General features: G+C 50.4%; 2 protein-coding genes across 7 annotated transcripts in view; both read left to right on the top strand.

The window, feature by feature from the left end:
• LOC144945017 (histone-lysine N-methyltransferase MECOM-like) overlaps positions 1 to 35,827 on the top strand; it is a 247,443-nt gene extending 211,616 nt beyond the window's left edge. For all 3 annotated transcript variants that reach the window (XM_078873180.1, XM_078873181.1, XM_078873182.1), the window contains exons 3-16: positions 1,101 to 1,238; positions 3,081 to 3,183; positions 5,205 to 5,403; positions 9,432 to 9,579; positions 11,081 to 11,234; positions 19,055 to 20,897; positions 21,705 to 21,795; positions 23,455 to 23,714; positions 24,834 to 24,911; positions 30,597 to 30,766; positions 32,044 to 32,176; positions 33,444 to 33,725; positions 34,858 to 35,050; positions 35,418 to 35,827. In XM_078873180.1, the coding sequence (XP_078729306.1) occupies positions 1,101 to 1,238; positions 3,081 to 3,183; positions 5,205 to 5,403; positions 9,432 to 9,579; positions 11,081 to 11,234; positions 19,055 to 20,897; positions 21,705 to 21,795; positions 23,455 to 23,714; positions 24,834 to 24,911; positions 30,597 to 30,766; positions 32,044 to 32,176; positions 33,444 to 33,725; positions 34,858 to 35,050; positions 35,418 to 35,552 (3,927 nt within the window). In that variant the 3' untranslated portion in view covers positions 35,553 to 35,827. The remainder of the gene's footprint in view (positions 1 to 1,100; positions 1,239 to 3,080; positions 3,184 to 5,204; positions 5,404 to 9,431; positions 9,580 to 11,080; positions 11,235 to 19,054; positions 20,898 to 21,704; positions 21,796 to 23,454; positions 23,715 to 24,833; positions 24,912 to 30,596; positions 30,767 to 32,043; positions 32,177 to 33,443; positions 33,726 to 34,857; positions 35,051 to 35,417) is intronic.
• Positions 35,828 to 46,875: 11,048 nt separating this feature from the next.
• ACOT7 (acyl-CoA thioesterase 7) lies at positions 46,876 to 136,319 on the top strand. 4 transcript variants are annotated; one of them, XM_078873175.1, is made up of 12 exons: positions 46,876 to 47,069; positions 54,503 to 54,622; positions 55,603 to 55,720; positions 59,156 to 59,299; positions 61,814 to 61,973; positions 87,593 to 87,684; positions 89,054 to 89,168; positions 92,870 to 92,884; positions 95,758 to 95,847; positions 110,742 to 110,858; positions 118,936 to 119,138; positions 131,423 to 136,319. In XM_078873175.1, the coding sequence occupies exons 1-12, from the start codon at positions 46,891 to 46,893 to the stop codon at positions 131,519 to 131,521; spliced, it is 1,452 nt and encodes a 483-aa protein (XP_078729301.1). In that variant the 5' UTR covers positions 46,876 to 46,890; the 3' UTR covers positions 131,522 to 136,319. The 4 variants fall into 4 exon arrangements, with proteins under 4 accessions (XP_078729301.1, XP_078729303.1, XP_078729302.1 ...); XM_078873177.1 differs by lacking the exon at positions 59,156 to 59,299; XM_078873176.1 differs by lacking the exon at positions 92,870 to 92,884.
• Positions 136,320 to 144,179: the final 7,860 nt, after the last annotated feature.

The raw sequence follows: 144,179 nt of genomic DNA, 5'->3' as shown, positions 1-144,179 counted from the left end.
TGACGTGAGCCTGGGTAGTGCCTGGGTAGTGCCTGGGTGGGTTGAACCACCGTACCCAGGAGACCAGGGCAGTGGGCGTAGTGGGCAGCAGAGGGCAGTGTGGCAAATTCCATTCCCGCTCTGCGCCCCTCCACACCCCGACTCCTTCTTCTACCGGCCCCGCTCGGACAATCGTGGCGAAGTGCGGTCGAATCACCCTCGCCATGAACTAAGTTCTCATCCAGCAGTGGATTGACAAAGGGGGCTGTGTGTATGCACAGGCAGAGCTTGCCGGGTGGCAGGGTCTCACCCTACCTGCGCCGCGTGCGCGCGAGGCGGTGCAACATCCACTCGCTCACCTGGGGACAAGCTTGGTCCCCGCTCGGGCAATAAACGCGCTCGCGCGCACGCAGCGCGCGCGTCGCATTAACAACTTCCACGTCGTAAACGCGAAACGATAACATCGGCACAAGGGTGTCCGTGACTTAAACTCAAACAGCCTAAACGACTTGGGGGATAACGCCGGTTATAAACGGAATAAAGTGGTGGCGATCCGCTGTGAGAGTATGCGGTGCCCTTTTTTATTTTTGGGAAGTGTATTTAGATATTTTTAGTCGTGAGGACAGCCGCGATTAATTATGCTGTCAGTGTGCAGCTCGCCATCGCTGCATAGTTCATGGAATAATTACCACTCCGTGGCAAGTACAATTAGCACGATTGGCTACGTACGGTGCGAAAGAAGTTCAACATCCATTCATGCAGGTCGCCATTGGCTGTCGTACGGATAGATTTGCCCCCCCCACCCACCTCCATTGAAAATGTGGACATTCACGCTGGCTCAAGCCTCTAACCCGTGCGGTGGCGGTGCATGCCCTGTAAACCACCGCTGTGGCTTGTGCAGTGGAAAAGCGGTATTTCACAGGTGGCCTCGGTGTAGATTGTTGTTGTTGTTATCGTTGTTGTTGTAACTTGCTGACATGCCCCTACTGGAGGACGTCTGTGGTAAAGAGCTTCATTGGTTCATCGGATTCCTCCTGAAATATAAAGAAATATTCCGAGTTTCGGCCAGTACATGCGTTGACCTGTCGCTGTTCTCGCCTTGTGTGTGTGTGTGTGTTCAGGGCTCGCAGGGAAACAGCCCCCCCGCCAAGCTGTGCGACGACCCGGGCCAGGACGACTCGGGAGCCTGGGTGAAGTATGTGCGCTTCGCACAGGCGTGGGAAGAGGCCAACCTCGTAGCCTGGCAGAGCGGGGAGCAGGTGAGCGTGCGAGCGGCTGGGACGCTGGTCTCCTCACCCACGCGACCGCTGATCACCTTTCGATTTAAAGCTTTCGTGACTGCACGGATTCATCTTCTTGGTTCTTTCGGTAAAGTCACGTAGAAGGGAGATAATAAAATAATAAAAATAAAACATAATAAAATACAATTCTCACGACGTTTCGGCCACAACGCAAGCAGCCGTCCTCAGGTGAAGAACAGGTCTGTCGGAAAGACAGCGTCTGAATGACAGACCTGTTCTTCACCTGAGGACGGCTGCTTGCGTTGTGGCCGAAACGTCGTGAGAATTGTATTTTATTACGTTGGTTGACTCGGCCTGAAATGAGAACAGGTGCGCTGTGTAAGCATCGCCACTAGGGAGACAAAGGCGGCCGCGCGTGGTGCTGGCCACCCACCACCTTCGTGTGCCATTCCGGCGTTCATAGGTGAACAGAATTTGCCCCAAAAGTCTCAGGCCATCCAGGGGATCTTTGTCTTTGTATGGAGCGGTGGTGCGGTGGTTAGCGCGCCACGTATGAACGCGGTCACCCCTTTTCGATTCCCGCTCACGGTGAACATCGGTGACAATTTTATGAACCGGTCCTGGGCCTGCCATAGGTCGACTCAGCCTCAAATGAGCACCTGGTGCGTTTTTAAACATATCCTCAGTTATCGATAATTCATGACATTACTTAAACAATACGTCCTTAATTGTTTGTAAAAACACATGACGTTTGCTGCACATTAAAAATGACTGATTAATTATTTATATGTCAGACTACCGAGGACACATGAAAGTCGACAGGAGCATAGCAACCACAAGTGACCATGGCCGTACCGAGAGAGTTGATACGGAAGGTGCCGGCAGCGTTGGACGACCCGGCGTTCGCGTTTGCAGCACTGTTCTACAGAGACGCTTGTGAAATAGCTACCCCTACTGATCACAGCAAGCATCACAGTGCACCGTCCGCAGTAGGCGCCGGGGTTGTGTAATGCCTCGGCGTGCAAAGCCAGTGGTTTACACGTCGGTTGATGTGTTCGCCTTGAGGCCTTTATGCGATGATTACAAATTCGAGCTTGCGCAGCAGCGGAACTTTGCTCGTGGGGTAGGGAAAATTGCGGTGTTTGCTCGAGACCGTTGCCAGCCTTCGCTGCGTGTTACGGCAATGCATCTGTGTGAGGTGGTGGTAATCTCTGGTGGTGGAAATTCCACGTTACTATGGTGGAAGCCTTTTAAAGTAATATTTTGGTCAGTTTTTTTTTACACCCCCAGCTCATTTCGATTATAATATGATTGCCGTTATGTCTTGAGATGGAGAAGTCCTTCAGAAATCTCACAGATCCAGTGTCGCCCTGACATATCAGAGGACTGAACCTTGAAAGACGTCTTTCATAGCACTTTGGGAGGAAAAAAAACTTTTATTTTTTACGCAACAGGGGGTGGGCACGCCTTCTCACAAGCTCTGGTATGAGACCATCATACGACAGTGAAACGAAAATTCGAGTATATAAAAAAAATTCTCAGCGATGTAATTTAGCCACCTACAGGGAAAACCCAAAGTTTCGTGCGATCAGGGTTATTTCCGTCTCATCGCCAGTGTCCGGGCTGAGACCCATTGACCTGCTCGCGCTTGAGAACCCAGTTCACTCACCGGTGACCCAATCCAAGATTACAAATCTGTGCCTCGGCAGCGCGGGGGGCCGACTCATGCCTCCTGAGGCCTCCGAGCCACCCAGCCCGGGCCACTCCTCAGTCACCGCCGCCTCCTCTTCCACCTCCTCCTGGCAGTTGGGTGGGAGTTGATTCGGTGGCACGTGTCCCCCCCCCCACCCCCCGTCGCAGATGTACTACAAGGTGATCAAGGATGTGGAGCCGGGGGACGAGCTGCTCGTCTACATGAGGGAGGATTCGCAGTCTGGTGGAAGCATGGCTCCCGACTTTGATGGTACGAGATGCTGGTACCGCCACCACCACCGCCGCTGGTGCTGGTGGTGGTGCTGGCAGTGTGGGGAGCGGTAGTGTAGCGGTTAGCGCGCTGCGCTACGAACCTGGGCATGTCGGGGTTCGATTCCCGCTCATGGCCAACACCGGTGACGATTATCTGAACCGGTCCTGGGCACCCCCTAGGTTGACTCAAACTGGTGTGCTGTGTAAACATCGTCACTAGGGAGACAAAGTCAGCCAGGTGTGGTGCTAGCCACCCACCCCCTCGTGTGCCATGCCAGCCTTCATAGCTGTGGGTCTCTATGTAAATCTGTGGGTCTCTATGTAAGTCTTTGGATCTCTATGTAAAGTCTGTGGGTCTCTGTGTGACTCTGTGGGTCTCTGTGTAACTCCGTGGGTCTCTATGGAAGTCTGTGGGTCTCTGTGTAACTCCGGGGAACACGACGAGCGGCCGACCCACGAGCTGTGCCGCCCGGTGTGCGACGCGAGTGGCCGGGCAACGCGCACGGCTCCCCGTGTTTGCTTTGGCGCCGACTTCAGCACCGTGCCCCCCCCCCCCTCCGTGCCGGGGAACGCGGCGGCCTCGTAATGCCCCCCCCCCGCCGAATTTGGTGACGCCAGGCGCAAACGGCGGCTCCAATTACACGGATGCCTGCGTCGCCGCGTTTCTAACCCCCCCGCAAGTCGCGTTTCGTCCGCGACGGCGTGTGTAGTCGTGCAGTCCCGTGACAGGAGAAGTAAAAAACACACCACGGAAATGATGATGATGATGGTGGTGGTGGCGATGGCGGCGATAGCAATGCAATTACATTGGCGGAGATGAGCCGCGGGATTGCGCAGGAATTTGGAAGTGCGCTTAAATCTGCGTCCGACTTGAATTCATGTGTGACGCTCTGTGGTTGTTAAATGATAACGTAGGTTCTCGCCATGTTAATCGTCCACATTTAGACTCATTACTGTAGCTGCTATCCGATGTGTGTGTGTGTGTTTGTCATTGAGTTGCGTTGCGTCTTGTTCGGCATGATGTCCAACGTTTCGCGCTGAGAGCTTCTATTCGATCCCTAAAGAAGCTTCCCGGTGCGCGACAACGAACCGTTGTCCAGACTTTGCGCCAAACATCGACTGTGCGAGAGCGTTGGGAAGCGGCCTCGTGGCATCGTTCACGGTGGCGCTCGCTCGCTCGTGCGGCGCCCGCCGGAGATTTCCAGCTCGCGGGAAGTTTGACGTTGGGACGTTTTGAGCGAAGGGCTTCGCTGCCAACTCGACACTTGCCCTCCGTCGATGATTTAACTGGAAACACATGTCGCGGGCTTGCTCGTTTATTTGAATGTCAGGCTACGGTGGTTTGAAACCTTGTATGACTGCATGCGCGCGTGCGCGTGTGTCGGCGTGCGTGTGTGGGCTGCTTGGGCGTGCGTGCGTGCGTGCGTCTATATAGCCGTGACTGGAGGCGCGTGTGTGCCTGTGTCAATATGTAACATGTATGCACGTGTGTATGTAACTCTGTGCGAGTCAGCGTATGTGTGTGTACATTTCCTATTTTAGTACCCATGTGGGTATATCTATGTAGGTGTGGGAGCGGTAATGTAGCGGTTAGCGCTAGGAACCCGGCGGCCCGAGTTCGATCCCCGCTCACGGACAACACCAATGACGATTATTTGAACCGGTCCTGGGCCTCCAATAGGTCGACTCAGCCTCAAATGAGTACCTGGTGTGGTGTGTGAACATCGCCACTTGAGAGGCAGGCGCCTGGGCGTGGTGTTGGCCACCAACCCCCAAGTGTGCCCCAACAATCTGTTAAGGCTATTCGGGGGAGCTTTGTCTTTGGTTATATGTTAGGGGAGGGTTGGTGCATTCGTTAGGCCTGGTCGTAGCTAGGGATTGGTAGTAGCAGCTGGGGTAGTGATAGGAGCAGTGGCAGGTGTTGAGGTAGGCCTGCTCATAGCTGGAGATGATTGTGACGACGGTGACGATGATGAAGACGACGACGGCACGCCCTGCGTGTCTGCGCGCGTGCAACAGACGAGCCGCGCTTCCGCTGCGGCGAGTGCGACGAGCTGTTCCGCTCGAAGCAGGACCTGCGGCACCACCAGCGCTTCTCGTGCCACAGCGGCAGCTCGGTGCTCGCCTCGCTCAGGCCCGAGATCTCGCCGGCGACGCCGGACGCCGGGCAGATCTACGAGTGCCGCGACTGCGACCGCATCTTCCCCAATGCGTACAGGTGAGGCCACGTCACCCCGGCGTCTCGTCGCTTCCGCCGGCCCCGGGGGTCGTCGAAGAGGGGGGTCGCGGCTCTCCGACGCCGCGCATCGTTCGGCCACGGCGGTGTCCGTTTCGTTCCGGTCAACGCAATCGAGCGGCCGTCGTCGTTTTGCAGATTGCGTGGCGATGCGTCTGTTCGTCGATTCACCGTCGGCGTCATCAGTTGTTTGTTGTTCATGTCGCGTCTCCACCCGTGCGATGAGTCTCCATTCCTCTGGGGGCCGTTCTCCGACACCGCCGCCATCATTGTCGGACAACGATGTTGTCAGCGATGATCGTGGAGGTGGCCGCCGTGTCTCTGCCGTCGCAGCGGCCGCGCGGGACCTGGCGGAGGAGAGTTGGTGGCATTGACCCCTCTGACCCCCAGCGATGACCTCTGCAGTGGAAAAACAAAAGACGCGCTGCCGCGGGGCGTCGTGTAGAAATCGTTTTTACTCCGTGTCTGCCCGGGTTCGAACCTTAGGCCGTCAGCGTTGTTGCCGGCTCGACGCTCTGACGCAAGCACCTCGCGCGGATTTGTTTGGATTTTTGTGTCTCTCTCGAAAGCGAGCGTGGCCTCTCCAGGCCTCGATCGCCCCCCCACCTACGGTAGATGAGCCGCTGTTTTGAGTAATTCTGTTTGAATTGCGTTTCGCGCCATATCTCATAACTTCACAGGCAAACAGGATTAAACTTTAATGTCCATGCATGGATTATGAGGCAGGCGAAAGGAACATTGTTGGGAGAGAGGGGCGGTCGTGTTTGCTGCATTCGGCTTGGTGTGTCCGAGTCAATTATGGCAGATTGCACGTCTCTGTGAACGCTGTTACAAAGTCTCGCGTGTGTGTCTGTGTGTCTGCGTACCGTGTTCCTGTGTGTGTGTGTGATTATGTATTAGTTCATGATTACATTTTCGCTTTGTGGGTAGTGGTAGTGTGATTGGCGCGCACTGTGTTATGAACCCGGCGACCCGAGTTAGATTCCTGCTCACAGCCAACAACGGTGACGAATATTTTAATCAGGTTTTGCGCCTCCCCTAGGTCGGCTCAGCCTTAAACGAGTACCTGGTGTGGTGTGTGAACATCATTACCGGTTAGACAAAGGTGGCCGGGCGTGGTGCTAGAAAACCCACCACCTCATGCGCTATGCCAGGCTTAATAGGTGCTCGCAAACAACAGCATATGCCTGGCTTGGCGCTGGCTGTACCACTCGCATTTTTATTAAATCCACTTTAATAGGTACTTGCTCAAAGCACTTTCCACGAGAGTCTATTAAGCTCAATGGGTGATGTATGTGTATATTCCCTCTTGGGAGAGCACACACACACACACACGCAATATATGTGAGAATAGATCTCATCAGATTCTATAACCAACATTTGTATGCACCGCCACTAACGACGCGGGCGTTGGGGACAATGAACACTTCAGTTAATCACGCCTTAACGAAATGTAACGTCGATTTCTCTCTCTTGGCTATGAAGAAGGGCTATTGCGTGAAAGGTGTCCTATTTATATAACTTTTCCTTTGAAGGACACAAAATGAATAAAATAAAATAGTTGAAGTTCATGGATTTGATTATATGAACATTGCACGTCAAGAATTTGGCTTACGGTGATCCGTTTGTTTACTATTTGCGAAATTAATCTTAAATTTTAAGGCAGCTTTGACCTCACGGCCCCTTAAGAGCACCTTTAAAATATATTATAATATTCATTTTAAGTGTGTGTATTTGTTCTTTGTTTGTCTCAAATGGTGCGTTCTTAAATCGAGTGTAATTGTTTGTTGATTTAGCGATAAGTCAAGAAATATCCGAGTCTGTGCTCTGTGGTTGCCCCGAGTGAATGGGGGTGGGGGGCGGGGGGGCGCGGTGGGGGGGGGGGGGCAGCGTGGGGGGGGGGGCGCGTGGGGGGGGGGCTATGTCAGTGTGCCCAACCCCTGGCGGCCAGCTGGCTCATAATCTCAGGAACGTAAACGCGGCCCCCTTCAAACGAAGATTTGCGTGAGACAACCAAAGGCTGCTGCTTGTTTCTTCAAAGCCCGGCAGACGGAGTCCGAGTAGGAGAGAGATCCATCTCATGGACGGGCATTGAGTCCCAGAATCCAGGGACCTTTCCACTGACAATGCACAACCTCCTTGTCCTCTTGAGATGTCCTCTCGAGATGACCTCTCAATTAACCGCCAGAGGAACCGATCCGGAGAATCGCTGGGTTTGTGTTGCAATTTGGGGCACTGAACGATCTTTTGTGAGGTGTGGGGGGGGGGCGGTTTGAGCCCAAGTCTATCGGGGGGCCTCTTAAATCACGCACCACACCCTAACCCTTGATCCCATTGAGCCACCGGCAGCCGATATACGGCTCACAAAGAACCACTGCCATCTATTCTATCGGCGGTCGTTTCAAAATTGATTCTCCGAGAGCTTTTGATAGTCTCCCCGTTGTCACTGCACGTTTGTCGATGGGCGACGTTATTTCCCGTCGTTTTTTGTTGGGACATCCGTCCTGCTAAAGTCAGCTCGGCCAGACCATCTCTCCAGAGCGTCGGCTGTGCCTGACATGGCACTACTCGAGGTGCGGCATAACGTACGATTCGGATATCTGCTCGTTGGTACCGGCTGAGCTGGCGGGAATTGAGCGCGATCACCTTCTCCGTAATAGAAGTGTTTTTGGGGTTGTGGGTTGACTCTCCAACACAACGGTGTGCTGAACGAGTGACGAATTGGCACATTTTCTTTGCGTGACAAACCTTCCTAATTTTCAGGTGGTGCGGGTTAAATGACACATTTTTATTCACGCGCTCCAACCCTAAAAAAAAAACTCTTTTGGATAATGTTGCTTGCGAAAGCCTACCACGTGCTAAACTCACCTTATCCGTACGACGCCGAAGATTTACCCAGGGACAGGCTGACCGAGTCTCAAGACTTTATTTCTCAGCAGGGTCCCGCTGCATCGGGGGTATGTCCAGCCAGTTGATATTAATGAGGGATTGGCAACACGTGGTGGAAGAGCGGGGAGGGTACGAGGGGGTAACACTCGACGCTGCTGAAGCCCAGCCCACCTGACAGCATCACGTCTACAACACCTGGCAAGCCCCAACCGTCTCCCATCCAAGTGTTAATTAGGCTAAAGCCCTGACTAGCTTCCAAGATCTGACAAGGCCCGGGCACATTTAGGTTGATTTGGCCAATACAAGTAAATTACGTGATAACGATTTCAAATTAGCCGGTTGTCACATAGTTTCACGGCATCGAGATGTTAACTACCTCGCCTGGTATGCAGGAGGGTCATGGGTTCGATCTCAACCCTGACGGTGCCTGCTGTATATTTGGAGTTTGTGGTCTCTCTCTCCTCGTGGTCGCGTGGATTTTTCTCCGGGTCCTCCGATTTTTCCCTCCACATTTAGAATCAACATCACGCGTTTGAGAGTATTTGGCTGCGATAATTTTCAACGTGTTAAGCCACTTCCTTGAGCTGTCATTTGTGGCCAAGTCACTTCTGAAAAAGAGCTGTATAGCCCAGTGGGCCTTACCTGGTCAAAAAAAATAGTTTAAATAGTTTAGTTCTCAATCACACAGCTCATGCTGTCAGAAACGAGAGGGCGATAGGCAGGGGGGGGGGGATGTGGCACAGATTTGACAGCGGAGATGAGGCTGACCGCTTACGATCAATTCGCCGAAACCAAACTTTTTTTTTCCTCTCGGCATGGATGGCTGGGAGGGAAGGGAGTTCCAGACTTTGAGAACAGCATTCATATCTAATCAATGAAAGTTGTTACCCATAACATTACCTGTTTTTTTTGTGTTCAGGTCACAGCGTTATTGACGAAATAATTGTTGTGTTTTTGTATGAAAAGGAGAATTAATTTGATGAGAACGGCGCTCCATACGGGATGAGTTCTCACGCCGGCTCCATCGCCACGTCCCCCCCCTCCCTGCACCCTCCCTGTCGTTGCCCACACCCCCGCACCCCCCCCCCCCCCTATCTCCGTTGTCTTATTTTTGCGAGCAGCCTGGAAAGGCACATGGTGATCCACACGGACGAGCGCGAGTACAAGTGCGACCAGTGCCCCAAGGCCTTCAACTGGAAGTCCAACCTGATCCGCCACCAGATGTCGCACGACAACGGCAAGCGCTTCGAGTGCGAGAACTGCGACAAGGTACGGCAGCAGCAGCAACAACAACAACAACGATGACCATGTAGTTCACCGCGATTGTTTTTCCGTCCAGGTGTTCACCGTCGTGGTTTCCGTGCAGGTGTTCACAGTCGTGGTTTCCGTGCAGGTGTTCACCGTCGTGGTTTCCGTGCAGGTGTTCACAGTCGTGGTTTCCGTGCAGGTGTTCACAGTCGTGGTTTCCGTGCAGGTGTTCACAGTCGTGGTTTCCGTGCAGGTGTTCACAGTCGTGGTTTCTGTGCAGGTGTTCACCGTCGTGGTTTCCGTGCAGGTGTTCACAGTCGTGGTTTCCGTGCAGGTGTTCACAGTCGTGGTTTCCGTGCAGGTGTTCACCGTCGTGGTTTCCGTGCAGGTGTTCACAGTCGTGGTTTCCGTGCAGGTGTTCACCATCGTGGTTTCCGTGCAGGTGTTCACGGTCGTGGTTTCCGTGCAGGTGTTCACCGTCGTGGTTTCCGTGCAGGTGTTCACCACTGTGGCTTTCACGCAGGTGTTCACAGTCGTGGTTTCCGTGCAGGTGTTCACCGTCGTGGTTTCCGTGCAGGTGTTCACCGTCGTGGTTTCCGTGCAGGTGTTCACAGTCGTGGTTTCCGTGCAGGTGTTCACCATCGTGGTTTCCGTGCAGGTGTTCACCGTCGTGGTTTCCGTGCAGGTGTTCACCATCGTGGTTTCCGTGCAGGTGTTCACAGTCGTGGTTTCCGTGCAGGTGTTCACCGTCGTGGTTTCCGTGCAGGTGTTCACAGTTGTGGTTTCCGTGCAGGTGTTCACAGTCATGGTTTCCGTGCAGGTGTTCACCGTCGTGGTTTCCATGCAGGTGTTCACCGCTGTGGTTTCCGTGCCAGTGTTCACCATTGTGGTTTCCTTGCAGGTGTTCACAGTCGTGGTTTTCGTGCAGGTGTTCACAGTCGTGGTTTCCGTGCAGGTGTTCACAGTCGTGGTTTCCGTGCAGGTGTTCACAGTCGTGGTTTCCGTGCAGGTGTTCACCATCGTGGTTTCCGTGCAGGTGTTCACAGTCGTGGTTTCCGTGCAGATGTTCACCGTCGTGGTTTCCGTGCAGGTGTTCACCGTCATGGTTTCCGTGCAGGTGTTCACAGTCATGGTTTCCGTGCAGGTGTTCACCATCGTGGTTTCCGTGCAGGTGTTCACCATTGTGGTTTCCGTGCAGGTGTTCACAGTCGTGGTTTCCGTGCAGGTGTTCACCATCGTGGTTTCCGTGCAGGTGTTCACAGTCGTGGTTTCCGTGCAGGTGTTCACCGTCGTGGTTTCCGTGCAGGTGTTCACAGTCGTGGTTTCCGTGCAGGTGTTCACAGTCGTGGTTTCCGTGCAGGTGTTCACCATCGTGGTTTCCGTGCAGGTGTTCACAGTCGTGGTTTCCGTGCAGGTGTTCACAGTCGTGGTTTCCGTGCAGGTGTTCACCATCGTGGTTTCCGTGCAGGTGTTCACAGTCGTGGTTTCCGTGCAGGTGTTCACCGCTGTGGCTTTCACGCAGGTGTTTACCGACCCCAGCAACCTGCAGCGGCACATCCGCTCGCAGCACGTCGGGGCGCGCGCACACACCTGCACTGACTGCGGCAAGACGTTCGCGACGTCGTCCGGCCTCAAGCAGCATCGGCACATCCACAGCACCATCAAGCCCTTCAGCTGTGAGTGCTGCCGCTCCTCTCCTGCCGTTGTCATCGTGGTCGTCATCGCCAGCCTCGTCGTCGTCATTATCGGCATCACCAGCGTCATCGTCAGCATCATAGCCAGCATAGTCGGCGTCATCGCCAGCATCGTCGTCATTGCAAGGACCATCGTCGTCATCATCATCAGCATCATCAGCGTCGTCAACATCATCATCATTAGCAGGGTCGGCATCATCGTCAGCATCATAAATGCTGTTGCGACTGCTGCTGTTGTTGTTGTTGTGTTGTTGTTGCCAGTGGTGGTTGCTCTGGCCCATTGGGGACCCTAATCAAGAAATGCCTTGTGGGGGCCCGGCCCTTTGGATTTATAAATATCCACGTGTGAGAGTAGAAAGCCAGAGACGCGAGAGTGAGGTGAGAGAACTGGACACCAATGTCGAGGTGTGTCGACATGGGAGTAAATGTGCGTACACCAGATAGCGATGGGAGTGATTTAACTGGCTTTAAATACATAAATAATCGTACTTCATCTTTTTTAGGATCTTAGGCTGATATTTTGGTTGAATCCGGAGTCCCTTGAGCTGCTTGGGCCACTAAGAGTTTTCTTGTATGGCTCCAATATACCGCACGTGGTGACACCACAACATATGGTGACTCAACTTCCGTGGTCCAGTTATCACTGGGACTACTGATTAAAGCAAATGAACATGAGACAACACTTGAAATGAGTTTCACATCCAATTATCCATGATTATTCGGAGCGAATAAACCCGTATCCAGCTGGGTATTTGTCTTGTACGTCTTCCCGTATCGGTTTTCTTTTTCTTCCTGAAAGTTGCGAACACGGGACTCGGAGTGACCCGGCAAGCCGATGCCGCCAGTTCACCGTGCCCCCACTTACAGTCAAAGTGCTGACTCGACGTTGTATGGACGTCGTGAGGACGTTGGGGGAACGTCGGGGGGACGTCGGGGGGACGTCGGGGGGACGTCGGGGGGGACTGTGATTTTTCAAAGTTGGGGTTTTGCTCTCTTGCGGAAAAAAAAAAACAGATGGACGTGTGCAGATGGTGCTGCGATCCATTTGTCTCGTTTGCCGAGTACGTAAAGGTTCATTATAGAACGCTGATGGTTCTAATAATGAGTTGTCATAGCTGATTGCTTAACCGGGTGACGAATGGGTTGTCAAATGCGTGTCATGCGATGGGGTTTTTAGAACGCCGCATTAACTTATGCTAATGCCGCCGGCACGAGCCGCGTCGTCCCTGGTAGAGGCAGCCCTCGCTGGCGCTCGCCGGCGCTTGCCGTCTTTCGCAAAGCAAAAAAAAAGTGCATGATGTTAAAGAGCAGAGGGGGGGGCGAGAAAAAGTACGAGAAAACTAGAGCACGTCACGAGATTAGTTGGGAAATAAATGACAGTCCGACCTGATGACGGAGACTTGTGTTGCCTCCGAAACGTCGTGATTTTTTTTATTATTTTACTTTTATTAATTTTAATTTTAATTTTTTTACCTACGTGACTCTACCGAAAAAACCTAAGAATATGAATCCTTGCAGTCACAAAAGCTTCAAATCTAGAAATAAATGCCCGCTGTTCTGTTTGCACTTTCTTCACTTGAAAAAAAGTAAAAAAGATCGTGCAGGATGCCCGGCGGGTTTCAAACGTTAACCTGCTGCGTCCGAGCGGAGAGCCGGAGCGAGAAATCGACTTTATAAATTAATCTTACCGGCGCCTCCTCGCCCCGCGGAAGCTCCGACCACGGTTAGATTGCGCGATCCGCATGTGTGGAGCAGCCACGTGATATAGCGGCGGGCAGTGAGCTCCTCCACGCCACTGACAGAAAATCTCAACTCATTCGTCAATAACGCTGCAAGTCGCCTTGCAAGAAGGGGTGTGTAATTGGCGGAGGTTTCACCTATGGCTCTTCTTCATAGCAGAGAGACGGAGTGAATGAGAGTTGGAGACTGCACTTAAACACTATGGGGCCTGATAAGAATTTAATGTTACATCTCTCAAGCCTTTAAATCTCTCTAGCCTCTCTATTTATGCGTCATGAAGAAGGCTCATTGCCTGAAACGTTGCCTATTATAGTTGTTTTTCTTTTAAAAGCCACGGTGTTATTTGACCGAACTGTGTAGTGAGTCTTTTTGTTATTTGTGCCTGTGCACCACTGCCAATGCAGCATCAGCGTATAGACTTCGGATCCCAGTCAGCGTGATCCATTGTCCTGCAAAGGTCAGCAAGACAACGACCACCACCTATTCAGACTGCTCCACCCCGAGGGAATTTCATTGTGGGCATCCCATTGAGAGGCCATAGCAATGCTGAGCTTTTAACATAGCGCCGCCAACAATAATGACGTGGCCTTAATTCGCCCTCCATGTTCGAACCAAATCTCCGCTCGAATTATTTTCAACGGCGGCAAAAATCGCGACGCAGCGACGGCGCTCACGTGGGTTCACCCCTCTGTGACGCTCAACCTCGGCGGCACTAGTGCAGGCGTCGGCAACCTGCTGCTCCGGAGAGCCGCGTGCGGCTCTCGAAGGAACCGCTTGGTGACCTTATGTATTAAGGGCCGGCGTCTCGTATTCTCACCGCGTGTATCGTGGCATCTTGAAATACAGATTTTTTTTTTACTGAATTCGACAAAAACGGTTCTTGTGGTTGTTTTGGTCGCCGACCCGTCTGGCGCAAGTCCTCCGACGGGGCGATGGCCGTGACATTCTTCACCTTCAAGTTACGTTCGCTCTCCCTACGGGGGGGGGGGGCTTCATTCAGACTCCATGAACCGTAAGCTGTGCGGTTCGGCGTCGCCGCCGCCGTGTTTGGGGGTCGTGTGCCGCGTGTCGCTGGTCACGGCGTCCCGACGTTTCGCTCCGCGCGCCCAGAGCTCTCTAAACCCCGAAGGAGAAGTGATGAGGAGGAGGAGCACCAGACTCTGCGTCGCAGCGCTCGTTAGGCTAAAGGAGGAGGTCATTTACAGCGCAAGAACACGTCGCCTGCAGCACCACGACAGTGCCAACTTCGTACTTCTTACAGATGTAACATTTGACCAGCATGTGGCGGGAGATCACTAGGGGTGGGGGGTGGGAGAGGGAGGAGGGCGACCGAGGAGGAGGAGGAGGGAGAGGGTGGGGGGGGGCACAAAGCGCTTGTAAAACTCGCCGATCATTATCCTAGATTACAATGTCCCGGTCTGTCCGGGGGACCCCTTGTAATTAGAACCCATCGATGACTCGGGCCGCAGACTTCCTTAATTACCCCGTTAATAACGGGAGAGGAGCGGCGGGGGGGGGCGGGGAGCGTCCCTAATGAGAAGCCACGCTAACAGATGGATCGCGGGTGAAATTTACATGTGCCCGGATCTTTAATATCATGTTCATCAGTCGCAGGCCTAATTAAATTCCTGACAGCTAATTATGGTTCGTCGCCCTTCGCGCGCTGGCCGCCGCCCTGCCGGGTTTGGAGAGGGGGGGGGCGGTGGGGGTGTGCCCCCCACCGGCGCACCCCCTTAGCCCAACGCGACGTTTCACCCCCGGCCACTAATGACTTTCTCGCCCTCCTTCATCGGCGCACTCACGTAAATTGCAGTGGCCGAGACAAATGTCACTAAATTAATAAAGTGCCGAGAGACGGGGTGCAGCTACCGGCAAAGAGCAAGGGGGGTTTGTAGGGGTGGGGGGGGGTTGTGTGGGCCGGTGGCGTGGGCAGGAGTGGGGGGGGCGGAACAACGCAAAGTTGAGTCGCGGTAAAACTCCGCGACGGTGACGAGGAGGCGCTAAAGGCGCAGCCCTGCAATTGCCGGGCTCGCGCCGCTGCTGGCCGAAGACTCTCGGCTGACAGGGAGCGCCCGAGGGCCCGCACCTCCTCCCCCCCCACCTCTCTGCTAGAGGCCTTTTGGCCTACTGCTCCACACTAGACAAAGCTGCCTTGTAAGGGGGTGGGAGTAACCCACGTTTTACCCCCACCACCACGTGCGTGACCTGCCAACGGGCTAACCACGGCTACCAATCTATACGGCCGGGTCGACAGAGGGCGGTACAAGCGGGGGAAAGGGGGGGGGGGAGGTTTAAGAAACTCGCACCGCGGTTTTGCTTTGCCGCGCCGGGTGATTGAGCCGTGAACCGGTGACCCCTGCGCTGACCGAGACGGCAAGGCGACGGCTTCCCGTATAGAATCGTGACTTGGCCGCAGTTTGTCGTCAAGAAGGAATCATCTGTTAATTGCAATTGGGACCCATTTTTTTGTTCGCATTTCGTTCGTTTTTTTGTCACCTTACCTATACTTTAGAAGCACCTTCAAAAACTAGTTTCGTGAAATATGCGATCCATATTCATCATCCCAGTGTGCCCTGTGGAACCATATAGTGTTCATTTTTTAGATGGCTCCAGCAGAGACCGATGTCATGTGGTATGTACGTGTGCATGTTGAACTTCTTTCACACCGTTCGGAGCCGACTGTGCTAATCGGGGACAACAAACTAAACACGAAAAGTAGTTCTAAAGAAATTCGTTTTTAATCCACGGTTAAAATCGCCGCTGTCTTTGCCAAGCATCTGCACCATTTGCCCAGGGCCGCTTTAATGAGCGGCCTCTTCGTGGTGTCGTTATAATTTGCGCAAAGTGATGAGAGTTAGTCGGTGGAGTTAAGGGAAATGGGCAGCGTGCTGTGATTCATGTCCAAGTTGTTCATTACTTCCATTATACGCCGCCTGCTTTGTATCGATGATCAATATCCGATGTTGTTTGCGTCTATTTTATTATATTTATGATTGGCGCAGAAGTTTCTTGGTTTCTTCAAAGCCCGTGTTGCCCGTGTAAGTTGTGAGAGTAGCCCCGTACCCTATGTTTACTCAGGGAAGCCTCACTCATTCTCAAGTCTCAAGAGGACCGTGCATCAATCAGTACGTTTGGCCATTTAGTCCATGAGCCCCAGACCAGATACATCACTCAACTTTACTCTCCCTGAGATGGCATTACTCTCTCTCGTGGTTCTGCTGTCTTAATGAGGCCAACAACCATCTAGGGTTCAGTGGTGTAATCAAGTAATTCACTCTTATTAGCCGTGCGACTAAATTGGTACAGCCTTAGGTGGTACCGATTTCTGCCCTGGCCCATGGACTAGTGAACCCGGAGAAAGGCCACCAAACATTTTAGGCGGGTAACACTCGAGGCCTCGCACAGATGCATTCAAAGATCTGCTGTCTCCTGGCCACCTGACTTAGCCCAATGGGTGTTGGGATGTCACAATGATGTGAGATCTACCAAACCCAGCCTCCAAAAGTGCTGGATCAAGAGGCGTCTACGCATCGTAACAACGCAGCTGCGACTCTCTGTCTGCTCTCGTCAGATTCGCACGGACGTTCAGACAGCTCCAGACGCTGAAACAGCATGTGCAGATGAAATCAAAACATGAGATTCTCATGAATCGGCAACAACATTTTTTGCAAACATCCTCGATAATTCTGTTTATCTTGGGAGTACAACAATTTCACGTTTACTTAATACGAGTGACAGGCTTAAAAAAATAAAAAAATAAAAAATCTGGCTATCACTGGGGTGCCCTGCAGATGCAATTGTTTGTTTATGCAAGGCAAGAAAATTAAATATAAACTCCTCCGAATGGCAGTTCATTAAAGCCGCCGCTAAATTAGCAACATATGTCAGCGGGAGAGGAAGGGCTCGCGTCAATCGCTGTGCCCCGCGCCGTGCGGACAGCATCTCCCCCAGCGGCGCAGCGGCGGTGCAGCACGTGTCGTCATCCGCATGATTACGGCTGCGCTTCGCCGAGACGTAATTAAAGAAAAGAGGCATCTAGAGAGATGGAGAGAGAGGCAGAGAGAGAGAGAGCGATGGAGAGAGAAGCAGAGAGACAGATGGAGATCGAAGTACAGAGAGAGACAGAGGGTGTGGTAGAAAGATCTAGGGGAGAGAGATGGAGAGAAAGAGACACAGAGACAGTGAGCGACAGAGACAGAGTGGGAGAAAGAGACAGAGAGAGACACACACAGAGACTGAGAGGGAGATCGAGCATGAAACAGAGAGACAGAAACACATGGATACATGTATATTCTTCATAGACGTTTCAGAATTCAGTCCTATTGCAGTGTCGGCAAGTATTTGATCACCTTCGTGTTTAGTGTGAGGAATAAAATAAAACAGATCTCCTTTCAGCATCGATCCATGATTTATGTGAAGCAGCATTTCCGTGCGAGGGGGCATGCAGGTGGTTACAGGTGGGACCTGGAGCTCACAGTCCCGTGGTGATTTGGGAGGTAGCGTTGACGCCTCTAGGAGTGGGGGGGGGGGCAGCTTCAGTTGTGATGGAGATGTCGCTGAGACTTCGATTGGACTGAACCCTCGAAACGCCTCGTCAAACTCACCGCATACAGCAGCCCGGTTTAATGAGAGATTACGGTAATTAAAGTCGACTATGACGTGGCCATTGTGAAACCTCGGTGTCGCCTGGCTGCCTTGTCATGGCAAAGAGACACATTTGGCGTGGTCACAGGTAGCCTTGGGGTGGGAGCCCGGATTCTAGCAGCCTTGGGGGCCCATGAACGTGGCGCTGCGTGCCCCCCCCCCCCCCCAGTGGCACAGCGTCGTCGGCATGAGTCCTGGTGCCAGGATGGAACTAGGGCAGGGGTCGGCAACCCAAATAACAAGAAGAGAGCCATTTATTTTCTAATTCGGAAAAAAACCCCTCAATATTTCGAGAGCCGCAATGCACTGTGAATACGGAGACGGTGTGGGGTCCTTAATAAACAGCGTCACGAAGCAGCCCTTAAAGAGCCGCACGCGGCACCGGAGCAGCAGGTTGCCGACCCCTGACCTAGGGCTGCCTTCTTCCAAAATTGAACTAAAAATATGTTTATTTTACCAGGTAAGGCCCACTGAGCTATACAGCACTTTCTTCCAGAAGCTACCTGGCCACAAATGATAGCTCAACGAAGTGGCTTGTCACGTGGAAATGTATAGCGGCCAAATACTCTAAACGCGTGTTGATTCTAAATGTGGAGGGGAAAACTGGAGGACCTGGAGAAAAATCCACGCGACCACAGTGAGAACATGCAAATTCCACATAAACAGCAGGCGTCAGGGTCGGGATCGAACCCACGGACCTCCTGCATACCACGCGAAGTTGTTAACATCTCATCACCGTGGCTTCCCTCTGTGAAGTCTGGCACCCAGGCCCCTAAGCACAGTTGCACCGCCTGCACACTCGATGGCTGCGCCGTTCTCTCAGTGTCCCCAAACCCTCGACCTCAAACGACTCCCCCCCTCTCTTTCTCTCCTTCAATGCAGCAGGCATCAGTTGGAAGCCATCGTCGCGGCTCGGCAGTTGAAACGTTGAGCAAGTCCCTTTAAATGCCTCAGCCTCCGTTCACCGGCTGCATAAACGGGTACAGCGCAGTCCGTCGTTGGGCAAGTCACGTGTAGTGGGGTGAAGTGTGGGTAAATCCCACCCCTTCCGAGACGTTTTTGTAAACGATGAAAAAAAGAATAGGCTTTAACCTTTCCGGCAATAAAGAAGCCAATTTTTCCCCCTCAATTTGCAACAAAAAGTTCTCACGGACAATCATCAATCAAGTGTGGAAGAATAGGCCAAGCTACCCTCCCGAGAGGAAATTCACTGTTCGAGTCACGAAACGAGCTGTAAGACGTCCGAGCAGCGTGGACGAGCCGGGAAAATGTCCCGTCTGTGGAGGGCATCTCCAGAGCCCCCTCCAGCAGGGCAGCCCCTCCGCCAGCTGCTGGCACGAGCGAGCGATTGCAGGGCTGCGCCTTTACCTTTTCTTGTCTTGTCCCCTCCCGCCCCCCCTGCGTTTGTCCGGCGGCAGGCGACGTGTGCCAGAAGTCCTACACGCAGTTCTCCAACCTGTGCCGGCACAAGCGCATGCACGCCGACTGCCGCACGCAGATCCGCTGCAAGGACTGCGGGCAGCTCTTCGCCACGGCCTCGTCGCTCAACAAGCACCGGCGCTTCTGCGAGGGCAAGGGCCACTTCGCCGCCTCGGCCGCGGCCGCCGCGGCCGCCGCCGCCCTCGCGTTCGGCGGCGCCGGCTCCATGTACCCCCTGGGGCCGGCGCCTCCTCCCGGCTCAGCGCCGGACAAGGGCTCACTCGTGCCGTTTTCCCTCGCCAACCACGGCCACCACCACGGCCACCACCGCCACCACCACCACCACCCGCCGACGACCTTCGCGGAGCTCTTCCGGCAGGACGGCCACCACCACCACCACCTGCGGCAGCAGCAGCAGCAGCACCATCACCACGCGGCCATGGGGCTCACGTTCCCGGCAGCGTCCGGATTTCCATTGGCCGCGCACTTTCCGGGGCTCTTCCCGCCACCGCCGCTTCCTCCGCTGCCGCCGCAGCAGCACCAGCAGCACCAGCAGCAGCAGCAGCAGGCGGGGTCTTTGTCGAGTTTTTACTCGAGGCCCGAGTTGCTGCTCAAGAGGCTGTACGGAGAGGGCAGTCGGAGCCAGCAGCAGCCGCACAGGGACGAGGAGGGCCGCGGCGGCGGCGCGGCGGCGGCGGCGATGCCGACGCAGCGGTCACCGTCGTCGCCGTCGTCGCCTTCGTGCCCCGTGGCCCACGGCCCCGCGGTGGACGTTGGGGAGAAGAAGCGAGCCGGGGACGCGCAACGGCGCACGTCCACGGGGGAGCTGTCGGAGATGAGCGACGAGATGACGGAGGGCGACGCGGACGAGGACGAGGAGGAGGATCGCGAGGAAGAAGAGGAGGACGAGGAGGATGAAGAGGATGAGGAGGAGGATGAGGAAGAGGAGGAGGAAGAGGCCGGGCTGAGCTCGCTGGTGGGCAGCGACCTGGAGCCAACGACGGGCTCGGAGGGCGACACGGACGCGGAGAAGGAGGAGCGGAGGAAGAAGCGGCGGGCGGACGCCATCAAGATGGAGGGGGGCAAGGCGGCCGCGCCGGCGACCCCGCCTCGTAACGGCCTCCTCGGCGGCAGCTCCGGCAAGAAGCCGTTCTTCTCCCGGCAGCCGCCGTTTGCGCTCCCCTTGTCGGTGGCCAACCAGCAGGGCTCCGCCACCTCCTCGTCGTCCTCCTCCGCCGGGGTCGTCGGCTCGGTCAACGACTCCATCAAGGCCATCGCCTCCATCGCAGAGAGGTACTTCGGCACGAGCCTCGTGGGTTTCTCTGACAAGAAGATGGCGCACCTGCCGTACCCTTCCGTCTTCCCGTTCCCGTTCATCCCGGCGTTCCCCAACTCGGCGTTCCCGCTGGGCGACGCCGCCGCGGCGCTCGAACGCTCCTCCCTCGCCGCGAAGGCCGAGTCGGCGGCGGCGGCGGCCGCGTTCGCCGCCGAGTCTCCCTGCGACCTGCGCAAGCGCCGCGTGTCGGGCGGCGGGCGGGCGCCGGCGCCGGCCGACGCGGCCGACCGCGGCGGCGGCCGCGACCGCGGCGGCGCTCCGACCTCGCCGCACAGCCACCCCCCCTCGCGGCGGGGGGCCGACGAGCAGCCGCTGGACCTGAGCGTGACCGGGCGCAACCGCGGCGGCGGCGGCGTCGGCGTCGGCAACGGGCAGCGGCGGCCCGAGCCGCACAGGAACCACGTGTTTGGAGAGCGGGGCGCGCCCCCGCCGGCCCCCGCGCTGGCGCAGCACCCCTTCCTGCAGTATGCCAAACCGTCGCCCTTCTTCATGGACCCCATCTACAGGTGAGCTTGAAGCCGCTGGCCAGAGGCGGCGAGGGGCGCCCGTCGGCGCCGGAAGCGAACGCTGGCCAACCAAGCGGAGGTCTTGCCACGGATCCTGACAGAAGTAGCCAATGGGCACCCAGCAGCGCTCTCCCTGCCCGAGTGCGTGTGTGTGTGTCTCTGTTTGTCCTCTTGTTTCCCCGTGTGTGTGTGTTTGTCTGTAGGGAACAAACACACTCCTAAGGAGAGGGGGGGTACATCGCTTTGTTGATATTTTATACTGAATATCTTGTACTAGCTATCTTAATAGTGTTAGGCTTCCATGTAAAAAATACATTATTGTATGTTGGTGTGACGGGCTCTGTTTAAATGAAATATCCAGACAATGCGTCTCTCTCCACATTAAAATTATTAAAGTATTCCGTACGCACCCCAACTGTTATGTTTCACGTGGAGATGTTGGTACGAAAGAGACCTATCATCTGTGTAATCTATATGTTGCATGTAAGTATGCTGAACTTCTTTCACACCGTACGTAGTCAATCGTTCTAATCGAAGGTGCGGGAATTCATGTTATTTATCTTCTCCGCAGCATCGTTCATCATTATTATTACTACTTTAAATCGTATCAGAATCATTATTTCCACTGGAGGAATCCGATAAGCTATCAATCTCTTGTTCACGGACATCCAGCGCACTTTACTTCTTTGTACGAATGAAAGCAGATTAATTGACGTGAAGGCAGGGACTCGCTCCGCACGCTCTCACACGATGGGCGGCTCCGTGCTATGACCCAGCTAATTGATGCTTTGTCATTGTGCCCCAAAGTAGGGTAGAGAAGAGAAGGCAGATGGAACCGATGGAGTCGCTCAAGGAGAAGTACCTTCGACCATCACCCAACCTGCTGCTTCATCCCCAGGTGAGCGGCCGGCCATTTCAGTGCGTGAGAACATGCTGTGCCGATGTGCAGTGTGGGTGCGCGTGTGTGTGTGTGTATGGGTGCTCGCTAACAGCACTTGCCCCTGCAGTCTGTTAAGGCTATACGGGAGATCTTTATTTTTGTGCTTACGGGGGAGCGGTTAGCACGCTGCGCTATGAACCCGGCCGGCCCATGTTCGATTCCCGCTCACGGCCAACACCGGTGGCGAAGATCTGAACCTGTCCTGAGCCTCCCCTGGGTCGACTCAGCCTCAAATGAGTACCCGGTGCGGCGTGTAAACATCATCACTGGGGAGACAAAGGCGGTCGGGCGTGGTGCTGGCCACCGACCGCCTCGTGTGCCGTGCCGGCCTTCATAGGTGCGCGCTAACAGCACTTGCCCCAACAGCCTGCTAAGGTTATATGGAGGATCTTTATCAATCGGCCAGCTGACTGCCATGCACGATATGATAATGGCAATGAGAATTCAGTTTTGCGCAAGTGAAACAGTGATTTCTTACTCGCATGGGTGTTGAGGCGGTGATGGAATGTTCTACATTCCTTCGTTTGGTTTCATAATGTCGAGTTTTATACAGCGACATGGTTCATGCGAATTGCATCTCACAATTGCTGAGGAAACCACGCACCAAGCTGGAAGGCAGCAGCAAGGTGGAGAACTGGTGCTTCCAACAATTATCCGAGCTCTGCAGTCCCTTTATATATGAAGATGTTTCCATCTGTATGGAGATAGCATTGGCGCCCCCCCCCCCCCCCTTGCATTGGGCGGGTTTTCTCCGGGTGCTCTGGTTTACTCTCATGTGTGTAACTACTCATTAAATAATAGCTGCCAATGGTGCGCAAAGACCGGCCTTCTCATTAGAAATCAGAAAAAAATTACTCTTGCAGACAATAACTTTTTTTTTCATATCCACTGCATCCTGAGTTATTAAATGCACTGCTCTTGAGTTGGAATAATTTTTTTAAAGTTAGTATAAATATTTGTTTTATGTTCAATCTCTTCATTTACCCAAACCGGTCTTTTTTTAAAGAAGCAGCACTTGTTTTGGCAAAGCCCAGCCTTTGTAAAGCCTACCAAAGGCCTCGTGGGAGCATTCGTCGCCTGCCAACACCGTCCGTGTGGTGCAGGGAAACCACACCTCGGAATTCTATCCATTGTCACAATTGACACGAATGTTTTGCGTGTTTACCTTTTGTCTCCTGCTTCTTCGTACAGAGATTCTGGGTAAGTCTTTTCATTAAACATCATAGGTCACGTGAGATAGACAGTTATAATAACAGTGATTAGACCACTGCATACATTTAAAAAATGTTTATTACATTATTTTAACTCACCAATCCCTGCTGCTTAACATAATTTGAATTTTGCTTGGATGAATATATAATTTTCCAATATGGCTGTTTCTATGTGCGCACACGCATGTCTGCATGTTTGTGTACGCGTCTGTGTGTGCGTCCGCATGTGTATTGACACGCGCATGTGCGTGCATGTGCCTTAAATGAGTAGCTGGTGCCAGCCTTCATAGTTGGTGCCTACTCGCTCACAGCCCCGAACAAATCTATTCAGGCTACGCGGGATGGGAATCTTTGTCAAGGCTACGTGGGGTGGGGATCTTTGTCTCTGTACGTGGGGGACGAGCAGCAGAGCCTGGGACCGTCGTCGGTGCTGCCCGGGCCGATGGGCGGCGGCGGGATGCACAAAGTGGCGGAGAAGTTGGAGCGGCTCGGCAGCCTCTCCCTCGAGTCGGCGGCGGCGGTGGCGGCCGCCCAGAGCCTGCGGCCCGCCGTGCCGCACCACCACCATCACCACCACCACCACGCGCCGCCCTTCGACTTCCGCACGCCCTCGTCCGTCCTCACCGACGCCATGCTGCGCAAGGGCAAGGAGCGCTACTCGTGCCGGTGAGCCGGCTCGCACGGAGGCTTCCGACGGCATCCTGGCGATGCGCAGCAAAAGGCGGCGCTGCCGTTGGGGCACGGCGACTCGATTCGATCGATTTGTTACATCTCTATTTTAGTCATACGCCGGTTGTTTAATATTGATTGCGGATGAGAGAGTCGCAGACTTCAGAGCAGATCGACCAAATGGGACGACGCTCTCGTCAGATGGGAGTGCTCTTGCCAATGACAGCTGGCAATCCAACGACAGGTGTCTAACAAGCCTGGCACTGCTGATGAGACCCGGAAGGTGGAAACCAGTCTGACCAGAGTCTACTTCGATTTAAAGCTTTCGTGACTGCAGGGATTCATCTTCTTGGTACTTTCGGTAAAGTCACGTGACTTTACCGAAAGAACCAAGAAGACAGAGTCTACTTGCTTACATAAAATGCTTTTGAATAATATTGGTCTGCAAGGCCTATTGGCTGATGGACGAGAACATATTACTCGCCTTTTGCCTGTCCAAGGACGGGTGTATTGCAGTAAATCTGAAACTTGCAAGCGAAAAGCAGACCGCGACGTTCATATTCATTGTATCAATTTGTGTGCAATTTGGGCACGATGACACAGACCTATTTCATGTAAAGGTTATAATCCCTTGTTCATTATGACGTCCTTTTTACTTCGATGTCTCAACAGCGTTACGGAGATCGCGTGATGTGAAGGTTCTGCCTTTGTAGTGAGGGTTGTAAGTTGACGCTGAGGAGGGGGGAGGAGGTTCATCGCCCCCCCATGTGGAGTGACGTCAGCCACTAATTAGTATTAATGGGGGGGGGTGTCCATTTGGAGGACGTCACCTTATATGATTATTAATGAAGGGGGCTGTTCGATGTGCAGTGACGTCACCTGTTCATGATTATTAATGAGGGGGGCTGGTCAATGTGGAGTGACGTCATGCGCAGGACACACATACATTCTTGGCTCATTATAGTTGTGAATATTTCCATGTGGAAAGACCAACAGAAATAGATTTTGTAATTCGTAAAACAGAATCGTATTTTTTTGTTACTTGTGAACATTACTTTCGCTCTGTGTGTGTGCGAATTCGCTAAACTATTTGCGGCGGTGATTCCCGTTTTCCAGATACTGCGGAAAAATCTTCCCGAGGTCGGCGAACCTGACGCGTCACTTACGGACGCACACGGGCGAGCAGCCGTACAGGTCAGTGCCGCCATCGCAGCGTGGAGGAGGAGGACACGCGTCTCGGCAACGGGAGACGGTTCGCTGTGAAACCCAGACGAGTCCGTTTGCTTCATGAACCTGGCGCTTTGGCACAGCACTGCGGGCAACAATTAAATATTTGTAATTAGCAGTAAGAGTCCATCTCCTCTTGAAAACTAAATTTGAATGGATTGGCCGATGGACCTTCTAGCCCAGGGAGTCGGCGAACCAAAATTTCAAGAAGAAACACTTTTTTTTCGAATTCGGTCAAATAAAACCTCAATATTTTAAGAGCCGCAACGCAAATGGGGTGAATACGAGACGGCGGCGGCCATTAATAAATAACGGTCACGAAGCAGCCCTTAAAAAGAGTCACACGCGGCTCCAGATCCACAGGTTTCCGACCCCCCCCCCCCCACCCCCTCGTTCTAGACCGATTTCTTTTTTATTTTTTAACGACGACGTTTGCGCAAACACGCCGAACCCTGGGCCGGTTTCACCCACGCTGTTCGAGGTCTCTAAACCCGACACCGTGGCTGGACAAAATGTGCTTTTGATAATCACTGCCAGAGCGGGGGGGGGGGGGTTGTGGTGGGAAGGGAGGGAGGGAAAAAAGAAGAAAAAAGTGGAACGTTGAACAAAAAAAATGTGTGCGCGAGTCCAAGACCCTCCATTCATTGCGGCCGTAGCCACAGAAAAGTGGAACGTGCCGAGCCGCTCATTTCCTTTGAGGCTTTCACGGCTGACGCCGCCGCCGTAGAGAGAGAGACAGAGAGCGCACGCGCGCACCTTCACGTTCAATTCACACTCCACTCGCAACAGGTAAAAGGTAAATGCAACAGCCCTGCAGTGTTTCTCCGCTCACGCCTCCTGCTGCTGGAAGCGCCTCCACGAGAAGGAGCTCTCGAGCCCCCCCCCCGCCCACGGAAGTGAAATTTGTCCGGCTCGTCCACGCCGACGTCTGCTGCTCGTTGTGCGACTCGAACAGTGAATTTCCTCGACTGTTTTAGAGCCTTGCCTGCATCGCCAGGTCTTCTTCTACGTGCAACTTTTATTTCTTAATGCCTCTTTGGGCTCAGTTTAGATGCAGTATTCTTACGTAGCAATGTATTTCCAGTGCCAATATCTAATCTCTGTTAGTCTTATTTCAACGTCCAAGTCTCGCAGGCATACAAAGCCGTACTGAACGTGCATGTCATTAAGATGGTCAGTGTTGGTCCTGTAGCTGATTTGCTTGCTTCTCCAGATGTTATTGAATCCTACCATTACTCCTTTTTTGACTTTGTGATCCTCGCACTTGTGTCTTTCGTGCACAATGATGATGACGATGAAGAGCCAGCTGAGAGCAGAGAGGTTCCTTTTTTGTGAGGGAGATTTGGGTAAAAAAAAAACGTTACAACAGCAAGGATCCTTGAGGTAAATGTCAACTTAGGTTCTAGCGCAAGGAATTATAATGCACGGTCATATATCTCAAAAGCAAATATCTCTACACCGAACAGATTCTACAATGCTAAATTGAAAGTAAAACGTTAAACATCTCGAAAGATAGTTGTTATCATTATTATTAAATGATGAGCCCAGAGGCGTAAAAACCCGCCAAGCGGCCAACAACCAACACAGCACTGATGGAGTTGTAAACAGACGAGCGTCACTTCGCTGCCTCGAATCGAGCGCGTGGTTATGAGAACTTGGGCGAGAGGAGAGAAGATGGGCGAGAATGGCGACAGCAAACGAACGCCCCAGCGATGTCGCGCTCGATCCGTCGTGAGAACGGCCGACGTCCCAGCGACGGCGTTCCAAAATGCAGCCACTCCGGAGCCGTAGACTCGTGAACGAAACGAAAGCAAAGGTATTGGCGATAAACGAATTAGGATTTATTTCTTATATTTAAACCGCCGGTCGCGAGCGAACAAACAAACGTGGACGCATTGCGGCTCTCGTCGCTGTAAACTCCCCCGGCCGCTCGTGGGGGCCGCGATGGATCTCAGCTGACAAAATAACCGCGGTGGCGGCGGCGGCCGCGGCGGCGGCGCTTTTCTGCCGACGAAAATCCCGGCGCGGGCGTCGTGAATGTTAGCGCATAGAGCGCGGCATTGTCTGGCTGGAGCGGCAGAAAGCACATGCGCAGGAAGTCTCGAAATTGGCGGTTCTGACCTCTGCATGGGTGACGAATTGTTACGCTTGTCTCCTCTTTGCTGCGGCTAATGGGCGACTGATTACGCTCTGAATGCTGAGCCTGTAATTTAGATGGAGGTTTTAAAAATATATATACGTGTGTGTGTGTGCACGTGCGCGCGTCCGTTCTTGCTTTTTTTGCTTGCGCGCGTGAGAGGGGGGGGGAGATGGGATCCTGGGAGTTCGTTCCTTGGGTTGAGCGTAGGCGTGGGCTTGGTGCCGTTCGTCCGTAAATGGGAGCGCGTGCGTGCGTGATATTGAGAATATAATAACGCACTTATTTATCCAGGAAAGCCACGAGTCTTAGGACAATTTATTTTTAGATGTTTTCAGCCACTTAATGATGAGTGTTTATCATTATTATTATACACGTGGAACCAAACCGGAGCACCCGGAGAAAACCCACGGGTGCGAGGCAGCAACACTCTATCCCCGTACAGATGGAAACAGACGGCAATTAGTCCACGCTTGCTGAACAGCCTTCTCCTGTCGAGCCAGGGTACGGCTCCTCCTCCATGCCCATGGGGGAGGGAGTTTCGCGACATCTGTGCAGTGATCCACCAACTCACTGACCGCCGTGTGCAGCAGCAGCAGCATAGTGGCCACCACCGTTGTGAATAGTTTACTAACACGCCGTAAGGGCACAACTGGGCTCACTCTCTTAGACACGTCCACGCCGAGGCAAAGATCTCCCCCTTGTAGCCTTTCCACAGACTGTTGAGGCAAGTGCTGTTAGTGACCACCTATGAAGGCCGGTACAGCTCGCTTGGGCGTCGGTGACCAGCACCACACCTGGCCACTTTTGCTTCCCCGGTGCAGATGTTTACACCACACCAGGTACTCATTTAAGGCAGATTCGACCTGGGGAAGGCCCATAACCAGACATTGGTCGTGAACGGGTTCGTAGCGCAGTGCGCTAACCACTACGCTACCACTCACCACGCATTGACACACACGCCACCTGCTCAAAGCATGTGACGCATTTGCAGAGGCAAATGGAACAGTAATTTGTTCACGAATGCACAATCCTGACCACTCTGCAGCCTAGACCCTCGTTAGAGCTCCACACACTCTAGCGCAGACCTAGAACTCAACACTGATCCTCTCTAGCCAGTTGTTCATCGCCTGAGAAGAGGAGGAAGATCTTGAACCTGGACAAGAGTAAAAGTCAGGGGAACAGGAAGCCAATCATGGGGGGGGGGATGAATCCCCCAGACTAAAAGGGGGGCAGCAAGGTCGAGGGGAAATGAGCGACCTCGCGTTGCTCGAGCGGCTGAGGTTGACTATTCCAGCGGCGCCCAGTTCACGCGCAGAGCATGCGTGTACACACAGCAAGCGGGCACGACGACCTGTGGACACGGACACGCGCCCGCCCCGCACGCACGCCGATTCCAGCCACGGCGGGGCGTTATCGCTCATCGTAATTGCGTGCACGCTTGCTGGGGCGAAAGCTCGCTTTGAAGTAACGCAAAAGTTGCTTTGAACAAATTGTCCGGCTGGCTGGCTCTGCTCGCTGGCTCGGCTCGGAGTCGAGTTGGCGAGCGAGGTGGTGGGCGTCCCCCCCGTGGTTCAGCCGTCTCGCGGCGAACTTCGCCACGCAAACACAGCGGGCCCTTTTGTCCCGTGCGCTATCGTCGCAGACATCGCCATCCCTGGCATCTCCGCGCGCAAAAAAAAAGTCAGACACTGCTGCTGTTGCGGCTGCTGCTGCTGCGTGGCGCAGGCGTTGCACAGCCCCCCCCCCGCCGCCTCCCCCACGCTCACTCCTTTTAACTTCATCTCCCTTTTAAAGTAAATTCGGGCTCCAGCAAAAAATAATAGCGCAGTCTTGATGTTTGTTTGTGGCGCGTTTTCGCGCGCGCGCGCACACGTGTGTGTAATTTTTACGTGCCATATGTTGAGCGTCCGCGTTGCTACGCACTCACAGATGTTGTGCGTTGAGATCAGCGCCGCTTCGTGCCTCGAGCGTTGCTGTGTTTGTCTCGAGCAGCGTGTGCACAGCGGTGCCCGCGTGTGCACAGCGGTACCGGCGTGTGCGCACTGTCAAGAAACCAAAGCGATTTCACTACGCAAATTAACTGGCTAGAGAGGATCACATGAATATTGAGACATTGGCACTCACCTCCTGTTTACATGACAGGAGACTGTCTCTCAACAGGACAATCACCATTGACTTCCCAATTTCCCAGCAAACAATACGACGTTGAGCCGACGTTGACTGACGGTGGGCCACCGCTCAGCCACGCTCCCAAATCAGAATCTGAATATGTAGCCATATGTTAGAGAAATCCGATGAGCTAGAACGCTCTTCTTTTTTCACAGACGTCCAGTGGGGTCAGGTCAGAACGTTACAACAACAATACAAAAAACGCGATAGGAATTCAAAAGTAGACACCTCGTGTCTCCTGACTTGAGTCCGGTGTTAGAGTTGAAACATAATTAAGAGGGGGGGGGGGGAGTGAACGTAAAGGAGTGGGGAGGGGACGTTAAAAAAAATATGATTGTTGTTGAAAAGGAAAAAGCTTCGTCGACTTAACGACGATGATTAATTTTCCTTGTGTAACCGGACACCGTGTCTTAGTGCACGGGGGGCTCGAATATCGCACCCCCGCGAGACCGCCCCCCACACACCGCCCCGCCCCCCTGCTGCCCCCAGCTACTGACACAGCTGATTGATGCCTCTGCTGGTGCAGGGTTATGGAGCTGATTTATTACGGGGGCTAACAGAGGCCCTCATTCGTTTTATTATTTTACTTTCAATTTCCCCATTGGTCACCTGAATTAAATTTCAACGTGGAGTTTTTTTTTATATATTTTTTTTTTATATTATGTATAACATTTGTTTTGTTAAGTATTCCACTCCTTTTGAGTCGTGTCGTACAGGAAAAGAAAGAAAATGCCATTAATTTCGTACGCTGCTCAACGTTTTTGGAAGTAATATTAATAATTTAACCGTGCGTCTCTTAACTTGGAATCGCGACGCCTTGGGAAATAAGCTTAATTCATGGCTCGTTCATTTTTCACATTGGGGCGGGGGGGTGGCAAGATGATTTAAAAATAAAATATACATTTATATATTTAAATATTAATACATGGAATTAAACAAAAAACTATTATAAACTGTCATCACTCACCTCCTTCCTAAAAAACTAAGCCTTGCACGAACTCAAAATGCAGCACCGAGCTTAACCCTAAACCCAACACGAATCGTAACTTTCTAACCTTCGCCCTATCATAATGCGGCACACGATCCAACGCTGACCTTGACCCTAACCTTACCTCGAACACGAAACCCAACAACGCTAACACCCCCCCCCCAACCCTCGCCACATCCATACCAACGATCCTACGACGTTGACTGCCACCCCGTGCACGGCTCCCCGGCGCGTTGCTCGCCACGACGCCCGACGTTTCGCTCCACTATCCGTCGCCCTCCCTCAAGCAACGACCCTGACACCCCCCCCCCCCCCCCGCGTGTCGAACCCCCGACCCCCGTGTCTACGCCGGCAGGTGCAAGTACTGCGACCGCTCGTTCAGCATCTCGTCCAACCTGCAGCGGCACGTGCGCAACATCCACAACAAGGAGAAGCCCTTCCGCTGCCCACTGTGCAGCCGCTGCTTCGGGCAGCAGACGAACCTGGACCGCCACCTCAAGAAGCACGACACGGACAGCGTGTCAGGTGGGAGAGCGTGGGTGCGCTTCTGTGATTGTGTGTGTGTATTCTAGATTTGAAGCTTTCGTGACTGCAAGGATTCATACTCTCAGTTTTTTCGGTAAAGTCACGTAGGTAAAAAATGAAATTTAAATTAATAAAAATAAAATAATAAAATCACGACGTTTCGGAGGCAACACAAGTCTCCGTCATCAGGTGGGACCGTCACAGCCAGATTTGCTGTAACAGCCAGATTTGCTGTAACAGCCAGATTTGCTTGATGCAGCAAATCTGGCTGTGACGATCCCACCTGATGACAGAGACTTGTGTTGCCTCCGAAACGTCGTGATTTTATTATTTTATTTTTTATTAATTTTAATTTCATTTTTTACCTACGTGACTTTACCGAAAGAACTGAGAGTATGTGTGTGTGTACCCCGCTACCGGTCGGTTGGAGGCAGTCGCCCTCACAACGAGCGGAGCTCCGGGCAGATAAAATGCAGCCAGTTGGCACGATAGGAGGCACAGCTGGTGCGTCTGCCAGTCATCTCGGTCGGTCAACACATGGCACCTGGGTCTGTCCCGTGACCTCCTCCTGTCAGCGAGCCTTCAACACTTCACGTGGCCTCAAAGTGCATTTGGCCAGGCACAGGCGCCGTGGAGATGTCATCGCCACTTAGTGGCAAATGGTGGGTGTTGTTTGTGTTGTTGTGTGTGCCCGGTGAGACGAAGGCAGCCAGACGTGGTGCTGGCCACCCACCCCCTTGTGTGCCGTGCTAGTCGCTAACAGCATTTGCACAAAAAGTCTGTTAAGGTTATAGGGCGATCGGTGTCTTTGTCTTATATCAAGTGTGCATAAGGGTTTGTGTGTAATTCTAGTAGTGGGTCTGTCAGATGCGTGCGTGAGAGGTGAGCGTGCCACGTCTGTCTTGTCGGTTGCAAGTTGACCGTATCAGCATGCAGTAAGCCTCCTAACGTCCAAACAGCCACAGAATGTTCTTCTTGGTTCTTTCGGTAAAGTCACGTAGAAGGGAAGTAATAAAATAATAAAAACAAAACATAATAAAATAATATAATTCTCACGACGTTTCGGCTACAACGCAAGCAGCCGTCCTCAGGTGAAGAATGAAACACCACCAAGCTAGGAGCGTATATTTAAGCTGGGTTGGAGGGGGGGAGGTGGGAAGAAGAGCGCCTGAACAAAATAATTTGCATATCAAGCCACAGAATGAATGCCGATGTAACGCGAATTCCGTTCTCGTCGTGGTCGTTGTGATCGTCTAATCGGGTCGCCTCTGCTGCAGGCACGGCCGGATCTTCTCCGAGCTCGGACCGAGAGGTCGGCTCCATCCTGGAGGAGCGGGACGACTCGTTCTTCTCCCAGATCCAGAACTTCCTGAGCGAAGGGCAGTCGCACCTTCCGGGCTCCCAGCTCCTGTGAGTGCCACGTGTTTAATGTTCAAAACACAGGGGTATAAACTGCTCAAATATTTTTGATATTTGACCAGTTTAGGCCCACTGAGCTATGTAGCTCTTTTTTCAGGAGTGACCTTGCCACAAATGATAGCTCAACGAAGTGGCTTATCATGTGGACATTTATAGCGGTCAAATACTCTAAACACACGTTGTTCCTAAATGTGGAGGGAAAACCCGGAGGACCTGGAAAAAAAAACACGGAGAGAGAAACATTGCCAACTCCATATACGCAGTCGTCAGGATCGAACCCACGACCAACTGCATACCAGGCGAAGGAGTTAACATCTCACCACCATGCGTTGGGGGAACCACACGGCCCAGAGTCCTCGATTGAACATTACGTCCGAAGCGCGTTGTTCTAAACCGTGTCGGGTACTCTGCTACGAGAACCGTAACTACTTCTGGGTTAACCGAGTCGAGCAAAGCCACGTGACCGCGGTCTGTGACTTGTTGCAGCGTTTGAAGTGGCCGCCAGATGGCAGTGCATCTCCCTTCGTCACGTGGTCGTCACGTGGCGAAGCAAATTGCCCGAGTGTGCACAGACTGCAGCAATACGCACCCTTGTAATGGATGCACGATGTTGAACTTGTTTCGTACCGTACGTAGCCAACCAAAGTTGCCCCTCCACATGAAACGCAAATAAAAGGTTGTTGTGTTTTGCTTCACATCTCGTAATTTGTATGTGGAGAGACAGCTGTGGGAAAGATGCGTATTGTTTGTCGGCTAACTTATTTTGTCACTTACATTCCCCCTAATGGTGCACGAGTTTACATGCATGGTTGAATATAAAACAAAAAAATCTGGCTTATTTCTGACATTATTCAGAATATTAATACGTTAAAGTATCCGTTACGCTATTATTGGGCGATGGAAATATAACATGTAATTAACATTTAGTGTCACTTTAGTACTTTCGGAGCAGCCTTGCAATTGCTTATTCACTGCGGGTGGAAACGCCTCCACTAGAGGGAGCTCTAATATTTACCGGCAAGGAAGATACTCCCCTGTGTATATGTGCTGAACTTCATTCGCACCATACGCTAATCGGAGGTGTGCTTTGTCAAACAAAGTGACTTGACTTAGATGAGCGCACGTTGATTCGAAGAAGCCTAGTTTCTTCCCGTAACCTTCAAACGAAAACTCAAATGTTCACGTGCGGCATGCTGAGAGCTTCCTTCCATAACGATCAACCTTTCCCCTTCTTTTGCTTCCTCCTCCTCTTCGCCAGCGCAAAGCAAGCGGCCATGCCGGGGCACGGCCAGAAGGAGACCGAGGCTCTGTCCAAAGCTGAGCGAGAGCGCACGAGGGGCGAGAGGGGTGGAGGGAGCGAGCGCGACGGCGCGAGGAAGAAGAACACGGCGGCGGTCCGGCAGGACGAGGAGCAGGCCGAGGGTCGGGGGTCGCGGTCCCCTCGTCGCCATGACGACAGAGACGACGGCGGTGGCAAGGACGCAGGCCGGGAGGACGGGCGACCGCTCTCCATTTCGTCGAGCCCGGAGTCGCTGCTGAGGTTCGATGATTGCCTGACCGGAGATCGCGTTTCTCACCGAATGAGTTTCTGGGTTACTTGGGAGGGGAGTAGGAGGCCCCGCGGTGACGAGTAGCCGCAGCCATGGCGAGAGAGGAACAACGGATGCGGTGTGCCAGCTGGGGGAATATTTTCTGGACAGCCGGCTGGGGACTTGCTGAAATATTTGTTTTATTTTGTTACAAAATGATCGAATTATTGTCGACGATTCAATTCAACCTTCTTTGTCTTTTTTTTATACTGGGCATTGATATGTGTGAATGCGCCCCGCTCTACATAACGTGACACAACGCGTTGATCGTGGCCCCAATTGCACGATGTGCACTGCACGTTGGTCCCTGACGGCACGTGACGTTCTCCTGCCCGACATTCGCTTCACGCGGTCGCCAGTAGTAGGCCGGAATAGCCGGTTTAGAGTATTCACATGGACCCGTCTGTCCACTCTCGTGCATTGGCAATCACTTCGCCATTCGTCCCTTCTCACTCTTGTGGCCACGGTAGCTGTGTCCCCAGCTACGGATTTATTACCCCCTTCCTGCTACCACGCTGGTGACTGCACACGTTTCTAATCGTGTACGAATTAAATACGTTCACGTTGCACGTGTGTGTACGTGTGCACGTGTGCAGCCCTTTTCTCAGTGGACTGCTGGATGAGGCTTCCCCATGTAGCATAGCGAATGGTGCATGGCTATTGACTGCACCTCACCCCACTCTGATCAGTGCGGGGTTGGTGAAGGCGGAGAGCATGGACTACAGTACAACAATGCATTTTGCTGCATTGCCCTCTGCTGCCTGTAACGCCCGGTGTCCCTTTCGACTGTCCCTTCCGTCAGCTCGTTGGTGATGATGGCGCTGAACGAACTGCTGCCACGATGATCTCTCGCTCTGTCCGTTCGGCCTCGACGCTTCCCCTTTGAGATCTTTAAATCGCCGCACCTACCCCGTGGCTTCCTGTCTCCCCCCTCCTGTCGTTTCCTTTCCACCTTTACTTGAATCGCCAAATGTGGGGAGCGCGCGCACGCATCGATGCTCCATGACCCTCGGTGGGGGAGTCGGCGTGTGTGAGAAGTGACGCCGGTGATCGCCGCTTGCTTCTCGCCCCCCGGCCGTGCAGGTGCAGCCCGAGCCCGCTGCACGAGAAGCCGCTCTCGGCGCTGGAGCAAATCGCCCGCTTCACCGACGGCCTGTCGTTCCGGCCGGCCGGTGAACTCCGACCTCCCAGCGGATCCGCTCTGACCTTTAACCCCAACCCGCTGACCCCCGAGCCCGACTCGCAGCCCTCTCCTTTCCGGCAGAACAAGACTCAGGTAACGGGAAGCTCTCGCTGTCTTTTCGTGATGTAGGGGAGTGGGGAACGGTAGTGTAGTGGTTAGCGCACTTCACTACAAACCCGGTGTCCTTGAGGTTCGATTCCCGCTCACGATCAATAACAGTGAGCCTCCCCTAGGTTAGCTCAGCCGTAAGTTATGGACGTATGTCGAACTTCTTTCGCACCATACGTAGCCATACACAATCGGAGGTGCGGTGTGTAAACATCAGACCTGGAGAGATAAAGGCGGGTGCGGTGCTGGCCACCTCGTGTTCCGTGCCGGCATTCATCGATGTTACTCGCTCACGTCGCTCGGTTCAACAGTCCGTTAAAGGCTCCACGGGGGATCTTTGTGCGTGTCACAGACGTATGCCATGATGCTGTCGCTGTCGGAGGACGAAGGCGGCCGCCTGGGGCTCCCCAAGTCCGCCGAGGGGTGGCCGCGCACGCTCCCGCCGTCGGCCGAGAACGGCGCTGCTCTGGCCGCGAGCCACGTCTAGCGGTGGTCGCGCCGCTGCCGCCGCTGGGAAGGGGGGGTGGGGTGGCCGGGGGGTGCTCCCTGGGCCCGACGGTGGGAAGCGTGAGCCGAGAAGATTGGAACGACGCCACCACGTCCCCTTCTGTGTTGCTCGCAGCCGTCTCGGGAAGGCATCCGTCCCCTCCGCCCCCCCGCGCGCTTGCTTGGTGCGGCCTCATCGCAGCGCGCTAGGGCTTGCGCATTGCCGCGTGGCTACGAAGTGGCAGAGATGGAGGGGGGGGGCAGCACTTGGCGTGAGCGAGTCCGCCATCTTGTTTTTTGTGAGCCTGCGGGGGGGGGGGTCACGGGGGGCCTCCGAGGTAATCGCCGTCTCGATCAAGAACAAGAGGCAGCAAACATGTGGGGAGTTTTAATGCCCCAAGCATCCGTTAGAAGTATAAACGTAACAGTCGTAAATGAAGAATCAAAAATTTAACAACGAAAAATTATCATTGCAATGTAAAACTTGACTTTTGTTGGGACCAACTCTGCACTTCCAAATTCCACTTTTGCATGACCAAGAAAGGAAGATTGTCCCACCTTTGTTTCCATCGCCGACGATTCCAGTGAAATCGTGGGGACCGAAAGCAGTCTCCCCGCAGCGCTGTGCGAGGTTGCCGTCGTGCCGCTCGCTCGCCGAGCGTGAAGACGACAGCGGCCTGCGCTGGGGTGGGTGTCCGGTGAATCCTCCCATCCGCGCTCGCTCTTCTGTGAAAGACAAATCCAGGCCTCCCCCCCCCCCCACTCGCCTCTTCTGTGCGGTCACTCACACTCGTGTCTCGGCGACAGTAAACGTGTTATTTATTCGTGCTCGTGGTATTTGTGACGCCTGTAAACACTTTCCCCTCGCGCCAGTTTTTCTTTGTTAATTTGGGGGGGGGGGGGAACCCTCCACCGATGGTGGATCACACTTCACGGAATATGGGCCCAGTTTTATTTCGTTTTTTATGCACGTGTGTTTTTTTATATAAATATATAGAAACATATACAAACACTTTTTATTTTGTGCTTCACAATTCCAGCAAGTTGCGGCGCAGATCTTTACAGCGTTTGCACGACGTTGAGAACGGTTATAATGCACACAGTGGCCAAATAATGAAGATTTCCCGCCAAAAACACATCCTACAGGATTCCGCCAATATCATTAATGGGACCTCGCGGCATCGGAAAACCCCAATGGGATTGGGTGACATTTCTTAAGGACCCCCCCCCCTGTAAAGGAAAGAGCATTTGTGAAAATTACCGCACAGCGTGTTGCCTTACGAGTACGCCCTGCTAGGATTTGCAATGTTTTTATTTGACACATTGGGTATGAAATGCCTTATAATTACAACACAGGACAGTATTTAACATTTCTGCATTAGGTTTCATTAATGATTTTAACTGGAGAGAGAGAGAGAGAGAGAAAAAATCAAATGGACCAAAGAAAAAGTGACGACTAAAATTACAAATTGTGCTCCATTTCAGCTGATGAGGGTTAATCTGAGTTGGGATGAGGGTCTCCAGTCTGAGATCGAGTCTCACTTTCTCTCTCTCAGGGTAGTTTATAGCAAACCCCCCAGCGTCCGCTGTAACGTCATTCAACCTTCACATCGCCGAGTGGAATTGGCCCGAGGCCACGCGCCAAGCTGCCCGGGGCCCTAGCGAGCAGCATTGTGCGTTGAAAAAACACCACCGCTGCCGTTCGGGCAAGGAGAGACGCGATTCTGCAATGAGCGAGCCAGCGGGGGCCACGGCCCACTCTTTCACCCGCGAGATTTTGTAGCTTTTCATGTCGGTTGCAACGCTGCGGTTGCCGAGTTGTTTTAACGGTTTTAAACAAAAAAAATAATTTAAACATTTTTTTTATATACATGTATAAGTTTCCCACTCGTATTGATATCACAGTGTCGATGTCCCACTCGTGCTATTTGCCTCCAGATTAAAAGAAACATTCGCTCAGAGCGTCGGCGGATTATTGCATCCGACGTTCGTCTGCGCGCGTTTTGATTATTCCCAGCGCAGCGAAGCGTCAAGAGGCACCGCCGCGAGAATTCAATCGGCATGCTGGCGGCGCGAACGTGAAAATTATCCGAAAAGTAATTGTACGCTTCGAGCTAAAGCAACACACACACACGCAAAACGAACTCCTGCTGACATTGCGCTTATTTGTCCAGAAATTTGCCAAATGTAGCAGAAGGTGGCGGGGAGTGGGGGGTTAAGGCTCCACTGGTCTCGGCTGACCCCCGTTTCGATGGGATTTCGACGTGGGTTTTTTGTAAGTGAGAATTTCTCATGGAGGGTTGATTCCGATGGCCATGAGCTTTATTAAGAGCCTATGTTGCCAACGACGGGTTTTCATTGAAGACAAGTCGCATCTTCGGCATCGTCTGGTCTTAAGTGTCATTGGAAACACACATTTTGTTACGCGCGCGCGCACGTGCGTGTGTGTGAAATATAAAGATGTGGCAGCACATTCACAAGAGTTGCATCCGCTACCCAAAAGCGTGTAAAGTTGTTGTGTGTGTCCGTCTGTGTGTGTCTGTGTCAGCCTTGCACGCTTTCGGCGAACACGAATTTCGTTTGGGAGTGCTTTTCGTGAGCACACGCAGAACATGTCAAAATTTCTTCATGAAAAATGCTGGGGGGTTTTTTGCCTTGAATATAGTAGAGACACAGTACGGTTGGTTAAATCATGAAAAGGCAGTTCCTCCTAATATTTATACATTTCCTCAAAGGACTTGTGAGGGAGTGTCATTATAATACGTAAACTGTATATTAAAAAAAAATGTGTGTGTGTGTACATATATATAAACTGAAAAGTTACACGTACTAAGCCAACACGCAACTACGTTGTGATCCATCGCTCATAACAAATAAAATAAAACGTACAAATCTCAACAATGAATCTCACGCAACAGTTCATATGACGGCAGTTATAATACATCTGGCAATCGATGCATTTTTCGGTTTCAAAAATCACTCTGAACAACTAGCCGACAAAGCACCGTGTAAACGTCCCCCACCACCCCCTGCATTATATTTTGGGGACCAAACGTGATTTGTCTTTGCGTCGTCGTTCTGATCAGGGCGATGGATGGATGGTGATCTTTGGGCGGCGGGAATAGAATCAAGTTGCGAGCGACCGTTTGTTTTAAAAAGGGACAATCATGCTTGTTATTGTTTTTGTGTTCACCGGATGATTTGTCCGGGAGATGCTTTTACGCGGGAGCGTTTCAGTCCGTCTTCCTCCATGCGCTGGGTTCGGCCTTTCGTTCGGCGTGCTTTGTACTTGCATCCATCCGTACGTCATCATGAAAGGAAACTACGATGGATTGTGTTTTTTTTTGGTGTTGAAACATTTGATTATTATTATTGTTAAACTCGTGAGCGTATAGTGCCAAATCAAACATTTAAAATCTAGACTTGATTTGATTAAAAAGTTATATCAACAACAACATCTCCACACGGCTGAGGTACAGGACAGCTTTCACGTCTCCTTAATGCGTAGCTTCTCTTTATAAACATAACCAACACACACAAATCCCTATTATTTAAATGTTTCTCCTTCCTCTGTACAGTAACCTGTGTTTGTTAATATATAAAGTGTTTTAAAACGTTCACTTTTTGTTGCTAAATACCTCATTTTTACATTACTCGTTCCTGCTCTCTTGGGCCGAGGCCACGATGTGAAAACAGAACAGGCTTCACATGAAATTGCCGTCTCAGTCTGCTTCTTATCCAGAGGAGTTTGAGAGGACTCTTCCCCTGTCTCCTCTTATCAGGTATATACTGTGTACATAACATCATTCATACTTTACCACGCTAATTCCATCTTTTAATGCAATGCGTTGTACATTAGACCTAATGTAATTTAGAGATTAACCTTATCACCTTAATTACTGGCATATTCTCTTTTTTGTTGTGGTAGGGGGGGTCAAAGTTATGTGCTGAAAAAACACCTCTCAGCACCTCCAAACGATCCGAGAAAGCCTCCACGAGCCTCAAGACTTATTTACAGGAAGGAGGGTCCTGCATTGAGGATGTTTGGCCAATTCCCACTAAACAAGTGTTTGGGTTTATTGCGGGAAACGTGGCACCGAGACTGGACCACTTGGTGAAAACCCAACTTCCACACTTAAAACTCCGCACGGATAGATTCAAGAATCCATTGCTGTTAAAATGGTAAACGCCTCGCCTCAAACAAGGGGGCAAGACCCCCCCCCCACCTCCACTTTGTAATGAGAGTGTCTCTTAAGCAGTGGTAGCAATTCCACATTCCCATGGCGGAGATCATGTATATCCATATGCTGACAAATAGTAAAAACATTTAATTGGTACCTTAAATATGATATCATCCACCACCTTAGACGCGAAATGAGTTTAATGTTTGCAGCAACTGCGTTCAGTTTTTTTTACACTTTTACATCGCTCCGATCAATAACGTGCCATCAGCTGAAATGCACGCTTGCAGGATTTATCTCAGAATTCACTCCCCTTGCACGGCTTGCTCTCATTACCATTCAAAATGCTGATGCAGCGAGCAAGCATCGAGGTTGACAACACTTTTAAAAAAAATAAAAATGCTGACTTGGCTACGGCGCGTGAACAGACGAAGCATGGCGGGCCATCCTCCTGTATTATCTGTGGACTGTACGTACGTTGAACTTCTTTCACACCGTACATAGCCAGCCGTGCTCATCGCAGGTGGCGAGCCCCGTGGTAATTCACACGTCGGTGAATAACACGTGCAGCCAAGAACTGGGATAAACCTTCGCCGACAGGCAGGACAAAGATTCCAATACTAATCATCGTCATCATCCTGAGCCATGGCCAATCCACTGCTGGATGAAGGCCTCCCCAAGCCGTCCGTCGCCATCTCTCACGGTCTTGCGATGCAACAATCCATCAGGCACGACCTGATGAAAGTTGGGGCAACGTTGACCCGACGTTCCGTGTTTTCTGGAGAGCCGAATTCATCTCGACTCGGGCCACTCGAAGGAGACGAACTTGGAGAGCCAGAGGAGCCACTTGGTTCTCACCGCACGCAATGCAATCGTTCGCTGTCGAGCGTTGCCAGTCAAAAGTGTCGGCGCACAGTGCCCGCGACTGGCGGACGACCACACGAGCGCACCGCCAATCGGCACAATCGACGTAAGATCCTCGTGCGTTCGAAGCGCCTGCGGTGGGCACGGAGGTTGTTCACGCACCGCGCCGTGAGCCCGGTGACCCGAGTTTGAATCCCAGCCGTGGCTAGCATCAGTGGCGGAGGAGATGTCTCATTCGGTTCTAGGCACCCCCAACGCGCGCCCACCACCCTCCCCACCTCCCCATTGCACGCTGACCAGCATGGGGAAGTATGGTCACACAGCCCCCAAGACTGACATGGGGGCTATAAAGTGACGCATTTTTACGTAATCTATAAAACACGTTTGAGTAAATTAAAATGAAAACGCAACACAAAGTTAAATGCTCAAAGTATGGAATTCATGCGGCTGGTGTTTGTGTTGTTGGCGAAGAGCCATTCGTTTTGCCTCTCGCTCAATCGGCGTTGCTTTCGTGCCAGCGCTTGTGGCCCGTTTCCTCCCCCGACACGCACCTGCATGTGGCCCACTCCCTTCACCATTGACCAAGTCGCACGCGTAAAACTACATCTGTGCGCCCAGCGGGGTCGCGCAATGTCTGCCTGGGAGGTGAAGACGGGTGATGTTGCTGTGTTCAGCACTGGCTGATATAATCGGCAGGCCAGTGCGTTCGCGTCATGCCCCCCCCCCCCCCCGAATGCCAAGGAGGTCTGGATGGACCCGGTTGGTCAGGGAGTGCTGGAATGGGGGGGGGGTGGTGGTAGATGGGTGGATGGGATTGCTGCTGGTGGCAAATCCCAGCTCTTGTAACAACTGCCCTGATGTATGCCACTAACCCAAAGGCCTCTCTGCTCCGTTGATATTTAACAAATATTGTGGCAATTGTCAACAGGTTTGGGAATGTCAAGACACGCGCGGAGTTACGTAGGCTCTCCAGCATGCGTCTGTCCCCGTAGGAATCTTTGATTAGTAGTACAGAAGCTAACGGGAGCTTGCCAAAGCTCACCGCGTTTTCAACTTTGCAATTAGTCCTCTCTGCTCAGGTTTCTGTCTCCCTTGTTTTGGGCAGCCCTTTCTTTGATCAGTGTTGGGCAGTTTTCAATAAGCCAAGTCACACTTAACAGCACAATTTTATTTTCAAGTTGTGTTCACATTTTATCATCTTTATGAAGAGAGTTATTGACGGACCCCTTATTACGGAGTGAATACGTAAACGTTTTCAAACAAGAACATTTTTTTTTAAACGAGAACATTGAAGTCAACCGTGGCATCCCGAATAAAATCTTAAAATAATGTAAAATACAAAGTTAAAAACATCATGCTTCAGTGATTTTTGTCTGGAATAAATGCTTTCAGCTTGTTTAATAATTCACAAGTCTGTATTTTTTGAGGATAAATATAAATGATGCATTTCATCGGTTGAAATTGTGTTATTTGTTATGAATTAAACATGTAGAAATTACGTTTTAATTAGCCAGAGGGCCCTGCGAAATGTATTCAGCGCTTTGGAGACGAGGGTTGGTGAATGGTGTTGAGATTCGTGAAATTCCCAAATCCGCCGCATAGACCACACTATCGCCAGGATGTGAAGTACAGAAAATGGATACTTGGATCGATATTTGTGGAGACTCGAGTTATCCCCACCCCCACCCCCTCTCTGTACCTGTGGGTTTTATACTGGACATCTGTGAAATTACTGGACATCTGTGAAAAAAGCTGTATAGCTCATCGGATTCCTCCAGGATAAAAACATAACACTTCAGATTTCTCTACACACACACAAAACAAACAATCGTTGTTGAAATTGGCCAAACAACGCCATGCAGAGAAACCCCTCCGTGATAAAGCGTCTCGGCGAAGTTCTGCCGGGAAAATAAAGGATACAGACTCCTGGCAGTGCACGTGTTGGCGACCATCTCTCGACCAGTTCAACGTTTGACCGAGAAACTCACGCCAGCCACAAATTCACAAAATTTCAAGTTTTTTTTTTAAGTCTTTGTAAACATTCTACAGGGTTCCGTGATGATTCTTCTGAGATGCTCATCTTGTCGGACACCAATAGCCATGTGAAGTATTGTTCTCGCTGTTCTGTCGTAAGTTCCTTGAAACAAATGTAAAACAGTTGTGTTTTCCCGCGTTCAAATAATAAGAATCAGTCCACACCCCCATTTCCCCCTGCTGTAATGTCATTAAGAACCCCTGGACTGCGATAAGATTTCAGATTCATTCGCGGAGCCTGTAAAACATTGAGGATGCAAACGTATTGCTCGATCGTTGCGTGGAAAGGCAGGCTTACGTTTAATTGTAAATTGTGGTTCCCCATAATCTTCTACGACGGCGTGTAATGAGTCGTCTGTGAGTAATCTGTTTTAATTAAGGGAAGAAATTATTATTCGGTGTTCTTGGGAGATTTTTTGTTGTTGTTCAGCCAGATACACATTCACTTGTCACCACTTTCAAAGGTGCTTTTTAAACTTAGTGCTATGATGTGCTACTGAGTGTTTTTGTAACATAATGTAAAAAAAAGTCATAAATGTACAAAAAATATATAGCGGCCCAATTTAAGATTTTTTTTTTTGAAATGTGAAACTGTGCAAACCCCCCCCCCCCCCCCCGGTGTTTGGAATGAAGAACACTTTGTAACTGTTCCGCTGTGTGTGTAAGAAGCTTGAAATAATAATTATTATTATAGACAGTTACTGTAATTCCACTGTGTTATATAGCTAACGCAATGATACGACTGTACACAAATTATTTAGCGTAGATTCTCCCCGTTTGATCCTTTGTCAATAATGCATGTACCTCCAAACGGAACATGAAATGTACTTTTCTTTTCTGTAGAAAGCGGTCGTAATTTCAAAACAATTGTCTTAGACATTGATTTTAATGATTAAAAATAAATGCAAGTATTCTCGAGTTTCTGTTTTTTATTTAAGTCTTTGGGAGGTAAAAACCCGCGGACACATGATGGCATGAGTGTGTATACATTAGCAGTCTTGAGAAGTCGCTAATTAAAATGAATTGTTACACTTCCAAATACGGCCATATGTCCGCACGCGGCTTCAGGTCGAACACCAGTGGGTGAGCTGTCAGAGCGAGACAATTTTGTGTGGAACCAAAGTCGTGATTTTCACGGCTTGTTGAGCAATCCACACACACACATTTAACAATGTGGTCCCACGTTTCGCTCGTGGTTGCAACATTGCATAATCGGGCGATTGTCAGAATTGTGTAAGTCTTCTCCAAGGCCTTGAATCGGTGGCGTGATGTCATCAACACTCCCACGCAGGTGCACAAGCAGCAGGAAGTGACACAAAGAGGTTTTAATGCAATCACAGATTATAACATTGATTAAAATAAAGATGCTGGTTATGTTGATGTTAAGGTACATATGCTTCCTTGGTGATACAGCTTAGTCCTAGTTAATTATACTGAATAGTCATGATATAATGTGTTGAGTTTTTAATTAATTTTAATACACTATTGGGATTTTGATGGGATTACTTTATAATGCGTTTCCAAGCCGCACTCAGCCTATCGCAGTCATTTGAAATGAAATTATTCATCCCAATGTCAATCGGTTTTCTAATTCGTTTTGACCAACAGTAATTCGTTTTACATAGAATACGAATGTTATCAACAAACATTGAACGTCCTTGTTGGCAGGCATGTTCCACAACGGTCAACAATTGTGTTTTTGAGTATTTAATGTTCGTCTGGTGTTCTTTTAACATTGTCATAATCTCTCGTCCCGTCTGGCCGAGCAATAACAATTGACGCGTTTGTTCACGTGGCAACTTGATTTGGATGACTGTGTCGGGTGGAGGAGGGTGGACAACACACTTTGACATTTAAAATCAATGATTCATATCAATGTTAAACTATACACTATGCAATGTTAAACTATACACTATGCACAGATTTGAGTTGCCAAATTTTCCACCTCAGACAAAACCCGGAGACATTTCTTCGTCAGCCGAGGTCCATGATCACAATTGTGCAGTATATGGTTAAGTTAAACACAACACCGGTACCGCCAGACATTCAGTTCAAATTCCTACCACCCAAACACAGGATGTTTGTATTAATCGTGGCCAATCGGACACTGCCTATCATATGTTTTAATAACAGTTGTGTCGCGATTGTACTATCGGTAAGCATGTCACGATTATTAGTAACCCGTTTGGATCTCTCTGAGCAGTGTATCCCTTGCCTCAAGTTTCCTGTACAGTGTCAATGCCACACAACTGTGGATGGCATATTTGCCTTTTTTTAGAACTGTACTGGGTTGTTACGTGAAATATTTATAAGGGGGAGCGTCACTAAACGAGATGCAGCCCTGTTTTAAAAGGCAGCCCATTGTTACAGGAAATAGTATTCATTCGTGGTGGAAAATATGCCCTTTTAAACAGAATGCTGGTTGCCAAAGTGCCAGAGGATTTTTTTTGCAATTCATGAACAAGCAGTTAGCTGTTTTGTTTAATATTTAAATACAATTCCCATGCCACGTTTGTAATAGGTCACTGATCTGTGTGTTGTACCGTGAAATTCCCTGCCTTGATATTTGAAAACCACTATCCCCACATAGAATGGTCCATGGGTCTATTATACCTACTATAATCACCCAAAAATGTCTGTCCGTCCCGAGCGTGACGTCACTCTACATGAGGCCCGTCCCCCGCGTGACGTCACTCCGCATGAGGCCCACCCCCCCCTCATTAATATTCATGAGTGGGTGGATTTTTACACAAACGCAGGTCGAGCTGAATTAAATAATTTATTACGCAAAGTCGCTTCAAATATGACGTTTCTTTACAGAAAGTGACGGTAAAAAAATAAATCGACGCAGCAGTGCTGCATCTGTGCGTGACGTCACTGCAAAAGAACCCCCCCACCTTCATTAATATTCATGCCCGCGTGGAAAGTTACACAAATGCACAAGGCCGTGCACTCCACATGCCGCACCCCTCCCCTCATTAATAATCATGAGCGGATGACGTCACTCCATGCCGCACCCCTCCCCAATAACCATGAGGGGGTGACGTCACTCCATGCCGCACCCCTCCCCAATAACCATGAGGGGGTGACGTCACTCCATGCCGCACCCCTCCCCAATAACCATGAGGGGGTGACGTCACTCCATGCCGCACCCCTCCACAATAACCATGAGGGGGTGACGTCACTCCATGCCGCACCCCTCCCCAATAACCATTAGCGGGTGACGTCACTCCATGCCGCACCCCTCCCCAATAACCATTAGCGGGTGATGTCACTCCACATGGGGCAACGCCCCCCCCCCCCTTATTAATAATCATGAGCTGAACAATTTTGCTATAGAATATTTCAGATTTACTGCAATATACACCCTCTTTGGGCAAAAAAGCTAGTAGAGCAGATATGTGTCAATATCACCCGAGGTGGCTTAAGTTTAGCGGTTGCAATTTATTTACATGGCCAATCACAATGAGTAAAGTGATGACCATTTGAAATGCGTGGATTATTATCAAGCAATTCACTCTTATTAGCCATCATTTTGGCTACATTAAGTGATACCAATTTATGCTCTGACCCATTGCCTAACGTGGCTAAATCCCATGGTCCAAATGCCCAGAGCAAAGGGTTGGACAGCTATAGTGAGCTAAACAGACGGCCAAAATTAGTACAGTATTGTGGTCCAAGTGACAAACGTACAATACAGCGTCACATATCCGACTGGCTGGGCACTGCGGCGTAGGCGGATTTATAAAAGTCCTGCGTGGAAATCTACAGGAAATGAAAAGTTGCACCGTGCCTAACAAAACTGTTACTGCACAGGAAGCGTAGGCTGCTTGGAGCGTGAGGAAACGCCTGGCTGCACGCGAGATTTAGAATAAACAATAGCGGAATTGCACAATGGGTGCATCTCAAGCAGACCCATGGCCACCTGGGTCTGTGTCCCGTGACCTCTTGCCGGCAGACAACCTGAAGTGGCTTCAAAGCGCACCCAGCCTGGCACGAGCTGTGACATCATCGTCGCGAATGGCAGTTGTCGTTACGTTATTGTTTATTGTTGTAAACTTGCAGATAAATAGCTTCATAGCTCATCGGATTCCGATTCTGGTGTTGGTTAAGCCGAGCGCGTGCAAGTGGCACATGGGGGGGGGGGTTGATGAACTGGTCGAGGATGAGCGACGTGAATGTCCATTGTTGTCGAGTCGTCTGTGGAGCTTGTGCAAGAGAAACGCTCGCGGAATGTGAAGGTGAAACAAGTTCAGCACCATGGGCGTGTCGAGAAGAAACGAGTGGAAAGCAACGAGTGGAAAAAGCAACGTGCAGCCATCGACAGAGCCGCGTTCCTACGGAAGCCGAAACGCGTTCTTATTCCCCCCACACCCCACCGCCGCCCTCCTCCCGACATACGAAACGCGTTTTCACCGGCACACAAGGAAGACACGACGGTACGTACCGGGTCCAGGCGCGGCGTTTCTCGCGCCCGTTTAATACCCGTTTAATACTTGTCGTGTTGACAACGAATACACAATAATAATAATAATCACGGTGATCTTGAATTGCATGTTCTATTGAAGGAAAACATTTGTGAGTTATTCGGCAAACGTTTTTTTGCTTTTTCATTCGTAACATTTTGTCGGCACGCGCGAATCGAGAAAGTGGTGGTGGTGCCACATTCCAAATTAAATTGTAGCCGCACGCGCAGCGTTAAGGCTCGCAATGTCTGACTCGCGCTTACACGTCGCAGTTTGCGAGTGAAATCAGGGCTTAGGCTAATACTTGTAATCCGTTTCGCCGTACAAAACGCAAGGGGCTTAGAGGCGCCCGTCACTGCATTACAGTTTTTACTGTACTCTTTGCCGTAGTGCGTGAGGCGGTAGTTTTGCATTCCCTACATCGGATAGGCAACGCGCTCCGCGTCGCCGCTTGCGATTGGCCGAGACGCCGTTCGCGGGGGGGGGACTGGCCAATCGGGCGCGCCGTACCATTCGCGGTCGCTTGTGCGCGCTGGGTAATGTGAATGGGAGCTGTCCAATCATTGGAAGCACGATGGGCTTGCGTTGTTGATACCAACTCGGGCTTGTCTTAGAGAGATCGACTCACAAGGTTACAAAGTACACACTTTCTCCCAGCTCCAAGGACGGCCATGTATGTACGCGCCCTAACATTCCAACGTAAACCTTGTGCTGAATTGTAGCGACTGAATGTGGATGTTGCTATTGGGGCGGGGGGGTTATTGCGGCGTTATTGTGTGTTGTGGTATGCGAAGATTTGTGTTCAATGTTGAAAGGTTTACTGCTGCAAGGGTGATCGTGACCTCTCTCGCTGCGCTTTGGGCGCAGTCATCACGGAAATCAACGAGGGGCGATTGGTCGGGTCGTGAGTTTGGGACATTTGTGCTGGCGAATTCTACATTTCTGTGGCAGGGTCAAGTCTGTTTAAAATGCGTGAGTGAGAGTCCGCTTGGAATGCATTTGCTAAAAGTCTGTTTAAATCAAATAGAAGTCTGAGTCATAAGTAGATTAATATTGTGAAGATGTGTACTCTTTGGTTATTTCAGTAAAGTCACGTAGGTAGAAATAAAATAAATAAGTTAAAGAGTGCAGATAGTGGGTTATTCAATAAAAAAAACGAATGAATAGCGACGTAAATAAAACCAAACGTTAAAAATTAAGTAAATTCTTTAACTTAACAAATAAAATTAACATTCAATTGAAATTAGATCAAAATAAATAAATAATCTGCACTTGCGCTAGGGACATATGACACCCTAGGTCTCTGCATTAGACAAACATTACCTGTGCAGCGGCGTGCCATTAACAGGAACCGTGTTTTATTAAAACATTGTCGTGGTGTAACAAATAAACAGCATTTGGTCACCAGTCTAACGTGCGCATCACGTAAAATAACTTGTGCTGCTGCATATTAAATCGGCGTTTATGGAAATGCTGAATCATTGCCAATGCTTTACATGCACCTTCTGCTGTGACACTGCTGGCAGAGAGTGACTTATTGACTGACTGATGCAAATTCTACCTCACCTCTGCGATCTAAGGACCGTAGTTGCGTATGCTTGTGGCTAGAGAGAGAAAAAAACAATGTTTGTGTCTTTAGGCAAATATTCAGAACGGATTCGTTTGCGAACCCTCTCCTCTGCTAAAGTTTGTGTTGGTTGGTTTGGAAGGTTGCTGAATGCAAACATGGCGTAAGATTTTTGTTCGTCTGAAAAGCCTACATTTCCAGTTTTGAGACCCGGCTGAAACATTTTTTCCGTAGATTTAAAATGTAGATATACAAATGGGTATTGTTTGAGAGTTTTTTTTTTTAAGACAGCGATTCCAAATATGACACTGGTTGTTAGATCACACTCTATTTTGGGTATATTTTGGATGAGAGTAACACCGAAAGCGTTGGAAGATTGGCAAAGTCGTGGATAGCAGTCAAGCGTATCGTGTGGGGTGGAGTGGTGGCGCAGTCGTTGGGGCATTGTGCTTTTAACCCAGAGTCCCGAATTCGATTCCCAGTCACGCTTGTCATCAGTGGCTATGTGATTTCTTAACCAGTCCTTGCACCTTATTTTATAATCCTACACTGAATAGCTTGGTGAAGTATGGTCAAACAGTCCCCATGACCAACCATAGCATGGGGACGCATTCATCCAGCAGTGGATCAACAATTGACTTGACATTATATTGTTATTGATGATAACAGGAGTCACCCAGAGTCGTGACAGATGTATCCTATTACATGTGTAGTGAGTCACTTCGGAGACACTAATCGTAGGAGGCACACTCGTTTATTACAGCCACCACAGGTACGTGGACTAACTACTCTCGGGTCAGGACAGCCGGCACACTGCCTGACCACAACGCCGAGGAGGTCAAGATGAGGACGGAGACTTGTGTAGCACGACGGGTTCCATTCCAGACGACAGCCCCGACTCAGAGTCGGGACCTCCCTTTTATCCCCCCAGCGTGGCCTGGCTCCGCCCTCGGCCACGCCCCCTTCTGGAACCTACCAGAAGGTTCTGGGCTTCACCTCACGTGCCCCCTCCGTCACCTTTGCCCTACATCCCTTTCTCCGGCCTATTACCTGCCCTGCGAGCAGACCGGGCTGCTACACCCACCAATCCCCTTCTCTCTGCCAGTAACCAGCGTTACGCACCATAGTGACACATTCTATGTCACTACACATGTATTCACATAAGAGTTTTGGTTCTGGAATTATGTTCATGGATAGATTTGGTAAGAGAGTATAGCCCCTCCGCCACCACAATAGATACCTGCATACCAAGCAGAACAAAACCTACCATTGCAAGATAGCATTGTACACAATCAATAATATTCATTCATACAGCACACATGTTTTATTCATGTCGCATGTACAACATGTACATAATGTGTAAGCTGACATGTTTCACAATGTTCAGTCACCAGTCTCAACCATAAACTATCAATATATTCTAGTAGCGTTGCCTACTCAAGCCCACATTTGTTAACCATCAATACTCAACACCTTTAACTTGTGTATGTCCTATTTCTGCCTCTCCGTGTAATTCTAAGCATATTTATTCGTGCAATCTCCAGCTTTTGTTCCATTTCCCTTATTGATATCAATGTTTACAATCCATATGTCATTGCAGGTAACATACTAATTACATAATTTATTTCAGCGCATGGGCATGTTGGGTATACAATGTGATCGGTTTATAGTTACCAGACTCATTTGTAGTCACTCCCTTACATATCAGTGACCTTAACTTATGCATGCTTGACTGTCGTAAGCACATCAGACCGGCTATCTTGGACAAAGTATATCACGAGAGTGTTATAATATTTTATATTTTCATTGTGATTGGTGGGAGAAATGGAGAGGCTTTGAAATAATGATGTCATCAATATAATACTGGTAGGAACCTCCTGGTTACACCAGCCCACAGGCGATTCTTGTGTCCGTCCGTCGTGCATCCAAAAATGGGAGGGGTGGGGCTGGGTGGAGAGGGGAGGGGCTGGGTGGGGAGGGTGGGGAGGGGCTGGGTGGGGCTGGGTGGGGGGTGGGAGGGGTGGGGCTGGGTGGGTGGGGAGGGGCTGGTCACCCCGTGGTGCCCTTATAAAACTCAACGTTTAACCTACTCACGCCAGCTTGTGCCCGCCCTCACAGTCGGCCATATTTGCGGAATACACCACGCCGCCGTTGACCCTGGCCATTGACCGAGCAACCCAACGTTCCTACCAGCTCCCTCCGCAGAAATGAGTTTTCTCCCTAGATTTTTAGTGTTGTTTCTTACAATGTGTCCACCTTGTATATCGATCTGGATATATTTCTAGAATATATAAACGCTTCCAGTTGTTTTGGGGCCAAATGTAACCTCATTCTAAAACCCTCCTTAATTGCTCAAGCTGCTTAAAAAGGAGCATAGCACTCAGCTGCACCACCTTCTGGAAAAATCAACATTTGCGTTCTTCAAGAAACGAGTTAACCTCTGTCTTGTGAATGCGGAATTTCCACTGCTTTCGTATAGAGCAGTGGTTCTTAACCTTTATTGCAGCCTTGCACCCCTTTGATTCTCAATTGTATGATTTATTATAATGTGAATAAATATGTAATGTGAGGATATATCTGGCTCACTGACGTATCACAACTCGTCATGATGATTGGCTCTGCCGGTCCTGGTTTATAGCCAATGGAGGGAAGTCTAGGGGCGTGGCCCTGACGTAATGGAAAGGTGACAGCTGTAAGTAGAGGATTGGTTCTGCTGGCTTTGGCCACAGCCAATGGGGAGATGAGTCAGGGGCGTGGTCCCGGGAGCCTACGAGGGAGCCTGGAATATTCCATGGAGGCTAAACAGGATTGGTGGAAACGTACCACGTGACCCGGGTATTAAATAGAGGTGGAGACGAACGACACCTGGTCAGAACGGGAACGAACGGAGGAAGGGGCCACGCGTGAGCGGGGCTCCGGGTTGCCACGTGGCAGTGCGTCTCTATCTATCCCTCTCACGCTGCCTGTCAGCAGCGTGAAGGAAAGCTGTAATGCAAGTTGAATAAAAGACCGGATTCCAGAAGTCGCCTCAACGACCTTTATTACAAATACATAGGGGCTCGATGAAACAAAGTAGTTGTACTGACGTGCCCATGCTTCATTTGTGTTTCCGATGATTTACCTTATAAAAAATATCTGGCATGTCTCGCACCCCCAGAAAGGGCATCTCGCACTCCCAGGGGGTGCGTGCATCCCAGGCTAAGAAGAACCACTGGTATAGAGTCAACAGCGGCTGCTTGTGGTGTTAATGAAGAACAGCATAGGCTTTATTTTTCGATTTAAAGCTTTCATGACTGCATAGATTCATCTTCTTGGTTCTTTCGGTAAATTCACGTAGAAGGGAAATAATAAAATAATAAAAATAAAACATAAAATACAATTCTCACGACGTTTCGGCCACAACGCAAGCAGCCGTCCTTAGGTGAAGAACAAGTCTGTCGGAAAGACAGCGTCTGAATGAACACCACCAAGCTTGGCAGCGTATATTTAAGCTGGGTTAGGGGAGGAAGGGCGCCTTGACAAAGGAATTTTCATATCAACAGGAATTTAGCATATTTATGGAAAATGCAGATATGGGATTAATCACTACTTGTGGAATGCGTAGGAGGTGGGGGGGGTCTCCAAGTCATTATGCCCGTGCATTATGTAGGATTAGCAGCAACAAAGGGAGGAGGTAGGGTTATCAGTAATAAAGGGAAGGAATTTTAATAGTAAGGAGCTGCAGCAGCCAAACCACCACGTAAAAAACTAAAATATATACTACATCAATATCATTAATATACTAAATATACTCTCCAATAAGCTGAGCTACTAACAGTAAGTCATACATTACAATTCTATGTCGCAAAAAAATATAATATGCCTCCAGCTAAACTTTTTCCTTACATCACACGGATCTGCCCCGTACTATATACTGCCATAGACAAAGACAACATTAAATTATATGCTGCATTACTATAGACTATACATTGTAATATTACACTATGTATTATTCTACCAACCCTACTGTATACCACACTGCTGTATATTCACTATACAATTACGATATTACCTTATACATGATATTAAACATTACACAGCATAGGCTTTGCCACAGCAGCATCTTGGGATCAGAGGCAAGCAGGCACTTGTTTCCTCGATCGAGCTTCTGGAAAGCACGTGTTTGTTTACTGATTGTCACTCGCAGACAGACCGTAGTTGCCAAATCGCATGCAGTAAACGAGTGTTTTTTAAATCAAAGAATAAACACCTGAGGCTTGTAAAGATAACAGTGTACATTGCACACACACTGTCCAAGGAGCAGCACATTCACTTATTTGTTTCAGACACTCAGTTCCTTTATGTACATTCGCTTCGCACGTAGCAGACCGTGCTAATCGGAGGTGCGGGGGAAAGACAACAAACTAAACGCAAATAGCAGTTCTAAAGAAATTGGTTTTAAATCTAGATGATTTAAAAGTGCATATCTCCAGTGGCGTCCTATTATCGCTGCGGTGACTGTCTTTGTTCGATGGCTAGCCAAAAGCTGCTGCTGCTGCAAGGGTGACCGGAGTTTGCATGATGGTTTGGGCTCCTTGACAAGATCAGCAAGGTATTGTGGTTCATTGGTGGCAAGCACCTTCTGTGTGTGTGTGTAAATGAGTGCGACCTCATTTTGTGTTCGTTCGGCAACCGGAAGCCGATGCAGTTCGGCGAGCACCGGATGGACACGGTCGGATCTTGCAGTGCCCTTCACGACGCGTGCCAGAGAATTTTGTACACGCTGCAGCTTGGTAATGTTTTCCCAGATGTCCCATAGAGTAGTGAGTTGCAATATCGAGCCTTGTCAATAATATGCTACACGCCACCATGTTGGCTATATCACGACTCGATCGTGGTCGAATATGTCCTGGAGTCCTGATATGAAAATTGCAGGACCTGACTAGATTTTGCACGTGGTGATCAAATGACATGTTCTGGTCGAGTGTGATGTCGAGGCTCTTTAGAGGAGTAGAAAACTGCATCCTGGAGTCTGCGACCGCCACACCTGATCCTCCCACAAATGTATTAATTAATAATAAGTTCTACACATTTAAATAATGTACTACACATTTAAATAATATGTAGTACGTATTATTAATTAAATGGCTTTGGCAATTCCTATTACACAGTGACTACTTTCATATACGGACGGTCGTAATAATCATCATCAGCCATGATCAATCCACTGCTGGATGAAGGACTCCCCAAACCGCCACGACCTCTCACGATGCTACGATGTGATAATCCACTTGGCGCATGCACACACGGGCCTATTGCAATCGCTCCCATCTCGGTTAAAGAGAATGTAGTGAGATGAACAATGTAACACCTGTTGAATGCATTTATTTGATGCCAACACAGGATGCTTCCTCGTGTTGCTTACTGCAACACAAACAAGCATGCCTAGGCAGGGGGTGGGGAGGGGCTGGGGGAGTGGAGGCGGTGATTGGGGAGGAGGCTGCCCCCAATGCAAGTGCCCTTGGAACTGTGACTCACTCATTGTGGGCCAGACATGGAATGACTTGCGCCCTTTTCTCTGAATCCTTTTCAGCGGGTGGGCAATCGGTGGCATTCTGTTAAGTCAGACTGACAATGAAGTGTTACTCTCACCTTAATCTCATTGGGGCAGACGGCAATATATCGATTATTTCTGAGTCATTCTGCCTGCCATAGATTAAGACTCACAAGATGCTTTTTTTTATTGCTAATTTTATGTGGGGTGACATCCCAACGCTCCATGCAGATCAGCTTTCGCCGGCTTGGTGTTCGTCAGAAATTACGTTACTTGAGCGTTCCATGTGTCTCGCTCCCATCGCAGGGTTCGAATCGCCACACGGTTGCTGCAACGGACTTGTCTCAGCCGACGGATCAGCGTCTTCGCTCAAGTGAACATCTGTCAAAGAACCCTCCCGAGAAAGATGCCAGTCCACGTGTCCAGGTATGAACTCTGTCTACTCGGCAAATGGCACGATGCGCTCTTTCGATCATGTGCCATTTGTCACCGGACATTCCGTGGTCTGTTGTTAAAGGTAATAGTTGCCCAATTCTGGACAAATCTGATCACTCTGCTCCTTGTTGGGTAATCTCGATGGAGGCTTCAAATCATAGGGGGAGGTCACATGACAACTCAAGGTTGTGAGCTCTCTAGACCAATCATTGTCCACCAAGCGCATTTTTCAACCAACTCTGTTCTTATTCGCTAGAAAGAAATCTCGTCACTACATTCCATTGGCATACCAAATAGCCGCAGTCGCTAAATGGCAAACACTTTGCCCGCAACAGTTAGCATAAGTGATTGCCTTGCAGTTTCCCGAGTGTATTGTGACCTTAAGGGAGTCCTGTGTGGGAGGTACATTCTAGCTCCACACCTTGAACAGGCTGAGCTCCTAAATCATCCCGCATGATGTCTTTAGCCCCAGGGGCATTGCAGACTGGATAGGTGACCACTTGCACACACCGCTCCCACCTGCTTCCAAGTCGTGGTGTTGTTTGAGTCATGGTGTCTGAGTCGTGGTGAACAAGCACAGGAACACTGGGATACATAGAAACAATACTCCCATTTCGAACTTTCAATGTTTAATACATTTCACCGAGAGCATCCACGACATTGCTGGTTCTTCGAGTGTTGCGAAGAAAGGGTGTCAAAGTATAATTGTGCTCCGCAAGGCCATAATACATTTCAACATTTGATAAACCGTTATTTACTGCCAACCCCTGCGTCAAAAGCACTGAATCCTCAACGCCACTGCACCCGCAGATTATGAGCATTGTCATCATGATTCGTGATAAATCCGCTTCTGGATGAAGGCCTCCTCCCCAAGCATTTTCCATCCCTCGGGTTCCTGCGATGCAACAACTTCTAGAGATACGAAATATTCGTCACCGAGTGAGTCAACTATGTTTTTTTTTCCCTTCCAGGATAATGCGTCCGGATGATGCAAACATTGCAGGGACCGTCCATGGCGGAACCATCCTGCGCATGATAGAGGAGGCCGGCGTCATCATCAGCACACAGCACTGCAACAGCAAGCCGCAGGTACGCCGTGCACAGGTGGCCAGCAGGCGCACCTTGGCTGCGAGGCGGCTACAGCGATGCAGCCCGTGAACTCCTACAGGGACCAAGAGCATTTAATCACTGGCATAGCTCAGAGAGGGTGGAGCGGTTTCACAGTCGTCGGCGCGCTACGCTGCGGACCTGGATACCTGCGTTCGCGTAACGGCCACGGCTAACGCCACTGGCGAGGGATATCTGAACACGTCCTGGGCACGCATCTCCCCCTTAACCAACTCGCCCCGACCAGGGTGGTGAGGTGACGTACGGTCAAGCAACCTCCGTGATCGATGCGGCATTGGGATGTCGTAATTCCGCAGTGGATTGGAAAAGGTCCGTAAGTTTGGTTATAGCTTAACAAGGTGGTTCAGAAGGCTTGGTAATAGCCTGTCAGAGCGCAGAGCCGGCACTGCTTAGATCCTGAGTTCAAATCTGGCTTCAGTCGCCCGTGCTTAAAGCAGGCTCTAGGGATGGAACAAAGTTATGGTTTCTGCCCATTCACCAATGACTGCACAGGAAAACTTTTGTGATGCATTTTGGAATTCCTTTAATTTCACGTATCAGAGCACTAATCCGACACTGCTGAGATCCTGAGTTCAAATCTGGCTTCAGTCGCGCGTGATTAAAGCAGGCTCTTGGGATGGAACGAAATGATGGTCTTTTCCCAGTCACCCATGACTGCACACAAAAAAACATTTTGTGATATATTTCGCGATTCCCTTAATTTAACATATTCTGAGCACTAACTGATGCTTTACCGTCCATATTAAATAAACGTGTCCACTGCTTTTTGTGGACAGGAGATTTGTACTGGGACGTCATCTTTCAAAAATCAATCCCCAGACACAACGTGATGCACTGCTTGCCAATTTTTCGTCTCAGGCAGTGAAGCTGTTCGCACGATTGCACTCACATTGAACATTTTTCAACCTGGCACGAGTCCATTAAAACACTTGGGCAGGTATTTACTTTTATCTGATGTAAAAGTGCAAGCTTGTTATATTCCATCTCTGAATGTGAGTTGATGGAGTGTGTATAAGACTGCTCATGCGCGCATGAATATTCCAGTGTCTCGTATCTCACAATTCATCATTTGGTGCCAAATTCCCACTTGCACAGACACGAGTGGCATCTGAATGCTGTGCACTTTTACATAACATAGTAACCAAAGTGTTATCTAAATGTCTGGTCAAAAATTGTATAGTTTCAATCCATTGCTAGATTAAGGTATTCCCATTCAATACTATGAGACCTCCTTTACCAGTGGCAAAATATAGTAATAGGTTTTTACCCTTTCAACTGGTACAAAAACTGACACCTTTATACAAGGCATCATGTTTGCAATAACCACAACACAAGCAGTCAAAATGCAAACATAAAAGAAACAACTCTGATGATGATAATGATATACACTGTCCTTGAAGTTGATTGGTCCACACCCGAGACAGCTTTTCTTAGAGCCTAGTCTCCATTGGTGTTGGACTTTTAACTGCTTGTGTTGTGGTTATTGCAATCATGATGCCTTGTATAAAGGTGTCATGTCAGTTTTTGTACCAGTTGAAAGGGTAAAAACCTATTACTATTCCCATTCCATGCCAGTCATGGGAGTTGTTTGACCATACTTGACCCTGTTCTTCAGTGTGGTTTGGCCAGTGGGCTTGCCCAAGACCAGTTTAGACATTGCTCGGCACTGATGTTAACAGTCAGTTACTTTCCCAGAAGGTCCATTGAGCTAAGAAGCCTCTCTATCCATGGAAACCCGCCCAAAACAGCTGATACGACGGGTGCGAGCACGTTACATGGGAGGGGGGAGGGTTTACAGGGGTTGCATGGAACAGTATCGGTTCTATTTTATACACGACTTGGATAATAAACAACCAGAACTATGTACAATGGAAATGTAGCTCGCAGTACAATGTGACATGATGCATCACACCAGCCTTGATGCGAGTCGTGCACAATTAGCCGTGGTCATGAAACAAACTCATGTTCAGAGCATCAGGCGCTAACCACTGGGCCAGCAATCCTGGACATAATTCGTATGCGAAACTTTAAAGTTGTTTCCTCAAGTTTCGGTGTGTAAACATTACAGATCCGCTTTCCTGGTGCACCCTCGTACGGGAAGTGATGCATTTAATGAAACAGCTGCTTGACTAATACCGTGAAGACGGCGGTGTAAATTAAAGGCCGTCGCTCACTATGCATTCAATTAGCACTTGCCGCGATCAAATTTACACATTGGCGTGGCCGCCCCCGGTAGTGCATGCCGGTAAATCCGGCGCTTGGGCAGACACAAGGGGTTTGCGCCCTCGCAGAGAGGCCTGTAACACTCCCCCCCCCCAAGCCGCTATGCTGCGACACGGCCAGCAGAGGACAGCACAGCAGCAATGTGCTTCGTGAGTCTGTGCGCACCCCTGAGACTTATCCTCTCGTCTGCTTGGGTTTTCTCCAGATGACTCTAATTTCCTACTCGGTTCTATCAAATTGTCGCAAAGACTGCCTGAGAATGCAATGCTTGTGTAGGCTTTCTCCCTGTGAGATGCCCAGGAGATGGCACTACAGCAGGATACTGGGTCCTTTGGTTGTGAAGATAGCATCGCCAATTCTCACTTTAATTACTTTACAGTCGTTAGTCTATCCACTGCTGGATGAAGGCCTCCCCCAAGGCGCTGTCATCCCTCTTAATGTTCCACCGAGAACGTGCACACGAGCTGATTTCATCGCTCCATCTCCCTGGTAGATGCATTCTCGGGTGTATTCTATTCCTTGGCTGCTACTCCATCATGAGTCCCATATATGTACTGTGTATAATACATACACTCTACTAGATTAAACTCACAATCTGCGCAAACAATTTAGTACATATGTATGTTGAACTTATCACTGTACGTAGCCAACCGTGCTAATCGGAGGGGCGGGGGAAGGACAGATTTAAAAGTGCATCGTATGAATTGTCAAATCGCACGTGAGCTGGATTAACTGTTAATGGCCACCTAGTCTTTGGTCACGTCGGTTGTCTTGACCATACTTCACTGTCCCGGTCAGTGTGGGTTGTTAGTGAGAGACGGGGGAGACCCAGGACCTGGTTCAGATATCACTGGTAATGTTCGCCGTTACCCGGGGGGCGTGGGACTCGAACTCAGGCCGTCAGGTTCACCGCACAACCAATCCATTGATTAAAATGTATTCCTGCAATTACGATGCATGCATGTAAGTAATCGTTGCGCGTGAGAGGTTGATTGCTTATAGTTTGTGCACGTTCAGTGCAAACTCGATGCTGTCGTTGCATCTGAGGTTAATGGAGCAACAACACTGCACACGCTAGGCAGAACTCATGGAAGTGCGCGTTGAAGTTGTACAGGTGAGAAGAAACCGGTGATGTTTATTTCTGAATCAAATAAATGTCTCGAATTCCTACAGCAGGCTGTGAGTGGAGAGGGGAGAGTTGTTCACAGCTTGGTTCCCACACACACTGGGAGAGGACCGCTGCTCTTCCCCAGTGCTCTTACCAGCCACCTACCACCACCACCACTCAGCACACGAGCTCAAACCCCCCTCACCCAGGTTAGCGACGTGCAACTATACTAAAAACTAAACGATAAGCAATTCTTCATTTTACCCAGGTAAGTCCCCACTGAGCTATGTAGCTTTTTTCCAGAAACGACCTGGCCATCGCGAATGATAGCAGCTGGATGAAACGGCTCATTGCATGGAAATGTACAGCAGGCAAATACTCTAAACGCGCGACGTCGTTTCTAAACGTGGAGGGACAAACCGGAGGACCTGGTGAAAAATCCACCCGACCGCCGGGAGATGGACATGCAAATTCCAAATGTTCAGGCATCGGTCAGGATCGAACCCACGACCTCCTGCATACCAGGCGAGGGAGATAACATCTCGCCACCGTGGCGCCCTCGGCAACGGCTGAGGGATCGGGCAGCAGGTAGCGATGGCAGAGTTGGTGGTGTGGTTGGCATCCGAGGCATCGGCTAATGGTGACCTCTTGACCTTCACCTGTTTTCAATGATAATTCAAGTCTGAAAACATTCTTTAAAGAAATAAATGTACGGCTGATAGTTAAAGAAAAAACACTTTTTGGGGGGGTTGGGGGGGGGGGATTTGACGAAAGACTGCAGTGGAACTAGAAAGCAAACAGGCCTAAAACAAAAAAATGCCAAAGATTGATTGATGTGACAGAACAAAGGATTTGCATTTAATGGGCGGACGAAACTGGGGGTTTGTTGAAGGAGGAGGCATTAACATTCCGCTGTAAGACGGCGAAGAATGCAACTTGAAGGTCGCGGCCACTGGGACGTGGAGTGTTGTACTCGCAGTGTTTCCTTCTGCCGCTAGGTGTCGACACAGATTGAAAAGAGAACCGCATCCTCGTGTTGCCGTGGCTGGATTGTTATGATGTAGGCACGTACAGATTCGGTCTGCTCGCAGCACTCTGATGAATTGGTGGTAACGGTTTTTAATTAAAAAATCTATTCTTTTTTTTTTGTCTCGTTTGTATCGTCCGTCCCACATGTTCAGGTTTGCTTATTCTATTCCGTGCGTTCTATTAGTTTAAATTAACAATTAACCTATTATTAGAATTACTCAATTAATTGTTAGATTCACGATGTAATCTTCATCAACGAAGTGTTACATTGGCTGGTTATGATGTATTATGCTGAGTTTTGTTACAACGGTTTTGACGGTTTAACAAGAATCGGATTAGGGATCGAATTAACCTGAACGCCACTCGAGTTAGCCAAGCGGGGGCTCACTTGAGACGCTGCATTAAAAAGAGAAGGATTGCCAACGGATAATGATGCTCTTCCACACACGGGACTTTAATGCCCCCCCTTCCCCCCCGTCATATATCTAAATCACGTACCGCGAGCTCCGTGTACATCGGCCGAGCAGCATAATGTGAGCTGCGCGAGCCGTCCTTGTCTGGAGTGCAAACGACCTAACGGGGACCTTCCATCCTGTGAATTATTGCCACTCGCGTTTTGGCCAATTGATTTCCCTGGGAGGGAGTGGTGGTGTCCCGATCGCTAAGGTTAGGGCCAGGACAGGGTTAGGGGTGGGGTTGACCAACCGGGTCGTAAGTGTCGATTGTCGGTGGCTCGCCACGGCACAGCGGCGCGCACGCTGGGTGCTAGCGTTCACGCCGGAGCTGACGGTGCCTCGATGGAGACTGATTAGATTAATTGGCGATTGTGAACGAAAGTGCATTCCTAATGAGCATAACGTAATGGAATAAAATGGTGAATACAATTAAAAATGCCACTTTACTCGCGTCCGTGTGTGTGTGTTGTTACGAATTAATTGTCAAGGGCAATTGAATAATCGAGTAGCATTTATGAAATGGTATATGCTATTGCAATTAATTTAGCCTTTGCTATGCTAATTAACGTATGCATCTATTTTTATTTGAAGCTTTTGTGACTGCAGGAACCCATACTCTTTGGTTCTTTCGGTAAGTCACATAGGTAGAAAATATAATAAATCACGACGTTTCGATCGTTGCTTGTGTTGCGATCGAAACGTCGTGATTTATTCTTTTTTCTACCTACGTGTCTCTGCCGAAAGAACCAAAGAGTATGCATCTATTTTAAACATGCTTAGTTTCCAGCCACTTTCAATTTTATATTACAGGTAATGGGTGACGTGTTCACGATGACAAAGCGTTCGCAATGTGTTCACGATAACTAAGATAACGATGGTGATGATGTGTTCTGGTAGTGACGATGATTGCAATGACAGTGATGAAGATGTAGGTGACAAATGACAGGAATGAAGGTGGTGATGATGAGGAATGAAGGTGTTGTTACTATGATGACGACTGAGATGATTGCTGAGAGTGGGCGGCAGGTCACGGATGACGACGACGACGACGATGATTGTGATAGCGGCACAGATGACGGCGATTACGCCGGTCACTGCAAAGGTAAACGATTATTGGTCATGGCGCTGATGACGTCGAGACGATCGCGAAGGTGACGGTGACGCAGGCAAACGCGTCGACGGTAACTGCCGAGTTGCGGAAGTAACGATCACGACTCTGCCCGTGCCCGTCTTTGCCAGCACGAGAACTGCGTGGCGGCGTTGGCACGTGTGGAGCGCACGGACTTCCTGTCGCCCATCCTGATCGGGGAGGTGGCGCACGTGGCGACGCACATCACCTACACTTCGAAGCACTCGGTGGAGGTGCAGGCGTTGGTGACGGCCGAGAATCTGCTCAACGGTAAGCGCATCCCAACGATCTTCCCAACGTTTCGCGAGCGCGCGTGTGTTTTTTGTGGTTGTGCGCGTATGTCGCTCCGACGCGTGTCGGGATCGTACCGTGTGTTGTTTTCTTCGCACGATGTCCCGACGTGTTTCGCTCCACGCGACGGGAGCTCGATATCGATTCGGTTCCTGATGAACCTCCCCAGCGCGTGGTGTGCAGCGTCGGGCGTCGTGCCGGGCAACGCACGGCCCGACCACGAATGCGCATGGCAGAGCCTCTCAGTTTCCCCTATGCTCAACACTCTATAACACCACTCTACACCACTACTCTATACTACCACTCACTAATATTTTATACCACGGCTTTACACCACCACCACCACACGACAGAACATAGATTGGACGGTTTGGCCACAGCCTCCCCTGGCCACCTTTTGCTCCCCAGTGCAGCCATTTTTACGCACCGCACGAGGTACTCATTTACGGCTGAGCCGACCTCCGGGAGGCCCAAGTACGGGTTTGCATGTCGCTCGCCACTGACCACGCCTGGTTCGGTGGCGCAGTGCGCTGACCACCACGCCACGAGCGAGCCGAGGCGCGCGCACGCCGACGGCACGCTCTGCGACTCGGCCACGCGGCCACCAAAGCCGTGAGCGCATCGTGACGCCGCGCTCATTCAATCATCGCGGCCACGCCGCTGCGGTCTTGAAAGCCCCGAGCAGCTTATTTTTTTTTTTGTCACCAAAAGAGCTTCACGATCAAAAGCACTCCTGCAGCAAGGGAGGAGGAACGACACAAAAAAAGGTCAAAGGAAAATTGCGTCAAGTGAAATAAAGGTGAAATATAACAAGGCGAGGAGCACTCCTGTAAATGGTGGCTGCATGGGGGTGTAATCGGGGCCTCCTAAAAGCATTGGGCTCTTTCGGCTGGGATGATGGGTGCTTGTTTCCTGTTCGTTTGATTTCTTGAAAATGCCGCCCCCTGCCCCCCCGCATGCCGGCTGTGTGCCGGAGTAGCGCCGCGGCGGCCCGTCGGTGTCGAGGACGAGTGGGCGGCTCTCGGTGTGCCGCGCTCGGTGTGCCGCGCTCGGTGTGCCGCGCTCGGTGTGCCGCGCTCGGTGTGCCGCGCTCGGTGTGCCGCGCTCGGTGTGCAGCGCTCGGTGTGCCGCGCTCGGTGTGCCGCGCTCGGTGTGCAGCGCTCGGTGTGCCGCGTTCGGTGTGCCGCGCTCGGTGTGCCGCGCTCGGTGTGCCGCGCTCGGTGTGCCGCGCTCGGTGTGCCGCGCTTGGTGTGCCGAGCTGCGCCAGCAGGCTGGGCAGCGCGGCACACGCATACGTGGGCCGGGATATCAATCGGTGCAAATTGTCGTTGCACATTCGTATTTTATACTTAGTGCCCGCATATGTGCACGCAGTGTTTAAACAACAAGAACAACAGCCGCACGTGATTGAACTGGGCTGTTGAACTTGTGGTTGCCAGGTGGTAGTGTCTATGCACGTGGCCTGTAAGCCAGCACTATGGAAAAAACGAGTGTTGGTGAATCGTCACAAGTGGTGTGAGACTCCCTTCCTATGGATGTCAAGGTGCGCGTAACCTGAGTTGCTGGGAGAAGACGGTAAAACAAAGTGGGGAATACCATCATCTGTCCCTTCTGTATGGGATAAAGTGTTGCCCCCTCGCACGTGCATTTTTTCTCCCGCATGTAAAAACACTGATTCATGAGCTGAAAATCTCTTCATATCCAAAGGACTGTGGAGCTTGGACGTAATATTAGGAAAAATGCAAATGATGTATTTAATACCACGTGGACGAGACAACCACATACAGGGGCAGTACAGAAAGTAGGTTTCTTGCATGTCCGTTAAATTATTGTTCTGTCCACGTACGCGTGGCTTTAAACCGCAGGATCTTGACAACTGCATGTCTACCGCACTGATCCCCGCCCGTTCTTTTGACATCTGCATGCTATTTGGCTGCCGCTGCCCCGTCTCCCTCTACACCTGCCCTCTCTCTCTCTGCGCTGTGCCCAGATTAATACCTTCCGTTCTGCTTTACCGCTTGGCTTCGGCAGCATGGGTTCACGCGCTTGTGTGCAGGGAGCGGTGGCGCAGCAGTTGGCGCATCACTCGCTTTGCAAACCCAACAACCTGAGATAGATTCCTGGTCATGGCTAGCATCGGTGATGAGTAGCATCTGGTCAGGTCCTGGGCCTCCCCTAGGTCGACTCGGCCTGAATTGCGTACCTGGTGCAGTGTGTGAATCATCAGCACTGGCCGGGCCTGGTGCTGGCCACCCACCCCCCGTGCCAGCCTTCATAGGTGCTCGCTAACAGCACTTGGCCCAACAGTTTGATGAAGGCTAAAGTGAGGTTCTTTGACTACTTTTTTGGCAATTTCACTCGATGCAGTTTTCAACATACCCTTAGCACATTCTGAAATAAAGCACAGTAAAGTGTTCTAAATTAACACGTGACTCGCGTGGTACAGGGAAAAAACGTTACCTCTCATTATTTTGACTCAACTGAGCTAACCAGCTGCAATTTGAGTGTATTGTCGCGAATGTTTAAGTAATTCATAATAATACTTTCGGGAAAGTCACTGCGGCCCCAGGGCTCCTTTTATGGGAGAATAATTCCTAGAATGTTTGGCCAATTCCTTATTTGAGTGTTTTTAAAAGTTCCACAACCTCATTTTGTTGAACCAGGCGGTGGGAACTCAAGAGACCAAAGCAAAACAAATAAAATAAAATACAGCAACGAAGTGTAAAAAGAAATTGGAACAAAACAACTGTATCGCATGAAGAACAGAAAAGATTGTGAAACTAAATGTTTAAATCAGCTCGAGCAGATCACCTCCAGATTGACGGAAACGCTAAACATTACAATTTCAGTTTTCCACCTGCAACTTGCTTATTCCATGGCGCACCGCACTCTGAAATGAGAGAACCATTTCTCGTTACATCATGGCGGCTCTTGAGTGGTCTCGGATGGCGAACGTGAACGCTAAAGTGATACGCGACTCCAATATGGATTCTAAAAGCGGCGTCGTCAAATGTATCACTCAACTCTAGACATGGAGAGGGGCGTGGGTTAGTACGCGGGAACACGATACGTTAAGCACTCGGCCGTTTTTGCGACAGATGGACGTTGGCGTATCATATGGCCAGCCAAGATAGCAATTTTTACAGCAATCGCAATCTTTATTTATCCTGGAGAAATCCAATGAGCTTTTGGAGTTTTTTTTTTTTTCACAGGTGTCCATTCGGGGCAGGTCAGAAAGTTTACAACAACAAACAATGCAAAAACACGATCAGAGCACGAAAGTATTGGGAAGGAAAGCCCAGTATCTGCACCGCGATGCCGGCAGAGCACGGCTCTGGTTCTGGCTCGGCACTGCAGATTGGCAGTGGAAAACAACCCGTACCATGGGGCCCTGCGCTGGCTCAACGAGGATTTGTGAACCGCAACTTAGAGGCAACGAACGCAGCCGTGAGCCGACTCGCATGTTGCAGAATCCTCATTTCCCCCACACGGTTGCCCCTCAAACACATCAGCAAGTCTGTCCATTAATTGATGAGCCAGTGACCTTCAGCCTCTTGCTTTGTTTAATGGGAATTATAATTGTTATAACCCATCGCTGCTTGGCGTTAATGGTATGCATTTAAGTCACTGCACGACAATAAAACACACGCACACAACAAGTGCATGGCAGCTACGAGACGCGACACCCGAGATTATTCCAGGTGTTAAATATCATTAGCCAGGTTGCCTTGACTTTCCCAGTGGTTGTCATGGAAACAAAAGAGCCATCGCCTCAGAAAAAACATTAACGTATTGGTCTCCCGCGTTTACTCGTTGCGTGTGTGATTAACAGAAACTGAAATTAGTTTGTAGCAGCAATAAAATATTATAAAAAATAACTGAAGAGGCTTGATCATAAAGATCCCTTGATGAAGCCCCTGCAGGATGATGGCCTCCCCACTCCATGTCACCCGCATACAAAGACCATCCTTCACGCAGTCAGTGTGGGTTCATGAAAATGGGGGGGGGGGGGGGGGCAGGTAGGGGTATGTCTAGGACCGGTTCAGATATAATGCTCGCCACGGGTGTTAGCCACGCCCAGCAATCGAACTCTGCTCCTTCCATCTCTCTAGTTATATTTTATTTTTTTAAATTCCCAGGGGGATCTCATTCGTATGAGATTTCTGGGGGGAGCATTCGGGTGAAGGAAGAACAATGTGCGCTATGGCTCGGTAATTGAGAAGCGGGCACACGACGGCTTTCTCTTGCGGACAATGGGCGGTGCGCGCCAGTCCCTGGGCGACGCGACGGGTCGTGCCACGCGCCGTCCCCGCTTTGACATTGTTAGCGGCGCTGAGCTGTCCACGCCGTGCGTCGACGAACGACGCCCTGTCGATTTGTTTATCTGCTCCTCCACGCTCGCCAGCGTTCCCGCTAATGCGGTCTCGCGGAACGCGTTCGACACCCTCCGTGTTACGGTGCCGAGATGTTAACTACCTCGCCTGGTTTCCAAGAGGTCGTCAGTTCGATCCCGACCCTGTGACGCCTGCGTGGATTTTTCTCTGGTTTTACCCTCCACATTTTCGAAACATGCGTATAGAGTATTTGCCGTAAACTTCCATGTGATGATAAGCCACTTCGTTCAGCTATCATTTGTGATAGCCAGGTCGCTTCTAGAAAAAATCTATACAGCTCAGTGGGCCTTACCTGGTTTTAAAAAACAAATATTTATTTTAGTTTCATTTTGTCGAATCGTTTTCTCATAGATGGACGTGGCTGCGTGCATGGGCCGGCTGCGTTGAATGGCGATGCGGGCATTACCGCTGCGTAGCTGCAGTTGGAGCGATGGATCCACGTGTGGGACGCCGGTTCGGTTGTTGACTCGGCAGCCGGAACGCGGCACCTCGCCGTGTTGCCTCCGTCACCGGTTCACGGAAACAGTTCGCGCGCGTTCTTGCCAGAAATTAGATTCACAAGCAAATTGCGCCCTTGCAGTTAAACAGGGACACGTCTATGTGTGTGTGTGTATATATATAAAGTTAGTGATGCGTGCATGTCTGGGAAGACGGTTTGGTGGTAGAGCAAGCGACGCGGCAATGGGAGGGTCGCGAGTTCAAATCCCGGTTAGGGTTGACTTGGCCCATCCTTCCCTCGTGGTTCAATAAAATGAGTTCATGGGGCATTCAACAGTGGCTGTGCCATGGATATACTCACCCCCGTCATGGGAATGTGGAATTTACGCTACTGCCTCCGGGCTATGACCAGGAGATGAGCACTGCCTCTGCTCATTTGACCAGCAAATAACTCAGAATTTTTGAGATCAGGATCAGCAGACTGTCACCCGCATACATAAACGACAATATATAACATAGCATAGACTGAAATATAGACAGAGTTGTCCATAGGGTTTAAGCATGTGTCACGTCACCGGCTTTGCGATTCAACGCATACATGAATCCACTGAACGTTCTGGTTAATATATCACCTCGAGTAGCGACGGGGAGTACACGAGCAGATAACACACGATATGCACCAACCTAAGATAATCATCGCTCCTCTACGTGCCTGATTGGATGCGCGTTTAGCAATCAACATAATAACGTTGCTATGATTTGGTGCACAGTGACACCTTGGCTATCAAAAGCCATCAGAATAATAATACGCTGCCCATTACGTAATGCTTGTCGTATACAGTACACACTGTTGTTGGTCCTAGCGTATACCCGGTGGCTTTCCTTGATTTCCTTCATGACAATGCCCCCCCTCCTCCCCTGTCTCCCCCCACCCGCACCTCGTTTTCCCATGCACCATACGCTCATAAATAATAATCGGATTATAATTGTCTGCGTTGTTGGGTTCGCAGTGGGCGGGGTCGCGGTGTGCGAGCCCCCCGTTATTTTTAGTCTCTCCCGCCCCCCGCTTTTCCTCGTATTTGCGACATTCCCGGTTGGCTTGAAGACAACAGTGAAATCGACTTTAGGCCAACAGAAGGAAAAATGGAGGGAAAATCAAAGAGGCACAAGCACACGCATGCACAGTCGGGGAATTGAACCAGCTGTTGAAAGAATACAACTTCTTGTTTAATGGCACGTCACATGCCCAATTTTCCCTTGTCCCGGTGTGTTGCGGCTCTGGCTGGGTTCAGGGATCCCAAGTGGTAGTTGCCTGTGAATGTTCCCGGCCGGCTTGAAAGTCAACGGTTAAAACGACGTTAGGCCAAAAGAAAGAAAAAAACGGAGAGAAAATCAAAAGACACGCGCACGCACACAGGCACTCACACCGTAGGGGAATTAAACCAGCCGTTTAAAGAAACCAACTTTTTGTTTAGTGACGCATCGCATGCCCAATTTGCACTTAGCCTGGCATGTGGCGGCTCTGGCTGGGTCAGGGATCCCAAGTGGCCACGATGGCACCCACAAGCCTCGGCACGCCATCAAGTCCCCCTCGTCAGGATGTAACCAAACTCCTCCCTCCATCTGTCCTCGCCCCGTACGTGTGTGAAATACAGTGCGGCTTTGTGATGTGCTAAACATTTCCAATATCCAACGCCTGAAATTATTGATGTCATTGTTTTCTTTGTTGGCTGGGGCCACGTAGTGATCTGGTCAAATTTTATATTGTGAAGACCCTCCACCACCCACCCGACACAGCCTAGCAAGTGAAATTTTAACGTGGTGATTGTTACCGTCGTATTTGAGCTCGCCAGTAATTTTAAGAACAATCCTAGCAACCAAATTTAGCAACGAGATATGGCGTTTTATTTGAAACTGTAAGTCAAACATCTTCGGGGCAAGATCCAGGAAAGTCTGAATACAAATGTTTTTTCTCACAGCGTCGCGCCCGTCGCTGTTGTGCAGTATAACTGCTCGAATTTACAGAAACTCGCACTGGCACCGGTGGAAAAAATATCTGACGCCTCGACGGGCCCACGGACGGTGCGTTAATGCATCCGCGATGCGTCCGCGACACATTTCATTTTGAGTACAATCTTTTATATATATGTGCACGAGCCGTAACTATTAATGACGGCCTGTCACCACCCGCTGTTTTACACGCCATTATCTGGCCCCCGCGAATGACCCAAAAGCACTTAATTAAGGTTGTCCGATGGCCAACATGTCAGGCGACGCGACCACCGTGGGACGGGTTCCCACGGTGATCGCGTCGCGGTGCCGCGTCGCGGTGCCGCGACGGCCACCGTCGGGTGTTGTGTTGCCTCTCCCCGGGCTTCTCTCGTTTGGTGCGGCGATAAAAAAAATGACAATTTCCTTTGGTTTTTGTCATTCTCCAAACGACGCGTTGTCGTCAAGTACGCCCGCTGTTTTTCGCTTTATTTTCCGTCGAGTGTGCGAAGCCCTAAAACGAGGCCATTTCTGTGAAAATTATTGATGCGTTTTTGATTTGTTACGCTGCGGGGAGGATGGAGGTGGCGGAGGTCGGGGTGGCATTTAGGAAACTTTTGATTCCAACAAAGTGTTGTTCTTATTGTTTTGCGCCACAGTTTGTCCATAGCAATAACTGTCAAGGCATTGCAAGGCCCGATGTGATGGCTATCTGAAAAGGCAATTACGCAGTGGCGGCTTGATTGAACGTAAAAGTTCAACAAACCCCCCTCCCTCCCCCCCATGCGATTTGAGAAATATATTTTGTTTGTCTCTCTTGACCTGACCTACCTTTCTACTGCGGATTTTATTTTTATAATAGATTTTAAAACATAAATTTGTAAAGAATTTCGAAAATTAAACTTTTTATGAGGCTCGTGGAAACTAGGTCACACTGATTAATGGTTGAAACTTCTTACAGTTAATGTCTCGTGGCCTATAAATTAATGAAGCCGCTTGACGGCTTGGAAGAAATATACTGTACATACGCTAAGCGCTCCCCTGCACACGCGTGCAACGTTTTTCGTTCTTTCCCCTAAGATAAAATAACGAAAATTTTTGTAACAAAAAAAGGCTTGCGGTTTCAGAGATGCATCGATCCATCGAGTAATATTGATTCTCAATCTCACGGCACATCCATCGAAAGCACCTGTGTGTGTCACGAAGGCACCTGTGCAGCCACGAGAGACCGCTGCATTCACCGCAATGCCTGAGGTCAAGTTGGAACACACCTGCTGGAGTTGGAACACACCTGCTGGAGACGCATCACAAAATACAAATTTGTGTCGTCACGGAGATTATGCCAAATTAAATCAATGAAGCAGACGAGATGCCTCCTTCGCATATATCTGTACTTCTACACCAAACAGTTGAAGCATGTTTTCCACATCCCATAAGCCACATGGCCGTCTTGCAGTGCAACATTTCAGCAGCAGTTGTTCTGTGTCTCATCGGCAGTGTCAGGCTTTGGATCGCATCCAAGTATTTTTTATTGCAGTACACAGAATAATAAAACTGAAATTATTTCAAATGTAAAAAAATCTACGGTGAATGTTACAGTAATTTAATTGAACTGTGATATAACAACAATTAATCCTTAATTGTGACCTTGAATCCTGACAGTTCATCGATTTCCCAATCGATGTGGTTGGGTGGGTGGGGGAGGAGTGCGGTATATCGTTACACTCCTACATAAACCGGTATTGTAAGCTTGCGTGAATTTGATGTGGAATCGTGCCACGTTATTCCAGAACTCGTTATCAGCTGGCAGAATCTCTCTATCCAGAGTGTGACCTGCACTCGCGTTGGGCTCTGTTGGCACGGGCAGTGAGTGGCCCACAAGAGGACCCCCGATGCTATTTTGATGTTCTTGCCTGCACGCCTCGCACAATCACCACGCGGTTCATTAACGAGACTTTGGCGAGAGAATTCTCCGATATGCGGTTGGGAAAAAGCGCGTCCCGTTCGTTCGCACGGCGGCACTCGGCCTGTACCTGTGAACCAGAGTTGAACAGAAGCTTCCTTTCCGTTCGTTTAATGGGCACAGGAAGGCAATGTGCCCTAATAAATATACTTTTTTATTTTTTTAAACCTCACTTGCGCGTGTGCTTCGGAACACGACTCGCTACGATATGTTAAATAAATGGCTGCTTTTGTATCGTGACTTTGTGTCACGTGGACGGCGCACCCGTGCTCGTGACAGCGGGCGGTTGTGGGGTCGCTCTTCTCAAAATGTATTCATCTCCTTCAATGGCTCCTCCCGTGCTCGCAATCAGTCACGCCGCGCAAATTGCCACTTGCCAACGGAGTTGAATTCGTTAGCCGTCGGAGCCACTCCCCCCCCCCCCCTTCTCGGTCCCCAAACCGCGACATTAAACCCAATGCTGCCGCACGGTGGGTTTAACACTATGAGACATCTCCTTTACCAGTGGCAAAATATAGTAATAGGTTTTTTGAAAGGGTAAAACCTATTACTATATTTTGCCACTGGTAAAGGAGGTCTCATAGTGTAAATGCTTACCCCGAGCTCTCAATACTCTGATAGTGCGCTGTTTTTGAGTTGTACTCCTTTTGGCGTCATGTGGTCCAACACCAATGGAGACTAGGCTCTAAGAAAAGCTGTCTTGGGTGTGGACCAATCAACTTAAAGGACAGTGCATATCATTATCAGAGTTGTTTATTTTTGTTTGGATTTTGACTGCTTGTGTTGTGGTCATTGCAAACATGATCCCTTGTATAAAGGTTTCAGTTTTTGTACCAGTTGGGTGGGTTTAACGTCGCGTTCCAGGAGCGTTCGATCACGTACGTGCCTCGGTAAAGCGTGGATGCGGGTGCTCGTAAAAAGGCACGGCGCTTAGAAGCGCACGTCGGGTGGCTCGGGAGAGTCGGAGCTCTGAGCCGGCGCTGGTGGTGAAATTCTACATTCGTATCTGGGTCTCAAGTGGGAAATTAAAGACGAGCCACGGCAGAGTGATTGTGGCCATGCAACCACAACTACGGGCCGTATAGTAAACCCACTTAGACGCATAGAGATGCAGATGGGAATTGTGATCTCCTTCCTCTTCTCCTTTAGCTCGGCCACCAGATGCATATTTATCTGCGATCGGGCACATGATATGGCCAGCAGTGGATAGACCACGGCTCGGGAAGACACGGCCCGGTCCGTAAGCCCCGGGGAGGATTGTTCACGGTGCACTGGCTACTGCAGGATCCGACAGATCCACAGGAATCTCGAGAGACGTGTGGAAATCCGTTTGTGGGAGCTGTTCTCTCTCAATCGCGCACACAAAGGGGTTGATGCTGGCCGTTGACCAGCTGGTGCACAGGGTGGTGCACTGCTTTTTGCGCAGGTTCCTTAATGGACACTTTGTGTTGTATCACGATACCAATAAGGCCAATCACACGAGGAACAATGTAGCAAAACGTTGAGCACCGGTGAAAAAAAACACAGAGCCCATTTATTTAAATGTTTTCCCCCTTTAGCATTGTTGCGGTGATTGTTGTGATGCGGTGAGTGGCGTTCCCGGCGCTCTGTGCCGCAGGGAGTCCCCCTGGCAAGTCGCCGGCTCAATCTGCTAGCCCGCGTTAATCTGTGCTAACATCGGTCTTTCCTTTTCAGGTCACCAACAGGGTACGCCCCTGTCAAGGGGGTATAGATTTAATGAGTTTCTCCGCTACTCGTGGGTATTGAGTCGAGCAACACGTGGTTTATAGTTCCACAGGGTTTAGTGGCAGTTTACTGTGGATTGACACTTGTTTTCTCGGTGTTTGTGTGTGTGTTTGGCATTTGTTTGAACTGCATCTGCTGCATCAATTTTGTAGCCGTTTGCCATCCCTTCTACCCAAGGCTGCCTGTGCTCGTTTCTACAATGTGTACGTTCAACACGCGATTTGATGTGCGCACGTCGAGCTGATGTACCAAAATCAATCGCTTGCAACGCAAGTGACAAATCACCGAATTGCTGGCTGGGATTAATCGTCGCATGCCCAGTCAATGTCCTACTTGCTGTACCGCCTTGTGGAGGGCTATACCTCCTTGCAGGAGGGCGTCACGCACACAATCCAGACCCCCCCCCCAACACCTTTAGCTGACGACCCAACTACGTACAGTGTCTATGAAAAATTAATCGCAGAACTAGCCAAGCGAACTGCAATTCATCCGCACGACCGACAAGGTTTCTAAATAATACACGGAATAATTGGAAACGAGAGTATACCGGTGCATAATTTACCGTTTCCTTTAATTGAAGTCTGCGTAATGAAGTTCTAGTGCGCGTGTATGTACACCGTTACTGTCACCGCGTGAGTCATAGCATTTAGTTCATTGCGTTGAAGACCTAAGTGGAGCATATATACGAGTGGGTTAGTGCCGCAGAGGTAATTGGATGTACCCCTTGCAGAGATACTGCCAAAATTCCACGTTTGCAATTCCAAATCAAGTAAAATGAGACTCCCTTCTATTGTCGTATCTCTGTTGGTGTTCCTGAGCTCCTGGTGGAAATTCCACTGCTGCCTGCTTTTGACCTGGTTTAGCCATGCGGTGGTATGGCGCACACCTGTGGAGACAGCAGCGAGGGTAGGTGGATCGCGTAGGTGTTGGATAGCCCCCGTTCCGTGGGCATCGAGATGCCGTGCGGAACATCAAGTGTGGACCCCTGCCTGTTTCGTCTCTATGGGGTTGGAAGTGTTGCCCTCTCGCAAGTGTGCGTTTTCTTTGGATGCTCCAGTTTCTTCCCACATGTAAGCACTTATTCATTGGCTGAAAATACCTTAATATATAGAGGACCGCAGAGCTTGGGCATTTGTTGGGGCCAGATCACTGCTTGGCTGTCTTTCCCCTTGTCTGTGGTTCCTCGCCCCTCTGAGTGATTCCCTTTTTTCCAGGGCGAGCGAATACTGTGTAGCGCGCTACACAGTTGAAATTGTAAATAAATAAATACAAATATTATAAAATAAAGCACAGGTTACCAAGAAGTCGGCAACCGCAGACCTTGGGAGATCACAGGTGTCACTTGTGCAGCAACTGAGGAATCTAGCATAGGGAAGGAATTGATGACACGTTGTATGTTGTGTGATCAATGGCATTGGCCATGATGATTTTCTCTGTCGATGTCTGAAAGGGATTGAAATTCGTCGAAGCTTCAGCTAGTAAGTCGAGTGCTGTCACCATAGCACTGTCTGCGTCTGAATGTATCGCTCTCCTGCTGGCCGCACGGCCCTGTTGTGACGTTATCTCACGCGCACGCTTCTCGACGACCGGAGCTCTTCGTTATCGAAGGCCTGCGCGTGACGGCAGAAACAAACCCACGGCCCACCTGCTTGAATGCAATCCCCATAATTGCCCGAACCAAGGGTCGTGCAAGTGGAGTAAAAATAAGCTGCGAACGAAAAAAAATATAACAAATGACAAGGTACAATAGAAACATTCCTACGAATCAGTGGATGGATCACCCGCTCGGAAATAATTTCCTTGGTCCCGCGGGACGGTGCCTCTGTTTGTGGCCAGGGATCACTTTCCCGCGAGCAGAGAAATCATCTCTGCCTACGCGCGTCTGTGTGTGTATGCGTGTGTGCATGCATGGGGAGCGGTGGTGTAGCGGTTAGCGTACCGTGCTACGGACCCAGCGACCCGAGTTCGATTCCCGTTCATGGCCAACACCAGTGGCGATTATCTGAACCGGTCTTGGGCCTCCTCCTCTGGGTCGGTGTGTAAACATCGCCACTGGGGAGACAAATACGGTCGGGCACGGTGCTGGCCACCCACCCCCTCGTGTGCCGTTCCGGCCTTCATAGGTACTACTCGCTAACGGCACTTTCCCCCACAGTCTGTTAAGACTATACGGGGATCTTTGTCTTGTTGTACGTACTTGGGGAGCGGTGGTGTAGCGGTTAGCGCGTTGTGCTATGAACCCGGGCATCCGAGTTCAATTCCTGCTCATGGCCAACATCATTGACGAATATCTGAATCGGTCATGGGCCTCCCCTAGGTCAACTCAGCCTCAAATGAGTACCTGGTGAGGAGTGTAAACATCACTACTGGGCAGACAAAGGCGGCTAGGCGTGGTGCTAGCCACCCACCCCATTGTGTACCGTGCCAGTCTCAATAGGTGCTCGCAGACAGCTTTTGCCCCAACAGTCTGTTGCCCCATATATACGACGCAACTTCGGCCAGATCGTTCATTCTGTGGGCTAACCCAAAAATCTATTGTGAATCAAATTTGCACGTTGATAAGTGGGCATGTCCCAATTCACCCTTGCCAGCGATTCCACATATCGTCTCGTTTTGCGGGTCACGATACAATTCAGTAATTGATTTGTCTAGTGCTATGTTTAATACCATCAGATATTCATGAACACGTGGTGTTTCCTCTGAACAGCCCAAATAACATTAGCATATCATGAGCCGATCATTTTGTGCATACATTATAAACAAATTGATTCTCACATGCACAATTTGCTTCGTCTTTTAAGAGCACGAGAATGTTTTTTGATTGATTAATCCGTTATGTGCCTACTGTATAGTTTTTTTTTTAAATAATACATTAACGTGAGCGGATACGTTGTGGCAAATTGACGAGTCAAGCGGATAATCGGTGTCACAGTTTACAGGGGAACAGCATTGTGCACTTGGAGTCGTGGCCATAATCACACATTTGCACATTACCTTCGGATTTGGTACAGCCATAAAAGTTAAAGCAATAAAAACTTAAATTAATTCCCTTGCACTCTATGCGGAATGCTCCAGTTTAATTTCCACTTGCACAAATATAATCTTCAAGGCAATTGCGAGCTGTTTCGGCCTATGTACTTGTGGGATGTTATAATGTAGCGTCTGCAAAAGAGGTGGTAATTCAATTTTTTTTGTGAACATATCAATGCGAGCCCCCTTTTTTATTTAATTACTCCTTTCTGTGAGGTGGCACAGCAGTCGGCGCACTCTATACCCTGGCCACCTGAGTTCGATTCCTGCCCGCAGCTAACATCGGACCCTGTGTGTCCCTTCCGTCCATCCACGGACCGAGAATGACGAGCGTGGTCAAGTACAGTCAAACAACCCCCACACGGTCCAGTGTTGCCATCATCCAGCAGTGGATTGAAGACCGGCTGGAACTGCGCATTGCTTAGTGCGATGTGCATTTGCGTTTAAGTGTGCTGACCCACCTAGTACCTAGCGCAGTTTAAACATCCGTATTGATACATATTGCCATTACAGCGTGTTATTATAACTATTATTGTGATGTGAATGTATGTTATTTCTCCCATGGTGTGAACACCATTGATGCAATTCAAGTTGGGAGGGAGGGGAGGGGGATGCAGGGTATGGAAGTAATCAAATAGATCCGTGTGCCTCAGAGGGCTCTGCTCCTGACAGTCGTCGTGATCATCGCCCTGAGATCTCCTGCCGCACGTCGCATTCCATTTGTTCTGCTCCGGATGCCGCGGTGGCTACGCGCGGCTGCAGGGAGCGAGTTGTTTAGAAGTGCACCCAGCTCGGTGGCTGGCTGTCCTGCAGCTGAATCAAGTGCTTAATGTCAGGCGGAACAGTCCGGAACGCTGCTCCGGTAATTATTTTGGCACTCCGTATCCATCTCGACCGTATTTTTGTTCTCGCGTTTTTTTTAAAGCTGCTCGTCATTGAGCTAAGATGCTCTTTTTCAATTTGTAAGAATACAGGGTGCTGTTATACAGGTTTCTTACGGATATGCATCCCTTCTACTCCCGTGGTAGTGTCTTATGATGATAATCCCTCCTACTCCAAGCTTGCCCGAGCAGAGATGTTAACTATCTCGCCGGGTATACAGTGAGGCCATGGGATCGATCCAGACCCTGACGCCTGTGCATGTTCTCCCCGTGGTCGCGTGGATTTTTCACCGGGTCCTCCGGATTTTCCCTTCCACATTTAGAATCAACGTGCATTTGGAGTATTTGGCTGCTATACATTTCCACATGATAAGCCACTTCTTTGAGCTATCATTTGTGATAGCCAGGTCACTTCTGAAAAAAAGAGCTATATAGCTCAGTGGGCCTTACCTGGTAAAATAAAACTATTTTTCAGAGTAAATATATATGAATCACTGAGCACGAGGCACGAAACCGCTCATCAAATATCTAATTCTGCGAGCCTCACTATTGAATCGCCCTTCTCTACCCACTGCTACCTTGTAGCTCTTACGATGCCTTCTCATTTCCCATTACCACCTGCCGCGTGGCGGCAGTGTGCAGGCAATCCGGGCTGTGCAGCTCGGTCCGTGATTTCATCTCCCTGTCGTCCATTGCTCCGGCGAGACAGAAGCGGAGAGAAACCCGCGGTTTCTCTGTTTACGAGCGACTCCGAAAGCCCGTTGGGGGAGGTTCGGCAGTGGCACGCCCGTGGTTGGTCTGCCATGCTACGAGTTCGATTCCTCGCTACGCACCTCCGATTAGCACGGTTGGCTGCGTGCGGTGCGAACGGAGTTGAGCGTACGTGACCATGGTCTATCCACTGCTAGATGAAGATCAAGTGTGGTTATGTGACCTTGCGTATGTCCTCTAATCCACGTGTTACTCCTCCTGTCTCTCAATTTAATTATAATCATCATATTCGGAAGTCATTGGAGCTATGTACGTTTAAATCATCTCGATTAAATACTCATGTCTTTAGAACTGCTTGTTGTCCTTCCCGCACACCTCCGATTAGCACGGTTGGCTACGTACGTTGTGAAAGAAGTTCAACGTACATACGTACGTACATCAGAAGTGAGTGATATCTGACACCAAATCCCGTGTTTCTCAAACCCTTCGACCATGCCGCACTTGCTGGCAGAGTGAAGTATGACCAAACATCCCCCGTGACTGTCACGGCAGGGAGGGGGGGGTTCAGCCCTCATCCAGCAGTGGAGTGGCAGACCGCTGTAGATTATTATGATTAAACAGGAGCCCAATGGGGACAGACGCCTCTCTTGGGATACCTGGGGTATCAACAAGTCCTGTGCAGCAAAACAACAAACGCATTTCAATGTTTCCAAATCAAGGAAGAAAAAGAAACTTGAAAAATGCGGAGCACAAGTCGTTCTACATTTTTTTATCCTCACTAAATAAAATATTTCTTATTAACTTTTAATGTGTGTGCCTGCAGTTTTGTTTTCTACAAGATTTGCACTCATAATTTGCCAAGTTGTGAGTGACTTCTCGTATGACTGCATCGTGCTACCTGCATAGTGGATTCCTGCAATAGTGGATACCTGCAATAGTGGATACCTGCATCATGGGAGGAGGGAATTAAAAAGTGGAGTGGTGGGAGGGAAGAAGCAGAAACAGTGGTAACTGGTAGTGCGGTGAGTGGGCGGGTGAGCGAGTGGATGAGTGAGTGAGTGTGTTATTGTCTCATCGCGCACATAGCCTGGCACAATCGTCGTGGTGACATCCACCGCCACTTTGTGGCGAATGGCGGTTGTTGTTGTTGTCACCTGCAGTGTCGTCGTTGAGCACATCATAAATGTCGACGCACCTCTTTAAGTTCCAGTAGTTTTTCTCTAGCTAGGGAACGGCCCTGCGAGAAGACTTGGAAGGAGGAGGGAGGAGGGGATCCTTCAGTGGATTTGATAGAATTCTTAATCTGACAGCAGGATGGAATGATGTTTTGTTGCTGTCATGGTTGCTGAAACACAGGCCCTAGATGCTAGGCGACCAGCAACAAGCAGCACGACGAGGGGGCCAAAGCAGACGGTCCTGGGAGTTGATATTGTCTTTGGTCCGTGGCTCCATCGCTGCCGATCCACTTCTGGTTTAGCCATCGACAAGGTCCCGACCCCTCCTCAGACGCCGCCGCCACCGCGCAAGTGAATTCCACTCGCTCGTCTTCTCTTCTCTAGGCGTGCGATGCATCACGGATTAGAATTTGTCCTGCGACACATCCATCCCCCCCACCATCCCTCGCCACCACCCGTTTGCCCGCGCGTTATTACCATCGTGCATCTCTCCGCGCTCGCTTTGCTTGCTTCCCAGCGTCCGTGCGCCTCTATCAGTGACCGCGTGCCCGATCCATCAGTCTTAGCGGGCGGTGTGCGTGTCAGCCGGAGATTTGTTGTTTGGTGCAGCGCGTAGCTTCAGTCTAAGAATACACGCGGGGATTAATTACAATCTCTCCTATGTTTGTTGTGGAGGGCTTGGGTTTAGGATTTTCATCTTCAGCATATACACCGGTGACCAGGCTTGCAATTTCCAAGGTGTGTGTGGATGGGCTATTTTTTTTTTGGTAATTTTCCAGCTCAGATTGAAAGCGGTAATGCATTAGCGGCATCAGTCCGTCTGTCCGTCTGTGTAACGGGGAGTCATAATAACTCGTGAAGTTAATCCAATTTAAATGTGAGGCGCCGACCCCGCAGAAAACCAGCCGAATTGATAATCTTGATTTTAAGCTTTCGTGACTGCAGGAATCCATCCTCTTTGGTTCTTTCGGGAAAGTAACGTAGGTAGAAAAATAATAGATCACGACGCAAGCAATCGTCATCAGGTGGGACAACCACAGCAAGAAAAAAACTGCTGAAGTAGGCGAGAGATCTGCTGTGGCATGAGGTTATATAGTGTAGCGTATAGTGTAGTGTATAGTGTAGTGTATAGTAGGCCTCGGCAGTAGGGGGGACAGAGATGGGGGGGGAGGCGGGGCAGAAAGTGGACCCCGCAGCAGTACCCGGGTCACTGGAGTAAAGTGGGCCACCGCAGCAGCTCTGGAGAGGTCGGCAGTAGGGGAGAACGACACGCGGACATTCCACATTTCTGTGACGGGAACGAGTTGGTCCGCATCGACGTTATCACTTGAAGAGACGCACGCGCACACACTCGCACGTCGTCGTCATCGCCAGCCGTGACCAATCCACTGCCGGATGAAGAGCCCATAGTGGTTATTTATTTAATGGCGCGGTTTTCTCCTCCGCGAAGATCGAGTGAACTTGGCAGTGGGTGCCATGGAGTGATGAAGGTTGAGCAGCACCGCTCTGGACAGACTGGTCCCCAATAGGGAAATGTGTAATTTCCACCGATAGAGATCAGTGCCATTCCGGGTCATCGTAAATATATGCTTATCATCGTGCATTTGTTGTCTTAACTGTAAAAAACAACTTGACGACATTAATAATCACAGGGCAGCCAATTTAATAATAGTTATTAATATTATTATTCAACAATCTCCATTTAAGGACATTGAATAACACACACACGTGGATGTATAGCACCAGGGGCGTATGTATTTCTCGAAGCGCAGCCTAATCTGAAATACATTTTGAGAGATTATTTTTTATGGGATTACTAAAATTCTCAGAGGGCATCTTAAATAAGTAGAAAAAGGAGCCCATGTGGCTCTTTGTGATATTGAAACGAATCCTAGAGGAGTTGCAACGTTGATATCGCGGGATCCAAAGCATATTTCACATTCTGCAGAGCTCAATTTTCAAACCGTACGATATTGTACGTTAGCCGTTTCTCATTTTCACAATCCATCCATATGTAGTGAGTTCAACTGAGTCGCAGACGCACTTTTTGGAGGCAACACATTTCTTAAAACCAACACACGGGGTACTACCCCTTAACACATTAACTACCTATGGTGGTGGACCACCAGGCTAACTACTATAATTACACTGGAGTTAGCTACGACGGACCCTGGCCTGGGTCCCGGTCCACGTGTTGGTGACGTCTGTAGGACGTAGAACGTAGATTCTTCAGGATGAACAACAGCAGCCGGTCCCGCTCGGGGACCCGGCTTCTATCTTCTCTGGCGGGGCTGGCTCCACCCTTAGCCACGCCCACCTTCAATAATCCTCTAGCCGGTTCTCGACCCTGACACGTGACCACCCCTAGCCCCCACCTGGGGGCCCCTGTGCAGACTTTACCGGTCACGTGTCCTTCGGGGTCAACCAGAGTGCCATTGCCCTTAGTAACCCCATACCCATGGCCGGCACTCCTCACCTTATCCTGTAGGGGTCGGCACTGCACGCAGAGCGTGGTGCCACTCGGCACTGTCGGACAGCGCTCACCGAGCCCCTCTAGGGCCGGTACTGCACCCACATATACGTGGTGCCCGCGATGGCAATACATCGCAAGCCAGCAGGATACACTCTTTGGATGGAACAAACACCGTCGATTACGAGTGATCATTTGAACTTTGAACCCAGCATCTCAGCGGTGCCAGCTCAGTGCTCTTCACCCACCTCTGAGCCACCTGGCGCTCTCAGGCGATACTCCTTGTATTGACCCCGCCGGGATGATGTGGCTCATTCGGCAGCCATCCAGGATTTGAACTCTCAACCTTCAGATTGTGAGCCGAGCAGTCTTCCACTCTGGCGAGCTCAAAGCGTGACAAAGAAGAAGACGAGGAAGAAGAATAATAAATAATAAATAAAATAGCTGCGGTTTAACTCAATCCCCCGAATCGGTTGAATATCCCTTTTATGACCGGCTCTGTAAGCTAAATCAGATGCAGCATGGGCCCCGTGGTATTCTCTCCTCCAATCAACGCGGGCGGACAAATTGAGGGGGCGAGGGGAGGGGGTGCGCACGAGCGAAGGTCCCATCAATAACGCCGCTTGCCGTGCCCCAGACGCCACCAGCCACGGTGGGGGGGGGGGGCACCCCAGCATCGCCCCATCGTGCCCACACAGCCGCCCCTTTATAACCCTCCAATCTGTGGCTTTCGCCACTGAGCGCGTGCGTGACTAATGAGGTGTCGGCCTCGCGGCTCTTTTCAAGTGCCGTTAATTAGCGTGATTAGCATGGGCCAGCGTGTTGCGGCGCGTCCCACCCCCGCCGGTAACGGTGACGACGACGGCGATGGTTGTTTGAGCGCTTCGGGGGGGGGCTGAGGTGGGGGGGGAAGTGCTTCCCGATCCACCTCGTTATAACCGGTGCTATTTTTAACTTCATGTTTAGCATCGCAATGTGCTGTTATTAATTGCAGATGTGAATCATTGTAGCTTCCCTCGTTTATGCGCATTAATTTTAAGAGGCAGAAAGGATATGGATGTTGGTGTGTCACGCTTGAGCGCTTGAGGTGAACGAGTGCTGAAAGCGCTAACGCTGCCCGAATGTGACTTGCGTTTACGCTTCTAATTGCCGTCTAATCGTCTTCCTCATTTTATTCCCATTATCTCTTCTGTCCCGCTGTGTCTGGTGTATGTATATGTAATGGAAGCGTTGCAAAAACAACAAAATTAATTTGTGTTAAAAAAAAAAAACGAATTGTAATCCGCACCGCACATTCAAAAGGGATGCTGCAGTGGCGTGATGGTTAGCTTGCTGCAACTGCACATCACACGTCACCGGCGGTTGAAATGATGGTGGAGGCTTCTTAAACTGCCCCGCCTCTGTCCACCCAGCAGTCTAAATTATTGCAACCACAATCGGGCGGCAGGTTTGCGTGCGGCTGGCTATAACGCATGCCTACTCCCAGCTCTTCCAAGGTAGTTGGCCAGAGCGAAAGAGTAGGCCAAAATATTTACTGGAGGTGGCTCTCCAGCACTCCCCCCGAGGCGGAAGCCCTTCCACGGTCAGTGGCGTGGTCCATCGCTGGCAGGGCTGCCCCCTCTTCCTTGTGCAGATTAAGAGAGGCGCTCCCGGAAAAGGTCTCTGTGTAGACGCAGCAGTCACGAACGCCCGAGCATAGCATTTGCCTGCTCCAGTCGGCAGTGGAGCGGCGCCCGCGTCCATTAGCGCGATGGAAATGCCGCGGTCCCGTGGCCTGAGCCAAGTCTGTCCATGGCACGGCCGCATTTAGGCAGAGTGGAAAATGTTACTCTGTTTACCTGCAAGCTCCGCCGCGGCTCTGTCAAGACGTCATTACACCCACGAAGCGCATTGGAGCGGACCCGTGCTCTCGGTTCGCCGCGTCAGCACACGTCGTTAAAGTGCTCCGATGTGCTTAACGGGATCGTGTTGTTTGGCCAGGATGTCCGACGTTCCGCTTCTGGTGCTCCCAGCACGCGGAAGCGAAACGTCGGACATTGTGACAAACAGCACGAGGCACGAACGCAAAAGCCTACCCCGGTGGTGCTCATTTTAGTGCGTTAATCGGAAACATAGAAACGATGACACGTGGCCACAACACACTCGTGGGACATGCACAGTGTGGGCCACCGGCACGGCACGCTGTCTCCCCCCCCCCCCCACCGTGTGTTCCGATCTCGCTCGGTAATTAACGGCGAGAGAAAGCGGCCCCCAGCGGGAGGCACCCGGAGAACCGGCCGCCCCGCCACACGCGCACGCGCGACTCCATCTCTCCTCCCCGCTGGGATACGGGGACACGTTTTATTTTCAGCCTGGGCAGAGTGTATTGTACGTGTGCGCGGTGGGGGAGATGTTAACTCCCTCCTCTGGTGTTCAGGAGATCGTGGGTCCCATCCCGATCCTGACGCCTGTGTGTCTGGGGTTTGCTTGTCTCTCTCACTTTCCCCGTGGTCGCGTGGATTTTTCTCCGGGTCCTCTGGTTTTCCCTCCACTTTTAAAGTCAATGTGCGTTTAGAGAATTTGTCTGATATACATGTCCACGTTGTTAAGCTCCCGTTTTTTGTCAGGTAGCTTTTGAAAAAGAGATATATAGCTCAGTGGGCTTCATCTGATCAAATAAAAAATAGTTCATAGTTTTGGTTTGGGATGCGATGTCTGGATCCCACCCAGATCAGCTGGCTGGCCGTTTGTTTCTGTGCGGCATTTCACATTAACGGGTAGATCGACAAATGAATAAATGCAACACATTCAAGTTATTCCCATTCCACCAATGGGGTGGAAGTCTCCACACGCCAAGTCTGCCATTGGGGTTTGTTATCGCCATACATCACCAAGCAGCTTCGTGCAGCTTCGTGCAGCTGGGTTGGGGAGGGCAGCGCAGGTTCTGATATCACTCGCCACTTGATGTTCGCCGTGGTTGGGAATCAAATTGAAGTCGACGGGTTCATGGTGCGGCGCCCTAACCACTCTGCTGCCATCCCCCCTCCCTAGCAAATGAATGAATGAGTGAATTGCCATGGTTTGGGATTGTGATATGATTCAATTGTCAGTTATTTTTGTTTGTCTCGTTTGTGCTGTCCAATGTGTGTTGTTTCTCACTTGCTACATCTCGTTTCGTTCACTGCACCGGCCTACAATTAACACAATCGTGTGATTTCCATACATTCTAAGTAAATTATGTCACATGCACAATCTATCTTTGCCCTGTGAAGATCACGATCAATTAAAATGTTTAGCCTAATATACTGCCGGCCAAGTGCTGTTAGCGAGCAACTCTGAGTCGACCTAGGGGAGGCCCAGGACCAGTTCAGATAATCGTCACTGGTGTTGCCATGAGCGGGAATCGAACATGGGTAGCCAGGTTTGTAGCGCAGCGTGGTAATAAACAATGCACTATCGCACCCCACAACACTTCTATGTACGCACACACAGACCTCCCTGCAGAACACATTTATTCACAATGTGCAGAAAATGGGGGCTATGCTCAACTGCAACGATAATACGTTACAAATAATCTCTGATGACTCGGTTAGTGGTAGGAGATCGCTGGAGAACGAGCTACATGGGGAGAAATGAAGAGAGATGTCGAGAGAGGGAGAGAAACGGTTGGGTTTGATGCACATGTGTTAGCGCAGGGGCTGCTGCTGCTGTGCCTGTGGGCCCGACAGGACTGAACTGGTGCCCGTGGCGGGGAGGGGTGTTCAGATTTCGTCACGGGGATGGCCGAGTTGGGAATCAACTGAATGGGGGGGCGGTGCAGCTGCCGACGCGGCCCGGCGTGATTGATGCAGGGGGGAGATATTGGCCGTGGCGGGAGGTGGGGGGGGGATTGTACGGGATGATGCGGTCGAGGGGTAAGGAGGGTTTTTATTTGTGACCCTGCACGGATGAGGTGTTGCGATCGGTCACGGCACCGAGTGTGGAAGTGGACCCCCCCCCCCCCCGGGGGCGGCTGTGTTTGGAAAGCAAGCTGGGGGAAGGGCAGGCAGAGGGCAGGGCTCGCGGGGGCGTTGTGTGTGCTATGGGCTCACCTCGCCGGTGGCATGTAAGGACCTGCTCACGCATGAAATACTACGGAGCCAATCTCTGTTATGTTTTGTCTATTCCTCCCTGCTTTCTTACCTTCTTTTTTCATTCACACCGTCAAATCAGTTTCTGCTGAAGGGCAGCGGAAGAGACAAATAATGTACGGCCGCAGTCTATCCTCAATATCCTTTACATCAAGCCATGCCTTTTAGATCCTGTATGCCAGGCAAGGTAGTTAACATCTCGTCACCCTGGTGACAATATCCTATATCACGCCATACCTGCTCCGAACCATTTGTGCCTCGAGAAGTGTGGCTTGCTTCTTTGTTTGTGGAATATCAACAAAATAAGAACATATTCTTGGTTCTTTCGGTAAAGTCTACGTGACTTTACCGAAAGAACCAAGAATATGAATCCCTGCAGTCACGAAAGCTTTAAATAAAAAAAATAAGAACAATTTACTTTGTCTCGGCGTTGTGAAGTGGGCCGTACGCTCGCAGCACCTTCGTAAACAGCTGCCGCGGATTGAAATGTTTACTTTGTTCAACATATCAATTGTGTTTTCTATAATTTGACTTTTGCAAAGTAAAATGTTGGAGGGTAGTAAAAGTGCTGTACCGTCGCATGGCCTTAAATTGGCAGCTCACGTGTTGAGATTTGAAGGCAGTTTTTTGCGAGTGGTTGCAATTCATTTGAAGTTAGGGTTCTGACTAAAGTAGGATCTTGGGAAACTGCAATGATCATGGTGGTTGATGATGAACTATTGAGAATCGTCCTAAAGGTAATGTTCAATAAATCGACCGTCGCGCAATTCATATGCAGCACAATAACACGCAAGCACAAAACAACGTAATAAATGAGTACGTGTTTCAGCGTAAATATCTAATGAAAAACACACGGATACAAAGAAACCTCTTTCTTAGAACTAAGTTAGCATTGCAGTGTATTGCCATACAAGGATATCAGCCGCAATTCATGGTTAGATTAAAATAATCATCCGTCACAACGCCTCTAATTTAATTCAGAGTTTAGAGATAATGCAATACAGTTTCTTAGAAATCTCAACCAATGAATTTAAAATACCACGACAAATTAATTTCCACGTTCGCAGCAATTTGTTTTGGGCAAATAATTTTCCTCTGCTTGTCCGCATGAACGTTAAAAGTGGCTGTGTATATTTATTATTATTAATAGCATTTTGTGGGTTTATTAAATTTATTTTGGGCAGTGATCGGGCCCCATTGGGATTTGTGATGAAGGTGTCGAAAAAGCAATTTGGTTGGGGCGACAGATGTGAAGCTAAAATAATCATTCTTGCGGTGAATTGGACGATGCCGGCCGTTGGCAGACCGGTGGCAATTTTTCTAAAGCCTCTTGACGGCTGCAGTCAGTGTGGGCGGCTTCGGAGAGGCGGCGCAGTGGTTAGCGCACTCGGCTGCGAACCCGTCTGCTCCAGTTCGATTCCCGGCTCGCGTCCGCCAAGATCGTTGACAATTATCTGAACCGGTCCTGGGCCTCCCCGAGGTCGACTCGGCCTCAAATTGAGTACCCCGTGCGGTGTGCGAACACCATCGCTAGCGAGGCAAAGGTGGCCGGGCGTGATGCTGGCCACCCACTTCCCTCTCGTGTGCCCTGGTGGCCTTCACGGGTGCTACTCGCAAACAGCACTTGCCACAAAAAAAGAGTCTGCTTTAGGCTATACGGGAGATCTTTTTCTTTGTGTGCTTAAAAACATGAGAGGAGAATGGACAATTTCTATCTTTAAGTTTTTTTAAAGGAAGATAAAAATTGCCCCTGCCCTCAAAAAAACACAACTATTTATTATTTAGAAATTGGAACCGCGCTGGCCCGGCACAAGTTAAACAACTTTGTTGATGAGAGATAATAATTTAAACTTTGTGGGGGTCCCTCATGCCACCGTGAAGTCAGAGAGAGGTGTGATTGCTAAAAAAATATATTAAATTAATTGTTTCGTAAACCAAACATTTTGTCCCGTTTTATTCTGATGGTGCGATCGGCATCGCGTCGTCACGAGAAGAAGAATCCATTCGGATCGCTCGCAGGGCGGTGCGACCCGTCGTCTTTCGATATCCTTCAACTACTTCTGAGATCCCTTCAAGTGTGGTCACGCATAGCAGGGGACAAACGCTTGCCAATGTTTCCCTGCCAGCCAGAGTACTATTTGGCACGTGACGAGTCACACTGATATTTAAATTCTGACAGCTGATCAAGAACAAAGACCCTACGAAAAAAAGATAGAAGCAACAAAAATGTGTGTTTTTTTTTAGGAAGCATATTAAAAATGTAATGGACAGACACCGGGTACAAACATAACATTTACGAGAATAATTAGAGAAAGGGCCGGGTTAGATATCTTGGACATGTAATGTGAAAGCAAGAGACCAAATATAATGCTTTGACTGGGAAATTTAGAGTTACAAAAAGCTGATGATGCAACTGGGAGCTTCAAATGCCAAGTTCTTGAGCAGCATCATGGAGAGAGCGTAAAAGGAAGAGGGCCACGATCGCCGACGTCTTTGAGAGAGCAAGGGGGCACGTAGAGAGAGCTAGCAATCTGAAATGTATCCAGATGAACTTTGCAGGGCCAGTGCTCACCATTATTCATTGGTGGGCGTGTTTCCGTTGGTAACACTCTCCCTGTGCGATGCTACGTGTGTGTGTGCGCGCATGCGTGTGTCTGTGTGCGCGCGTGCGTTTCTGTGTCTGTGCAATCAGGCAGCAAGCGCGTGACCAACAAGGCCACCCTGTGGTACGTCCCCCTCTCCATCAAGAGCCCGGACAAAGTGCTTCCCGTCCCGCCCATCGAGGTAACGGGACACGCCGATTGCGGGCGCGCAGGGACGAGCTGCGAACCAAGACGGAGGAGAATAAAAATGAACAAACGAGTCTCGTCGTGGCAGAGCTACAGTTCGACTCCTGTCAAGCGGCGGGCTGTCCTGTCCGTCAGTTGATTGATTGGTTGGTCGCGTGTGGTGGGATAAAGTGTGGGTATTCACACCTCTTCCAAGACGTCTGGCCATCATGGGAGGGTAGGCCAATATACCCTCTGTAGAGGGATTCGCCAGAGCTCTCTCTAGTGGAGGCCCTGCCGCCAGCAGTGGCGTAAGCGAGCAGTTGCAGCGCTCCGCCCTTACCCTTCCCCGAATGTTTTCTGGGGCCTGGTGGGATGCTGCGTACGCCACGGTGCAAGAAGCTTGGATATTAAATTAGATCAGTGATGATTTAGTGACCCTGAATATCTCTGTGTTTTCAGTCTGATAAATTAATAACATTTACATATGACCTTTGTTCATGACCGCTTAAGATGCCTTTGAGGCCCTAGGTCGTTTATTGCAACGGAAACCGGGATTGTACGTGACCCGTCATGCAGACGCTTCTAAAATAAGACGTCGTCGCATGTGGTCCGTGGTGGCCAGGAGGTCCTGGTTTGGAGAATCAGGGCAGCCACCTCTAATTAATCCACTTGCTCAATGATATAGTGAGTGCATGGTCTCAGTGCAGTCATTAGTCACTGCACACACAAATGACTAGTTTGTTCATTTTATTTTCTGCACCCCAGATTGGCCTAATTCCAGTTCTCAGGAATGACGTCCATTTGGTTTGCTGTCAAGCGACATCCTCATCGCAGTGTGTGTGTGGGAGAGGGTGCCGCATAGAGTATGCAGGATGCAAAGGCCACTTGTGGGATTTTGCAAGAGAAGTTCTACGGAAATATTTTTTCTCGTGTGAGGGGCACACGCACTGCTCTGAAAGATTTCAAAATAGATTATTCATCTCACGACACAGTGCCAGTAGCACGATTGGCCTAAAGTGTAACAAAAATACAGGAAGGTCTATTCGCCCAGGGAGAATCCTCGTTGAATATCGAGGTTGTTTTCCCACGCAAGTCCTGCTAAGCTCTGCGCGTGAAAGCGGGCAGTGCCGCTTTGCACTTCCCCAATCGCCGTAATTTGCGGGTGACCTATCAAACGTTAGCATCTTTTGGGAATATATCAGGGAAAAATCCAAGCAAAGTGACACAAATCTCCGCGCTGTGGCCGAGTTGTCTGCTGGGCTTGGCGAGTCTTCTCGCCACCTTCGTGCCAGTGTCCATGTTGCCAGAATCGGCTCAACGTGTGCGTTGTTTTCGGACGGCATCCAACGGTCGCTGTTTATCGCTGTCGTTGTCGTCGGCAGTACGGATGCGATGAGGAGCGCGACGATGGCCAGACGAGATACGACGCCCAGAAGAGCGCGAGAGTGGAGCTCATGGCGAAACCGGCGTTCTCCCTCACTCCTATCATCAGTCCCGGTAAAGTGCATCGTGGGAGCAGTTGCATAGCACAGTGGCGGCACGAAATCCTTTTTTGCATACACACATTGGGGACGTTTTGTCTCAATTCGTTGATGCGTAGGGCCCCTTGTCGATCCACTGCTGGATAAGGGCCCTACCCATGGCCGTGGCACGTTGGTGTAAAAAGGGGGAAGGCCCAAAACTGGTTCTGATGTCACCCGCCAACGATGTCAGCCATGGGCCGGGAATCGAATTCCATCATCAGTCCACCCAGATTAATAACACAGATAAATTATTAATAACGAATGATAACGGTAAACACAACTAACTGCTGAGCATTGAGAAATATTTAATGTTCCTGGAAATATTTAGTTTTTTTAAATAAATCATCTAATTTTAAAACGTTGTCAAGCAAATTAAAAGTAATTGTTGGGTTTTAGTGCCACGGACCTTTCGAGTGTGTTGAGATAGAATCGTAATGTTTCTTCCCCTGTAATCTCAAGACGGTCATTTTGAAATTGAAACAATTTGTCAACTCTAAATGTGTAATCCCTTGTTATTCAATTAAATGTTTTTTTTTCCTGTGTTGAACCAAAATAATGTCATTGTTTTTGTTTTTCATGATATAGGGACAGAAGCAGCAGCACCTTTTACGTCAATGGCTTCACCCTAGAATGCATTTGTCTGCACAGTCCTTTTCAAATGGGGCTTGCCAATTTATTAAAATGAGGCACTTACAGATAGCAGGCTTAATCTGCGTACGTAATAGGGCCCTTTGTCACGTCGCGTGGCCATTATTCTTGTTGCCTTAATTGCCGGTGTAAAAATACATCTGTAAAATATCTGTTGTGATGTGAATGTCCATCACGCGGTTTCACAGAGTCCCTCCGTTGTTGTCATGACACCACCACCCTCACCCCCACATCGTCTTCTCATTAATCATCATCTGCATCTTGATAATTTCTCACTTCCCAACAGCGGCGGCACCCTTCCTGTTTATCATCGTAATCGTGCTCATTCATCACTGTGCCGTCCTCATTCGTCACTGCCAGCGTTATCTCCGCCATCGTCGCCGACAATGTTGCCGCGTCCTTCAGCACCTTGGCAGCTGTCGCCCCCCCACTTAACTTAACAGAAAAACGTAACGTTTCAAAATAACGCACCACCCCTCCAGACGTTGGCGCAATGAAGGCGGGGTGGGGGGGACGAAGGGACCGATATTTCACCGGTGGCGACGCACACGATGAGCCCAACAAAAATAGTTCTCCTTTCACGTCTGCCAAATGTGCCCGCTCACATCCTATTAGCGAGCACCTGGCTGCTATAGTTGCCGCAAGGCGCCCGGGCACCGGTGTTTGGCGTGGCCACCTGTGTCTCCTCCCCCCGGGGAGTTGCGTCATTGAGGTTTTGGCAGTGATTGGCGCGTGGACCCAAAGCCCTGCGTCGAACATGCCGGCATGACGGAGCGCTTGGTGGCTGCACGGCAAGCAGAATAAAATAAAAACCTCGGCGTAGCACGTCGTGTTATTACGACCGTCTCCCACAAGGCGTGCTGCGCGAGCCAAACGGCACGGCGCTCAGACGGCGCTTCTCAAAGTGTCCTCTGGGCGCATCTTTGGGTCACGCCGCACATTGCACGGGACGGTGACCGACGTTTCGCTCCACGTGCTTGGGAGCTTCTTCAGGAACTCATTTTCAGTCACAGCGATGAAGTGTCCGTTTTGATTTAAAGCTTTCGTGACTGCAGGGATTCATCTTCTTGGTTCTTTCGGTAAAGTCACGTAGAAAGGGAAGTAATAAAATAATAAAAATAAAACATAATAAAATTATTCTCACGACGTTTCGGCCACAACGCAAACAGCCGTCCTCAGGTGAAAACCAGGTCTGTCGAGGCGACAGACCAGGTCCGTCGAGGCGACAGACCTGGTTTTCACCTGAGGACGGCTGCTTGCGTTGTGGCCGAAACGTCGTGAGAATAATTTTATTATGTTTTATTTTTATTATTTTATTACTTCCCTTCTACGTGACTTTACCGAAAGAACCAAGAAGAAGTGTCCGATTGTCCACCTCTCTTGCCGAGGGAGAAAATACCCGTGAATTACCACGGTTGTCAGACATACGCGGACAAACAGACTTTTCATCCACGCTTGGGGGCGGTGGTTGTGGTGCATTTAGTTTGGTGTTTGTGTCAAACACACTCTTATTCCGTAAGCAAGCCGTATTCTGAAAGCCATAGTGACACCCAATAATGTATTTATCGGTTGATTTAGAAACATTTTTGGCTCTTGATATTGCCTAATGTTTGTAGTTGTCCTTGACATTCACCTGGATTTCATGGGTGATTTAAGGGCACTATAATTGTCAGCTGGTTAAGTGCATTTGTTTGTAGGACGTTCCTACCAAGTTGTCACAGATAGGGGCTGATGTTGTTGTGTAATCCCAATTGAATTTTTTTTCCAGTTAATTTTTCGGCGTTGGGATGTTTGTGCAAGTACCAGTTACGTTGTCCGTGTTTTTTCTTTTTTGGTACGAAAGAAAATGGGAGAATCCACAGGAAACCCACGGAGAATAAGGGGGGAACATACAAACGCCACACACATAGACACCTGAGTTGGGAATCGAACCCCCAGGAACCTTTCTGTGAGGCACGAGCGCTACCACAGCGCCGTCCTCTGCCGCCCTGGCTAGGAATGTATCGGCTCGTTGTGCTGCGTCGGGTCGTGGTTGGGATGGCTTATCTGATTCACACCGACTGCGCGAGGGGTCTTCAATGTTATCTTCCATCGCGGCCCCTCCGTGTTTCGACCCGGCGCTCTGCTGTTGGGTAGGAGTTCCCGAACGATTTTCCTTCACCCTCGTGGCTTGTCTCTTTATAAGCGCGGCCACGACACCATTGGCAATTTAAATTCAAAAGGGACCGGAGCCGGAGTTTTCACGCTGTGGGAGAAAACGCCGTTGTTGGTCGGTGTCGGCGTCATCTTAAAAACAAAAAATCCACGTCATCGATAAACCCGCGCGCTCTTGCGGTAACCGTGCCCCTGCTATGTTTGTCCCAAACAGCGGCAGCCCGCGTGCACTTGAGCCCTTTTATCGCGCAGGCGTCGATCGCGGCGTTTATTGCTAAAGTGCCGCTGAAGAGCCAACGATGTCTCTCGCGGGGGGGGGGGGGGGGGTGGGGTGAGGGGGGGGGGCTTGTTTAAGCCTCGCCGGTGTAATCCTGAGCCTTCGCCTGTCCTCCGCACCGTGCGTCTGCATCTATTTGAGATGACACACGCCACGCCGCCAGTGGGTGCGGCTGTCGTGAAATGCGTTGAAATTAAAGCGAGATGAGATGATAATAATAGCAATGATGGTCCGTCAAAAATAACCATCATCGCCGTTAACGGTCATTAACGTCATCATTTTCAGTCGTTGTTGCCTATTGGTCGTCATTAAAATTAAAAAAAATTATCCTTTTCCAGACGATGTTTTAGCCCCGAGTCATAAATGGAAATGCTGTACATTTGTTACGTTTATATTACACTTGCATTTCCACAAAGATCATACAATCCTGCCTGTGTTTGTGATTAAATGTGTGCTTTGTCGCCTATGTTCCAGATTTAAGTTGTGTGCTTCACCTGTGTTGAACCACTGACTGCAAAGCAAAAACGAACATGTTCTAACGTTCACACGCATTGATTACAAAACCTTTCTCTCTCACTGCGGCCTTGGGTCTACAGAGTGGCGGAGCAAGGGTAAGCAACGGCGTGCGGTCGCGATACGGTGGAACCCGGTTTAACGCCAGCACTCCCTGTATATTTGAATTAATAAATAAACCTTCCGTCCAGTGATCCAGAGCCAACTCTGACACGACTGTGCCCTGGATTGGTCGCCTTGCAAGTGGTTACGGTCGGAAACGCCGTTCAGCGATTGTGCACTGCCGCCGGCTCCTGATTGGACGTCATGTGGCTGCCTTGCTTGAGCATCCGATTACTTGGTTGTTGTTGTTGTTTTCTCACTCTGGATTGGTTGACACGTTTGGAGCGTATACGCACGAAGTGTTTTTGAGGTGTTGGCGCTCATTTCGCCAAGAAAAAAGCTATGCGGTTAAATGTCAATTTCCCGTGCCCCTTCTGAAGAGAGCACGGCACTTTGGATTTACAAACACACTTTTTTGCTCTCGTTTAGTGTCAAAATTCCTTGCGTTTTCGATGCATTCAGATGCTACGTTCTAACAGCGCACCAACCGGGTTCCGCCGTATTTGGCAATACATTTATTTCCCCTTCCATGCTAAAAATAACAACGAACGTGTTCTGCCGCAGCCATTGTGTACATCGCGCGTTTTAATAATCCCATCAGGCTTGGCAACCAGAAATAATGAGATCTGTTTTCCATGCAATTATTCTGTCTGCCCGTCTCTCTCTCTCTCGCTCCTCTTTCTCCACCTCGCTTCTGTCTCTCTCTTTCTGCCGCTCGTTACGACGCGAGGCGTCGCGAGCTGCGAGCGAACGAACGTGCGCACCGCTCCTGCATGCTCCGGATGAGAGGCGTCGTTTTGTGCGTGGGTGACAGACAACGATTTCGGGAGGCTCAGACGGAGAGAGAGCGAGAGAGCGAGAGAAAGTCACGCCCACAAAATTAGGCAGGAGACCTTTACCGCAGGATTAATGTCCCTTAGTAGCAGCGGAGAAGGCGGAGCGCTGAGAGCAGGGGTCACATGAAGGGAGGGAGAGGGAGGTTGAGGCTGGGATTAGAGCGGGATGGAGAGGGGGGGTGGAGAGGGGGGCGGGAGCTCGTTCCCCCTCCACCCCGACCCCAAGGGTCGTCGTGGGCTGGAGGGGACACGAGCCAGCCGTGCGTGAAGTCGCCTGGGGGGCGGGGGTTGCGATGCCACCGAGAGGGTGCAGCGGGTGGGTGGGTGGGGGAGAGGCGGTGGGGAGGGGAGCGAGTGGGAGGGTGGAGGGGTGTGAGGCTTGCCGGCAGGGTTGGGGGCGCGTCACCAACAACGCGTGAACGAATTGGCAATTCAGTTTGCCATTAGCGATGAGGAGGTGGGGGGTGGGGGGCGAAGGGGTGGGGGGGGGGGAGAACGAGGCGCTCGCCGCGTGGCCTTGCAACGGTGCGACGGAGGGACGTGGCGATCGTCGCTCACGACGGAGGAGGGGAGGCTGCCCGGGTTGAGGCTCGGCGGCCCCTGCGGTGCCGATTGTTCTCGGTTGGCACCTCGGCCGCCCGCGGCTTCGCTTGCGCCGCTTTTTGTGGAGCGGATGGGGGGAGCGGAGGCCGCGGGGGGCCGTGCCCGGACGGCTGTCTCCCCGCGCGCCGGTTCGCCTCCGATTAGCACGCTTGGCTACGTACGGTGCGAAAGAAGTTCAGCGCACAGCATACGTGCAGCGCCGAGACAAATGACACAACCCACACCTCCCTGCACGTGCGCCCCCATCGCCAAAGCTAAGCGGAGGCTGATCCTGGCTCTGCCTCGTATCGAAGGTCGGAATACCGGGTGTTGTAGGGCTTGGGGCAGAGGTAGCCAGAGAAGAGCAGTGCAAGAACACGTTGCAGGGCTGCCCCTTTATCTGTTCGTAAATAAATAAATATATCCACACACGTGTTCAGCGTTGACTGTTGTGGGGTGAGCGGCGGTGCAGCAAATTGCGGCGACCCAAAACGGCGCGCGGTAGAAACGTGACCTCGAAATTCGGAGCCGAATTTCATCCTTGGCGGTTGGCACGCCCGCTGCGCCCCACGCGCGGACGATGCGTGAATCTCACGGTAACGCTCACCGCAGGTGATGACAGTGATTCGAGCAAAACGTAACGTCTCGCTGCCGCCCCCCGATTCCGACGATGCTGCGACTTGCCCGCAAGGCATCGGCGACGATTAATTGATGAAAAATAAACTATTCTTGGTCACGTTTTGGTGAAAGTAGTGGCTACTACTGGCTGCTACAGGGTTAACGTAAAACCCACTCGATGCCAAAAGAAAATAGCCTCCATTCGCTCCATATGTGATTAGTTGCTTGTATTAAGCTTAAGAAGCTACATCAATCGGCGCATCGTTTCACGTGTACATGCACAGCCCTGCTTGTCACTCCACTGCTGGCTGAGGGCCTCCCAACCCACGTCGTTCTGGCCACAGGCGTTATTTGACCATACTTCACCGCGCTGATCCGTGTGCGTTGGTGAAGATGGGGGAGAGGGGTGCACGGAAGTACAGTGCAACAAAGTATTTTTTCTGCACCGCCCGCAAAGTAGCCCCACACGTGATACGAGTCACAAAAGCTAAAGATGCAGTCCTGCCATTGCTGGTGGAAGGGTTTCCTCCAGGGAGGGCTCTCAGAGAGGAGGCTAATGTTGGTCTTCTCTTTCACACGTGCCAGACACCAACCGATCGTCTCACTGTGGTGTGCCCATTTACGCTGCTGGGTGGACAGAGGCGGCTGGGACGTTTCAGAAACTTTTCCCATTCTTTTAACTGCCATGCTGGGAGATCGACCCACGAGCTGTGGACTGCAAGTCCAGTGTGCCAGCAAGCCCCAATGCACATCATCGTGTGTTCATTTTGAGCGAGGTTTGTGTACATTTTAATTGGCGGTGTCTCTGTGTGTACCCGCGTTGTTGTCTTTAGCGGAGACGCACACCGTGGGCTACAGCCAGTCCAGCCTGATCCATCTCGTGGGGCCTTCGGACTGTGCCATTCACGGCTACGTGCAGGGGGGTGAGTGTCTCGTCCGCGCGCACGCACGCACACGCACGCACACGCACGTGCCCATTATCCGCTCGGGGCCACGCGCCGTGACGCGAAGCTAATCGCTCAGCGTCTTCGTGTTGTCCTGGGGTAAAATAGAGGAGCTTTCCCCGTGCGTTCACGGGGTGTACGGCACGATGTCCGACTTTTTGCTCCAATGTGCCGGAGCTTCTTCGGCAACTGAACCAAGCAGCTCACCTTCTACCTTGGGCATAATGGGGTGGATGAGTGGGTGGGTTAGAGCTCGGTGCACCCCCCCAGGACCACAGCGTTTCTGATGCTACTCGCCACTGATGTTAGCTGTGACTGGCAGTCAAACTTACGTCATCAGGTTCATAGAGCAAGGCACCAATCACTGTCCCACCACCCCCAACACTGTGTGAGGAATGAATCATTTCCACCAATGACGCAATGCTTGTGTTGAGAGGGAGACACGTGGCCTTTTTGACCCACCACTTAAAATCTCTGACCTGACCAAGTAGTGTCTTCCTCGAGTTAATTCTCAGAAGATACAAATTGCGTTGGCTTGACATCCCCGTAAATGCCGTGCCTTTTGTCCACGAGCACACGGCGTTCAGAAGTCATCAGCATTACGTAGCATCAGGTAATATACCTCTGGGGAAGTGGACGCACGCATGGGGTGGATGCACACGTGGAGTGGATGCACGCAGCAGACGCGCGCATGCCGTGCCACCTTCAACTGGAACAACCCCTCCCTGTACTCGTAACGAGGTCGCTCATCATCACGACAATTTCATTTGTTAGGCTTGTCGGTTGGTGGAGGGATTCGTGACACAAATTTGATCATTATGCAGCGGCCTCACTCGAAAAAATCTATATTATGAATCGTAAATCACAAATGTTGACCGTCATTACAGGAATAATTTGTCCGCTCACAGTCCGGGTTTAAATATTTTGTTAGGAATAAAAATCCATTCGGCTCGTGAAGGACACTGCAGAGTATATTGTGTTGTTTTCTTTATTCAATTAGAATTTAATCTCGTTGCTGGCCTTTGGCGAGACCTTTAGGAGTCCTCTCCCAAAGGCCTCAACGATAAAACACGTCTCGCCTCGCATGATCGTATTTACGAAAACTATTTCCGGGAACACTTTTGTTTTGTGAACATGTTTTATTTACCGGCCCATGCTTGTTGAGTCGAGACGCATTGCGAATATCAACTGCACGTTGGCCCAGAAACCTACAAGCGTATCACCTGCAAGCTAAGCAGATTTTAGCCTGGATAGTGCTCGGACCTGCGATCGTAATGGACAATGCCTTGTTTCACGCTCGGCGGCTGAGTGGGTGGTGCCACGTAAGGTCCAGCAAAACACGTTGCTGTACTGGACTTCTATGCTCCCACGTCTATTCTCGCCAGCCTTCCCCATCCCGCACAGACCAGCGTGGTGAAACATTGTCAAACAGCAACCCTCATTGATGTATGTAAGTTGAACTTCTTTCGCACCATACGTAGCCAACCGTGCTAATCGGAGGTGCGGATTATGACCAACACGGCATGGGGTATCCCTCGTGTAGCAGCGGACTGACAAAGGCCTGTGCACGCACGTGTCGAGTTGCACGTGTCACGTTGCACGTGCCCACACTCGATCGTTCTTCATCCAGGTGTGAATATCCCCGCGTTGGTATTTCTTTCTGAGCGCCGGTGTGCAATGGTGATGACGATAATGGTGATCGCTTATTTGCTCAGCGAACTCGTCAAGTGTGGACAATATAATTGTGCGTTGGCCTTGTGGATTATGGGCATTAAATAATAAAGAGACTGGGAAGGAGCTGTTTAACTAGCCCAAGCGACCTACGGGCCCTCCGGAGCAGCTTCTGTTTGAAGCAGCTTTTGTTTCAGCGACAAACTCCAGAACGATTTCGACTTCCGTGAGTCCCATCGGCAGGGTGCGGCCTGTTCAGCAAATGCAGCCGGGTTGCCTGATGTTTTTCGGTGAAAGCTGTGCCCAAAACTTTGTGGGCGCCATTGAGCACAGTTCAGAAAATGTTGTTCTAAACGGTAGTTTAATTCTCTGCTCAATCGTGAGCAAGGACATGACCCACCAACCCCTTGGGAGCAAGGCCAGCTGTGCCCAAATTCGAAGTCGTGTGCTTGTATGAGACGTTGCCTCTTTGATCGTCCCCTCCACCGGTGAGATGTTTGGATGGCTTGCTTTTATCATAGAAAATGGTCTTCGTCGTCGGCAAAATAAAATACATTTTTGGGTCCTACATAATGCAGAGCTTTCGAGGACCAATCATGATGTAGAGCGGTGTTCGTCGGGAGTGGGAAAACCGTGGCTTCTTAGAGTTTTGGCTTCTCCCCGAGTGACTCTGAGCATCAAATTTCAGCCTGGAGGCCCGCGACAGAGGGAGGCTTTCGCCGGGCGTACAAAATACGAGGGAGAGACATCATCAGCGAAACTCTGCTGCTCCAGACGCAGTTATCTAGCTTGACCACCTGATTGTAAGATCGTAGTCGTTGTCTCTGCATCTACATCAGCCGTACGAAAGTAGAAGAAGCTGAGCGACACGCTTTGAGACCCCGAAGGCGAACCGGGAAGGCCCAGGCCAGGGGTCAACTCGGGAAGAATCGCCGTGAGACGATCCTTCGCTGGGCTCCGAGCTCCATGCAAAACACCGACAAATTAAACGGTAAGCTAGATTTATTTTACCAGGTAAGGCCCACTGAGCGATATAGCTCGTTATCATAAGTGACCAACGAAGTGGCTTATCATATGGAAATTTATAGCAGCCAAATACTCTAAAACGCATGTTCATTCTAAATGTTGAGGGAAAAACCGGAGGACCCGGAGAAAACTACACGTGACCACCAGGAGAACGTGCAAACTCCAAATATACAGGGCATCATCAGGGCCGGGATTGAACCCACGACCTCCTGTATACCAGGCGAGGTGGTTAACATCTCGCCACCGTGACTCCAATTAATTGGGGCTTCTGTAAAATCCGACGCCGCCCGTCGTCGCAGGGTCAGGGCGAGCGCCGTTGTCCGCGTCCTTCTCGCTCGTCGCAAATCATCAGTGCCGCCATCACAGCGAGGTCAATATTGACCTCCTCCAAAAGTAAATACCGGCTTGATTGAAGCGTGAGCCCGAACTCTCGATTGAGCCTTGAGCCCGTTCACAAACAATCAGGAACTCGGATGTGGCCATGCGGTGGGGGTGTGAGGGGTGGGAGGGGGAAGTTCTCTGGGGGCAAACTCATTCTTTGCGGCGTGAGCGAGCACCCCTCCACTTGTTGACCGGAATTTGGTCGAGATGTCGTGTACACAAGCGGGTGAATAATCGGTTCCAAGGCCAGGCCAAGCGTGGAGGAACACAAATTTGGAAGATTTCGGTCAAATAATTCATTGGGCTGAGGGTGGGGAAATAAGGCCGGACAAATATCTGTTGTTGTTTGTCAATTTCAAATATATTTCGTCGTGAAAGCTCGACGTTGCGTTCCGATGTCGAATTTGTCTTTTGAGCGTGCCTGTCAACGCGAGAGGCTTGGGGTAGATTGCAGCCGCTCGCAGCAACGCCGGCGGTGAGAGACGGAGGAGGTGAACCTGTCGCCAGCGACTCATAAACATCGCTTCAATAGCGCTTCGTCCTCGTGCCTGCATATCTTAGCCGACCAGCCGGTTCCTTCGACACGTTCGCCCATTTGCCGTTCGTCCATCAGTCCGTTAATTCATAGGCGCTCTGATTTTAATTGCCTTGGTTACGCCGTGCTAGCCGCTGTCCCAGCAGCACTCGCGGGCGCTGGCTTGAGCGCGGCGCTCGCGCAAGCTGCTGATAACAACCCGTAGCGGCGGCGGCATTGTTCCGCGCAGGGCCAGATAGTATGCACCGTGCTGCTGAGAGCGAGACAGGAGGGAGGACTATGTGGGTTTGGAGAATGTACGCGACTAAGAGCCGTCGTGTTGACCGTGAAGCGAAGTGAGCGAATGGGCTTGTGGCAGGGTGTGTCCCGAGAAGGGGGACAATGGCTGTGGTCGAGGCTAGCCATGGAGTGGGAGCCAAAGGACGGAACGTATCCTGTGGAGAACTTGCGTCGTGCGGAGATAGTATTGTTGAGATTGTATTGTTTCGGAAAGGTTGCTAGTTCTGGTCCAAATTGAAGGTTAACTTATCCCACCACCGCCATCACCATTACCAGTATCGATGTCGCCATGATTCCAGGGTTGATAAAAACATTTTTTCGCATAATTCTGGTCATGAGACCTGACCTAGGAACCCAGAGTTGCGTAGCGATGGTTACTATTTTATGTTTTACTAAGTTGTCTAAATAATGTGTCTCCTCTTCACTGCCTGCCTGTCTCTCTGTCTTGTTCTGCCTCGATTGTTCCATTATCTTAGCAGTAACAATTATTTATATAACATGCATAAATTGACAAAGAAAAAAAATATTGCTCGCACAATTTAACCCTCGTATCGTAAGCGTAAGGACTGAGAATTTTCGAGCAGTTGTTTGGTGAATAGTCCCTGAGTCAGAGCAGAAAATGGTGCCGATTGATTTATACGGCAAATAAGAGGAAGACCTAACAGAGAATGGCTTGCCGGCCACATAAGAGGTTGGTGTCAGAAAGATGTGGCCACTACTTGAGCATATTGGCACAAGGCAGAGGAAACAAACAAGGACATGTTTCAGTGGACATCTACGGGCTATCTGCCCATGAATCGTGGTGGTGGTGGTAATGAAATCAGAGTGAAATGTCTAACCCCACTCATTTGAAATGCATATCACAGACTTCACTGCTTTTGGCTTCATGAAGGAATTGGAACCGCCAATGTTGTGCCAACTCTCAAGTGGTACCGAGGAGTGAAATCTGTGGTTCATGGACCATGGGCTAGCGTGTATGATTAGCGAGCAGTAGTAAAAGTGAAACGTTGCAAACGTATTGCAGGGCAGAAGCGTGCGCGCCCAAACAACTGCTGTGAAATCAGACGAGTGGCCTGCGCGATTGTAAATATCATCGGAGGCGTTACGACACGGTCGAAATATCAAAGAAAAAGAAACGACAACTGTAGAAGAGCTCTCGAGGCAGCGAAGGCAAATTATTTATGAAACAAGCCAAGTGTAAAATTGCGCGGAGGCTCACAAAAGCACAAGACAAACATAAAAAACGAGATTTAAATGTTTTATAAAGGACCTTATGGAAACGCAATGAGTTTGGACCGTACAATTTCTGGCTCACCTTCGGGGGGGGGGGGGTATCAACAATGTCCTGGTAAACAATGGCATTGTTGCATCAACGCTGTGTTTGCAATTCTTCGCCTGCTATGCTTGCGCTTTCGAAAGTATCAACCCGGCACTCTTTGCTTTTCAAAATGTCAGGAATTAGAATCCAATGTTGTTGGGATCTTTTTTTTTTGATAGCCTTTCCCAGAAATGTAGACTTATCCATATAGCTCGAGTGGCTTTTATTTGTTGTTATGATTATTATTGTGTATCTATTGTTGTCGTCTTATACCTGCTTTATGTAATCTCACTTAATCTGACACCCTATGTTAGAGGAGTGAGAAAATACAGAACTTGATCTTTTCGGTTTTGCACTTCAAAGGAAACGGGAAAGCTGCTGTGTGTTTTGCACATGTGCTAGTGCACATGCGTGGGTGTGGCTAGAGTCGTTGGGGGAGCGGTGGTGTCGTGGTTAGCCAACAGCGAGCATTCGTGGCAAATATCTGAACCAATCTTGGGTTTCCGCTAGGTCGACTTAGCCAGTTGGGTAACGATCAACACTGGGGAAACAACGGCGGCCAATGGTGGGGCGCTCAACTTCCCGTCGATTCGTTTGCCATGCCATCCTTTTCGGTGCTCGCTAACAGTGTTTGCCCCCAACGGCCTATTAAAAAGGCTTCACGAGAGACGTGTGTGTATGGAGCGGTAGTGTAGCGGTTAGCGCGCTGCGCTATGAACACCATCGACCCGAATTTGATTCCCGCTCACGGCCAACACCAGTGACAATTATTTGAACCGGTCCTGGGCCTCCCCTAGCTCGACTCAGCCTCAAATGAGTACCGGGTGTGGTGTGTAAACATCGCCACTTAGGAGACAAAGGCGGTCGGGCATGGTGCTGGCCACCCACCCCCTCGTGTGCCGTACCAGCCTTCATAATTGCTCGTTAAGAGCACTTACCCCAACAGTCTGTTCAGGCTATAGGGGGATACGGGGATGTGTGTCTTTGTGGGTGTAGTGCTGGCCACCCACCCCCATGGTTGCTGTGCCGGCCTTCATAGGTGCTTGCTAACACCACTTGCCCCAACAGACTATGAAAGGCTATATGGGGATATTTGTCTTCATATATTTATGGTGTCACATGGCATGTTTGTACAACTCTTAACCCGCCCATGAGATTGTTTTGTTAGGATACAATGGTGCAAGTCCTTTTGTATTGCATCTCTGTGGAGGTAATAATTAAATCGGGGACCCTTTTCCCCTGCCACCAGTCTTAGTGATCCTTGACATGACTAACCCCATTAGAGCAAGACCCAGCACATGCATTATTTGGCATCAAAGGATTACAAAGTCATGAATAATGAATCTCATGTACCCCCTTTATCAGAAGAACCCGTTAAGAGACTTTAGCGTGCGTTTTAAAAATCGGATCAGCTAAATCTTCACCGAATCAAATATATGGTCTATCTTGTACATCACACAAGGCGGAGCAGTGACCAGTTTCGGGCATAATTCTTGTTTTAATGCCTTCCCCAAAGACAGTATTTTTGGCAGGGCTAGGCCGAGTCAAAAGTATCCAGATGTGCCGCCGCTCTTTCTCTAATTCAACCACCATATGCCAAGGTGGCGGAGATGTTATCTCCCTCGCCTAGTATGCAGGAGGTCGTGGGTTCGATCCCGACCCTGACGCCTGCTGTATATTTGGATTTTGCACGTTCTCCCCGTGGTCAAATGCATTTTTCACCGGGTCCTTCGTTTTTTCCCCTCCACATTTAGAAACGTGCGTTTAGAGTGTTCGACTACTATAAATGTCGACATGGATAAGCCGCTTCATTGCGCTATCATCTGTGGCCAGGCCACTTCTACAAAATAGCTTTATAGCTCAGTGGGCCTCCTGACCTTGTAAAATAAAAGACAAAACATTTTAAATAGTTAAGATCATTTGAATAAGCCAACGCTCACCATGCATAGATACATAGTGACATGCACAGTGGGTTTGAAAACGTAAAAAGGTAGATAAAGGTGTCGCCCTGCAATTTCCTGCCTACGCCTCTGCTGGCAGAAGAGCCTCTGCTATGGAGAGCACCTCGCTCAAGACAATTTTTGGCCTCCTCTTTCACGCTGGCCCAGATAGTACACCCACACTGTGCCCCACTACACGCGACCGGCTCGCTGGCCGTGGTGAACCCATCCATCTGTGTGCCTTAGGGTGGACAGAGCCGCCGGATCGTAAATACGCTCCACGCAGTGTTGGAGATCGATTCATCGTGAATATCAACGGTAGTCGGTGGAGAATGTGGAATGTCCGCTGCTAGATCAACACCGTTCTCTTGTTGGTTGAACAAAAAATCACCGCTTGGGACTTTTTGCTTTTGACAGTTATGGTGATCCACGATCGAGGTTTTTTTTGTGTTAGATCTCTTAAATATATGAATGTGTCGTTAAACCCCGCCACCACCCGACTCAGCCAACTAGTAAGGGTTGTCACGTAAACAGAACGTGCCAATTCGTCACTAGTACAGCACACACCGGTGTGTTGGAGAGCCAAGCCACAACGTTTACAATCTGAGTAAGACGTTTCGCCAATAAATACAACCAGCTTCATCAGGCGACAGCCAGATTTGTGGAGAAGTCCACCTGTTTCGTTCCTTATATAGAGGCGTAGATGTGTTGACCACGCTTCTGCGCTCTTGCGCAAAGTGGGGGGGGGATTACTGAGTCAACGTACATTATGCATGCGCATTATGCGAGCCCTATGATCTTGTCCTTCCTGTGTCGGATGGCGGCGGGTTTTAACGACACATTTATATATTTACGCGATCCAACCCAAAAAAACCTCTATTATGGATGATATTGGTCGCGAAAGCCATTCGTGTTAAACAGTTATGGTGATACTTAATGTATCACAGCAGTGTGATGCGTGCCTACTCTTTAGATATGAAACAGATTGGTTGTGCTTTGGGCCTCTCTCGTTTTATGTGAAGCAATGCAATCTTCATTAAAGCGCAGCACTGTCGATCACGTAATCATTTACGAGGGTGCTCATTGCCGAGATGCCAGCTAATGTGAAACAGACACGCGTCTGAGAAGCAGAGCTGACAAATGCAATACGATTATGATTTCAGCTCATCTATCAATAAGGAACCACCGGCACTGCTAACTTAATAATAACCTTTCGTTTTATGCGTGTAAAAAATACATAGCATGCCCGTCGTTCGTGCACAATCGCTGGGGGAAGCGCAGAACGAGCTGGAAGGCAGCAGCCAGGCTTTGATGAGCCGGCGCTACCGACAAATACCCGTTCCACCGACGGCCGTGCGCCTGGGTGTCTTACATGGGCAAACAAAGACAAAGACCCCCGCCTCCCCCGTATAGCCTGAACAGACCGTTGGGGCAAGTGCTGTTAGCGAGCACCTATGAAGGCCGGAAAGGCACAGGAAGGGGTGGGTGGCCAGCACCACGCCCGGTCGCCTTTGTCTCCCCAGTGACGATGCTTACAACGCACCGCACCGGGTAACATTTGAGGCTGAGTCGACCTAGTTGAAGGCCCAGGACCAGTTCAGATAATCGTCACCGGTGTTGGTGGCCGTGAGAGAGGGTATCGAACTCAGGTCCGCCGGGTTCGTAGCGCAGCACGCTAAACTGCTCTGCAAAGACAAAGACAAAGATCCCCCGTATAGCCTTAACAGACTGTAAGGAAAGTGCTGTTAGCGAGCACCTATGAAGGCCGGAACGGTACACGAGGGGGTGGGTGGCCAGCACCACGCCCGACCGTCTTTGTCTCCCTAGTAGCGATGTTTACACACCGCACCAGGTACTCATTTGAGGCTGAGTCGACCTAGGGGAGGCCCGGGACCAGTTCAGATAATCGTCACTGGTGTTGGCCGTGAGCGGGAATTGAACCCGTGTCGCCGGGTTCGTAGCGCAGCACGCAAAACTGCTCTGCACGCACACACGCACGTACGCACGCACACACGCACGTACGCACGCACACACGCACGTACGCACACACGCACGTACGCACGCGCACGTATGCACGCACGTGCGAAGCACCCATTTCTGGCGGCCATAGCGGCGCTCTTTATCGCCCCTTCCCTCCTGGCATTTCCACTGCGACCCTATTCTGTCACATTGCATTTTAAGGGGTTGCGTTTTTTTTGCTTTGCTGCGATTTAAGAGGGGGCGGGTGTGGGGGGGGAAATAAATAAACAATTGTTGTTTCTCCGTGCCCTGTTTGCTTTATGAGCCCATGCTGTTTGTAGCCGTTTCCTACGGCGAAATTTCGGGCTGTGCCATGAAGCACGGGAGGGAGCTCCGTCTCCGTTTATATATATAGCGCTTAACTCTCGCCTGGCTTCACAGTCCGGACTCTGATGCATACGGTTGCAACCGGGGCTTAATTTCCTCATGGAATATTTTTCATTTGCCGTCTAATTATCAAATTTAGAGACGGTGACGCCGGCGACGCAATGGCCTGCCGTTGCCGGCGATGTCAGGGGGGATCTCTAGCGTCCGCTGTGAAGCATGTGTAGCGTCCAATATCGTCGTGCAATATCATCGTGTAGTAACGTCGTGCAATATCATCGTGTAGTAACGTCGCGGTTATGACGCACCGCCCAAGTATATTAATCGGGGCGGAGGGGGGGTGCGGCCGCCGGATTGTAACCGTTGAAGCCTGCGTGGCGACAAGCGTGGAGCGGCGCCACCGCTGTGCCCCGTCAACCGGCCTGCGGTCACGCCGTGCTCGCCTGGCCCAGTCCCACATGCAGGTGTGGCCGTGGGCTCGTTCCGCTTGGCATTTCCCTGAAGCGTTCGCACGCTGCCACAGGGTGGCCGGTGAAGGCCCCGTCACTTCGGTCGCGAGAGGCAACAACCGCCATGTACAGGCGCCAGAGCGCATGCCCGCTGGGGGGGGGGTGCAGCGTGGAGATCTCGAGGCGGTCAGGGGCGGCAGCACGGCAAAAGTAGGTTTGTGAATCCACCTGTGCCCACTTGGGAGGGTTGCGTGTGTCTGGTTAGTTGGGTTTCATGCCAACTCCCAAACATCCCAATCCTGGACTGGCCTTGGAAAATACATAGATACACATTTCTCGCGTTAAATAATTGCATCATTAGTGTTTGCCTGCAACCAAATTGTACAAAACTCTATAACCATGCACGTGTAGCTATCCATTGCCCGCTCTTCCTTGCTACAGACATAAATATTGGCTCTCGTTAAATGGAGAATGTAAAATAAATAGTTTCACTTCAAAATGGGATGTCTATTTCTGCTTTGTAGCATCGCTATAATTTCACATCTCCTGACTGTGGCAAGTCCTTCAAAGGCACATCCCCTAAGATAGCGAAGCGATACCCATCGGCCGAAGCAAGCAGACACAAGATGCTCATAACAGTCTGAGGGACAGCAAGCAGCTATTCTCCGTGGGTCAATCGATGATGTAACACATCCGTACAGCAAGCCAGGCGTTCGCAAACACGTCACCAGCGATAGCCAGATCCTGATGTCGCATCTCTGAGTAGCAACATCTACCAAGATGCTCCAATCCCTCGGAGGACATCTCTCAAGGTGGCTGCAGAGACAGCGAGCGATGATCCTTGGCACCGGCTGCTGTTCCCCCCGCAGCCTGCGGAGTTGCGCACCGACCTCGGTATCGTTCGGCACATCTGGAAGTGGGGGGGGGGGGTGTTGGGGGAGGGGAGCATGTGGAGGGGAGGGGCATCACTCCGGTCCTTGTTTAACCGACGAAGAGTCCTCTGTGGACTAATTAATTGTGGCCACGGCACATCCGTCGAAGTAATTGGGGGTGTCTCATTATCATTCCGTGCGGTCCACGTGGCTCGTGCCAGCGGAAAGGTTGCCCGTGATGAATGCTGGGGGTGTTTGACCTGGCAGGGTTGCGCGCGGTGCATTGTGAGTGTTCGTCAGCTTCGTGTGAGTGTTCGTCAGCTTCGTGTGAGTGTTCGTCAGCTTCGTGTGAGTGTTCGTCAGCTTCGTGCGAGTGTTCGTCAGGTTCGTGCGAGTGTTCGTCAGCTTCGTGCGAGTGTTCGTCAGCTTCGTGTGAGTGTTCGTCAGCTTCGTGCGAGTGTTCGTCAGCTTCGTGTGAGTGTTCGTGTGAGTGTTCGTCAGCTTCGTGCGAATGTTCGTCAGCTTCGTGCGAGTGTTCGTCAGCTTCGTGTGAGTGTTCGTCAGCTTCGTGTGAGTGTTCGTGTGAGTGTTCGTCAGCTTCGTGCGAGTGTTCGTCAGCTTCGTGCGAGTGTTCGTCAGCTTCGTGTGAGTGTTCGTCAGCTTCGTGCGAGTGTTCGTCAGCTTCGTGTGAGTGTTCGTCAGCTTCGTGTGAGTGTTCGTGTGAGTGTTCGTCAGCTTCGTGCGAGTGTTCGCCAGCTTCGTGCGAGTGTTCGTCAGCTTCGTGTGAGTGTTCGTGTGAGTGTTCGTCAGGTTCGTGTGAGTGTTCGTCAGCTTCGTGCGAGTGTTCGTCAGGTTCGTGTGAGTGTTCGTCAGGTTCGTGTGAGTGTTCGTCAGCTTCGTGCGAGTGTTCGTCAGGTTCGTGTGAGTGTTCGTCAGGTTCGTGCGAGTGTTCGTCAGGTTCGTGCGAGTGTTCGTCAGCTTCGTGTGAGTGTTCGTCAGGGTCGTGTGAGTGTTTGTCAGCTTCGTGTGAGTGTTTGTCAGCTTCGTGTGAGTGTTCGTCAGCTTCGTGTGAGTGTTCGTCAGCTTCGTGGAAGGGAATGGGGGGGGGGGTCAGGCTTCGTGCTGCTGATGTCTATCAGGGCCCCGGTTCAGATGCTGTGGGAGGTTATTGCCGTGATGCTTGAGGCTTTGCGGTGCAAACAAACAGTGTTGATACGCCTGGATGATTGTTAAATATATAGGTGTTAGCAACCAAACTATTCTTTTCAATCCTTTGTTGATTAAATAATTTTAATTGGTTGTGGCTTTTTTCAATTGAATTTCCACTATTTTAATTAACTGCTGCTATTTCTAAACGTGAAGTGCTAGACGTCTACAGAGTGCAAGTAACTTAATTTTCAATGTTTCTAAAAACAAACTCGCTGTGGTCAACACTGCGGTGGAGTGGACAGTGTAGAACCCAACGGTCGCTCGGCCAGCCCTGGTGACGGCCCTCTGCTAGCGGTTTGTTCCCAAGGTCGCTCCGCTCGTGTCCCCGATAGCACGACCGTGGGAGCCTCGTGATGGAGCGGCGATGAGCGAGGGCGATCGGACGTGAGCGGCCCACGTACTTCGGGGAGGGGCAGGGAGAGGCGGGGGAGGGAGGGCAGAAGGCGGGAGGCCACCGCCGAAGATCGCGTGTGTAGCGTCGCGCACAGCCGAGCGGTGTCACGTGCGCCACCAGGTGACGTCCGATCGGCAGGGTTGAGGCTGCTTCGGACTTGGACGAGCATCTGTCCTGGGTATGCCGGGTGTTGTAGGCTGACGCTGTGAGGTTTGGGTGGTCCTTTTTGTTACTTATCTACCCAGTTGCTGAACACAGGTCTGCGGTGATGCGTGAGCGGCACCTGGCTGAACACGGGGGCTCGGTGCCGCCGTGGGCGACTGAGCCCACCGCTCGCTCGCGTTCTGTTCCCGAGTGATTATCGACGCTCGACCGCAGGGCGAGGCAAGCCGGAACGTCCGGCTGGAGATGGGTCACAGTCCTCAACAGGCCCAGACGGGCGGTTTTGAATAGGGTCCTCTATGCTGGAGTGAATCCGAATCAAAATATTTATTTCTGTTGGAGGAATCCAATGAGCTATAAAGATTTTTTTTTACGGGTCTCCAGTAGGGGCGGCTAAGAACGTTACAACAACAAACACATTACAATAACACGACAGCAGTGCAAAGTACAGGAAAGGCAAACAAAGAGAGACCAGCGAGGGATGTTAGAGCCCTTGCTCGCACACAGACACAACGAAACACAAGCGAGCAGTGGGAACGTCTTGATCCCCGTGCCAATTCGATGGACGGTCGCAGAGCGATTTGTGATGGATGCCATGGTGATAATGGTCAAAGGCAAGCTTTTCATGGCCACCGTGTGATTGATGACCTGTGCGTGCGTGCGTGCGCCTGCGTGCGTGCGTGTGTGCGCCTGCGTGTGCGGCCGTGCACGCTTCTGTACCGCTGTACTTGCGCGCGCGTGTGCGTATGTGTGCAGGGCATGTGTAATTATTAATTAACGGTGGTTAGCACTCTGAAACGAACCCGACGAACCGAGTTCGTTTCCTGCTCGCAGCCAACATTGGTCACGATTATCTGAATTGGTTCTGGGCCTCCCCTAGGTATACTCAGCCTTAATTGAGTACCTGGTACTGTGTGTAAACATCATCTTTGGGGACACAAAGGCTCCCTGGTGTGGTGCTGGCCACTGAGCCCTTTGTGTCCCGTGGCGCAGTGGTTAGCACGTTGCACCATGGAAGCCGGCGACCCAATTTTGATTCCCAGCCACGACTAATGTCAGTTGCACGTGATAGCTGAACCTGTCCTGTGCTTCCCCTGGGAGACAATTCTGTGTTAGCAATGGGGAGAGAAAGACGGCCGGAGGTGGTGTTTGCCAGACCACCTCCCCTTTGGGTGCCATTTCAAATTCCGTAGGTGCTCGCTTGACAGCACTTGCCCCAACAGTCTGCTTGGGCTATACCAGCGGGCCTTTGTCTTTTTTATGTGTGCATACGAGTGAACGCGTGAATGTGTGGCCCCGCATTGGGTTCATTCCAGTGGGTGCCTTCCGTCATCCTCCACCCACTCGCGTCACTCATGCCACCTTCAATTGGCACCGGCTGTCACCTCCGAGTCCCACGCTTCACAGTGAATATAAACCCCTTAATACCTGTGGATTTCAGGTAATGTGGATTTTTTTAATACCACTTAAATTTTGTCTCGGATATGAAATGCATGAAGATAAAGCCCTGAGGCACCGTGAGCGTGAGGATTATCTGAACCGGTCCTGGGCCTCCCCTTGGTCGGCTCGGCCTCAAATGAGTACCTGGTGCGGTGCGTCAAACATCAGCACTGGGGAGACAACGGTGGTTTGGTCTGGAGTTGGCCACCCACATCTCGTGTGCCTTGCCGGCCTTCATACGTGCTCTCGAACATAACTTGCCCCAAAAAGTCTCTTAAGGCTGCACGGGAGTTTTTTTTGTCTTTGTGTCTGACTGTTCATTGTTTACACCGCTAAAAGTAGCGTGCGCTTTCCCACTGAATTTGGCACAGCTGCTGATTGCGAGAGAGCCATCGCAGCACTGCGATTGTTCACACTTTTCCTGTAATCTGCGCCATTTGGTGCCAGGTAGATGCTGGCTTAAACGTCTGGCCGCCACGCGGCACGGCGCTCCGTGCGTTGTCCTGGGCGTGACGTTAAACTGCATCCGGTGATGGTGTCACCAGAAACCACTTCAGCCACCACGACCCCCAACCCTAAATTCGCCGGGGCTTCTCAGAACGCTTTATTTCCCATCTCATCCCAACCGTGTGAAAGGGGCACCCCCAGTGGCAGCTGGCTCTGTGTGGTCACTCAGAAACTGCCTCACGACCAGGTATTGTCTGCCAGTAGGGGGGGCGGGGGCGATGACTCCAATCTCCCACTGTCAGCATTGTGTCTCTTTCTGATGTCTCCACCATCTCCGATATGTCTCATGATATCCGTTATGTCTCCCTTACGTACCCCCTGCCCCCATCGTCGTGGCCGTGACGCAGGCGTGACGATGAAGCTCATGGACGAGGTGGCCGGCATCGTAGCGGCGCGTCACTGCCAGACCAACATCGTCACGGCGTCCGTGGACGCCATCAACTTCCACCGCAAGCTGCGACTCGGTGAGACCCGGCACGGCGTCGCACCGGCTTCCCCTGCCTCTCGCTCTGCTGTTGGGATGCACAATTAACAAAAACTGCATTTATACATCGGTGTCCTCAGTGTTATCTGAGAACTGAGCCGACCGTCATTGCGTGCGGCTGTCTGCTGAGCACAACGTGCCAGCCCCCGACTTCCTTTGGCTTCCTCGCGCGATTACAGTCGTGACGCTTTCCCGTTGCCTCTGTGTTCCTCCCTCCCAAAGCAATATCCTTGCTCTCCCTCCCCCAGCCTCTTGCGTAGAGGATAGAAAGAAAATCCTCCCCAGACTTGACCGTGTAATTAAATGGCCCCCACCTGAAGACGGCAATACCCATGGAGAAAATACGTTTAACCTCCCCCTTCCCGGCGGCAAGCCGCTTATGCGATCGATGCGATGAACGGCAGTGCTAAATTCAAACTCGCTTCCGTGAAGGCCGAACGGCCAGACGGGAAGAAATATTTTCCAATTTCTTCCACGGTGAAAGTCCGTTGTCTGGGCAGGTTTATGAGTCCCTGTATCCTGATTTATGAGAAGCTCAGCTGCCTTCTTTTAGTTTGTTATGCAACAAAATGTAGACTGCAGAGCAGAATGAGATGGATTTTTTTTTGTGAGCGTCCATGGGGGGAGAGGTGGTAACGTTGCGGTTTGCACGCTGTGGCGTGTGTTATATTCGCACTCTACCGTGGGCCTCGCCGGGGTCGACTCGGCCATAAATTATTATCACTTAGTGTGGTGTGTGAATAAAAGGACTCGAAAAACAAAGGTGGCCGGGTGGGGTTCAAGCCGTGTCGGCCTTGCTGGCTAAGAGAACTTGCCCCAACAAGTCCACTCGACGAACGGGGAATATTTGTGTCTTCGCCTAATAGGTGCTCACGACCAGCCCTTGCCCACCTATTTGCCTCACCGTTTGATTGTTTGTGAGCAGCATCGTCATTTGGGATGCGAATCTTAGGGTTAGGCCTCGCCTGGGTCGAACTCAACATGAAATCAGCACCTGGTGCCAGCACCTGGTACGTAACTCCCGATGGCAACACCCACCACCACCTCGCGGCCCGATCCCGTCCTCAACAGGCGCTCGCTCACACCTCTTGCCGCCCCCCCCCCCAACGACTCGCCGCCGCACGTGCATCCAAACGACGAGCGTGGTAGGAGGCCTTCGCCTCGGTTGTTGTTTGTAGCTGCGTCGTCGTCATCGTCTCTCGGACGACTCGACCCAGTTGGGGGGGGGGGTCCCGCCACCTCCTCCGTCCCCGCCACCGCCACTTCCCCGTCGTGCCCACCGGTTCCCCCGCTCGTGCCTCCTGAGCCCCGTTCAACCTCCACCCGCCAAGCCGTCGAGTCAGCGATGATAGCGGCCGTGGCGGTGCCCGTTGCCGTTCGTCTACTTAATTGGCCGTTCGTGCCAACCGAGAGAGGGGAGCGAGCCTGGTTCTTTGAAAAAGCAATTTGTAATGGCTGCCGCGCAGCCATTACAAATTGCTGTGTGTGTGTGTGACTTGCCGTGTGTGTGTGTATGTGTGTTACGTGTGTGTGAGACTTGCCGTGTGTGTGTGACTTGTGTGTGTCTGTGTGTGTGACTGTGTGTGTGTGACTTGCCATGTGTGTGTGTGTGTGTGACTTGCCATGTGTGTATGTGTGTTACTTTCTGTGTGTGTGTGAGACTTGCCGTCTGTGTGTGTCACTTGCCGTGAGTAGGAGGCCCCACGCCGCTATTTGTTGAATAATGCACACGTTGCCCTCAACTCATAAATACAAATGTGTGGCGGCTGCTACTGCAGCGGCGTCTGTAAACGCGGCCCTCTTTGCATCCAAATTGAAAGGCGCTATGTTTAGCGACGGATATCATTATTGCCCGAGAGCCCGTCCGCCGAGGAGACGGAGCGATCGGTCTCCCCATCGTGTCCCTAGAGCGGCAAGGGGGGTGGAGTGAAAGTGAGCAGAGTTATCACAGCAGCGGCCCTCAACACTCAGTGGGTTCCAGTGTTGTTTTCCAGTTTTTCGCTTGGCAAATCATCGCGGTCTGATGCATATGGACAGCTTGTGCAACACAGACTGACGTTAGATGAAGATTCCTTCGTGATAAAGGTTGCCAAGCAGGCGGTCAGGGCAGGTACTGTGCACTATGGGAGCACCCTAATGGAATGAAAATCAGCGTAGTGCACGAGTGGGTGGTTTGGCCAGAGCTTCACCTTTTTCTCCCCAGTGATGATGTTTTACACACCGCACCAGGTACTGTACTCGTTTAAGGATGAGTCGGGGAGCCGCAGAAGCCCTTCAGATATTCGTCTCCAATGTGGGCCATGAGCGGGAATTGAACTCGGGTCACAGGGTTCGTTGTGCAGTGAGCTAGACACTCCACTGCTGCACTCAAGCGTGTCCACACTCCTACAAAGACAAAGATCTCCCGTGTAACCTTTAACAGACTGTTTGGGAAACTGCTGTTAGCGAGTAGCACCTGCAGTCTGGAATGGCACACAAAAGGGGTGGATTACCAGCACCACGCCCGACCGCCTTTGTTTCCCCAGTAGTGACGCTTACGCACCGCACCGGGCACTCTTTTTAGGCTGAATCGACCTAGGGGGAGGGCCTGGACCAGTTCACTGGTGTTGGCGATAAGCGGGAGTCGAACCCGGATAGCCGGGTTCGTAGAGCAGCGCACTGTTCGCTGCGCGACCGCTCCCCACACACTCGCGCACACACTCACTCACGCACACACACACTCACGCACACACACTCACTCGGCGGTTTTGGAATTCCAGCTGGGATTAAAGCAACCTCGGGAGCCCCCCCCCCACTTCAGCAGGGATTAAACGATCTGGATTGAAGCCCCAGTGTGTTCACTTCTAGGTTAAGCAGGAGGGGGATGTTTGCATCACCCACACTGACATCCGGATTAATGGCAGCGCATAAGGCCTTGAAGATAATGGTGAGCGCATTGAAGACCAGGTGCTTCTATTTGTGTGTGTGTACACCGTGTGGATAAAACATCAAGAAGCTAAGCATTTGTATGCGGTGTTGCACGTTTGGCTGAATGACCGTACTTCACCACGCTGGTCAATGCGGGTTGGTGAAGGCATGGGCAGCATCGACATGGGAAGTTAGGATGGTACAATTACCACCTCTGGTATCGTTTGTGCCCCTATCGTCCTTTGACGTTGTGCGTAGAGTGGGTGTGTGCATAGCGTTGTGGTTAATGCTGCACTGTGTTACAAGCCTGGAAATAAGAACGTGATTCCTGCAGCGGCCCCGGGCTTTCCCTAAGTCGACTCGGCCTCAAATGAGTACATGGTACGGTGTGTAAACATCGCCACTCGGGAGACAAAGGCGACCGGGCGTGGTGCTGACCACCCACCCCCTCGCGTCCCGTGCCGGCTTTCATAGGTACCACTCGCCCCAACAGTCTGTTGAGGCTACACGGGGGACCTGTACGTGCGTGTAATTGTACCGGTGATTAATTGTGCGGTGTCGTCTAATCCGTGAGCAGCTTTCGGAGTATCCAGTAAGCAGTCGATGAGCTTATCTCGTTTCCACAATCCATCTCGCCTGCCCTATACACACACCGGCACTCATTCCACAGCCTCAGCTGCCACGGCTGATCGTAAATCGCTACAGCGGTACATTTTTTTTTCTTATGCTCAAATGATTTTGCACTCGAACAAAATTACCACCCTTTTTAAAGCCACTCTGCTCTAATGAGAGCGCAAGCTTTTACGCAGCAAGGTGTGGCCAAGTCATCAATTGCGTCCATAAATTTTGCGCCCGTACAATTCCCGTTTTAATAGGTAGCATGGAATTATGTTTACAACTAAATGTCTTCGTCAGTGCGTCTCGGAAGCCTCACAGGGGGCCGAGTTTGGGGTTTGCGCTTAGATGGGAGAGTGCCGTGCGTTTATGGGCGTGCGCTCAGAGATGGCCAGGAGTTCGTGGCCAAACAGCGATGGGATCTCAAACCTATTTGCGTTTATCTTTTGTTTACATCGTGGTTTGCCGAACACAGCCCCAGCGTGTTAAGCAGCCGCCGGTGGTGCAATAGATAAGAGTTGATACCCCTGTTGGGTTTAAGCAGGAGTTGTAAGAACTTGGGAAAAGAGACGTCGGGAGGGAAGCTGCTTTGAGTGTTACCCTCCTCATATGTGTGGGTTTTCTCCAGGTGACCCATCAATGCCATCGGACATCTAGTGTATGATCATCACGACATGTGTATTTTTGTCATTCCCAGGACCTTCGATAATTCAAATATCTTCTATGACAGCTGTCTTGCCGATACCCAATGTCCCGGTAAATCGGTTTAGCAGCTGATAAGATAAGATCAGTGTCATGAAAATAAAGCCACTTTGTATTCCTTCACAAGAAAGCGACACAGTGTGAGGTCGGTGTTCCAGTGGCGTAAGGGTCTTGTAACCGCATCAGACCATCGAGCCAGCGAGTTCCAAGAGCGCGATTTGGAATGAGGGTTCCTCCCGCTTCGCCCTTGGGATGAGTCCGGGTCCTCAAACGTAGCGAGTTGGTGGTTTCTCAGCCCCGCTCGCCAATCAGTGTGCGCAAGAGTTTACGCGAGATGTGGGGTAAGATGGGCTAGTCCTGTTGGAACGTAATTTGAACGAAAAAAAATAAAAATAATAAGTAATATCACAAAAGGTGAAGGTGCAGCCCTGCAATTGCTTGCTCACGCCACTGCTCGTAGAAGGGCCTCCACTAGAGGGAGCTCTAGAGAGCCCCCTCTATAGAGGGTATTTGGCCTACTGTTCCACACGTTTTGGACAGCTTGTAAACAGTAAAAGTAACAACGAAGATGTGGGGGTGGGAGTGATCCGTGGTGCATTCTTATAACGCCTGGGCAGGTTAATATTCGAGGTGTTGGTCACTCAGAATTCATCATCAGCCACGGTCAAGCCACTGCTGGATGATTGCCTCGCTAAGCTGCTGCCAGTGCATCTCATGATCCCGCGATATTGATAATCCGCCTCTCACCTGCACGCAAACCCACTTGCGATTAAACCCCCAACGTATGATTTACGTTGGTCGCCCGATTCCTGAGATGGGATTTCTCTCCGGGTCCTCCGGTTTTCCCCTCCACATTTAGAACCAACATCACGCGTTTAGAGTATTTGACTACTGCTATGAATGTCCACACGATGGTGATAAGCCACTTCGTTGAGCTGTCATTTGTGATGGGCAGGTGCGCTTCTGAAAAAGAGCCATACAATTCCGCGGGCCTTGCCTGGTAAAAAAACAAAAATTAGAATTTTAGTTTTTAAGACTAAAACGGAACTATGCCGGGAAACGGCGAGGCTCGGCAGCGGAGGAGGAGTTACGGCGGAGGATGAGGCGCCATCGACGGGGGGGCCCACTGGGGTGGGGGCTGCAAGCCGGCGCTCCTATAAATAGCAGCAGGCGCCGCGCCAGAATTTGCGGCCGTGTCAGAGGTACGAAAATGGGAAACCCCCCGCGCACCCCCGCCCCCATCAGCTGCTGACGGTAGCAAAGGGCAAATGAGTTTTATATTGAAGGCGAAAAACAAGCGAATGCATTTTTTTTTTAGTGCTCGCCCACTCAGAAGCGACGGCGAAAGTTTTCTTCGCACATCGTGGCAGGGGGCGGCGGTGGGGGGGAGTGGGGGGTGCAGGGTGCAGGGTGGGTGGTGTTGATACGATGCAGCGAGGACAGTCAGCAGACACAGGGTGTGTCCCCCCCCCACTTTTTCCAATTAATTACATTCTCCACGCTTATTTGCAGCTCCGTTCGTGTCCGCGAATCCGAGGTGTCGATGCGGCCTTTATTTAGAGGCACGTGGGAGCCCATCGAGAGCTGCCCGCGGCTGCCGGAGCCTCACAGACGCCACGGCGCCAAGGGGAGCGTGCACAGTGACAACGCTTCGACTTTGGGAGCAGATTCTTTAATAATATATATATATTTTCTTAGCCATTGATGTAATTGCTTTTAAAATATATTAATGCAGGCAAATACTGGTTGTGTAGCAGTGTCCCCCAAGAAGTATGTTCAATTTAAAAGGTTACATTTGCAGGCCGTTGCAATTAAATAATTGCCTATTATCCTTTAACGCAATGAGCGGTTTACTTGTTTAATGCTTCAGGTTATTGCCTGTTTGCTAAATAGGGATTCCCTTGCACATTTTGTTTTATATCACTGATTTTGGTTATAGCTGTCTTCTCATTTGTTATGGCCTCGAAAGAGATTGCATTCAATCGCTGGATGCCTCGCTTACAAAAGCAATCCATCTCAAAAGGCCCACACTCCTGGCTATAAACAAACAAAAGCCTTGGAATATCCAGTTTCGAAGAAGAAGCAACTCATGAAAATCTGTTGACTATTCATGCGTGTAAAAAAAAAATGTAACGCTGAGGTTTTTTTTTTCGGCATAAAAATTGGCTTGGAAATTAGCTTTTTTCAAGGTTACAATTTTTTTTTTTATCCCACTAAGTCACAGGGCCCAGGATTATGAGAGTGGCAACGTTTGATTTTAAAAGCCACCGCTGCTGCCAATGAGCCATCGAGCTGTCGGCGGCGGAGGGGCATCGTTCCGCTGGCGCTGCATTGGGCATGTTCAGGAGCTGGCACCGCGCCCACCACTCCCTCCGTGGGCGCCGCCGCCAACGCCGATAAATTAAAGAGGTGATTCTAGATTTGAAGCTTTCGTGACTGCAGGAATCCATACTCTTTGCTTCTTTCGGTAAAGTCACGTGGGTAGAAAATTAATAGATCATGACGTTTCGATCGCAACACAAGCGACCGCCAGATCTAATGTGCTACGAAAATTATTCATCATTTCCTCAGCGATCTTGAAAATGAAACAGTGACATGTGTGACCAATGTACTTGGGTGGCAGATGATATTCTTGAGTAACCGGCGTTTTATTGGACAATATCGTACATGAACGGATCTCGCTCAAACAAAGAATTACATCATCGTGCAAAATCTTGTCAGATTTCGGTGTAAAAAAAAACCTGAAAAACGCAACATCGTTGCCCATCGCCATCGCAGGCGGCGACTAAACGCCGTCTCAGTCATTTCACGTTCGCGCGGCAGCCTCCGCCGTTTAACGCAATCGCGCCGTTTCAACTATGGACTCCGCTAAACCCTCGTCGGAGGAAAGCGTTAATTAAGACCCGGCGGGCGAGCCGCTGATTAAGAGAGCTCTTCAGGAGCAATCGGATCTGAATCGATGGATTGGACCGTGAGGGGGGGGCGGGTGGGGGAAGAGCAATGACCGCTCAACCTCATCACGGCGGCCACCGCTGTGCCGATCGATGACGCTCGTGTCAGCCCCCCGTGAAGATCCAGCTCTTCCTCGCCAGCTCTCGCTGGCCTATTTCGGGGTTGTATTTAACCGAGGGTTTACATTTAGAGCTCGCGTCGATATTGAAGCAAGCGTACGCACGTGCCTGTCCGTGTTACGTATTTACCTGTGTGCATCCGTGTGTGTGCACGTGTCTGTGTGTGTACGTACGTGGCTGCGTGTGGATTCGATTCCCAGCCACGGCTAACATCGCCGGCTAATCTATTGAACCAATCCTGGGCCTTCCTTAGAATTTGGTCCAACGTGTGAACGTCAGCACTGGGGAGACAAAAGGCAAAATGTTTTCGACGTTGGCAGCGCTGTTTATAATTTTAGTGCATGCTCGGTCACGGCTGTCCGCTGCAGGTTCCCGTGCCAGGAGTGAGTGACGTTTTGTGTGTTCATGCCATCAACACCAGTGACGATTACCTGATCCAGTCCAGGGCCTCCCATAGTTAGGAGAGACATTTACAATTACAATTTAGTACTCGAATTGTAAATGTTGTGGGTTTACTCTCCAACACAGCGGTATGCCAAAGTAGTAGCTAATTGGTACGTCTTGTTTACGTGACAAACCCTTCCTAATTGGCCGTGCCGGATGGTGGCGGCGTGTTTAACGACAAGTCTATATATATATACGCGATCTCACATTTGTGGATAATATCGGTCGCCAAAAGCCGACGTGCTGAACAGAAAAGATGCATCGACTGCCTGCCGCCCCCCCCCTACTCCCCGTGTCCCGTGTGCCGTCGTCGAGCAGGCAGCATACTGACGGTGACGGGCCGCCTGACGTTCACGAGCGCCAAGTCGATGGAGATCGAGGTGGGCGTGGAGGCCAACGCGCTGCTGGGGGACGGCAGCGAGGAGGAGGCGGAGGCGGAGCGCGTGTGCGCCGTCAGCGCCTACTTCACCTACGTGTCGCTCGCCAAGGACGGCAAGCCCCTCGGTGTGCCGCAGCTCAAGGTGAGGGGTTGGACGGGGGCGGCTCCCCCCGGCGAGGCCTTGCCCATCGGTGTTTATGAATCCCCGGTGAGCGTTTTATTTTTTTATTCATCCCCTTTTTTTGCACGCAAGCCCCGGTACAATGCGTCGATGGCGCCTGGGGAGTGGGGGGGGGGGGAGTTGGGGGGGATTTTCTGCGATTGGCCGTTGTCTAAATGGTGGGAAGAGGAATGCTCGGTGCTTACCCTGAGCGGGGTCTTCCATCAGTGGGGGAGGAATGGGGAGGGGGGGCTAACAGCTTATATATATGTGGGGGGGAGGGGGGGCTAACAGCTTATATATATGTGTGGGGTGGGGGGAGGATGCCCCGGTGAGCATTTTTACGAGATCGGTGATGGAGGGTTTCGAAAAAAGTCATGGAGTCTGATGACAGCGGTCCGGGTTGACTTTGTTAGCGAACGCTCGAACCGAGCGGCGCGTGCAAGAATGGAATCGTCAGTTGATATTGATTCTGACTGGCGGCGACGGCGGCGGCGGTGGCGGTCACACACGTGGCCTGTCATCGTGGCGTCGAGGGGGTGCCATACCCTGGCTTGCCAGGAGAAGACGGTACGACCAGAATGTGTGGGCTCCACCTGTTGCGTCTGTATGTGATTGAGTGTTTCCCCCTCTCACACGTGGGTTTTCTCCACGTGCTTAATATGTAGAGGACCGTAGAGCGTGGGTGATTATATTATTGGGGCCGGCTCACCGCGTGGCTGCCACCTTTCCCGCTCGTCTGTGGTTCATCCCGGCGCCTCTGAGTCGTACTCTCTCTCTCCGAGAGTGGGGAGTGTCGACTGTGCGGCGGCGGCGCAAGGTTACAAGTTGACATTTTAATTATCTTAAACGTCGTGTTTTTTTATTCACCCGTGCTATATACGATGGGTTCACATAACCCCCTGCAAGCCACTGCATTTGTCATCGGCCGCGGTCAATCCATTGCTGGATGAAGGCCTCTTCAAAAAAACGCCATCGCCACCTCTCACGAGCCCGCGATGCAACAGCGCCAACACATGAACTGAATTCATCGCTCCATCTCATCGGGGGGCGTCATCTCAGATGTCTTCCGTTCCTTAGCTGTCCGCTCCGTGTTTGTTGTTGACCGTCATCCACCCCGTCCCCTTTAGGGGTGACACGTCCTGCCCAAGCCCGCTCGCCCTTCTTAACAGGCTGGATGTAGTCATGTCCGTGAGTGCATTTAACAAACCAAAAAAAAATGAATTTTTCGGACTCCTGATTTTCCAAGCAAACTCATGCCACGAGCATGATAAACACGTGGTTTTTATAATTTATTTATATACAGCAAGTGTTTGTTATGCTTTCAGTCATGCATTGAGCACACAACAGCACAGCAGCATTCACAGCTGATGTGAGAGAGGGATACGCTTTAAAATAGAACACATGAGCTATATTTATGAAGAACAGCTGTTTAAGGCCATGCGCCAGTGTTATTTTTATTCTCACGTATCTATTTAACAAAGCGACAGTGGCTTGGTCCGTAGCGTATTCCTAGGAAGGCTTTACAATGTGGAATTGTCTAGCACCGGTGGCTCGGTACAGCCAACCTCATTTTGATATTCATCCAGGCCAGCGCAATTGAGTCTCAAGACTTATCAGAAGGGATCCACACTGGAATATTTGTCCTCGTCCTTAATGAGTATGAATACACAACTTACTTGCTGTAAATCTTGACTTAAAGCTTTACCTGATGACGACCGCTTGTGTTGCGATCGAAACGTCGTAGTTTTTTGTTATTTTCTTTGAACTTATATACGTGACTTTACCGAAAAGACCCAAAATAATTTAATTTAAATCCTTGATGTACTATCTCGCATTATGATCTCATTGTGATCCACCGATTTCACCTCCCTAAGTGTTGGAGCACAAGTTCCGTCGCAGTGGGTAGCATGCATCATTCTCATCATCTTTTAATAATATGCATGTACTTGCTCTAGCACGAGGTGCAGTGTCATCGCACCAGCGCAGCCGTGTACCCAGGAAGGCAACCGTGTGCACAATCGTCGTGATGCTCGTGTGTTGGTGTTGGAATCACAAGTGGTATGACAGACAAACATTAATTTGAATACATCAACAATGGAAAATATCGTAATTTCCGACGTGCGTCAACAGGCGCCACGAGCGAGCAATCACAGCCAACCAATTGCTCCGCTAAACGTTTTGCCCGCTGTGCAGGTCAGGTCACGCCCCCTCTCAAAAAATCGTAATAGATTTTACGCGGAATAAAATCAACTATTGCTCAACCTAGAGTCGGCAGAAGCAGAACGGCGGTCGAACAATCGCTCGACAAATAACGACGACGGCGTTCGTTCGCCGGTGCATCGTCGCCGCCGTCTTGCAGCATTAGCGCCGTTGGTGTGAATAGCTGCGTTCTCTAAACGAAAATGTCAAGGTGAAGGGCGGTCGCAGGGCGAGGTCTGCTCCTGGCCACTCGATCGCTGCAGGAAAAGGGATCTCCTACCGTTGGGCCCCCCCCATCCCCCACACTCCCACCCCCAGCCTCTCGAGGGGGGAGCTATAAAAGCCGGCAATCACCCACAATTTATCCCACCACAACCAATTTGGCCGATTGCTGCGGTGCGCGATAATGATCGTAATTCCCTTTTTTTTGTTTCTGCCGCCGCCGCAGCGGCAGGGGCAATGGCGTTACAAATGAAGAGGCAGCGATGATCACATCGAGCGCGATTGCAATTGAAGGGTGCAGAACCCGGCGAGTTTGGGTTATTTTTACTCTGGCTACGCGTCCCCCGTGGGAGATGAGATGTGAGAAGCGAGTCTATCGCTCTCCCGAGCCCCGGGGCTTTTGTGTCTCTTTCCATTGATCGAGAGAGCAGCCTCGGAAATGTTGGAAGCCGAATATGGATATAGGATTTTCCATCGAGTCAAAAAATTCCCCGTTTGGGTTTATTTCTTCTCCCTCCCACACATTGACCGTTTTTTTTTTTTGCCGTTGTGAAACGGGTCCAAATCGCGGCCGATGTGTGCACCCGGTAGCCAATCTGTTTGAAATCAAATCATTTGGTGGCGATGCAGCTGCATCACCCTGCAGCTTTTGCAGTGGTGCCCAAGCACAATCAACCTCAACAAAACTCAAGCTCACCGCTGAATTCGTTGATTTCCCCCCCCCCACCACCATTCTGGTGCGAGGTTAACGTCTGGATGTTTATTAAAAGGTGGTGTCGCTAAGGCACGTGCAACGCACCTTCCCAAAGACGAAGATCCCCCGTAAAGCCTCAACGGACTGTTGGGACAAGTGCTGTTAGCGAGTAGCGCCTATGAATGCCGACACGTCACACGAGGGTGCCCAACACCACACCCGGTGTCTCCCAAGAGGCGATGTTTACACGTCTCATCAGCTACTTGAGTCGACCGACAGGAGGCCCCAGGACTGGTTCACATCATCTTCACTGGCGTTGGTCGTGAGCGGGAATCAAAGTCGGGTCACCGGGTTTGTAGCGCAGCGCGCTAACCGCACCTTCCCACGCGCACGCCAGGGGTTCTCGGAACACCATCCCCCTCTTGAAACCAAAATTAATTTACCTCCCTTTGTCGATCCGCTGCTGGATGAGGTGGCCGCTGAAAGGTTTTGTTTTCAGAGAAGCGCTGTGAAAGAGTCGTCCCCCGACACTGCTCTGTGAGATTTCCAACTGATATCCGCGTTATAGCGAATAGGCAAAATGAGAGGAAATGTCAGCTCAATTAGAAAGTAAAATTGTTGTTACGTGCAAATGTGTGAATAATCTAACGTGACGATGAAATCACGGTCACTGTCGAGGATCAGCAAGTAGTGGGGCCCTTAGCCGGACAACGCCGTCGCTTAGAGAGACGGTGGCCGACGGAGAGGCTGGGGAGGACGGCCAGCGTGGAGACGGAGCGGCAACGCGCTCTGCTCGCCGTGCAGGAGCGAGACAGGGCTGCGTGGCGTCCGTACCAACGACGGGAGGCAACGGAGAAGTGGGGAGGCCAGCCGTGGATAGATCATGGCTGGCGGTGATGATGGTGGTGGTGGAGGTGATGAGCCGTGAGAATGATCTTCGAAGGGTTGGAGGAGAATGGGCGATAATATTCTGGGCACTGCCATGAGAGCCGTGCCAAGGGCAGCACGAGGTCGGGCACTTGGATAAAAAAAATCCGCGAGTCACGAAAGGTCAGTATTGATCTCACAACAAACAGGGATTTTTACAGCATCGTTTATTATAATGCGAGATTAAAGTGATGCATTCCACGGCATGCTGTGACTTAGAACTCCCCTTCAAAGGAGGTAGTTTTACAAGGGTGGAAACGGTGGCGCAGTGGCGACACACGTTCCTCGCAACAAGAAGGGCCTGGGTTCGATTCCTGACTCGGGTGTCTCGGATGGTGTTTTGCAACTCGTGATCGGCGAGCTGACTGTAATCTTTGTTAAATCCCTCTGACGCTCAAATATCGTGGGAAGACGATGACGTTACAAGTCTGATTGCTTAGTTTTAATTTAAATAAATTCGCGTAATAACAAAGCAACATTTCAATCGTGAATCATAGTGCTCGTGCATTTAGTTTAAAAAGTCTTATTTTAATTAAACACCGCGTTTGTTTTAATCTTCTTGATTACAACGACATGTTCTCCCTCCGTTACAAACTCGCTGCGATTTGCTTCACCCCTGCCTCGATGTTTATCTCCGCGCATCTCCGTGTGGAGCGTTTACTCAACAGCACATTCTCAAAAGAAAGTTCCATTAGCGAATCGCACACCGGGACTGTCAAGTTACAGCAATTGTCTGGAGCCCCCCCTATTCCCCCACACCCCCCCTGTCCCCCCACTCCCCCCCTCCTTTTTCCCCACGCCCTCCCCCCCTGTTCCCCCACGCCCCCCCCTTTTTCCCCCACGCCCCCCTTTTCCCCCACGCCCCCCCCTTTTCTCCCACGCCCCCCCCCTCCACCCCCCCAATCTCGTGACCGCTAATGGACACTTACAACCCACGTGGGCTGTTGTTGCCTCTCCCTTGTGGAGTCTATATTGAGCCCCTCGGTATGTCGCCATGGCTCAGAATGAGAACAACAAAGGCCGCTGTTGTTTATTTATTGAACGATTGAACCGGTACACATTGAATCTTTTTATCTTTTTTAGCAATACCAGACTGTGTGTGTGTTTGTGGCAGAGGGGGGGGGGGACGGCCCCCCACCCCACATGCCAGAGAAAATAAAATATCGCTTTAGTTTGAATAGACAAAAAATGTGATACAATTTGCTCACGTTCTGTGCAAATGTGTTAATAATCGGGACGCGATTGTGACATCACAGTCACTGTTGAGGAGCAGTGGGGGCCATCGCTTAGAGTGACGATGGCGGACGGACGATGCCTGCTTACGGCGGCGTCGTTGCTCTACCGCCGGTCCCCCCTCCGCTAATTAGGATATTTTTTCGTTTTTAACGGAGTTGCCGTATATTTATTTGAAAAAAAATGTCCCCAGGTCGGGGACGGACAACGCTCGGCCAGGAATCTTTAATTCCCATTGCCCGAGTGATGAATGAACGTGGACGTGACATGCAGGGGTTGGCAAAGGGGGCATTGGTGGTTAGCTCAAGTGTGAAATATCTGGAAGAATTTCTCACCAACTATTTGGAAGACAAATGATCAATTGAGAGGGACAAGAAAAAATGTAACTTAACTCGTGATCTTTATCGCAGTACTTCAGTTCTATTCACTGTCGGCATGACTAACAAGAGGGTTTATTATTTTTCTCTCGCATTACACTAGACCCATATTTAATCATTACCGCATTCAAAGACGAATTTACGGTGTTTGGCTGTGCTGCGGTACTCGACGGCCAGAGAAAATTTAACGGCGAAGTCGAACACACTGAAGGAAACGTCGCACTTTGTTGTTTTTTTCCGGGCGGATAAATTCTTGCCGAGTCGTTAACTGCGGCGCAACAAACGCCAACCGTCGCGTCTCTTCGTCTCTGTGAGCAGCGGACGAAAGAGTCGATGTGTCCCACAGAACGTAGCCGGGTTGCTCCCTGTAGTTTGTGACCCAATTAGGGCCTCGTTTGGCCGAGGCTCCACGGTATAACCCGACGGGCGGTTGGCACCCAAGTTGAAACGCTCCGAGCGATGAAAGGCACGCTGGCACACAAAGACCAAGATCGCCCCGATAGCCTTAACAGACTTCTGGGGCAAATGCTGTTACCTACCTCATCAGACTGGTTCCCCGTCACGTCAAGGTTACGCCAAGGATTGTATCCTTTTACCAATTTTTTTCCCGGTTGCCATTGGCTGGGTTATGAGATGCACCACCAAACGAGATGGGAAGCCAGTGGAGCCCCTTATCGGTGCTCGAAGATCTTGTGTTGATTCCGCAGATGACATCCCTCTGCTCTCTTCTCAACACACCCATGTGCAGGAGAGAACAACTCTGTTGAGCCAGTGTGCTGACCAACTCGGCCTGCAGGGTCAGGTAGAAAAGACCCAAGGAATGAAAATCAACACAGCAACAACAACAACAAATACAACAATCAAGGGAAAACCAATGGAACAGGTTGAGAGTTTTACGTACATTGGCGCTGTAATAAGCAAAGAGAATTCCACCTCAAAAGACATCAAGTCCAGGCCTAACAAGGCTAGACACACCTTCTTCCTACTGAGAAGCATCCGGAAGTCTGGCCAATACAGTTTAAAGACAAAGGTACTAATATATAGCAGCACTGTAAAATCAGTGTTACTGTACAATGTTGAAAGTTGGAGAACCACCAAGATAGACGTGAACTCCATATCCACCTTCCACAACGACGACTGCCTGGAGAAAAAACAGCTGTCGCATCTTCTGGCCAAACAAGATTTCAAACCGGGACCTGTACATCAAGACCAATTGAAGATACGTAACGCGGGGGGGGACATAACAGAGAGAAGACTCAGGTGTCTGGGACGCGTGCTGAGAATGGAACTCGAGTCCGTAGTGAACACTGCCCTACGGTGGACACCACAAGCGAAGAGACCACGGGGCAGGCCGGAAAGCACCTGGCGACGGCACCGTTCAACACCAACTAAAGACCATGGGGGGCCTGTCTTGGGGTGAAGCAGAGAAAGCTGCTAAAGGCCATCCTGCATGGCGTGGGATTGTTGCGGCCTTATGCTCCACAGGGAGCGAAAAAGAGCAAGATAAGATAAGTTGTTAACGAAAACCTATGAAGGACGGCACAGTACATGAGAGGTTTGGTGGCCAGCACCACGCCTTTGTTTCCCCAGTGGCGATGTTTACATGCTGTCCCGGGTGCTCACTTGAGGCTTGAGTCGACCTAGGGGAGGCCTAGCAACAGTTCAGATAATCATCACTGGTGTTGGCCGTGAGAGGAAAGCGAACTCGGGTCACCTGGTTGGTGGCGCAGATCAGTGCGCCGACTACTGCGCCACCGCTCCCCACACAAAGACACGCGCGGCTTGGCCCCAATGCTGGAACCAACCGACGGCTCAGACTCGGGTCACCCTGCTAAGCCTTCCCGCGCAAGGCACTGCGGTTTACACAGCGCACTCGCACACTCGCAGATTGCGCTCGGCAAGTAAAGGCAGCATTAGCCGTGTTCAATGGAACAGCGGACAGGAGACTGTCAAGACCCAGAGCTATCTGCTTGGTAGGCCGTTTTCAGGCATCTGTTCTTCCGCCCGCGTGTGTTAATGGCCTATTATGCGCTGGTGTACGTGCCAGCGTGCCGTAACGGTTAGCACACTCGATTTGCAGCGTTGTGCTCGCCGGTTAAATTCAATCTCCCGGCAGCAGTTTTTTATCCCCCCCCCCTCCACCCGCACCGCCACCATTGTAAAGCTAGCGGTATAAATGAATTGGTGCAGTAGTTAGGCGGTCGGCAGGCAGGTCGCTCGTGGTGGAGTAAAGTGTGGGTACTCCTGCATTTTATCAAGACGCCGGGCCAGTGTGGAAAGAAAGGGGCTTCAGAGAGCCTCACGCTGAGACCTCTTCCGCCAGCAGCGGCGTGAGCGAGCAGTTGCAGCGCTGTGCCTTTAGCCACGCTCACACCTGGGGACAGGTTCGAGTGTATTGGCGAACTTTCCAAAACGTAGGGTGCCCCCCTCCCCCCCCCATCAAGAGCGGTTGGAAAAACCGGCACCGGAACCTCTCTGCACACCAAATCCATACCGCTCTCCTTCCGGCTCGGTGTTATTCTCTGCTCGGCATTCGTTGAGCTTCCGTCGTTTTGAAAATACCTGCGCCGTGCCGTCGAATCCGGGTTTATCGTAACGCGGAGACTGCGTACCGCGGGACAGGCGCGAGTTGCGAGCAACCAGGCGAGGCCGCGGGGCGCGTGCGGAATGCTCGTTAGAAATAATTGAAGGCGATGAGCTTCATGTTGCGTGGGCTTGGGGAAAGGGGCCCTATGATGGTGATGATGATGAGGTCGTTAAGGCATGGAAACTCGGTGGTCGGGAGGACGGTAACTGGCAATGGTTCTCGGAAGTCTGAGCCTGCCCCGTAGACAAAAGTATAATCTAAGGCATTGCATTTTCACAACGGTACTGCCCGTACTTTGGGCGTTGAAGTTTGTCTTGGATAAAATCCCACTGCCTCTCAATATAATCTGGTTTAATTTACTCTGCCTGGCCACTTAACAAAACCAATTTTTTGCCTCTTGGGCACTCTTGCCTATTCCAACAGATCTATTACAAGTAAACAAACATAAAGCATGTGCATAAAACCTCCGCTACTGTCACTTCTCTTCGCCGTGCAATTGCCATCGCAGCGTCGTTCTTTCATGACCGACCGAACCATCGCTCCGTCAAGTGTTACGACAGACGTTGTACGCTCGGCTGACCGCGTAAGAAAGTACTCGTGCGCGCCTGCCCGGAAGGAGATGAGCAAGTGACCGATTGTCGCTCCGCAAAGCCTTTCAAGGTCTGCTCCGAGATCCCCTCCAAGGCAACTTGGCGGTCCCTCCCTAACGTCCGCTCCGGTGATGCATGGCCTTGCGGTGACTTCACCGGCGCGCCGCCGCCTCGTTCCCTCCGGCTTGTCGGGCAAGCGTGACCTTTCGGAGCGGTTCCCGTTGGCCGTTGCGGGCACGCGGCGACAAAAAAATCGAGAAGTCTTGTAGCCTCTGAATTTACGGCGCTGACCTCTTGGCAGCAGCTCCTCTGTCTCGCGTTAACGGCCCCTGCCACTTGACTCCCTAAGGCTTCCGCTGAGGAGCTCAGCGTCCTTGCAGCGTGTCTACTATTTTATTCCCCCCCCCCCCCAGGCCCCTCTCCCCACTGCAGTCTGGAGTGTCTGTACCCTTGAAAAAGTTTCGTCAAGTCAAGGTGACCTGTTGGCTCGCAGAGTCCGAGATGCCGCCGCTGAGATTCTGGATAGAATCCAGGTTCCGACTGTGATTAAACCGGGGTTTCCAGTGTGCTGGGTTGGTGGTTTCAAACCACTCGCCGATGTATGTGTGTTGAACTTCGTTTGCACCGTAAATTGCCAACCGTGATAATTGGAGGTGTGGATAATTGCATGCACATACATACACACACACAATCATAATAAATACGTTTTTAAGCAATCGATTTACAAGAGATTTACGGTTATGTGAAATATTTATATATCTATGGCAGAGCGCAAGGGAATCGCAGCACTCCTAATGTGGACAAGAAAATGTAACCGGAAGGTATTTCAGAAATAGCTCCAGGGAAGTGTGGTTTCCTGGGGACCGTTGTAGCAGCAGCACCACGGTGTGATACTCTGCTGTGCCATCGTGTACATGGATCAAGCGACTGTCTCGCCACTGAGAGAAACATTTGTAAGAAAACGGGGAATGATTACAAAACAAATAGTGGCACTAATTTAACCAACGAGCGAGCGTCTTCAGCCAATGCAGCGTTGATATGAACCCGTGAGATCCCGCGGTGCCGTAGGAATCGCAAACATCCGATTCTTGCAAATTATTTGGTGATGCTGCTGTGTTGGCAGTGGGGCACAAGCACAACTTGCAAACGAAAACTGACCACGTTCGTCAAGAGACTCTGGAGTGTGGCCTCAAACGTAAAATCTGTCGAATGGGTGACGTTTTAGGGCAATAGCCCTTCCTCATAGCTCATGAATGCTAAATAAATGCGCACTTGAATTTATGTGCTTATGCATAAGTGCCCCTGTAATAAACATCGCCTATTATGTCAATAACGCGGTGTTATTAATGAATTCGTTTTTCGATCCTTGCAGCAGGTGATTTGATGTGTGTTCTCATGAGCTTACGAATCAATATTTGAGGAATGTACGCATTTTTACGTCCACAGTAAACAGGGTTGCAACTCACCGATGCATGGATCCGATTCGACATGCGAGAATTGATTACATTTGTTTGCACAGTGTAAGCAAATTGTCACGCATATTCGGCCGATTGAGTGAATGGGGCAATTTGTTAAGTAAAAGAGTAACAAATGCTACAAACGAGATTGGAAAATCGATGGATAAAAAATTATATTTTCAATTTGAATCAGGATGATTCGTAATCAGTTTTTTTGGGTCAGTTCATGTAAGTGTAATTACATAACACACCTTCACAACGATCTAACCCGAAAGAAAGGAATTACGAATCGTAGCATTGCCCGAAGAAAAGCCTACATATTAAAGATGGAATCGGGATACCGAATCGTGACGGTGTGCGATATCGCTGGGGCCGGGTGTGGGTGGGTTGGTGATTCATCTTGTGCTATTAAGTCAACTTGTCATCGGGCTGAGCCAACTGGATTAGCCAAAGTGGGCCATAACAAAGTAGTGTTAACATCGTGACACGCAGACGGATATTTATACATTGCTGCCATCGTATTTAGAGACTCACACGACATGCGCATGTACGTACGTACGTTCTCCCCCTTACATGGAAATAAATAGTTTTTTGCTAAGCGCCACTAAAATCCCAGAGCTGCTTTCACTTTCGAGAGCGATGTCTCCGTCTGGGTCGGCTTTTTGTTGCTGTCGTGTGTGACGAATTTTCGTTTTTTACGTCGGGAGAGAGAGGAGGCGGAGGTTTTTGGAACAACGGTTGTTGTCGAGTCCACGGTATAACGGGGAACATGTGAACACCGTGGTTTTTTTTTATTTCGGGCTTCTCAAAATGTCATGAATGTTATTCATATTCTTAGGTTTTTTCGGTAAAGTCACGTAGGTAAAACATCAAAATTAATAAAAATAAAATAAAACAAAAATCACGACGTTTCGTAGGCAACACAAGTCTCCATCATCAGGTGGGACCGTCACAGCCGGATTAGCTGCATCAAGTGAGGCAGCTTGATGACGGAGACTTGTGTTGCCTCCGAAACGTCGTGATTTTTGTTTTATTTTATTTTTATTAATTTTGATGTTTTACCTACGTGACTTTACCGAAAAAACCTAAGAATATGAATCCTTGCAGTCACGAAAGCTTCAAATCTAGAAGTCATGAATGTTCTTTTTTTGATATTTTTTTTTTTACCTCGGCCTGTGAAGGTTTGTATCTGGCAGTCTAGAGGTTTTAAAGGATGATGAATGCACCAAAATATATAAAATCCTGATTGATTGTTGGCACACAGCTCTCACCGCCTGGCTGCCTTTGCCGCTTGCCTGTGGTCCCTCGGCGATTGTGAGATGCAAATTTGCACTCGCAAAATCTAAAATAAAAGTTAAAAAGGACTCTTTAGAAAAGTTTACAAATCCCATCGTCGTTTACGGTTGCACATGAGAATTTATCACAAGGATGCAAAAAAAGCGCGAAACGAGAATCTTGCGTCGCTGTCTTTTAAAAATGTTTAGGATGTTGCTTAAAATAAATATAAGAGAGAATGTCTGTATGTATGTACGAACTTCCTTCGCACTGTACGTAGCCAACCGTGCTAATCGGAGGTGCGGGGGAAGGACAACAAACTAAACACAAAGACTGAAACACGGAATTTTCCACAATTCTGGCTGTCGCCTGATGAAGCTGGTTGTAATCACCAGTGCAACGTCGTACTCGAATTGTCAACGTTGTGGGTTTACTCTCCAACACACCGGTGTGCTGAAGTAGTCACTAATTATCACGTTTTATTTACGTCACAAACCTTAGTAATTGGTTGTGGCTGGTTTGACAACACATGTATCATTGACGTGATCTTACCTAAGAAAAAAACCTTCGTTACGTATAAACACAAAAATCTGATGCGAAGAGATGAGTTTTCAATCTAGACGATTTAGAAGCGCACGGAATGTCGAGTGCGGAATGTTGCGAGGTTGCAAGCGCTGTTGCCGTGTCTGCTCTTGTCCCCAGCTGCAAACGGAGGACGAGAAGCGATGCTTCGAGGACGGGAAGGCTCGCTACATGCAGAACAAAGCCAAGCGCGACGCCAAGAAAGGGGGCAGCGCTTAAGGGGGGGGCCGTGGCGACGTGCCGGCTGTGCCCTTGCGAGGCTGCAGGGAACCTGGGTGGTTGTGTTGTTGTGCTTTAAATAAAGTTAGGCTCCGAACACACACACGTACCAACCGACACTCGCACGCACACACGCAACACACTCGCACCACAACACGCAACACACACCACACTCGTAGAGATGTACCCGAGGTGGCGGAAGGGGGGGGGTCGCAAGGAAACCGGCACCCACCCCCTCTGCGGGCCTTCGGGGGCCCGCGTCATGCGTGCGCCGCGTCACGTACGCGTCACGTGTGTGCCGCGTCACATACGCGTGCCGTTTCATGCGTGGCGCGCTGCGTCGAAGGTGCTGCCCAGCTGTGAGGGGTACAGCTCGGTGAGAACATCGTGCGCGCGAGATTTTAGGCGACGAGCAGCGTGAAGCATCTCTCGACAACCGCAGATTCCGTCCCGTTTAGTTTAGTCATTAAATGAAGTCGATCATCCCCCTCGCCACCGCCATCACCCCCCCCCCCCCTTTGTTACTGCGGGGCCTTTGTCAATCCACTGCTGGATGGATTATGGCCTTCTCACGCCCCGCGCGGGTCGCGGAGGTTCGTCGCATCGTGATTCACCGCGCTCGTCAGCGCGGGGTCGGCGAGGTGCAATAGCAGTGCAGCGCAACAACAACAACATGGACGTTGTTGCTGCGTCGCGCGCTCCGGTCGCCGGCCATTCCAGCAGCACCCCGGCCTCAGCCCCGATGTCTGACGGCAGATTCGGTCCTGGGCAACCATATTGAGGGCCGTCGTGGGCTGTGTATGAATAATTATTAACCATACGTTAGCCAATTAACAGAACCACTTTAGGCAGCTGCTGGCATCGATTAGATTGTCGAAGTCTCTGACTGCTGTTCCCCCTCCCACCAATCTTGGCGCCCGATCTTCCCCAGCAAGAATCCCCCCCCCCCCCCGTGTGAATGTCTGAACACACACACACGCACTCTCACACAGACTCACACTCACGCACGCACTCTCACACACACTCACTCTGACAGACTCTCACACGCACTCTCACAGACTCTCACTCACACGCACTCACACACAGACTTTCACATTCACTCTCACACGCACTCACACACAGACTCACACACACACGCACTCTCACACACACGCACTCTCACACACACGCACTCTCACACACACTCACTCTGACAGACTCTCACACGCACTCACACATACTCTCACTCACACGTAGACTCTCACACACACGCACTCACACGTACTCTCACACGCACTCACACGGACTCACTCACACGCTCTCAAACACACACACAGACTTTCACACACACACCCTCACACACAGACTCTCACACGCGCACTCACCTGTCATTGCACGAGGGAGACGCATCGGCAAGAGCCAAAACGGCTCTCCCCTTGTAGTTCACCTCCCAGGGTCCACGTGTTTGTGTATGTGTGTGTGTATGTGTGTGTATGTGTGTGTTTGTGTGTGTTTGTGTGTGTTTGTGTGTGTTTGTGTGTATGTGTGTGTCCCCCGCGCTGTCTGACGTTGAAACTTCATGAACGAGAACAGCAAGCACGCTGTAGTAACGTGTTTGCGATTGGGGCCCACTACTCTACGTTGCTCACGATATATCTTGCTTAGACGAAGAAAGCGCTTTCTGGAAATATTATATGGTTGTAGACCGGCAAATCCTTTCTCTTTGCTTTCTCTCCTCTAAGTTAATGAGCGCACACTGGAGGTCGAAAACAGTTTCAAGGCAAAGGTGAGGCCCTGAAATTTCTCGCGCGTGGTAACACTGGTGGCAGGAATGGCCTTCGCTTCGACGGAGCTGTGCACACAGCCCATTCAGAAGCTCTTCCAATAATCACAGGAGGGGTTCGGCAAAGCAAAATAACAACAAGAGCCATTTTTTTATCCGGTAAAAAAAAGCCGCAGTATTTCAAGAGCCGCAATGCACGTGGTGAGCGCGAGACGGTGTTCGTCACTAAATCGCTGTCACGAAGCAGTTCCTTAATAAGCCGCAGGCAATTACCGACCCCTGGTTTACCGGAATAAAATAGCCATGGTTTGGGCTGCGTCTTCCTATCAGCAATGCTGCCCCTGGGGAGCCGGGCACTTGCATGGGAGCAGTCTACGGACGTGCATCGGTTGTCAACCTGCGGTAACCCGGAGGCAGCCGCGGGGCGCGCACCCACGGCCATCGCTTGCACGCAGCGCAGCCGGGTCGTGCGAGTGAAGATGCACGGCGTCTTGCGGAGTAACCCTCGCAGCTTCGCGGGCGAGTGATGGTTCACCGTCACTGCGCGCGCGCGCGTCTCCCCGGTCGCGATTTTCGCAGCCGCCGCGGTTCAAATGCGCGTGTCGCTCAAATGTCGTGGGGGGGGGGGACAATCCAGCCAACCTGCCGTTGAGGGGTGGCCAAAAATTTGAAGAAAAGAAATTCACGGCGGAACTTGCGGATGGCGCGGTGAAACGAGGTTTTTGTTGAGACGACTTCTTTTGCGAACTGAAGCGCAGAGAAATCAAATGGCTATCGCACAGACATGTTGCGTCGGTTTTGGCAAACGGTAAGTATGACAGATCTTCAACTTTATCATGGTCAGCCGTGGTCAGTCCACTGCTGGATGCAGGCCTCCCCAAGTCGATCTCACCAGTCCATCTCCTCGACTGTTAGGTAAAGAAAGCTTGCGTGGGCAGGACGCGTCACGAGATGATGGAGCGTCGTTTTGATGGTCTTAAAATGATGATCGCGTAGAAATAGCTGTGGCCATAAAACGAAAAAGATATAATAGGCGACGTTTCTGGTAATGGCCCTTCATAGCCTGTAATTTCAAGAATGTAACGATCGTCTTGCCGTAGCGGAAGTAACATGTTTGTGCAATTAGCCCAAAACGGACATTCCGAAAATCATAGTTCTTATCGTTTTTATTTGCACATTTGGTATTGTGGATTTAAATACCCCCTTTGCATGTCATTGAGGTTTACGGGTTCTGAATTAGGGATCTGCAGTAAGCTCTCGTTGTTATCCAATGAGGTTCACAAGTTCTGAATTCCAGATATGCAATAAGCTCTCCTTGTTATCCATGGAGGTTTAGAGGTTCTGAATTCCAGATCTGCAGTAAGCTCTCCTTGTTATCGAATGAGGTTCACAAGTTCTGAATTCTAGATCTGCAGTAAGCTCTCCTTGTCATCCATTCCGTGGTCACCGGCACGCTCCACATCTGTTACCGTAACCACGTGCGTGGCGTTGACCAACAGTGAAAAAAGTTGATTTTAGCGTAAGTACTCAAATCTAGTTTTAATTCGCGGTAGCGTGATTTGTTTACATTTTTATTTAGTTTCATGAAACAAGCCAGTATTGTTTTATGTTGAAAAAACTCCCTCGCCGTTGTAAACATTGAGCTGAAGGATGCCGCACACATTTTCAAAGCGTGCTTGCCAGCGTCTCGCGGTGCGGTCACATCGAGACGCGCCTGTACGAATCGCACATTTGACCTCGCGGTGCGCCACGCGCCCAATTCTCACGGCGGTTCTCTTGGCCCCTCCGATAGAAAGTCCACGCAGGGTTTCCATTCCATCGCTGCTCACACAAACGGTATAGTCCGCCTCGCTGCAAGTCGACGCATTCGCGCTGCGAACGCGGAGGAATTGACTCGCGGACGGGCGTCACGTGGGCATCCACCGTTCGCCATGCGCACACAAAGCACGCGGTGCGGCCTTTGGATGATGGGTTTCGAGAGTTGAGCGGGAAAGTTGAAAGGCAAATACTCGGTAAAGTCGCGAAGTTAGAAATAAAATAAAACAAATCACGTCGTTTCGATCGCAACACAAGCGGTCGTCATCAGGCAAAGGAGTCAGCCTCTAAAGGCAAACTGTTTATAAGGGTTTTATTTTATTTCTAACTACGTGACTTTACCGAAAGAACCAAAGAGTATGGATTCCTGCAGTCACGAAAGCTTCACATCAAGATTAAAAGCCAAATGTCGCGCCGACGGGAGGATGTGGAAGAGCAAACGCCACGAGACGTTTTAAACCGTCGCGTGTAACCCAACGTTCGCGCAACGTGTGCGCACAGCACCTTTGTGAGGATAGCTTTAATTAAACCAACACAATCGACAACTATCCAGGAAAAGAAATACGTAAACAAAAAAGTCATAACGACAATCATATTCTAACAGAGACGTCAGTCACTTGCAAGCCTGGAGTCCAGAAGGGCACTGCACACTCAAGAATTCCGATTGTCTCGCGACGGGAGAGTGCTGGAGGAGTTTTGTTGACGGCGCAACACACACATTGTATTTATTCCAAAGCTGTGTCGCAATTATAATGATAACGCGTGCCGTGAACGCCACGAAAAGGCGAGACGTTGACACGGTTGTTGGTTGATTTGCAGTTTCGGCGACAAACACATGCACTCGTGTTTAAAGTGTTCTGATAACCTAATGTATTCAAGTTTATCGGGCATTGCTTTACGATGATGTATTTATGAAGGTATTAATGATTAAGCAAACGTATATCGAATGACTCAAATAATTATATTATCCATAGTATACATTATTATAATGAATACAAAAACGCATTTTAATTAATAGATATTTTACTTTGGCTTGCTCACTGAAAATTCCCCGACCAAAAAAAGCCTTTACATTGCCATAACTTATTCAGTAGTGAGAGATATGTTACCAGTTTATGGTGGTCATGTACGCTTGCATATCGTGCCCTGTGTGACGCTACCGCTTGATGCGATTGTATTTGTCCCAGAGATCGAGTGAAATAAATACGTAGACAAAACACGTATCCTGAATTGGCCCCTCTCGTCTGAATCTGTGGATCTCAAATTAAGTTTATTTCGTCTGCCAAGAGTACTTCGGTGGCGGTGGGGGGGTCACGATTACTTGTAATGGAAGCTACGCTGGGTGTGTGGGCTGTGCTGGGTGTGTGGGCTGTGCTGGGTGTAGGGGCTGTGCTGGGTGTAGGGGCTGTGCTGGGTGTAGGGGCTGTGCTGGGTGTAGGGGCTGTGCTGGGTGTAGGGGCTGTGCTGGGTGTAGGGGCTGTGCTGGGTGTAGGGGCTGTGCTGGGTGTAGGGGCGGTGCTGGGTGTAGGGGCTGTGCTGGGTGTAGGGGCTGTGCTGGGTGTAGGGGCTGTGCTGGGTGTAGGGGCTGTGCTGGGTGTAGGGGCTCCCATGCTGGGTGTGTGGGCTGCGCTGGGTGTAGGGGCTGTGCTGGGTGTAGGGGCTGTGCTGGGTGTAGGGGCTGTGCTGGGTGTAGGGGCTGTGCTGGGTGTAGGGGCTGTGCTGGGTGTGTGGGCTGCGCTGGGTGTAGGGGCTGTGCTGGGTGTAGGGGCTGCGCTGGGTGTAGGGGCTGCGCTGGGTGTAGGGGCTATGATGGGTGTAGGGGCTATGCTGGGTGTAGGGGCTATGCTGGGTGTAGGAGCCATGCTGGGTGTAGGAGCCATGCTGGGTGTAGGGGCTATGCTGGGTGTAGGAGTTAAACTGCGTGAAGCTGTCTAGAGAACGTAGCGGGCGCGCCGCGTTAACCAACCCAGCAGCGATGTCTCAGTGGCGTCATCCATCAGGAGTCGTCGCCGGGTGAGATGATTATCGCCACTCCGCATCGCGACGTGCGCATTGCGATGCGATGCGGGTTGATGTAGCGTCTCGACGCGACGGGCGTGTATCCCTTTTCAGCTGGCGAGATGTTAACTTCCTCGCCTGGCGTACGGGAGGTCGTGGGTTCAAAAATGACCCTTGCCGCCTGCTATATATTGAGAGTCGGCGTGTCTCTCTCCCCGTGGTCGCGTCGATTTTTCTCCGGGTCGTTCGGGTTTTCCCTACACATTTATCAACGCGCCTTTCGACTTTTTGGCTGCTATACATTTCCACTTGATAAGCCGCTTCGTTGGGATATCCTTTGTGATCGCCAGGTCGCTTCTGAAAAAAAAAATCGAAATAGCTCAGTTGGCCTTACCTGGTAAAATACAAAAATTACTTTTTAGTTTCATTTGTAGAACAGTTTAGTTACTTGAAAGTTTAAGCTTGGCCTTGAATAGGGGCAGGCAGTCGACAGCGCAGTTGGGATGGGGACAGCAGAGGAGAAAGAGCGACCTCCCTCTGTGCGAGAGTCGAGCGGCAACTCGCTTCCCACTCTCACGCTGCGCGCGCCATCCAATGTTGCGCGTGCACATGCGGTTATTGTAGCTCTTCTTGTACGACTTGTAACACATTGTCCTGCGGAGGGAGCTGCTAGGAACACGTTGGGTTGCTCGGTCAATGGCCAGGGTCAACGGCGGCGTGGTGTATCCCGCAAATATGCCCGACTGTGAGTGCGGGCACAATCCGGCGTGAGTAGGTTAAACGTTGAGTTTTGTAAGGGCAACACGGGGTGACCAGCCCCTCCCCACCCAGCCCCACCCCTCCCACCCCCAACCCAGCCCCACCCTCCCCACCAGCCTCTCCCCACCCTCCCCTCCCCACCCAGCCCCTCCCCACCCAGCCCCATCCCTCCCATTTTTGCATGCACGGCGGACGGACGGACACAATAATCCCCTGTGGGCTGGTGGAACCAGGTGGTTCCTACCAGCATAAATTATATTCAAATAACATTTAACTTTTTCATTTGTGACCATAAAGAGCGGACAAACGTTCGTCTAAATGAGAAACAATGCAAACGGCGCAGTAAAAAAAATCTCTAAAAAAACATACATTTGTTCCCAAGTAGAAATGTCGACCTACAATGGAGCCACGTTGCTCGCGTACCGCCCGCTGTGTGGCCTTCGTGCGCCGCGCTCTCGAAGAAGGGGGGTGGGGGGGGCGAGGTGACACGGCCACGCTGACAGTGGCGGCCGGTGGTGGTTGTTATTCGTGACGAGTACGACGGCTTTCATCGCACACAGCGCTCCGAGTCATTCCTCCCCAGGCGATTGACCAAGCGAGCTTGCGAGGCGGCGAGCAGTCGCGGGGCAGTCCCCGTGTGCGCGTCTGCTGCTTCCTGCCTGCGTGAGACACGCAAAGCTGCTGCCGATGCCGCTGGTGGCATCTCTCCCCGACGTTCTGTTCATCTGACAACGTCTCGCCGATGGTGTTTTTCCTTGGCGTGTGTGGAAGTGAATCGCTGCAGCTCAGAGATCGATGTCGGCGGCTGTGGGAAAGGAACACAAATGCCACTTTGTTCCAAGGGAGGCTCTGAAATAAGGAAAATGCTCCTGCTGCCGCTGCTGCTTTGCATGAGGGGACAGCCAGCCTCATGTGTGGAACGAGTTCCTCCGTGACAATTACGGGAGGACTTTTTTTTTATCAACCAACGTCAATATATATATAAACTGAGAATGAACGTGATTGATAATGGGCTTGAATTGTGATATATTTAGAAAAAAATTCGCACGTGCTGTTCGCCACCGAACCATTGGTACCATTGTAGATGAAATAATTCACATTTTTCTAAGTGTGCATGACTCTTATTCAGCAGCGGCCTGCATTGCGTTTTCATTTAAAGATGTTTTCATCGAATTAACGAGTGTTTAAATCTATACACTAATAAAGTATGTAAAAATATACATTTTATGAGTACTTTAACTAGTTAGTTTAACGCGTCGGCTTTCGCGAGTGGGGGAGGGTTGCGAGGGTTATGACACATGCTTACGCGATCTAACCCAATAACCTTTATTATGAGTACTTTAACTACTCTGTAGAAAAAAATATATAACACATTTGCATTCATAATAGCGAAATAGCGACTCTTAACATTGAGTTGAAACACAAATGAGGTGGAATGGATGGCCAGCAGTTGAGTTGCACTGGCAGTATTATAACATACCTCAGCGGCCTCGTTAATTATAATACGCAAATTTTTTATACGCTAATTTACTGTGTCAGTCGTGCATAATAAAATGAGATGATGGTGATGATGATACTCATTACAGGTGGAACTAATCACCTCCCCCCCGGAGATTCTATGAGTTGCAAATCAGGTTCAGGATTCAAGTCACGTGCAGTATCGTGGCAGTGTTGACATTGTAGCGACTGGTAGCGACTCTTGTGGCTGCGGTGGTGCGGTGAACCCACATCTCATACTCTTAGGTTTTTTTGGTAAAGTCACGTAGGTAAAAAATAAAAAATAATAATAAAAATACTAAAAAATAGTATGGGAACATTTTTAAAATTCAATAATAAATCACGACGTTTCGGAAGCAACACAAGCTTCCGTCTTCAGGTGGAACTGTCACAGCACAATTGCTGTATCAAGTAAAGAGAAGTCCCAAGAGACCCGACCTTGTATATACTGGTGTTACCCACCCAGCAGCATAGCAAGGGGCTGCTTGGTCCTGACTTACCTATCTGCTTCTGACATCTACATGACAAAGGCTCCGTCCCAACAAGCAGCAGCAGCAGCCGTACTAACCATCTCACAACAACTCCTCTCCCGATGCCCATTCTGGCTCCTCCCCCCCCTCAACCAGTATATACAAGGTCGGGTCTCTTGTGATTTCTCTTTACTTGGTACAGCTATCGTGCTGTGACGGTTCCACCTGAAGACGGAAGCTTGTGTTGCCTTCGAAACGTCGTGATTTACTATTTTATTTCTATTATTTTTTCTAATATTTATTATTATTTATTTTTATTACTTATTTTTAACCTACGTCACTTTACCGAAAAAACCTAGAGTATGAATTCTTGCAGTCACGAAAGCTTCAAATCTAGAATTAAAACCCAAATCTCACCAGCAGTCGAACACGCGATCATTGATAAACATTGATTCTTCTTTACACGTGTAATTAAATGCATGAATCGTTCGCCTATCAATCATTGGCTATCGATGAACTGATGGCATTGACGTCTGATACAGACGTATTTATATACAACATTCGTTGATTTTTTGTATGCCGTGTCCCGTCTCAAAGACGGTCACGGCCGTCCTTCCATGTAGCTCTGTCCATGATATTACTCAATCACTTATTTTTTACAATGATGCTCCCAGTAGCGTCCAACTGCTCAAATTGCTTCTGTAACTTATTTCGCTGCCTTTACATTCTGCCCACAACGCAGTGCCGGATTCAGCTAGTGCGGGGCCTGTAGCATATACTATAAAGGGGCCCTAAATAAAAAATAAACACGTAAATATTAAAACACAATTTTTTTTACTTACATAGTAAACCAATTGTATTTTTCCATTTGCTATACAGCCAGATAATACGACAAATCGCTCATCTTAAACACCCAGTCGTTCATAAAAATTGAAGGCAGTATAGTACTATAGTAATAGAGCAAGTGCAGCATCACTGAACCGGAATTGATAGCATGAAAGCATTTAACGCGGGGCCCTTGAAAGTGCGGGGCCCGTAGCTACATGTGCAGCTACTTTTGCTACTCGGATAATCCGGCACTGCCCATAACCCTGAAATGAAACTGGCTGGAGGCGGCGGTGTCAACTCAGAGCTTTATTTCACCATGCTGCTCATACCTTTCCATCGGCCTTGCTTGAACCGCCAAAAATTGGGAATGATACACAACTCGTGAATAACTGAGGGCCCGCATTCGTGTGCATCCTGATTTACATCCGACAATGGCATTAAAACAAGACGCATAACACACTTTGTATCGTAAATAGCACAACTCTGTTATCGATGCATCAGTAACAATCATAATAAAACATGCACTTGATTTAAACCGAGTTTGAAGATGTTTTTTTCTGTAGAATCCTTACATTATAATTGTGATATTTGGACAATTCCATTCAATTAGTGTTTGGCTTCATATGGGAGGAAATCGGAGTACCCGGAGAAAACACCGTCATTTGTCACGCGACCGAAAGAGGGTGTTTTTTGCCGTTCCAGTTTAGTTCCAGGTAATTTCCTCACTCGTAAGTGTGTGGCGTGAAGAGAAGTCGCGGCGTCGTTACCGGAGCCCTCCGAAATTAATTATCTCTGCCAGTGTGCGTGCCAGGGAGTGCCAGTTTAAAAGCCAATGTACATCTATTGTTTCCCCCTTGCATGGACCCACTCCCTGGTGGTGGCTGCGCTGCTGCTGCACGTGGCTGCCTGTAATTCAGCGCTGCGGTGGCAGCTGCAGCGAGGGTTGGTGGATCAGCGCAAGCACGATTGTTGCGAAACTCCCTTCCCGTGGGCGTCGAGGAAGAGCTATACCCCTGGCTCGCCAGCAATAAATGTGTATGGGATAGAGCGTTTCCCCCTCGCGCGCGTGGGTTTTCTCCGGGTGCTCCGGTTAACACCTTCACATATAGAGGACCGCACAGTTTGGGCAATGACTCGCGCCGGATGATCACGTGGCGGCTGCCTTCACGCTCGTCCGAGGTTCCTTCTCGCAGCTCCGAGTCATCCTCGCTGTCTCTCGTTCCACGAGAGCGAGCGAATCGTGCGAGGCGACGGCGCAGTGTTACAAGTTGACATCATTATCTGGGATCTGCTCAGGTCAGCCACAGGGGCCGGTCCCACCGGCTCTTCCCCTCCGATTAGCACGGTTGGCTACGTACGGTGCGAAAGAAGGTCAAGCTACATACATGCATTCACGTGCCGTGCCCGCCGTAATAGGGTCCCACTCGTGCAGCTGAGGCCCCGCTAATGCGGCCTGGCACACCGGTTGAGGTCAGGCTAACGACGGGGTCCGTGTGGCCTTGGGGAAAAAAAAACCCCGCTCGGAATCGCGGCGCGATGAACGAAGCCCTCCGAGTGGCCGTTTGCATTCCAGGCGCGATGCGACTTGCATTGTTGTGGCCGTAAGACAAATGTTTGCGTGGGTTTTTTAAAAACGCTGCCTGTTGAGTTGTGGAGCGGTTCACAAATTCCGTTAATGGGAAAAAAACCATCACAAACGCGACTATAACCTGCGTGCTGACAATACGCATGTTGCTTCATGGCCAAATAAAAAACTGATTTTGTAAAAACAGATCCCTGCAATACAAGTCTCTGGTCGTAGAGACCCTGGCTCTTTACGCTGTTGGCTTACGCGTGCACTTGCACAACCCACACGCTGCTCTTCGTGGTTTCAGTCTGCGTTTTGTCACGGCCTATCAACGAATCGTTCAAACAAATATTCGTTGCCATTTTCGGATTCCATAGTGCGTAATCGAAAGCGAGCACAAGCGACTTCACTTAGCAGAATGTGTTGTTGTTGTTGTTATTGCTGTTGTTGCGGTAAATCTGAGAGCGAAATGTGGGAAGAAGACAAAAATGAAAGCAATGAAGCTCCGGACAGCTCATATATTTCAATTACAGGAATCTCAATTAGTCTTCCGAGTGCACACCTCTCAAAGAGTCTACCGGGCTGCTTTCCATTGGAGTGCGGGGACGACTCGGTTCAGCGTTGCCTGGGTTCGTTCCTTGGTGGCCGTAGCCGTCGGCGCAGGAGAGGCTCGGTGGGTGACGACTTCAAAACTTCTCTCAGCTAACCTCAGGGCTACGCCCGGGCGCTGTAATGTACATATTGACAAGTTCAATTAGCGTGGTCTCCTGTGCTACGTTTAGTACCGCTCACGCATTCCACCAACTCCAACTTTTTGAATTGGCTCACTAAATTGGCCTGTGACTAAAATCAAGACAAAAAAAAATCTCATCGTTTCGCAGAAGCTAAGCAGCCTTTAGCCTGGTTAATTCTTGGATGGGTGGCAGTGCAGTCAGCGTCAGAGATACTTTTTAGGCATAAGCAATAAAAAAATAACACGTACTATCCAGGGACAAAAAATGTGTTACATAGTGAATTATCATCTATGGGCAATGTAAATACACTTGCAATGTAAAGTGTTATGGGCAATGTTATCGTCTATCTATGTGCCATGTCCTCTCAAATACCTCAGCAATCATGGCCTTCCATCGCACTATGTCCATGATATTTACTCAACAGCTTGTTAACAACTTAAGAGCAATGTATGCGTGTGGGTAAGGTTATTCTCTCTCGCTTTTTGTCCATGATATGACGTATTTTATTAGTGTTGCCTATAAGGGGAGTGTGAACAGACACAATGTGGTGTTCATGATCTCGTGTCTTCCACCATTAGAGACACAGCGCGTTGGGCGGTTGAATAATGTTATTGAATGTTAGTGAATCGTCTTATCGCGTATAAATAATGACGTGGCAGACGTCAATGTCATCAATCCATCGATTAGTAATGATTGTCAATCTGACGATACATGCATGTAATTAGATGTGTTAAGAATCAATGTGGGTTTTTTTGTCCGGTTATCACGTGGTGTACGTTATGGGTACACGTCACTACTGCAGCCACTAGAGGAGCTATCATTCACTACAATGTAAACAAGCCAATATCGTTGTTGAGTCCAATAGTTGATCCGGATTTGCAACGATGTTTTGTAAACGGGTGCGCGGTATAAATCGTTCCACCCCTAATCACCATAAATTATCAACGTCCACTTTGATTCAAATGATATGTTGGTGATGCTGCTGCTGCGTTGTCAGTAGTACACAAACAATAACAACTTTTCACAAGCACATTGGTGAATAACACGCCGTGCGTGTGAGTGTGACCTTATAAGAGAAAGTATATATAAATAAGCGACGTTTTGGGCAATGGTCCATCTTCATAGCACATTAAAAACAAACGTCCCCCCCCTCCCCCAGTAATAACCAGGGCGGCCGCTGGATTCGAACCTCTGCATTGTCGCAGAGCAGAGCTTACACATGAATACA

This window comes from Lampetra fluviatilis, chromosome 36 (assembly GCF_964198595.1).
Source record: "Lampetra fluviatilis chromosome 36, kcLamFluv1.1, whole genome shotgun sequence".
Classification (NCBI taxonomy): domain Eukaryota; kingdom Metazoa; phylum Chordata; class Hyperoartia; order Petromyzontiformes; family Petromyzontidae; genus Lampetra; species Lampetra fluviatilis.
This window is presented reverse-complemented; position numbering and strand designations above follow the sequence as displayed.

Coding starts and splice junctions, on each gene's coding strand:
- ACOT7 (XM_078873175.1), top strand. CDS start 46,891: ATGGGCGTGTCGAGAAGAAACGAGTGGAAAGCAACGAGTGGAAAAAGC. Junction 95,848..110,741: donor TCACGGCTACGTGCAGGGGG/GTGAGTGTCTCG, acceptor GCCGTGACGCAG/GCGTGACGATGAAGCTCATG. Junction 110,859..118,935: donor CCACCGCAAGCTGCGACTCG/GTGAGACCCGGC, acceptor GTCGTCGAGCAG/GCAGCATACTGACGGTGACG.